Source organism: Diplotaxodon limnothrissa, linkage group LG5 (assembly GCF_057381915.1).
Source record: "Diplotaxodon limnothrissa isolate DT_005_m linkage group LG5, D_limnothrissa_male_GT1.1, whole genome shotgun sequence".
Lineage (NCBI taxonomy): Eukaryota > Metazoa > Chordata > Actinopteri > Cichliformes > Cichlidae > Diplotaxodon > Diplotaxodon limnothrissa.
The window spans coordinates 15,225,812-15,369,990 of record NC_140600.1 but is presented as its reverse complement, the minus strand read 5'-3'; the positions used below and the strand labels follow the sequence as shown (position 1 = coordinate 15,369,990).

Below are 144,179 nucleotides of genomic sequence, written 5' to 3'. Positions count from 1 at the left end.
TATTAGCATGCTAGAAAAAATGCCAACAGTGACAACTGCTTCAATGTGACTTTTTTGTAGTTATAATAAAGATAGTGAGAAGGTGAGGCAGGTTTTTACTTTATGGACAAAGTATTTTGTAGTGGGTGCAGTGGGGAAAAGAGTCATCATCATAATTTAAGTCACAATGCCCCTTTGATAGATTTACACAATTGAATTCAACATAATATAAGCAGGTATTACACAAGCTATCATATCTGATTTTGAAACCTTACGGTGTAAAGGTAGAATTCAGTGAGTACGCATCAATTTAAATTTATATTTCTGTCTGCTACCCTTAATGTAACTAATCTTTGACCATCAGAGATTGGCAGTAAGGCGTTACTGTAATCAGTATGTGAGAGTGCCTCATGACAATGTGCGACGTGCGTGGCAGCAACCAACGTGTGCAGATCAACAATGGATAACATGGAGTGCGGGAGAGAGTATGCAGCGTTTAAAGCGTGGACGTACTTACATTACTTTAAGCTTTAGTTACCATTAGCGTCCACTGTACACTCTGCGTGGGAAGAAAACTTCTTTCTACAGCGAAAAATTAAACTTCAAATCTAAGTGAGCATCTAGCAAGCCGCCGCGAGAATGTGAAATTCACAGAGAAACCCCCGGATGCCCTCAGTGACATGACCGCTGCTGCACCAGGCAAACCTCCACCAGCCCCACTCCTGCTAAACAGGTGAAAATAGATTTAAGAGCGACAGGATTTAGTGCTGCTGAGTCTTTGATTTTATTTACTTTTTTGCTGTGTTTAACTGTCATCTACAGGGAGTGCAGAATTATTAGGCAAATGAGTATTTTGTCCACATCATCCTCTTCATGCATGTTGTCTTACTCCAAGCTGTATAGGCTCGAAAGCCTACTACCAATTAAGCATATTAGGTGATGTGCATCTCTGTAATGAGAAGGGGTGTGGTCTAATGACATCAACACCCTATATCAGGTGTGCATAATTATTAGGCAACATCCTTTCCTTTGGCAAAATGGGTCAAAAGAAGGACTTGACAGGCTCAGAAAAGTCAAAAATAGTGAGATATCTTGCAGAGGGATGCAGCAGTCTCAAAATTGCAAAGCTTCTGAAGCGTGATCATCGAACAATCAAGCGTTTCATTCAAAATAGTCAACAGGGTCGCAAGAAGCGTGTGGAAAAACCAAGGCGCAAAATAACTGCCCATGAACTGAGAAAAGTCAAGCATGCAGCTGCCAAGATGCCACTTGCCACCAGTTCAGCCATATTTCAGAGCTGCAACATCACTGGAGCGCCCAAAAGCACAAGGTGTGCAATACTCAGAGACATGGCCAAGGTAAGAAAGGCTGAAAGACGACCACCACTGAACAAGACACACAAGCTGAAACGTCAAGACTGGGCCAAGAAATATCTCAAGACTGGTTTTTCTAAGGTTTTATGGACTGATGAAATGAGAGTGAGTCTTGATGGGCCAGATGGATGGGCCCGTGGCTGGATTGGTAAAGGGCAGAGAGCTCCAGTCCGACTCAGACGCCAGCAAGGTGGAGGTGGAGTACTGGTTTGGGCTGGTATCATCAAAGATGAGCTTGTGGGGCCTTTTCGGGTTGAGGATGGAGTCAAGCTCAACTCCCAGTCCTACTGCCAGTTTCTGGAAGACACCTTCTTCAAGCAGTGGTACAGGAAGAAGTCTGCATCCTTCAAGAAAAACATGATTTTCATGCAGGACAATGCTCCATCACACGCGTCCAAGTACTCCACAGCGTGGCTGGCAAGAAAGGGTATAAAAGAAGAAAAACTAATGACATGGCCACCTTGTTCACATGATCTGAACCCCATTGAGAACCTGTGGTCCATCATCAAATGTGAGATTTACAAGGAGGGAAAACAGTACACCTCTCTGAACAGTGTCTGGGAGGCTGTGGTTGCTGCTGCACGCAATGTTGATGGTGAACAGATCAAAACACTGACAGAATCCATGGATGGCAGGCTTTTGAGTGTCCTTGCAAAGAAAGGTGGCTATATTGGTCGCTGATTTGTTTTTGTTTTGTTTTTGAATGTCAGAAATGTATATTTGTGAATGTGGAGATGTTATATTGGTTTCACTGGTAAAAATAAATAATTGTAATGGGTATATATTTGTTTTTTGTTAAGTTTCCTAATAATTATGCACAGTAATAGTCACCTGCACACACAGAGATATCCCCCTAAAATAGCTAAAACTAAAAACAAACTAAAAACTACTTCCAAAAACATTCAGCTTTGATATTAATGAGTTTTTTGGGTTCATTGAGAACATGGTTGTTGTTCAATAATAAAATTATTCCTCAAAAATACAACTTGCCTAATAATTCTGCACTCCCTGTATTTGAAAGAGTAAGTGTAAACACAAAACATTACTATATTTTATATGCTGAAAATAAGTTTAAATGTTAAAGAATTTCTTCAAGTTAAAGACCGTTTCATATAATTTAATTTTTGCTTAATGCAATTTGCATAAAATTAAAAGATTAAAACTCATAAAAAAATTTTAAAAAGAGGCTTTCCATTTGATTACATTTTATATGATGGATTATGCAGAAAAAATAGAATTGGGCTGAAAGGTCTATTGCTTTATTATGTATTCAGGTTGAGTATCTATTTATTTTTTTAAGCAACTAAGTAACTAATTACTTTTGAAAATAAGTAATCAGTAAGGTAACAGGATTACTTTTTTGGAGAAATAATCAGTAATTAGTAACTAATGACCTTTTTCAAGTAACTTGACCATCACTGCTGACCATGAACACCACATCTGCTCTGTATCAGTCCATAAAGTATAAACTTTAGCACAATGTTGCAAAGTAACCTCTGTAGCCTCCTCTAAACTGTACTAAACTATCTAGCATTTTTATGTATTTTTGAACAAAATGTAAGTATATTTGAATTTATTTTGCAAGACATTTTACAATATGAAAGAAACATAACATGAGTTTCACATCGTGTATATAGCAGATCCAATATCTTTTCAAAAAAACTAAAAACTAAATTATTACATTCCAAGTAGGCTTTTAATTTCTTGTTGGTCAAAGGTCACTGAGCAGTCCTTACCTTTAAAAATAACCTCATCTTCTTCTCACATCCTGTCTTTCTTACATCTTTAGTGTATCAGATCCCTATACACCACCTCCATTTAGTTTGATGGCTAGAAGGTGCCTAGTGAAATAACTCATCTCAAGCATTTGACCTCACACAATGCATGAGCTAGTATTATCAGTAAACCTTTATTAAAACTCCCATTCTTTACAAAGAAATCTGCTCACTTTAGGCACTCATGAAGTTGCATATGCATATATATATATATACAGCCCATATATAAAGTGTGTATTAACACGCTTGCCAAGCCTCCTCTACATCTGTAAGCACCACCACCATGGCCCATTCCAAAGTGAAAACTTACCAGCAGGAAAGTGCCATAACATAATCCTGCAACATCTCTCAGGAGTTCCTTTTAATCCCCTCCTACTAAATTAAAGTGAGAAATTGAATTAGAGGCTTTTCTTGTCCAATAATACAGATTTAGAACAAAGTATCTGATAGAGAGCAAATACGTAGTCCCCTCTATTCTGACATATCCTCAGAAGTCTAATCTCTCACGTACATGCTGTGTTTGATGTCCAATTAACCAGAATGCACACAACTGAATATCCCATTTAAACCCCATTATCTAGACAAGGGAAATGCTCACAGCTACCTCAGAGTCTCCTGTCAAAATGCCCATGTTCTGCATTTCCAATGATGCCAGCTATTTCCAGACTAAAAGAAGAGATAAAGGCAAGCAGTAAGGAAGGACAATGATGCTGCCAGTTGCAGTATAAATTTACCAATCAACAGATTGAACTCAGGCTTCACAGCTCATTATCCCAAATTCATGACATCCCTAATTAGAGTCAGTGAACACAAACTATTTAGATGATAAGGGCTGATTTAGTGGTATATTGTACAAAGAAAGAAAATTTAACAAACATGTTTCATGAGCTATGCATACAACCTTGTGAACCTTGAGAAACATCATCAGTCTTGTTGTGGAACAATTTTGACCAACTTTTCCTGATTGCTTCAAGTCATTGTGGTTCACAGGCATTCTTTATGCACAGCACTCTTGAGGTCAAATCAAAGCAGTTAAATCGGGTTGAGGTCTGGACTTCAACTGGGCAGTTGCAACCTTGTTTCTTTTCTTTTCTTTTTCAATCATTCTGTTCCAGATATGCTTCTGTGCTTGAGATCATTGTTGTGTCGCATGACTCAGTTTCAGCCAGATTTCAGCCAGATGACCTCACATTTATAGGGAGTGCAGAATTATTAGGCAAGTTGTATTTTTGAGGAATAATTTCATTATTGAACAACAACCATGTTCTCAATGAACCCAAAAAACTCATTAATATCAAAGCTGAATGTTTTTGGAAGTAGTTTTTAGTTTTAGCTATTTTAGGGGGATATCTGTGTGTGCAGGTGACTATTACTGTGCATAATTATTAGGAAACTTAACAAAAAACAAATATATACCCATTACAATTATTTATTTTTACCAGTGACACCAATATAACATCTCCACATTCACAAATATACATTTCTGACATTCAAAAACAAAACAAAAACAAATCAGCGACCAATATAGCCACCTTTCTTTGCAAGGACACTCAAAAGCCTGCCATCCATGGATTCTGTCAGTGTTTTGATCTGTTCACCATCAACATTGTGTGCAGCAGCAACCACAGCCTCCCAGACACTGTTCAGAGAGGTGTACTGTTTTCCCTCCTTGTAAATCTCACATTTGATGATGGACCACAGGTTCTCAATGGGGTTCAGATCAGGTGAACAAGGAGGCCATGTCATTAGTTTTTCTTCTTTTATACCCTTTCTTGCCAGCCACGCTGTGGAGTACTTGGACGCGTGTGATGGAGCATTGTCCTGCATGGAAATCATGTTTTTCTTGAAGGATGCAGACTTCTTCCTGTACCACTGCTTGAAGAAGGTGTCTTCCAGAAACTGGCAGTAGGACTGGGAGTTGAGCTTGACTCCATCCTCAACCTGACAAGGTCCCACAAGCTCATCTTTGATGATACCAGCCCAAACCAGTACTCCACCTCCACCTTGCTGGCGTCTGAGTCGGACTGGAGCTCTCTGCCCTTTACCAATCCAGCCACGGGCCCATCCATCTGGCCCATCAAGACTCACTCTCATTTCATCAGTCCATAAAACCTTAGAAAAACCAGTCTTGAGATATTTCTTGGCCCAGTCTTGACGTTTCAGCTTGTGTGTCTTGTTCAGTGGTGGTCGTCTTTCAGCCTTTCTTACCTTGGCCATGTCTCTGAGTATTGCACACCTTGTGCTTTTGGGCACTCCAGTGATGTTGCAGCTCTGAAATATGGCCGAACTGGTGGCAAGTGGCATCTTGGCAGCTGCATGCTTGACTTTTCTCAGTTCATGGGCAGTTATTTTGCGCCTTGGTTTTTCCACACGCTTCTTGCGACCCTGTTGACTATTTTGAATGAAACGCTTGATTGTTCGATGATCACGCTTCAGAAGCTTTGCAATTTTGAGACTGCTGCATCCCTCTGCAAGATATCTCACTATTTTTGACTTTTCTGAGCCTGTCAAGTCCTTCTTTTGACCCATTTTGCCAAAGGAAAGGATGTTGCCTAATAATTATGCACACCTGATATAGGGTGTTGATGTCATTAGACCACACCCCTTCTCATTACAGAGATGCACATCACCTAATATGCTTAATTGGTAGTAGGCTTTTGAGCCTATACAGCTTGGAGTAAGACAACATGCATGAAGAGGATGATGTGGACAAAATACTCATTTGCCTAATAATTCTGCACTCCCTGTAGAATACTTTTCTTATACCGAGGTGTTCATGGTCGATTCAATGATCGTGAGTTGCCCACATCCTGTGAATGCAAAACATGCCGAAATCATCACCTCCGCTCAACTACCATTGTTGACAGCTGGTATGAGGTATTCGTGCTGATATGCTGTGGTTTGTTTTCTCTAAAGGTGGCGCTGTGTGATATGGTCACACAGTTCCATTGACCGAAATTCTTGATCCAGAAGTCTTGTGGTTTGTTCAGATGCGACTTTACAAATCTAAGGCATGTTATTGATGCTTTTATAGAGAAGAGGCTTTCTCCTGAAAACTCAGCCAAACATCCTATACTATCTGTCTTTTTTTCACTGTACTGTAAAATTTCACATTTAACATGGTAAGTGAGGCCTGTTGAGTGTGTCTTGAGTTTTCTGTGGTTTTTCTAAGAATTGTTTCTGTGAGCACTGAGAATTTGGGATGCCCATTCTTGGAAAGATTGTGTTATTGTGTTAGCACGAATGCTCCGGACCAGAAAACTGCTAAAGCTACTGGTTCCAAAGGAGTGCTCGCATCATCAATAACTTGATGATGAATTCATCAAGTTATTAGCTGTTACTTACCCTCTTAAGTCCTACAGAAGCAGTACATGTGTGCTTAGATTAGTGTGCTTAGTTTTTTGCAGGACTGCAGAGAGTCTTGTATAAATTTTCTTTTTCAGAAAATGTTTATAATGTACTGAAAACAAGTGTTTCACACAAAAAGGGCCAATGACAAGTAATTGTTCTTTTAATGTTTGCTGACAGAGATCAATTTTACACATTAGGGCTATAAGCCAATACTTTTACCATCCCTGTGGCCTTTCTTTGTGGGACCTTTTTTCATGTCATCCCACTTGTCTAGTCTCACCCTGTCAGCCATTTCCTGTCAGTCTTTATTGTCATTTGATGCCAAAATTCCCTTGAAATCTGTTCTATTACTGATCTCCTTTTTTAACCATGACAGACATCCATAGTTTTTAGTTGTGACTGACAGATAGTTCTCTCTCCATATAGCCTTACACAGTTAAGAGAATGGAGGCCATGAATGTGTACCTGCTGTATGATTAGAATCTCTAAAAGCAGAATTTCAAGCATGCTAGTGACCTTTCTGCTTAATGCTGCAGAGCCAATGCAGTAAGTGTCTGAAGTCTGGGTGATGGGAGTTTGGTAATTGTGAACCTCTCTTCTCTTCTCTCTGCTGGCTGTTGTGAGGGGAAGCAGTGAGTGTGTGCAGAGGTTGTGAAAAGCCCTACCATTCCCTCTAATAAGCCCCCCTGGGACCTACAGGAACACAGCTGCAAGTACGTGCGAGCCGTCTGTGAAGTGAGAACACCAGCTACTTTTAGGGGGACGCTTAGCGAGGCAAGTGTGAACATTCACGCTTATAGAATAATGACCTAATATCACTCTCTGCTCTCTGACAGGTTATAGCCAAACGCAGCGAGGTTACAATAAGATGTCAGATTCGATGATGGTTCAGCACTCAGTGCAGTATAAAATGTTGCCTTCCACAATAGCTGGAGTGAGGAGATTTGAATGTCTAATGTGGTAATATTAGGGAAGATGCTGGTCTAGTGCAAAGCTTCATTCAGCTGCTGGGGAAATGTTCTCTAATTTAAGTTAAAAAGGATTTAAGACAACTTTTCCACTGGCTTGACAGAGCAGTCCACTTCATCAGAGGTTTCATCAATGACTGACTTTAGTCTCCTGGTATATTGCATGTACGGCGTGTTGCTGAGATTGAGTGCCTTTTTATTTTTAGCATTAAATTATTATTCAAGTATAATTGATGAATCACAGAATGCCAGGAACAAAGTTGTCTTTAGAAGAAGAGCCGTGAGAAAGCTGAGTCACTGAGGTGCAATTTGCTTCTACATCCTGCTGTGCAAGTTTCCAGTGACTTAAGTCCGCATGCATATGATTTCTACTTAACTCTGGCTGTTGACACACAATCCTTTACCACAGCTTGTTTTGGTTTCCAACCAAGGCAGCCAACAAAGGCGAGCAGAAAGTCAACATGTGTTGAAGACGGGTGTATGAGGGCATCAGTATAATTAATTTCCTGGGAGCCTTGGCCCCTGAGCTCCAGAGCCGCTTTCTCTCGTTTTATATCAGGTCCAAGTATCTTCCCCCTCAGAGCTGGTAGTTCTGCTGCAGGGGTCTCCTGTCTTATCGGTAGCCCCGTCTTATCTCGAACTTGTCCCTGCAACCTGACTGTAGGAAGATTAGCTCCTTGCCTCTTGTCAGCTCCCGATTTTTTCTTCAGAGAAAACAGAAAAGAACCCAACATAAGCCAAGATTAAGCTGGTACTATGGGTGTGCTAACTGTGTTACATAGAGACTAGACGGAAAGCTTTCTTGGGAATATGTGCTACTTTTCTATACACCTGCTTTCTGTTCAGATGATGATCGGGCCCTCCTAAATGTAGATTCAACTTGGATTCCTGATGTCAGACTCTAATAAAAAATACAAGACAGGGAAATGAGTTCGGCGTAAAGTTCACTTTTTACCAGCTGTACAGAACTGTTGATCGGGGTCAGCTGCTGCCTCTGAGCTGTCAAAATGAGAGGGCTAAAAGAAAGACACTGACTGGACATGAGATCACAAGCTCAGCCAATTAGCAGCTGAAAGGCTGGAGTTGAACTCTGACCCTGATTGCTGTAGTTTTATTCTGCAGAGACATCTCATTTTGTTCATTAAGCCGGGTGTGGTATATTCTCTTCATTCTACAGCTTACAATTACACAAGAATCAGAGGCAGGGCAAGGTCTATCTGCACTTAGTCATCATGACATTGATATGTTGCAGAATTTACAGTTTTGTTTTGTTTTGTTTTTGGAGAATATGGGATTTTGTGATTTGGGAACAGTTTTTTTTAGCATATTGTTTCGCTAAAATTGACTTGAATTCAGCTTGTCAGTTGATGGGTTTGTGTTATAGCTGTGTAGAACTGCAGGTAACCCCAAAAACAAAGTATATAGACTTTCTAACTTTCTATACATGCCTTAATCACAGCTTAACTGTAACATAATAGCAACATAACCGCTCTAGGTATGCACAGAAGGTGTCTTATACTCCACTTTATAATAATGTCACACTATTAAGCATTATTAACCCTTTCATGCATGAATTATTTAATATAAGTATTTTTATTCATCTTTACGCATGAAAAGATTAATAAAAAAAATACTTGAGAAAAAAATCCTGATTGAGGTTGTCATAATTCATGCATGACAGGGTTAAATAACAATATTTATGATGAAACACATTGTACATCTATAGTAACATTAAACAACCAGTGGGTGGCAGGGTATGGAGTGACACATCAGTGTCCAATTTAGTGGTTATGTGCAAGTATACCATCAACACTGACACAAATACAAGAAAACAGTCTTTGAATAGCTGTCCACTGTAGTGACCACTAGGCTTAAGGTATTAGTAAGGTATTAGCAAATGCTTACTTCATTATTTATATAACATTATTCCTAGGCCTATCAGAAAGAAATGTATGAATACAGACTACGATTATTACTAGCAGTGATGTAGCAACAGTGATAGCTGTACATGGTGCAACAGTAACAGATGGATAAGCATATCTATATTTATAAAAGGAGAAGTAATGATATATATATATATATAAATGATGAATTAAGCACTTGCTAATACCTTAGTAATGCCTTACTAATTCTTAACTCATTCACTGCCATTGACGTCTATAGCCGTCAATTGCAGTGTATGAGTCAATGGGTTTAACTCATTCACTGCCAATGGCTGGCAGTGAATGAGTTAATAGTTTAACATTTTTATAATGTGCTACCGATACATGGACTGTTTTATTGATCACTGCTTGTTTTTGTAGTATGGCCTTAGCTAAATTATTATGCTCTGACTTGGAGATCCAGGTAAATTTGCAGAAGCTATTGCTGTGAGTTTTTCAGAGTGAACAAGAAGACAGGAAGTCAGGAAGAATGATGTTATTTTATTAGAATGCAAACTTTGAAAATGAGGAAAACTTTTACCGTCCCCTACCTTCAAATTCTTCTCTTTAACATCAGAAAGGAGATGGGGAATTGAAACTAAAACCCACTTAAAAAAAAAAGTCCATCTGTCTCAAAGTGAGAAAAAAAAGACAGCCCTGTCCGAATTTGCTGATGTGCACGGAAATTTGGAATCACTGTGAATCTCATGCAAGTGTCTGTTTCCCCTAAATATAGCCTTGGTTTATTGACAATATCAGTGGACAAAGCCAGCAGGGGTTTGGTTCAGCAGGATGACCGTTTGATGAGCATGTACAGTGTTAGCAGACAAGTCATCTAATCTCAGGAAGGGTGGCTAAACCACGTAAAGTTAACACCAAATGTTCTATTTGAAGAAGGCACAACAAGGCAGCTGAATAATCACCAGCAAATAATCCATGTAATAGACATAAAAATACATGATTAGCTGGATTCCCTGTTATTAGAGTCAAGTTATTTGATGAAATATCATTGGTTGTACAACAGATTGATGAAAAGGGGTCAAACATATGCTATATCGACAAAGGTTCTTTTTTCTTTGTATATTGTAGGGTCTTTACCTTACAATGCAAAGCACATTAAACCAACTTTTGTTGTGATTTGGTGCTGTTCATATATATATAAATAAAATCAAATTTAATCAAAATTGAATTAAATTAAGATGTTTTCAGTCCTATTGCCATAGGTGTATAAAATCAAGCACCTACCCATGCAGACTCACTTTACAGAACAATAAGTCATTCTAAAAAAACTCTACTGCTACTGTAATAGGAAACTGTTATTGCAGCAAGTCAGTTTATGACATTTCTTCTGTGTTCTTCTTTCTTCTGTGTTGGAAACCACAGCAACTCGGCCACAAAGTAGCAGACCATGTAATGGTACAGAGCACAGTATGTAAAAGTCGCCAACGTTCTACTGACTCAGTAACGGGCACTTACAAACCTTTACTGGCATTAACATCAGCACAAAAACTGTGTGCTCAAAACTTCATGACTTTACTTTCCTTGGCAGCGCAGCTCCTGTAGGTGGCCCAGTACGTTTGTCCATATAGTATACTTTTGACACTGAAATGTCGTTCCCCTTCTGCACCTTCTCCTTGCCTACACATATCTTTATTTTGTGTTTAATTCTGCTCTTAACAGCTCACATATGCAGCAGAGGCTTTTAAATTTGAACTGGTTGCATCATTTTCAAATATTTTAGCCATCTGCAGGAATTCTCAACAACACAAGTGGGACTCGTACAGCATGGCAGTGGCTAACAGTCAGTCTGCTGTGTTTGCACAGGTAAACTGTTCGAAATCTTTCATGCTCTCTGTTTATACTTCGTCGTTTTCCCTTAGTTATTTTAATTTGTCCTCATACAAAACAAAAACATAATATGGAAATTCAATTCACATTAAGATGAAAATTAATAATTAATAATAAGATGAATATCAATTAGATGAGATAATGAGATGGAAATTAAGATAAAAACATAAATTATTGGTTAGTAATTTAAAAAGAAAAAGAAAAGGACGCAATGGAAAAAAAAATCACTTAACTTCTTCAAAATGATGTTTATACCCAAATTTCCAATATTAAATCGATATATCTAACAGTAATGCTATATAGCTGCATGTTAAATACTTTAGGAAATATTTTTCTTGCAGTCACATAAGTGAAGGTGAGTCAGGTGTTTACTGGACCAAAAACAACTGCTGTGTGAGCAGGTGGTACAGCTATCAAACCTCACACCACACAGTGTCTCATTTTGCCCACACTTCAAATCTAAGAAGCTGACAGAAACCATTCAAGCACAAAAGGAACTCTTAAAATGAATAAATCATTTTAATTTCAGGCACACAGAAAATGGGGCCTATACAACATGAACTAACTGGTAATTAATATTTTGCAATTCCCACATGAAGTTACTTGTTTGTTTTTTTTAATTGATGAGCTACATTTAAAAAGTCTTTTAGGTATTCTCACATTCACTTTTAGATATCGATTTAAGTTGGAAACAACATTTTGCGATTCCCAGCTAATTTTATGTTTGTTACCCTGAAATTTAAATATAACTGAACTGTCATCATTTAAATAACACAGGGACAAAGTATTGCTTCCTTAAGTAATAATTTTCAGTGTTTGTTGTCAATGAAGTGCATTCAAAGGTGAAAAAAAATGCTGGGAAAAAAAGAAAATAAAACATGTGTTGCTTGCTACCACATGCAACGCTTTATACATGTGGTTCTATTTTGAGACAGAGACAAGAGACAACTTTGGGATGACTGACAAGTAGCAGCTGGAAGGGAGGATAATGTAAGCCTGGAATACAGCGTCACAGGAAGACTGGTGTCATTCAGAACAGCTAATTAAAACAAAGCCAGCAGTGTTAATGAGAAATGATTGGTGAATGCTCGGCAGCTCTCATTCCTGTCAGTTTAACTTTGACAAAGTTATCATCAAAGAAAGACTTGATGATCTCGAGAAAGTTTGTTGACGAAAGAGGCTTGCCAACCCGAATTTGAAAAGCTCAGTAAAAGGTAAACAAAAACAGAATGTTTGCATAACCTCATATGTTATTCACAATAAAACAGTAAAATATATTCAGATGTTTAAATTGAGAAACTGTAAATGTAATTTGTTTAGTTATATATTTTTGCAAATTGGGTTTAAAATTGCATCATAAAAGAAAGTATTCTCATTCTTATTCCGACTATTGTCTACAGAGTGGCCAGTTTACCTAAAAATAAAAAAATAATAATTTAAAAAGTCATGATTTTTATTTCCCTCCTCATTTATATGCATGTATTTGGCTTGGACAACAACAAAGGACGTGCTTTTTTAAAATTAAAGTTTCTCTCCACTCCACTCATGCTATTTCCCAAGTGTTCAGGTTGCCTTTAATATATGAACAGAAGCACAAACCCTCATTTTATAATTCAAATTAAGCAATTAAAGCACAGTAACAAATTCTCTTTCAATTGTTTATGCAGGAGCTAGCAGGAAGAGCATGGCTTATAGAAACTTAGAAACTATTATGGATTAGACTCTCACATGCAATGAAAGGAAATATAGGAAGCCCATAAATATACATTGTACCATTGACAGTAGAACATTTCTAAAACCTACGCATACAACATGTTGGATTAAAGCCACTGAAATAAGAGGATGTGAGTCAACCGAAAACACCAGAAAATATCTTAGCTAGCTTTTTTTTCTGTCTCTTCGGGTTGTGGTAAAGACATGGCCCAATATTTCTCATAAATGAAACAAAAACAAATTTTGTACGACTTTTTATGAATTCCTTTTAATACATAGTATAAATAAATAGATATATTTCTTGTATGTATATAAAGCATATGTATTTGTATATAGATAGATAGATAGCACCTGTTGTCACTAAAAGTGTCATCTTTCACATACACAGTCATTCAATACGTTTTATCATATCAGGTAACATGTCAAAATTAGCAGAATTTTTATGTATTTTCCTCTTAGAAAAAGGAACCAGATCCAGAGCTCTCCATATCTTCAAAACCTCTGCTAAACTGACTGATTTTGTCTTGCAAGAGGTCTCTTTCTCTCAGTAGGCTTTGCAGCAGGTTGTTGCAGCAGGAACATAAGTGGGTTGAATTCGACTGAAATTGCTCGGTCTGGCACATGTCTTCTATCACAGAGGTGTTGCAAGGAAACTGATTGATATCCTCTTTTGAATAAACTGGAAATAAACATAATTTTGGGGTCATATTTGTTTTTAACTTTCCATCAGAAAACATGTTACAGTACTTATGATACATTTATTTTCCATTATAAATATATATTTGTGTTCACAACTTACCAGCAAGGTGCAGGGAGATATTGAGGATGGCTTGTAAGATACATAATACTCCTAAAGTTACAATCCCCATCCTCAGGAGTCTTCTTTCTGTAAACATACAGATAAATACAGGGAGTGCAGAATTATTAGGCAAATGAGTATTTTGTCCACATCATCCTCTTCATGCATGTTGTCTTACTCCAAGCTGAATAGGCCCGAAAGCCTACTACCAATTAAGCATATTAGGTGATGTGCATCTCTGTAATGAGAAGGGGTGTGGTCTAATGACATCAACACCCTATATCAGGTGTGCATAATTATTAGGCAACATCCTTTCCTTTGGCAAAATGGGTCAAAAGAAGGACTTGACAGGCTCAGAAAAGTCAAAAATAGTGAGATATCTTGCAGAGGGATGCAGCAGTCTCAAGATTGCAAAGCTTCTGAAGCGTGATCATCGAACAATCAAGCGTTTCATTCAAAATAGTCAACAGGGTCGCAAGAAGCGTGTGGAAAAACCAAGGCGCAAAATAACTGCCCATGAACTGAGAAAAGTCAAGCGTGCAGCTGCCAAGATGCCACTTGCCACCAGTTTGGCCATATTTCAGAGCTGCAACATCACTGGAGTGCCCAAAAGCACAAGGTGTGCAATACTCAGAGACATGGCCAAGGTAAGAAAGGCTGAAAGACGACCACCACTGAACAAGACACACAAGCTGAAACGTCAAGACTGGGCCAAGAAATATCTCAAGACTGGTTTTTCTAAGGTTTTATGGACTGATGAAATGAGAGTGAGTCTTGATGGGCCAGATGGATGGGCCCGTGGCTGGATTGGTAAAGGGCAGAGAGCTCCAGTCCGACTCAGACGCCAGCAAGGTGGAGGTGGAGTACTGGTTTGGGCTGGTATCATCAATGATGAGCTTGTGGGGCCTTTTCGGGTTGAGGATGGAGTCGAGCTCAACTCCCAGTCCCACTGCCAGTTTCTGGAAGACACCTTCTTCAAGCAGTGGTACAGGAAGAAGTCTGCATCCTTCAAGAAAAACATGATTTTCATGCAGGACAATGCTCCATCACACGCGTCCAAGTACTCCACAGCGTGGCTGGCAAGAAAGGGTATAAAAGAAGAAAAACTAATGACATGGCCACCTTGTTCACCTGATCTGAACCCCATTGAGAACCTGTGGTCCATCATCAAATGTGAGATTTACAAGGAGGGAAAACAGTACACCTCTCTGAACAGTGTCTGGGAGGCTGTGGTTGCTGCTGCACGCAATGTTGATGGTGAACAGATCAAAACACTGACAGAATCCATGGATGGCAGGCTTTTGAGTGTCCTTGCAAAGAAAGGTGGCTATATTGGTCGCTGATTTGTTTTTGTTTTGTTTTTGAATGTCAGAAATGTATATTTGTGAATGTGTAGATGTTATATTGGTTTCACTGGTGAAAAGAAATAATTGAAATGGGTATATATTTGTTTTTTGTTAAGTTTCCTAATAATTATGCACAGTAATAGTCACCTGCACACACAGATATCCCCCTAAAATAGCTAAAACTAAAAACAAACTAAAAACTACTTCCAAAAACATTCAGCTTTGATATTAATGAGTTTTTTGGGTTCATTGAGAACATGGTTGTTGTTCAATAATAAAATTATTCCTCAAAAATACAACTTGCCTAATAATTCTGCACTCCCTGTACATAGTACATTCACAATAGTGAGACAGCTTTCTGATTACTTCAAAATCGTGACTGTTTCTCTTTTAGTTTGCATTTTTCTCATATTCTTACCTGATTGAGCAGAGTTGATGCTGCTTGTTCCAGTTTTGACCTTTTTCCCCCCAAGGTCATGTATGGTGGAATACTCAGAAAGCTCTAATTCTTCCGCCATGAGGTTAACTTACAGTGAGATGGGTTAGTCGTGCCTCAGTTTCTGTGCCCTGGCATCTGTTGTTTCTCAAATGTGACGAGTTGCCTTGACGTTATTTTCTAAAGAAAAAGCTGCTCTTGATTTGAGGAAGTGTTTTCATTGTGGTTTTATGTTGATGAGTCAGCCTCTGGAAAGATTAAATTCAGATTTAATTTTAGTTTTGAAATATGTTTCTGTACATAGTTGATTAATCACATTTATCTTTTTACTTAATTTATAATCCATTTGCATAAATACCCACCCGCCTTTTAAAGACTTCATTCTTTATGCAGTTTAAAATGGTCACAAACTCAACAGAGAACCAATTTGTTAAGGTCTTGAACCAGGCTGGTCAAATTTGCTATAAATTGATCTGCAACAGCAAGCAGTTCATTTTGTTTGTCAATCAATGTTGTCAGCAGATTTCAGTCTACAGTTGTGATTTTGTAAAGGACAAAGGTAAAAATGTTTATTGCAAGAATTTTGATATTCAGGTTGTAGCATCCAGTCGAACTGAGAAGGCCAGAACTGATGGTTGTTGAATGACCTTTATTATTCCTTGTCGTGTATCAGACAACGAACCAACGTAAGAGCTAGACAAACAAATAAAACAATTACCATATTATTCATGTAACACCATCTTAACTGCTCATTGCGCTGGTCTAACCGTTTTCTATTAAACTATATAATACATATTATGCATTTCAGATTGCTCAAATTAAATCATATACATTACAAACCTTGTTCCCCTGTCGACTGTAGCTAGAACCATTCGTCTTTGTACAATTTAACCATATTCTTCTCTCCCTTTTCTCCGTTAGCATTAGTTTTCCGTTTTCTTCCGTCTTTTTGTACATCAAGTTGTTTACCATTAAACCATTCACTTTCGGTCACACAGGAAGTTACCAAAATAAAAGCACAAATGTTATATTGCGTGAATATGCGCTAGCTTTACATATCCGCCGTTACACTCCCACCAAATTATTTGCTGTTACAAACAAAATAAAACACAAATAATTTCTAAACAGGTAACTTAACAATGATAATACCTTTGTATATGCAACAACAAATTTTCATTGCATTTTAACTGCTTAGTGCATCTTGCTTTTCACAACTTTCTAACAGTAGAACCAACTTATGAACTGGGCGTTCCACTGTAGACATCTTATGCAAACGTTCACCCCTTTTACTAAGGTTTCTGTCTGCAAAGGTTACTTTGACCTTTCTCACAAGTCCATCTTCGTCTGTTATGGTGTCCACAACCCTACCAAGTCTCCATTGGGATCGTGGCAGTATTTCTTCCTTGTCCATCACTATGTCACCTACTTGCATATTCCTTTTAGCAGCATGCCATCTCTGCCGAACCCTGATGTTGTGAAGATATTCTCTCTTCCATCTGCTCCAAAATTGCTCCGTTAGGTATTGTACCTGACGCCATTGCTTCCGAGCGTACAGATCCTCTTTAACAAACTGTCCTGGAGGAGGCAAAGCTGTTGTGGTTTTCATAGTTAGGAGATGATTTGGAGTTATTGGTTTCAAACTGTTTGGATCATTGAGATTGTCTGTCGTCAACGGGCGGCTGTTTACTATTGCAGCTGCTTCATAGAGAAAGGTTCTGAGTGATGAATCGGTGAGTCGTCTCTTTGCGAGAGCAAGTGTGGCGTTGAGGACGTTTCTCACAGTCCGAATTTGTCGTTCCCATACTCCACCTGCGTGGCTTTTCTTTTCTTTTCTTGCTTGTTGTCATGGTCCTGGGCCATGTGGGCCCAGTATTCTTAGTTCCTTGTATTTTTGTATTTCGTTCCTTATTTAGGCCATGTTTTCTGAGTTGCCCTGTTGTGTTGTTCCCTAAGTGTTTTCCCTTCATGGCTTTTACCCCCTGTGTGCCCCTCTGTGTATCTGTGAGCCCTCGTCTCTCCTTATGTTTTATTCCATGTTTCCCCAGCCCGTTATGTCTGTGTTTTCCCCGTGCTCTCTCTCCTCCTGTCTGAACCTCTGTGCCTGTACATGTCATGTTCAGTTCACCCCGCCCTGTCTCGTTATGATTATCAGTGTCACCTGTGTTCCCCGTGTGTGCCCACTTTCCTCGTTTACCCTCTGTGTATTTCTGTCTGAGTCTCCCTCTGTTCGGCGTCGCGTTCTCCCTCATGTTGTGTGTAATTCTCCCTGTGGTTCGGTTCCTTGTACAGCTCATGCTTTAGTTTTCCCAGTTTTAGGTTATTTTGTATTGCTTCTCGTGGCCAGCAATAAAGCTGTGTTTTTTGAGTTTATCCCCGTGTCTGTGAGTCTGCATCTTGGGTCCTTCTCCTGCCTGCCACACAGCAAACCATGACACTTGTTTGGTTAGGAACGGGCCGAAAACATCCATACCACAGTATGTGAAAGGCGGAGAGCGTTCGACTCTTTCTGTGGGGAGATCTTTCATTTTTTGTCCTTCCACAGCTCTCCTTAGTCTCCGACATGTCACACACTGACGGATGTAGTCTGATACTGTTTGACTTAGCTTGGGAATCCAATAACCGCTGGACCGTATTTCGTTCATTGTGAAGCTCTTTCCTTGATGATTTATTCTTTCGTGACAGTGAGCGATTATGAGTTTTGTAATATGATGGTCTCTTGGAATGACAGTTGGATGTTTGAATGTGTTAGGAAGCGATGAGTGTTGTAGCCTTCCTCCCAGCTTGAGCACATTGTCTTCGTCCAAGAAAGGATCCAAGTTGTACATTTTGTTGCTCTCATGTAGTGCCTTTCCTTTGCTTAATCTCTTTATCTCATCTGAAAATGTTAGTCCTTGTAAGTTTTTGATAATCATCATTTCAGCATTTTGTCTTTCAGTTACAGTGCTGAGTGACTTTGATTTGTCTCTGAGTAGGAACCGCTTGAGACGTGCTATGGCACCGACAGCATGTGACCAGGATGAGAACCTTGTGAGACGGTCACAGAGACTTACACATACTTGTGATGTTATGATCTCACACTGTTCTGGTTGCAGAGACTTTTGCCGTTCAGTCATTTGGTCAGCTTCTCCTTCTGGACTGTGATCCAAACTAAGACTTTATCAACAAATACCCACATATCTCAGCAATGAAATTGGGAATGGAAAGCCAAGGGCCATGGGGAAGAGTCATAATGATTTGACTGATCACCTACTTCTCATCTACTGGAACCATCAGCGAAAAGAAGAAAGAAAAGAAACGCATCACGCAAGAATGATCTTGATCAAAAGAATTCAACAGATTTATTGAGCACATTTACTTATACTCCCCTACAGCACAAATCCTTTTAATTTGAGTACTCAATATACTTTCTCCAAGTTCCAGCCTCAAGCCAAGATTTTCATTTTATCATTGAAATGTTGCCATTTATATCACTGATGGAACAGATTTAACATTTCATAGTTTTGAAAAGCTCTAAAAAAAAATTGTTTCATACTATTTTTTTCAATATTCTTTTATTCTTTTTATAGCCATAACACAGATTTCTCTCATGATTGCATGCAATTCTTAAAGGTATACATGCATGCAAATTGTATTTACATATGCAAATGATTCAAATTAACATACTCTAAATATGTTTTATAAATAAATGTAAAACTTATAACATAACCCTGTGCAAAAAAAAGTCCTCATTTAAAATATTCTTAACAACTAAATGTAAAACAGATGTACAGTATAAGGTAAACACAACAGTTGGATAGTGTAAGCCAGGAACACAGTGTGACAGAAACACTGGTGTCATTCAGAACAGCTAATTAAAACAAAGCCAACAGTGTTAATGAAAAGTGATTAGTGAATGCTCTGTAGTTCTCATTGCTGTCAGCTTAACTTTGACCAAATTATCATCAAAGAAAGACTTGATGATTTCAAGGTTTGTTGGCAACACAAAAGAAGATTATCAACCCTATTCTGAAAAAAAGGGATGCCGAGTAAAATGTAAATAAAAGCTGAATTTAAAGATTTGCAAATCTCACAACCCCAAATTTTATTCACAAAAAACCCATCAAAAACACACTTTACATACTTCACAAGTATGTAAAGTGTGTTTATTAAGCGCAAGCAATCAGACAAGCAATCACAAAGTGGTGTACACAAAAGGCTAAAATAAACATGAACATTAAACTCCCAGGACCTGGCGTCCACATATGTGGACATCACATTTTGGGTTGTCTAGACCAAAATACTAATTTTGCTCTACAAGGGCCTGATATCCACTTACGAGGGTGTTGTACTTCCACTGTTCTATCAAAATGTAAAGCGAATGTCCTCATATATGGAAACAAAAATCAGGTTAAAAAAAACAAACATGTAATTTTTGGTTTTTACATTCATCAGGTCCTAATCAGCCCAAATAGCCAAGAAAATTAAAAATGCATGCCATGAAAGAGTTTGGGTCTTAGGAGGTTAAGTGTGAAAAAAATGAAATAAGATATAATAAAATAAACTGTTAGTTTCAAAATAAGTAAAACATAATTCAATAAAAAATTCTCAGGAAAAGGCCTGTTTGAAAAAAGTTTTAACTGCTTTTTAAAATAATGCACAGAGTCAACTAATTGTAGTTTTGATGGTAAAGTGTGCCACAGCTTTGGTGCCACAAGCTCAAAGGGTCTGTCACCCTTAGTTTTTAGTCAGGTATGGGGAACAACAAATTCAGAGTCTGTGAATGGAGACGACAAGAAGCAGTGTATTTTGTAAAAATCTGAGATAAATAATCTGTGACCTGGCCATTTAGTGCTCTGTATGTTAAAACAAGAATTTTTAAACGAATCCTAAAATCTACTGGGAGCCAATAAAGAATATAAAATAGGAGTAATTTGAACTTGTTAGCTAGAACTTGTTAGTAGTCTGACTGCAGCATTTTGAATAGCTTTGAGGTGTGAAAGAGAGTGTCCGTGGTTAACTTTATTTATTAACAAGACATTATTCAGGTGAAATAATGACACTCAGACAAGTTCTGTTAAAATAGCAACGTGCACGGGTGAGCGGCTCTCAGGAGACACTCACACCGAGTGCAGGCGATAGCTCTTTATTTATAAGACACATCGCATATGCAAATACCTTCATCTTCCTTTAATACATGTTCTGTTAAAAACTTCCTGTGACTGAGTGTGTGTATGTTTGTATGGGGTCATATGAGTGTACTCTAATTTCGGGAACTGCTGTTAGAGATTTAATCTCTTGTGGTTAGGTCGCTGTCTCTGGCCTTCATCAACATACAGAGTTAAAATGTCAGTGTGCACAAAAATGAAAAGTACAGCATATTTGTGAAATATATGAACACATCAATATGAGCTTATAGTAAACAGTAGTAAATAAACTTATATATGTTAAAAATCTCATGACAGAGAGGATCTGTCCAAGCTGGTAAACAGAGCATTAAAATAATCTAAATGCGATGACACAAATGCAAGAACTATTTTTTCCAGCTCAGCTGAGGCGACAATATGTCGCAATTTTGAAATGTTCCTTAAATGAAAGAAACAGGAACAAGACAAAGATTTTATATGCAAGTCAAGGCCCAAAGAAGACTCAAATATTACTCCAAGATTTTGAATGTTGGTGTTAGTAGTTGAACAAAAAGAAGCAAGAACCCGACTGATTTAAGAATGTAGTTCAGGAGGAGCTATAATCATGGTCTAAGGTTTGTTAGTGTTTGAAACAAGGTAATTGCTAGAGAGCCAATCAGTAACCTGAGTTACCCAGTGGACTAAGCTGGACAGCCTATCCAGCTAATGAGGCTTAAAAGACTGTCATCGGCACAGAAATGATAAGAAATGTCACTAAAAGATTGAAAAATGCCAGCGAGAAAGAAGAAGCACCTAGAAAGAAAATAATGTATGCAAACCTGAACCCTGTGGAACCCTGCAGGTTAGGGAGGCTATGATAGAGGTGAACTTGTTTGTTCTAACAGAGAAGGTCCTGTCAGATAAGTAAGAAGAAAACCAGTCTAAGGCAGAGCCAGATACACCAGCCAGAACATTCAGCATATTAAGTAGGATTTTATGATCAATTGTATCAAAGGCTGCACTGAGATCAAGCAATATGATTACAGAACAATTCCCTGCATCAGAAGCCATTAAAAGATTATTATAAACCTTCAAGAGGGCGATCTCAGTGGAGCGCTGCTTTTGAAAGCCAGATTGAAAAAGGTAACAAATCTTTAATTTGCATAGTAAAGATCTGAACTGATTTTCTACAAGTTTTTCTAATAATTTGCTTATAAGTGACAATTTTGAAAATAGGCCAATAATTACCAGTAAAGTTGGGATGAACATTCGACATATTTAAAATACGATGGAACATAACTTTGCCTCAGTTCCACATGATAGACAGCAATGTGGGACCAATGCTGGTGAGTCCCAGACAGGAGAAAAGCAGGTAATGTATCTAAGGAGCATGACAAGAATTTCATTTTACCTATTACTGTAGTTAAGTCATTAAGTGTAATTGGAGGGAAAGAAAAGTAAATGACCCAGGGCACTGAGGACCATCATAAGGGAAGCTACTTGAGGAGATTTTGGATCTTAAGCCCATCACCTTATTTACAAAGTGATTGAGAAATGTATTGCAATCATCGTCAGAAAAGAACATAGCATGCTGGGTTGGAGGGGAAACAATCCTGTTGATAGTCTCAAATAATACCCTTGGATTATTCTTATGGAAATGTATGAGATTATTGAAATAAGAGGATCTAGCCTCTTTCACTGACTCATTATATATGTGAAGAAGCTCTACAAAGTATTTGTGATGGAAACTTAGACCCGTGCTTCCACAGATGTTCTGCTCTTTGACGGGAATGTCGAAGATCACAAGTTTGATTATCTAACCAGGGTGTGCAGGAACTGACAGAGCAATGACTACTCTGGTTTTGTGAGGAGCGATCTGAATAAAAGTGGCTATCAGGGTTCAATACAAGACTTAACAAGGAGCTCAACATGGTCACAAAAAGTTATGAAATTAAAAAGAAAACTTAGAAACGATAGCTATCAATAAAGCGCCTGTACCTAATACAAACTTGGGAAAAAGTTTAAAAGTTTAAGAGTCCATAATGCTCAGGAAATTCCTAGTGGTACTATTTGATGGGTCCTCTGCACGAATGTTGAAGTCCCCAACAATGATGACCTTGCCCAACTTAATAGCAGAAGTCTGACAGAAAAGATGCTGCAGACCCAGGTGGACCATAAATTGAAATACCATACATCGGTTGATCTCTTCCAGTTTTGATCATAATTATCTCAAAAGAGCTGTAACAGCTCGAAGAGATCATCTGGCATAAAAATGTCTTTTTAAAAATCACAGCTGTTCCACCTTCTCGTCCAGAGATCTGAAGTTCACAGAAAAATGAACAGTCTGCAGTGCATAGCTCTAAAAGATGTGAGACTTCATGCTGCCATGTCTCAGAGATAAACATAAAATCAAGCTAAATATAAGCTAAATTATATCAAATATAAGACTGTTGTCAATTGAGCGGCCATTGAAAACTCATTATTATACAAAATTTCAGTTATGTGAAAACAAAAAAAAATTAATTATCATCATTCAGAGTAACAATAACATTTAAAGTTGATATAGCAAGTTCCATTAAAAACACTTTCTAAATTCTGCTAGTACAAAATAGTCAACATTGTTTTTTGCTGTTATTTAGTGTGTTTGTTGGCCACACATACATGCAAATCCAATATTCTTTAACACAGCTTGGGTCGGGTCTCTACCACCTACTGGTAGAAGCATCTGTTCTTTGGGTTTCTGAATACACCACCAGCCAAAACCTAAACTGAGCACATGTTGTCACTAAAAACGTCATCTTTCACATACACAACCATTCAATACATTTTATCATATTACTAAAATGGCATGTCATTTTTTTTATCCATTAGCAAAGTATTAATATATGTACATAATAAATTTTGCATTAAATATGCAACAATATAATAAAAGTATTTACCTGAGTGCAACTGTTAATCACTGCTTGACTCTTTCAAAATATATATCTAATTAAAATGTGGTTGGCTGTTGTTTTTGTACCAGAGATTTCAAAGTGTGTAAATGGATGCAGTCGTCTGACTTAAATGACTTGTTTCAAATTCCTGAATGTTGTCTGCGTTCATCTTCAAACTAACAAGAAATCGAAAGAATTGGAACCAGATCCAAAGATCTGCATATCGTCAACATCTCCAGGTTTACCTCTGCTAAACTGACTGATTTTGTCTTGCAAGAGGTCTCTTTCTCTCAGTAGGCTTTGCAGCAGGTTGTTGCAGCAGGAACATAAGTGGGTTGAATTCGACTGAAATTGCTCGGTCTGGCACATGTCTTCTATCACAGAGGTGTTGCAAGGAAACTGATTGATATCCTCTTTTGAATAAACTGGAAATAAACATAATTTTGGGGTCATATTTTTTATACTTTCCATCAGAAAACATGTTACAGTACTTATGATACATTTATTTTCCATTATAAATATATATTTGTGTTCACAACTTACCGGCAAGGTAGAGGGAGATATTGAGGATGGCTTGTAAGATACACAATACTCCTAAAGTTACAATCCCCATCCTCAGGAGTCTTCTTTCTGTAAACACAAAAACAGATAAATACATAGTACATTCACAATAGTGAGACAGCTTTCTGATTACTTCAAAATCGTGACTGTTTCTCTTTTAGTTTGCATTTTTCTCATATTCTTACCTGATTGAGCAGAGTTGATGCTGCTTGTTCCAGTTTTGACCTTTTTCCCCCCAAGGTCATGTATGGTGGAATACTCAGAAAGCTCTAATTCTTCCGCCATGAGGTTAACTTACAGTGAGATGGGTTAGTCGTGCCTCAGTTTCTGTGCCCTGGCATCTGTTGTTTCTCAAATGTGACGAGTTGCCTTGACGTTATTTTCTAAAGAAAAAGCTGCTCTTGATTTGAGGAAGTGTTTTCATTGTGGTTTTATGTTGATGAGTCAGCCTCTGGAAAGATTAAATTCAGATTTAATTTTAGTTTTGAAATATGTTTCTGTACATAGTTGATTAATCACATTTATCTTTTTACTTAATTTATAATCCATTTGCATAAATACCCACCCGCCTTTTAAAGACTTCATTCTTTATGCAGTTTAAAATGGTCACAAACTCAACAGAGAACCAATTTGTTAAGGTCTTGAACCAGGCTGGTCAAATTTGCTATAAATTGATCTGCAACAGCAAGCAGTTCATTTTGTTTGTCAATCAATGTTGTCAGCAGATTTCAGTCTACAGTTGTGATTTTGTAAAGGACAAAGGTAAAAATGTTTATTGCAAGAATTTTGATATTCAGGTTGTAGCATCCAGTCGAACTGAGAAGGCCAGAACTGATGGTTGTTGAATGACCTTTATTATTCCTTGCCGTGTATCAGACAACGAACCAACGTAAGAGCTAGACAAACAAATAAAACAATTACCATATTATTCATGTAACACCATCTAAACTGCTCATTACGCTGGTCTAACCGTTTTCTATTAAACTATATAATACATATTATGCATTTCAGATTGCTCAAATTAAATCATATACATTACAAACCTTGTTCCCCTGTCGACTGTAGCTAGAACCATTCATCTTTGTACAATTTAACCATATTCTTCTCTCCCTTTTCTCCGTTAGCATTAGTTTTCCGTTTTCTTCCGTCTTTTTGTACATCAAGTTGTTTACCATTAAACCATTCACTTCCGGTCACACAAGAAGTTACCAAAATAAAAGCACAAATGTTATATTGCGTGAATATGCGCTAGCTTTACATATCCGCCGTTACACAGGTAATATCACTTACACATACTTGTGATGTTATGATCTCACACTGTGTCCCCGGTCATGTCAGTTTAACTCTGTGCGCCATGCTTTTCGGCCAGGTTTCATGGACTCTGTGTGCACTACGTCTCGGACTACATCCTGTACGACTGTGTGTAGTGTTGTTTCACATCCAGCTTATCTAGACGCTGCTTGTGTGAGTTCTCCTGTACCTGTGGCTGCTCCTAAACTCACTCTTTCTAAGACTGCTAATTATGACATGGACAACTTAAGTACAGCAGAGTTGCTAGAACCAGCCCACCATAAGTCTCTGTTTACTGAAACTGTGTTTGGCTCCACTAACTTGGTTCACCCAGTGACTGTTACTGTTCCTGTGCTTCGCTCTCCGCCTCCAGTTCCTGTAACCAGGGCAGCGCGGGCCCGGCTTTCCCTTGCTCCCGTATCAGTTCCTCTGGAGAGGGTGGCTGAGGTCCAGCTGGTCCCTGCTTCTGTCCCCAGCCTGGCAGAGGCGCCGTTCATCCCGGCACCCGTACCTGCCCCTCGGGTGGGGTTGATGGACGCCCAGCCTATGCCTGCGCCAGTTCCGGTTCCCTGGGCGAGGTCTACTGTGACCCTGCCGACTCCTGCACCCGTCTCAGTCCCTCGGGTGGGAGCAGCAGAGGTCCAGCTAGCTCCTGCACCTACACCGGCCCCCAGGGTAAAGGCAGCCAGAGCCCAGCTTGTCCCTGCACCCGTATCTGTTTCTCGGGTGGGGATGACTGGTGTTCGGCCAGGCCCAGCACCTGTTCCTGTTCCTCGGAGGAGAGCAGCCAAGAGTCAGTCACCTGTTCAGTCACCGGTTCAACTACCTGCTGTCCCACCATCACTACAACCACAACTACAACTTGCACTTCAATCGATAGCACAGTCATCAGCTCAGTTCATTGCTCAGCAACCCGTTCAGACACTGCCCACCTCAGCTGGAAGCTTTGGTGAGCTTTCTCCGCCAGCTGGGGACTGCGTGGTGCTGACACACTTTGGACAGACTGTTTGCCCTGCACAGCCCCAGCCGTTGCATCCTAAGCCGACTGCGTGCCCTGTGCCGCTACAGTTAGCATCCGCTGAGCCAGAGGTCCCCGCACCTGCTGGCTCTGCATCAGTTTCCGCTGGGGGTTCAGGAGAACCTCTCCAGCCTTTCCTCGTCTCCGCTGGCGGCTCTGGTCAGCCCGGCCAGCACCTCCTCGTCTCCGCTGGAGGGTCCGAGGGGCCCGTCCAGCCGCCTGTCTCCGCTGGAGGGTCCAAGGGGCCCGTCCAGCACCTCCTCGTCTCCGCTGGAGGGTCCGAGGGGCCCGTCCAGCCGCCTGTCTCCGCTGGAGGGTCCGAGGGGCCCGTCCAGAGCCGCCTGTCTCCGTCTCCGCTGGAGGGTCCGAGGGGCCCGTCCAGCCGCCTGTCTCCGCTGGAGGGTCCGAGGGGCCCGTTCAGCCACCAGCAGCCTCATCCACACCAGCTGCGGCCGCCGTGTCTCCGCCCACGCAGTTGCCTAGTCCAGCTTCATCAGAGTCTGCATCCTCGCCGTCACCTGGTCCGGCCTCTGCTGCATCCTTGCCATCGCCTGGTCCGGCTTCGGCATCGCCTTCGCCTGGTCCAGCCTCAGCCTCAGCCTCAGCCTCGTCTTCGCCTGGTCCAGCTCTAGCATCTGCTTCTGCTACGCCTGGTCCAGCCTCTGCATCTGCTTCTGCTACGCCTGGTCCGGTCCCCGCATCGCCTTCGCCTGGTCCCACCTCGTCTGGTCCTGTGCCCACCGGGCCTCGGCCAGTACGCCTGACACTGGAGAGCCGCCGCTGCCTTCCGCGCGGCCGGCCCCCTGAACTGCTCCGTCTCCTTCGCCGCCGCCACTGCCTTCCGCGCGGTCGGCCCCCTGAACTGCTCCGTCGTCACCTTCGCCGCCGCAGTTGCCTTTCGCACGGCTGGCCTCCTGACCGGCTCTATCACCTGTGTCGCCCGCCTGGTTGGCCCCCCGACCGTGTGACCCTTGAACTCTTGTGCCCGCAGGCTCCGGGTCAGCCTCCTGAACTGCACCACTGCTGCCTTCTGCACGACCGGCCTCCAGATACGAGAGGACGTGGCCTGTTGTGTTGCCGCCCTCCAGGCCGACCCCCTGAACTTTCTTTGGACTATTGTCTTGTGCTCCTGTGTTTTCTGTCGATTGTTTTGTTCCCTGTTCTGGTCCCTCCGTCCTGGTCCCCCGCCTCCCGCCCCGGGTGGGTTGTTTTCTGTTTTTCTTGTTTTGTTCGCGGGTTTGGGCTGTCGGGCTGCCAGCCCTTGGGGGGGGGGGGGGGTCATGTCATGGTCCTGGGCCATGTGGGCCCAGTATTCTCAGTTTTTGTGTGTTTTGTATTTTATTCCCTAGTTATGCCTTGGTTCCTAGGATTATTTAGTTAAAATGTTCCTTATTTGGTTACCTCCTGTGTGCCCCTGTGTATCTGTGAGCCCTCGTCTCTCCTTGTGTTTTATTCTGTTTTCCCCAGCCCGTTATGTCTGTGTTTTCCCCGTGCTCTCTCTCCTCCTGTCTGAACCTCTGTACTTCCTGTTTTACTTTGCCCGTCTCCCGTCAGTGTTGCGTTCACTCTTGCCGTGTCTTGTTATGACTATCAGTGTCACCTGTGTTCCCCGTGTGCTCCCACTTCCCTCGTTAACCCTCTGTGTATTTATGTCTGCGTCTCCCTCGGTTCTGTGTCACATTCTCCCTCATGTTGTGTGTGTGTTCCTCCCTGTTCCTTGGCGAGCTTTGTATTTAGTTTTCCCAGTTTAGTTTTGTATTTCCTACGTTCTGCCTCTCCAGCATTAAAGCTGTGATTTTTGAGTTCATCCCCGAGTCTGTGAGTTTTGCAATTTGGGTCCTCCTCCTGCCTGCCACACAGCGATCCATGACACACTGTTCTGGTTGCAGAGACTTTTGCCGTTCAGTCATTTGGTCAGCTTCTCCTTCTGGACTGTGATCCAAACTAAGACTTTATCAACAAATACCCACATATCTCAGCAATGAAATTGGGAATGGAAAGCCAAGGGCCATGGGGAAGAGTCATAATGATTTGACTGATCACCTACTTCTCATCTACTGGAACCATCAGCGAAAAGAAGAAAAAAGAAACACATCACGCAAGAATGATCTTGATCAAAAGAATTCAACAGATTTATTGAGCACATTTACTTATACTCCCCTACAGCACAAATCCTTTTAATTTGAGTACTCAATATACTTTCTCCAAGTTCCAGCCTCAAGCCAAGATGTCATTTTCATTTTATTATTGAAATGTTGCCATTTATATCACTGATGGAACAGATTTAATATTTCACAGTTTTGAAAAGCTCTAAAAATACAAAATTAGTTTTATACTAATACAGCTATAATGCTGCAGCCTTAAGGGATTTTTGTTTTCCTTCTGCAATCACTTGCATGCAATTCTTAAAAGTATGCTTGCATGCAAATCCAGACATATCTTCATTACTGCATTCAAAGCTAGTTGTGTTCAAAAGACTCCTTCATGGCTTTAAAGACAACTGACTTACCTTTGAATAAATAATGTGTGACTGTAGCAGAGTAATGCAGTAGTATTACTGCTCTATATAAATATACAATATCAAACCGAAACCAGCACTTTTTGCAACAAAAAAATGTCTTCAATGAAAAAAATCTTGTCCTGTCACTGAGGTAAACACACTCGCTACATAAGTCAACAATTTGAAGAGGGTGCGCATGCTTCATAGTGGGTAGTAGAAAGAGGGAATATAGACTTTGCCCATCCTATTGTTATAATCTGTCTGCAATGCGATGGCAAGATTCAGGCAAAAGTTTTTGCAGAGCAGTATGCAGTATCACCTGGCATTAAGAACCCAGCCTTGATATCCTTCAGCAGCTTTGTCACCAAATACACCTCCATCCATCGCATGTACAGTTAAAATAAAGAAAAAATGAAAAGGGTATGGAAAAGAAAAAAAATTGAACTGGTGCTTTTATTCCCAAAGACTTGATTGCCAATTGAAAAGCAACAGATGTTTGCCCATGTGAGAAACCAACTGATGGGTTGCATTCTCAATGGCAGTGATTTCCATGTAAACACATGAAACTCTTTGAGAGAAGAGATGGAGCACAGAAGTGTTTTGTTCATTGTGTTTCAACACCCAGTGTTAGGCTGCACAGCTGACAGACAGTGTAGCTGGTGTTTCACGGTCATTCTCTTTGAACGTACAGTATACAGTTTCCTAACAACACCAGGTGAATATGGAAAACTTTTTTTTTAAAAATCACAAACAGCACTAAATAATGGATAGAAAGATAAATTTCCCATGAGACATATTTTACCTAAGTCCTTTACACAGAGAAGAAGAAGCCTGTTATAATGTAATAGTAAAATGAAATAAAGCTGTGGCAACAGTAACAGCTCTTGGACATTAGGGACTGTGAAATGAAATTAAATACGTGCTAACATATTACTACAAGCTGAAACTAAATCGAAGATGCATTTCATAGATATGTTTTAATTAAAAGGAATTATGCATTTGTTGAGTGTTACAACATAGAATAGTCTGTGTAAAACACACACACAGGAAATCCCACAAAAAACTGACAATAGACAACTGTCTGTTGAATATGCAGCTTTAAAGAATTTTCAATCATTTTTCCACCCAAAGTTTATTTTGTTTAAAAGGAGAAGGCAGCTTCTGACCAATCAGCATCTTCAGAGCTACCAGAGTCAGGGCACCTGGCTGTTGTAGTGAGTCTACAGCAGGGGTGTCAAACTCAAATACACAGTGGGTCAAAATTCAAAACTGGAACAAAGTCGCGGGCTAACATTAATATTTATTGAAAAAAAAAATTTTCCTCCAGATATAAGAATGAATCTTTTCTTATGGACTCAAATACGTTTTGCTGGAAAACTGAATATGGAACAAGCAAAGCTTTATACTAAACAATATATATATTAGCTGTATAATACCAGTAGGCCAGCTCTAATAGTAATTTGGTATGGCTTCGCGGGCCAAATGTAATTAGGCTGCGGGCCAAATTTGGCCCACGGGCCAGAGTTTGACACCTATGGTCTATAGGTTGTATGATCTATTCTATACTGTTTAAATAACTGTATAAAACAAACTATGCACTGACTTGTATACAGTATGTTTTACATCATTAAAATGCTGAAAATTCGAAACCATTATTGGCACTAACAGGCCCTAAAGAGTGTGTGACTCACCCATGCAACATCCACAGTAATATCCACAGACTAACCAGTTAACAAGCTAACAAGCACTGACTTTACTGTCTGTCTCTCTATAAGCCCCGAGGCTCCAAAGCAGTCTGTTTGGTATTCTTTGTCATACATGCTGCAGTTTGGGATGAACAAGCTAGTATCAGCACCAATGGAGATAAGTTGAGTGTACAGTTTTGTACGGGTTTGTACTACTGAACTGCCTCAGCAGCAAGAAAATACAGGGAGCCAAAGAGGAAAACACGATTACATTAGACACAACCTGTTCTGCTGTTAAAGTCTGTGATGTCTCCGATTTTAATTGCTGACAGTTAATTTTTTAACGGTAAAAAAACTAAGTAGGCGTTAGACAGGTAACACTTTTGTAAGTAAAAGCATATCTGGTGTCCTATTGTACAAACTTAGTTCATATCAAACCTCCAGGTATACCAGTGGAAAAGATGTGGCTGAGTATAGCATTATCCATGTTGTCATCTAACCATGACTAATCATAGCACTCTTATATTTTGTCTTTCAAAATGTGGAAATGCTATCTCAGTGTTTTTAAGCTTACATAACAAAGATTGCACATTTGACTGGCATAACCTTCTACCCAAAATGTAGTGGTATGCAAAAACTTGTGTCATCATATGCAGGATCAGCCACCGCCTGTCAACCTCAGGGCGAAGCTGTAACAAGGTACATGTGAATTACACATGTGATGGGGCTCCTACATACACTGACGCCTGTTAAGCTTACATTTATGTATGAACTCTGATCCAGCCAATTTAATTTTCCCCAGAGGTGAAATGCTTGGGAGGAAAATGCTAATATATGTCACCTGAGTAGACTGCCACTGTCAAAGCAATACTTTATCATTTCAAATTAAAGCTTGAGTGCTGCAAATGATACAAATACTGACAATGCTGTACCACTCCCATATCCTCCTAACAACCACATGGGAGTCCTACATGATAGAGATGTGGAGATGGGTGAAATTAATGGGTGTGTTCAGACAGAGCAGCACTGCTTCGTGACATGCAAGTGGATTACAGGAGGCAACAGTGCATTCTAGTGGCCAAGAGGAACATAAGTTGCATTGGGTTGTAGTTAGTGCCAGAATTTTGGGGAAAAGACGCTTTTCAAATGACTAAAACAGTGATCTAATGTCTTTGTATTTTTGATATTACATGTTTACAGGTTTCCTTTTTAATCAAAAAATCATACCGTCATGCTGCTAAGGCTCAACTTTAACTAACCTGGCAAAACCAATTGGTGATTGGTAGTGCTCTCACTCATGACTAGAGTGAGAGCACTACCAAAAAAATAAATAAAAGATGATTTTGGGCTGTGTGGCTTTGAAAGATACAAGTATATCATACGGTATTTATAGCTGTGTCCATCCATGCAGAAAAAAACAATCCCAAAATCAGAGGCAGAGGCACACACACTGCACACATGGTCACTGCACACATTCACTAGCAAACACTGAGCCTTTCATGCATACCGCCGTCTCCCAATATTTCATATCATGCACCTGTGCACACACACTTTCACATTCAGTTAAATGTATTCAGATGCACTGGTGCAGGAGGGCACGCAGAAGGATCCAGCAGCACACGTACAGTTATTTTAGTGTGTGTTTGCACACAGAGCTGGTTTTTGAAAAACAATACATTTATCGTGGAAACAATAGAAACAGAAGTCATAGGTGTGCAGGTGTGTGTGTCTGGATGTATCCACTAGTGCTTACACTGTCATTCAGCTGGCAGGAACCACATATATCAACGTAGCAGGTATTTGAGGGACTGCTTTTATCAGAATCAGAAACTTTATTGTCATTGTCATGAGAACAACGAAATTAAGAATGGTCCCCGATCATTGCATCATCCCTAGCAATATCAAAATATAAATAAAACAATAAAATTCAATAAATAAAATAGATAGAATACTTAAAATACTAATAAGATATAACAGTAAAACATTCACATACATTCCCACACACATGCTTCAGACCGTGCATAGATTAACACAAGAGTGGCGTGATGGACATTTTTTTTGTAGTATTCAGATGTGTTATTGCAGTTGGATAACAGCTGTGTTTGAGTCTATTAGTCCTTGCTCTGATTGCCCTGTACCGTCTGCCTGAGGGCAACAGTTCGAACAGGGAGTGGCCAGGATGTGAGGTGTCTTTTATGATGTTTTGGGCCTTTTTAAAACAGTGGGCGTTGTGTAGAACTTCCAGTGTGGGGAGAGGGCAGCCAGTGATCTTTTGGGCGGTGTTAATGATCCCTTGGAGTGCTTTCCTCTGAGCCCCTGTGCAGCTAGTGTACCAGATGCATATGCAGTAAGTTAGAACACTCTCAATGGTGGCTCTGTAGAAGGACACCAGCAGTCTCTGTGTGATGTTATTCCTCCTGAGAATTCTCAGGAAGTACAGTCTCTGTTGGGCCTTTTTCAGCAGCTCGGAGGTGTTCACACTCCAGGAAAGGTTCTCCTCTATATTGACTCCCAGGAAGCGGAAGCTTGCCACCCTTTCTACACAGTCCCCATTTATGAATAGTGGTTGGATCTCTGCCGTTTTCCTTCTGAAGTCTATTATGAGTTCTTTGGTTTTTGAAGTGTTGAGGAGGAGGTTATTGGCCTTACACCATGACGTCAGCTGCTCCACCTCGTCTCTGTACGTAGACTCGTCTCCCTTGGAAATGAGCCCCACCACTGTGGTGTCATCTGCAAATTTCACAAAGATGTTGCTGTGGTGGCGAGGAGTGCAGTCGTGTGTGTAGAGAGAGTAGAGCAGTGGACTGAGCACACAGCCCTGGGGTGAGCCAGTGCTGAGACTCAGGGCTGAGGATGTGTGATGGCCAACTCTGACTCTCTGTCTACGGTCCGAGAGGAAGCTATTGATCCACATGCAGGTGCTGTATGGAAGCCCCAGGTCTTGTAGCTTGGCCACCAGTTTGTGTGGAAGGATGGTGTTAAAAGCTGAGCAGTAATCCACGAAGAGCATCCGCACATAGCTACCATGCTCTTCCAGGTGAGTTAATGCAGCATGGAGTGCTGTGGCTACAGCGTCTTCCGTGGATCTGTTTGCTCTGTAGGCAAACTGGTGTGGATCCAGGCTGCGGGGCAGGGCTGCTGTGATGTGTCTGCGGACCAGCTTCTCAAAGCATTTCATTACCACTGGGGTGAGTGCCACCGGTCTGTAGTCATTCAGGCCGGTGATGTGGGGCTTCTTAGCCAGCATACTAAACAGATGCCTCAGTATATTTAATATTATTTAGCGTAAAATGTTTCTCAGGGTTTTCAAAGCACTCTTGGCAACCAGCTCTATTTTTTGCAAACCATCGCCTACAATTTGGTTAGTGTGCAATGCCGACTTCAAATACAGAGTGTGCGTATATCATGTGCAACTTTGTCTACCATAAAATCGGTCAGGATGACCGACAATTCATCTTCTGCGAAAGAAACGAGCCTGATGTGACATGTCGTTTCTCATTAGTGGCGTGCAGCTCACTCCTTTCCCTCTTAAAACAAATATTCTGCCTTGAACATGTGCGTGACAGCTGGAGATGAGTACTCAGTTAAGTGGAAGAAAATAAATCAAAGCACAGTTGCCATCTTTTTGTGATGATTTGTCTAATTCTTGTGCGTCCACGCAGGGGAGGGGAGGAGAAGAGATGGAGAGGTAGCAAGGGAATGAGGAAGAAGAGGTGGTGTGTGTGCGTGTGGCATGGAGATTTGTGAGAATGTAAGGTGGAAAAGATGGGCACAGAGCGAGTCAGAGAGACAGAGACAGAGAGAAAGTGTGTGTTTGGACCAGCTGCACAGCAAATCTGTTTATTCTGCACAATTTGGCATCAAACACAACAGACTGCTGAGTGCTTGCTACTGCTTGTGGTGCCCCATTAAAATGGAATTTATTGCTGCCTTAAGAGCAAGCCCGAATTACACATTTTTCCCTCTCTGCTTCGTTCTTCTTTCTCTCTCATTTGCACTTTTTTTCTCCGGCTGTGGTGATGGCAGTGCCTCCAATTCTTGCACCACCTGTCAGACAAGTCAGAACGGCTCATTACAGACCCAAACAGGCAGGTATTGTAGGCATGCCCACCCATAAGTCAGCCATCACCACCATCTCCACTGTCACCTGAGTGAGTAGCACTGAGACATCACTGGAAAGAACCTGGAGTTTTCATGAATGCCATGATAATATTGCGGCATGCAAATGCTATATAATACTTGTGTTTCATTTTCCAGCACGTCTCCCGCTTATTTCGTTGAAAAATGTCATCAAAACGCGCAGGCCGGCTTATAATAATCAAATATTTGGTTGAACATCAGTCTGCGAACGTTTCCATTAACACTTGTAACCAGAACTTCTGCGGCAAAGCGAGCACGAACTCTGTGCCCACATCACGCAACATAAATCTCCTCAACCAATGATAAATTCATATTTAATGACCATTGCCATCGTCTGGGAAGGAGGTGCATTCTTTCATTATTGCCTCTTTCCCCTGCTGCTTGGTTGAGATAATTGATTTCTCTGTGGTAACAAGGTATCGACCACAAATGGTAGCCAGCTAAGACAGCGGTTCGATTCAAAGGAGGGGTGGAGAGGGAGTGGAGTTTAAAAAAAAAAGAGAGAACAAGGGATGGAGCTGAAGACGAGAGCGCAAGAGTTCTGAAAGTCAAAAAGCCACACAATTATTTGCAGTTAAGCAAACACGGGTGGGTGTAAATTGGACAATGATTCTTGTCCTGTTTTCAGGCTTTTTAAAGGCAGAACATAGTTTGGTATTTCAGCTGTTCGCAGTGCTGTGCATTTAATCCGCCAAATGGAAAGCATATTGATCACACAATCTGTCACATAATTCATTGAAAAGAGTGTCAAAAACAAATCTGGAGGACCACTTTTCAAGCACATGCTTAGCCTGCTAAAGAAGCAGTTTATTGGCCCCGTTTACGAATATGCACGACCGTACCTTTGCTCGGCAAAAAACCTGAATTAACAGCTGGTTCAGCCCAGCTCCTTTTCTTGATATGATTTTAAAAGTATACCTCAATGATGCCTTGCCTAATTCACAAACAGGTTTTCCACTCTGAAGATCAAGTTCTCAAAACACAGAATTAACGTGTACAGAGCATTTCTCTGGTGCTTTACTTGACTTTTTTTCCTTCAGAGATGTATTGATTAGATGCGTTATTAGATGTTCGGATTTGACAGTCATCCATTTCTTTGACATCAACCTGACCTTAAGCAGACAATGGTGTAGACGGCGTGTACATGCCACACGGCCGAAAGGTTGACACGTACACTTTATTTTCACTCAATAATGGCAATAAGTAAACCTCGTGAATTGGGTAATTTATTGATTACATTCAGTTTCCAGAGACGGTGGTGGTAGTATTGTTGTTCCCTTTGCCATCACTGCCTGCAATTCACTGTATAAATAGAGGAATTAAACAGTGTTGTTGTTATGTGTTTACCAGCTTACACTGTAATTTATTTAAGAGCTCTTAATTGGACTACTTACTCATTCGGCCCTCGCTGGTCCCATAGCAGAACGGAGCTCTATCACTGCACACTGGGGCATGCTGGAATATGGAGCTACAGAGACACACTGCACACAGCCAGCTGTTTGATGTCTGCAACCGTCGAGCGTATGCTGCACCGTACAGCATAAATAAACACACAATCCCCCGATGAGAGGACAGATCGACACACAGGAGACCTTATTTCAGGCTAATGAACTATTAATGCTGATTTGAAATTCAAACATTTTTGGAGGGTCTTTTTTTTTTGCAGTCATTCGAGGCTCGCTGTGTGTGAGACAGAGAATGAAAGGAAGAGAGAACAAACCAATTTGGATGAACTATGCGCACACTATTTTCACACGCACGCACACACACACTCGACACAGCTGGGCTTAGATCTCTGAGGGGCTGATGCGTTGCTGAAGCTCTGTATTAAATGAGGCCATAGAAAATCTATGTCAATGGGTTCAGCCTGGCTTAGCACTCTCCACAGCAACTGTTAATGGAATAACTATAAGATGTATAAATGATCACTGCTTTAATTCATAATAATGTTGGACCTCATCGCCTGCCCATTCAGCCCAACAGATTATGGAAATAGCTGTAATGACTATTGGAACAATGAGCCAAATTGCATTATCATTCAGTGCCACGTCAGCTTTGGAATAGCTGGTACGGTGCTTTTGCCCTTTCACTGAAGATCTTCAATAGCAATGGCCAGCATTCAATTTACACCAGGAAAAATTAAGCATTAAACATGAAAGGTTTTAGGCTGTGCATTAATAACCTGCTGATTTAATAGGGTAATACTAATCCATGTTCAAGTATAAGAGGGTTTTGTTTAGACTGAATTACCAGTAACAAAATCATATCCTACACGTCTGGTCTTACATGCTCTACAGTCTTCTTTCAGCCGAGTTCCTCAACCCACATGTCTAACCTCTTGCACAAATACCACCTACCAACACAAAAGAAACACTCTTTGCGTTTTATTTTTAGTTCAGGCATTGACTTCCACGTTATATGAGCAAAGACAAAGGGATAAATGTTAAGATTCACAGGCTCTCTGATGAATGACAATCGTTTACACGTTATTTCATTAGAGAAAAAGAACCACATGAAGGAATACATGTACAAGGATGTATCAAATATGCATAAAATAATGCAGTATTACAGGATTCTTACAACCACAAACAGCAGGATGTAGTTTTCATAAGTCAAAATGTTTCAGTTTTTATCCAAATGAATATCCCCAAATGCCTTTATTTGAACCGGTACCATCACACAGAGATTTGCTACAGGTGATGATGAGAGCAGAAGACTGACTTTTCTTATCGTTAGTCTAATGGTGCAAGAAAACTACAAATACTTCACTGTGCATACATGCAAATGAGTTTTCACAGTAATACATTAAAACAGCTGAAGCTTTATTTTGTTATGACCGCATAAATGTGAGTCACAGATCTCTTGACTTAACCATCCCACATTAGTAGAGTAACTTCTAAATATCTGCTGATATATTAAATGAAAGGAGTGCCAGGATTTCTGACTGATTACGTACATAGTATACAGTATGGTGTCTTTATAGGTTACGATTGCATATGGAAAGTGGTGCAACAGCAGCCTCTAGTGGTAAATGTTACCATGTAGAAAATACACTTTGGTTTTTACAGTGTGCAAAAAGCATTCTAATTTCCCAGTGGGTATCAGTGTTTACACAGAATATATTTTTTAAGTATTTGAAAGTTTTTCTCAAAAAAATGCCATGATTGGTAAAGATCAGAGCGTGTCAACATGAATATATAAAACAAAACATAAAATCATTAAAACAAATGTTTAAATGATACGGCAACCAATGCTCTCAACAAGCCAATATTAGTGATTCTCACCTCTTTGTTCATTCTAGCTCTTTGTGCTTTTCATGTGTGCTGATGCATACCAATGACTTTCTTATGGTCTATGATGCATCCATGTAACTGTGGTTACAACCACATGTTCAGGGAGGGGGGGGGGGGGGGGGGGGGCAGCATTGAAAACAGCATTAAACATCACATGAAGTAGGAAATCTCAATCCCTAAATTAGTGTGAGTATGGTTGCTCGGTCATTAAAAACTCTTATAATCAGAGACGGAGCCGATAATAAAACATTAGTGATTAAAGATACAAAAAAACAAACCACAAATCCTACATTCTCTCATCTTTTAAAAAGAACAAAAATCTTGTTAGAAAGCTTTCTTAAAAAATATCTTCAGTAATTAAATTGGTAAAGTTATTGTGCTAAATTTGCATAGTCATATTCCAACATGATTATATAAATATACATATATATTCATTTACTGCAGTAAGTAACCTAGAAGCATAATGTAGTGAGGGGTTTTTCTTTCGTTACCATTACTTCAGCTGGGGGGAAGCAAAGAAGCTTCCTTGGCGATTACAGGCAGATGTCGCTTTGCTCTTGCTCCCAAATCTAAGGATGAAGAGGTCGGGGTTGAAGGGAGCACACAGAATTACAAGGTTAGTAAAAGTCATTTCAGACAAACAACTGAATCACTATTAAGATTATTGTTTTCAGGGAAAACCAGGAATCAATTCTTTATATGTGGACAACTGAGTTAACTTAATTTGATTATTGACTGCTCTCTATGCAGGCAGTCATGTTACCTACACGTGGCTTTTAGCGCCCTGAAAAACTTTCACAATCCAACATTTTCCAATTCTCTCTACCTAAAATATTGAGAGACAAATTTCTGCATATCCAATCTGAAGCCTTTAGTTAATATCATAAATGCATAGGAATATCCACAAGATGTTTTATTTCCCGCTGATTAAATGACAAGAACAGCAATGGATCTGCTCTAGTCCAGAGTCTCAGTAAGTACTGCTAGTGGCACAGCATGTTGTCGTACTTTTTACAATGTGACAAATTGAAATGTGTCATGTCTCTTGGAACCTATGAGGGAAGAAACAGCTTCACTTTTTTTAGACAAGTATGTGGATTTTGAATGCTGAAGTTCCAAAATCCTGAAGTCTCTACATGATGTTGCTCACAGGATGAGATGTGAGGTCAAATATGTCCAATATTCTGTCGTTTTGCCAGTTGATGCATCATATACAGTACCAAATAAATTATAGCCAGAATCTTTTTACTTATGTATTTTCTTGATTGCTTATCCACCTCAGGGTCTTTGTAATAGTATACAGAAAAATAAACTGGAAATGTAAAATTTGTCTGTCTTTAGCTCAGAATTAAAGTGTGTGTTTTGGAACTTCCTGAAGCTTGTTATGTTAAGGGCAGAGATGTGAAAAAACTAAACCATCAGATGTAAATTTGACTGATTTAAACTGATAACATTTCAGTCTGGATAAGATGTATGTTCGATCTTGTTTACTGTGAAAAGAATTGGAAAAAGAGAGTGAACTCACAAGGTGGTACTGGAGAGGGTGTGCTTCATGCGCTGAGACAGTGAACTGGAGGAAGGTGTTTTGGCCATCATCTGGTGCTCTGGAGTAGTTACTGGCCCCAGTATGCTCACTACAGATAAACCCATAAATCAACAGAACCTCAATTTAACAAGACAATATTATCAAATCTGTTGAGTATAAATGCTGAAAAAAAGGATTAAGGTTGGTTGATTTGATTCGATTTTTATCGTATGCCCATTTGCTCCACCAGTTCTAAAATCTAATCAAACCCACTTTTATCGGGGTATTCATTTTAGAGGAGCCTTAATGTACCTTTCGTTGATTTACCTTTGTGGTTTGGAGTGTCAGTGTTGTGAGCATTGTCAATGCTTGCATTATCTGGATAAGCAAACTGGCTCCAATAGCTGTCTGGAATACTGAGCAAGCGCTCTATAACCTAAGAAGACAGGAAATAAATCCATTATTTATAGTCGAACACACTGAAGGACAAACACTGATCACTGAGGTACAACCATATACACCCACACACACACACTATGTGCTACTTTATAAGACATGCATTAGAGTTCTAAACATAATGCCTATTCTGAGAAGCCAGTCCTTATTCTTCACTTTACCCTTGGTTGCCTGTTGGTGTCGTGCAGGATGGTCATAGGGTCTGGGTTAGGAACAGCATGACCTACAAGGGTGGGGCCAAACACCCTGGCCAGGTTATTTACATCCATCTTGGTGTCCACACTTCGAGACACCCTGATAATAGAAAGAAATTCAGTCTTCTTGAGCTGACCTTATAATGCAGATTCAAGATATTTCATAATTACAAACTGTAAATCTTGTGTGTTAAGCAGAGTAAATTAAAAAATAAGATAAAAGGATTCTTAACACGACTAAAGAAAGGAATGAAAATTACTTCTGCAGATGGATCATCACACATGCCAGTGTGTCTCGGTTTGGTTGAGGCAGCTCACTCATCGTCTGATACAACATAGCAAGACTGTTGTCATCATCCTGGATTTCTACAACATCCAAAAAAATAAATTAATAAATAATAAGTACATAAGATATTTTATATTCATGGATACTCTTCCCTCTATCCCAGGCAGGAAATTCAACCACTCAGTGCAAATTCAGCTCTCTTAAAATAAAAGCATCAAACATTCAAACACTCAAACACATACGAATTCCTGCAGGTCCTGCAGTCTCACGAACTCACCCGCTGCTTCCATGAAGGCTTTGTTGAGGTGGAAGGTGAGCAGTGGCTCTGGAAGGTTTCTGAGGAAGTCTTTGAGGACGCCTGCAATGACATTGATGTCTTCGACTTTGTTAAGAGGAGGTAGAGTCTTTCCTCTAATGAGCTTTTCCTTCAGCTCTTTCACCACACGCTCATGGCCAGAGACTCTGTACAGGCCAACCTGGGGTAAGGAGGAAAAAAGAAACTAGAGCTCAGCTCTCACTGTCCAGCCTTACTGTGACTCTGCTTTACTTTGAAGTAAAATACCTAATTAGATGGAAACAATCTACTGTAATCACTTAACGGAAAGGATTGAACTGTTAACATGCAAACAACAAGTAAACAGGGCTTCAATAATGCCTTTCCCACCTCATGTAGGCCTCTTTTTTCAATCTCCTTAATGCAGTAGATAACCAAAGCAGGGATCATTGGAGCAGTGAGTGGAGCAAAGTCAGCCAGAGTAGACTACACAAGAATTATATCAATTAATTACTATGTAGGTGTGAAAAAAAAACAAATCATGCAAAATATATGGAATAGAAGCGATGAGACCAATAAGAACAATGTACCTCTGTGTTCTTGACAGGAGTATTAAGAGCAGTAGGATTACAGGGCATGGGACACAGGTCACGACACTCAGGATGGGCCACAGCCCTGCAATCCTGGCAGCGAAGATACAGCTTGCCAAACTTTGTTCTTCTTCCACATGACACACAAAACTCTGACCGGATCACCTTAGTGATAGAGGGAACACAACTCAATTAAACAGGCCAGTAGGGATTAAGAAGATAGAAATATAATCTCAGTTATTTACAGTGAATTCATTTTAGTCAAGAATTTAGCCGTACTGTTTTGGAGATGAAGTGATGTTTCTTTCCTCCTTCATTAGTTTTGGGAGTCTGGAGTTGGGCTGGAAATTCTGAGACAGGTGTTCTGGGAGCCTCGCTGACAGTTTCAGAGTTGTCAGTAGTTGGTGTATCAATCCAAGATGGAGCAACTGCACATGTAAATCAAACCCCAAAACACTGAGGAAACTCACCAGTCCAAATCACTTATTTCAAGCGTACATTGGTTGTTTGGTATGATCATGTTGCTTTCAAGTGTGTTCGTAAGAGGCTATAAATAAAAGATGAAGAAAATTCTTACCGCTCTTCTTTCTGCTGCGCGTCCAGTAGGGCACGGTCTCAATGGTGGAGACGGCCTCAACAGCGCCACCATTTACAGGTACAGTGATGGTTGTTTTGGCCACAATGGATTCATTCATCTGAAGTGTAAGGAAGGAGATATTTCATACTAATTCATAGATACAATCACCTAAACTTAGGCTTTCAGATCCAGACTTTTTTTAATGTTATTTAGCACATCCAGCTGCAGAGGTCAGTATTACCCTATCTGATGGGCATCCAGTAGAGCGAGGCTTCTTCACTGCCTGCAAGTGACCTTCTGAAGGTTTTCTGGAGGAACGCTGTGGATTGAAATTGAATTTTCAGAACCAAAGTAAATATCAAGAGACATCTGATGTCCCTTCTGACACTGAAACATGTCAAGATGACAGAAAATAAAAAAAATCAATGCAAGAAAAGATTCATGTGTGCAACATGTGATTTAAGGCATGACTCACTCGTTTCTGTCGTCTGCGCAATCTAACATTCTTCATCACAGATGAATCCCAGTCCTGCAGAAAACCACAGCATTTTACATTCACTTGGCCAATTTACTATCAATGTTTCTCAAAAACAAACAAACAAAAAAAAAACCAACTATGCTGTCACACCATTTGATCAGCAGTTCTCATAAGATAAACCTTTAAGGATCATTTTACCAAAGAGTCATCCGTATGGTCGTAGCTGATGTCTGACACCAAAGAAGCTGATTCATCAATAGTAGTCAGTCTGTAAGACAGATCAAGTTAGTTGTCTGTGTATATGCCAAGTTTAAGAATAACACGGTTTTAATCACGCATATGAAATTCTCTCCCTTAAAATGTTCATGCATATGTGCTAACCTGCTACACGCAATAAAAGTTTAGCTTGTCTTTGCTCAGAGTATAGCCATTTCTTCTCAGCTTGTTTTTGTCCCTCTCCCATGCAAAGAAAAAAAGGAGAAGAAGAAGAAGAAAGAAACAGAAGTGTCTCCTTCTGACCTTCGGCTGGAGTTGAGGTTGCTATTTGCAGCTTGTGCTGCCTGGGAGTGGGCACTGAGGAAGGCCAGGGCTGAACGTTGTTCCTCACTGAGGAGGACGCTGCCACCGTTGTTCTCTGAAACCAGCAGCTCTCGGATCAGCTGTAGCTGCCGCTCCTTTTATACGCAAGGTTGAAAGAAACATAACTGTCAGTCAGCAACAAATTAATATTGTAATCTTCACAGTGAAATGGGCATCGTCATTATCTGAATATGAATCTTCATCTATTCTTTCTCCATCTAATTTCACATCAGCAATCCTGCTGGTTACATAAAGAAAGAGTAGAAAGAAAAAAAAACAGAGTAGCACTGACTAGCTTCTCATATACGGCCTCAGCTTTCTGCCGCCGGCGGATCTCCACGTCCACCTGGTTTCGAGCGTGTTTTAGTTTGACCTCCAAGGCTCCCCTCTCCGTCTCTGCTTTAGCCAGCATCTCCTTACTGGAAACTAACTCCTCGCCTGCCTGCAGCCATTTCTTGCGGCAATCCTCAAAGTTCACTGCCATCTGGAGGAACTCTGGAAAACAAGACAAGGGGATTGCTGTATTGCTGCTGTGCACACTATACAGTTCATTATTTTTATTACAAAATTTATGTATAAGTTCAACAAGGAAGATCTGTATCTCCTCATCTGTCCATTTTTACAGTGTTTGGCTGTTAGTCTATTTATTACATCACTTCTACTTTCCCACGCTGCAAAGCTCAATGCTAACACCATTGCTGTAGTCCAATCATCTTTCTTCAAACCAATTACCCTCAACTCTTCTTTAAATAGTACTGCTTATCTTTCATTCTCTCTTCCAGACTCCTTTGTGCAACCCACCTCCTCCCCATCCTTGCTTCATCCAAGCCTCCATCTTATCTTCAACGCCACAATCAGCATCTACACTCAAGGGGATCATGTCTTAATTCCCATCACTGCTGGGATTTTGTTCTGTTGTGATGGATCATTGGATTGTAATCGTCAAATAGCATAACTGAATTCTCTGTTACAATAAATCATGTTCAATTGCTTCTAATGATGGCTCCTAATTGAGATTTAGATCTGTTATTTATAATCTATACTATTTAGAAAGAGGACAAAAACATAAGATTGTTTGTAGTAAGTGAATAAATAAAAAATAAATGGAGATGATTGTGACTTTCTATTTATTTTACTAGACTCCAAATAGTTATTTCAATTTCTATTTGTATCATCAGGTGCGTTATCAATATTCACTAGCTTTCTATAACCCTGACTGAGTGAACCTTTAAATTACTAATGCAGAGGCTCTATAATCAGTGCTGCTTCTGTGTCCATACAATTCATCACACCCTCTAACAAGTACTCGGATGGGAGGAGCAGGTTGGTGTTAATAAGTTGGCTGAAATACATCCACCTTAGTACAGCTACCAAGTATAACACAATTCCAGAGCAGACGCGCTTAATGCTGTTACTTAATGCTTACAAACACTGCAGTTTCACTGAAAGGCTTCTACAAAGGTGACTAATACCAAAGCTACGTAAGAAATTAACTTACGTGGTTCAATGCTCTCATTCAGGCCGTCGACCTGGGCTCTGAGACTCTCAAACTGGTTGTACAGGTTCAATGCTGACAGCTCCATGGTGTCTTTCTGTAGATGTGTTAGCTGAAGATTAGTGAGACAATGTTCCTTTCACTTTAATTACACTTCACACTCTCAGTAATGAATCAAGTCAAAATGGGCAGTCACGTTAGACAAAAGGTTTATCGTATGACAAATAAATACTAAGTTTGTTTCCTTGTTGTTTAAGCACTAATATTGGCATTATCGTCAGTTTATTCAAACACTCGCAAGCGGCTAAGCTAACTCCATGCTAGGTTTATCATTACGATGAAGTCACTGGCATGCTAGCGCTAACTTTAGCAGGCTTGAGGTCAGCTGACTGTGCAGCCTATCGTTAAAGTAACCGAAAGAACACTGAAACAACAAAAACAACGTACCTATGCAATAAAGATGTTGTAACAGTGTGACGGGCAATGTAATGTAACACAATCCGATGCTAAGAGGGACGCTTATCCCCACAGTAACAACAAAGCCACACCTGCCCGATTAAGTTTACACATTCTTCTCCAAAGTTCAAAATCAGCGCCGCTTTTCTTACTCGTCTATTGAAACCGGAAGTTTGTGCGCCCTGGCACCCCCATGGAACCGGAGTTGTAACTGCACCATAAATGTGCGGCTCTTTATGTCCGATACACATATGCAGGTGTTACAATCTGTAATATCCATTATATATATCGTTAAAATACATCAAATGCAGTACATAGACACATGTTTCATATAAATATACTCTATAAATTTCTTATTTTCTTTAGCCCACATAATTAAACATTTCAGTTACATAAAACATGCAAATTTTGATTTTATGTACTGTATAGCCTATATAATAAGTATGTAGTCCAATAGGTATAAAATCCAGAAAGCTACACAACATAGGGGGGGTTCATTTACAAACACAAGTCTAACTTAGTTTCACACCCTTATTTTCTTAGAAAAACAAAAACAAAAACAAAAACAATCAATGCTTACATGCTTAAATTTACACAAAATGCCAGAAATCTGCAGTCATGAACACATTTTTCACCAACATCTCAAAAACTATTAAAGATTAAAGGTGAGTGGATGGAATGACCGCTATATTAAACAGTTTAAAGGTAATGTTTGAAAAGCACATGCCAACTCAGAGTGTAATGAAAGAAACAAAACCTTAAATAAACACTGCATTCTTGATGGATTTTTAGAATAGAATAGAATAGAATATAATTCAACTTTATTGTCATTGCACATGCACAGGTACAGGGCAACGAAATGCAGTTTGCATCCATCCAGAAGTGCTTTAGTGATATAGATATATTACAATATATATTAGCAATAATATAGATATGTGAGTATATTACAGAAATGGGTCTATTATGGTATGTTATAATGTACACGGTATGAAGTATGTTGTGAATATTCTATAACTATAAGTATGTACAGGCTGTAGTGAGTACAAGCTATGTAAATCAAATCAAATCACAAATCAAATCACTTTTTATTGTCACATCACATGTGCAGGCACACTGGCACAGCACATGCGAGTGAAATTCTTGTGTGCGAGCCCCACAAGCAACAGAGATGTGCAAACACAACAACACAAACGAGCAAAATACAAGAATGGCCAACCTGAAACTAATAAATATATGTACAATATATAATAGTGTATGCATTTCTGGATGTGTATACTAAATATTTTCCTACGTGTGTGTGTGTGTGTGTGTGTGTGTGTGTGTGTGTGTGTGTGTATACACATTTTTACAAATTAAATAGTAAAAAAATAAAATAAAATAATAATAATAATAATAAAATATATAAAATATACAGAGTTGAATATGTGCAAAACAAGTGGCATTTATATACAGTGTGGAGTGCATAATGTTGAAGTTCCAGTAGTGAAGCTGAGGTGTCTATGACGTGTTCAGCAGTCTGATGGCCTGATGGAAAAGCTGTCTCTCAGTCTGCTGGTACGGGACCGGATGCTGCAGAACCTCCTTCCTGATGGAAGCAGTCTGAACAGTTTATGGCTGGGGTGACTGGAGTCCTTGATGATCCTCCCCGCTTTCCTCAGGCAGCGCTTCCTGTAGATGTCTTGGAGGGAGGGAAGCTCACCTCCAATTATCCGTTCAGAGCACCGCACTACTCGCTGGAGAGCTTTGCAGTTGTAGGCGGTGCTGTTGCCATACCAGGTGGTGATGCATCCAGTGAGGATGCTCTCAATGGCACAGTGATAGAAGGTCCTGAGGATGCGGGGGCTCATGCCGAATCTTTTCAGTCTCCTGAGAAAGAAGAGGCGCTGCTGCGCCTTCTTCACTGTTTTGTTTGTGTGTACTGACCACGTAAGATCCTCAGCCAGGTGTACGCCAAGGAACCGGAAGCTGCTCACTCTCTCCACAGCAGCGCCGTTGATGGTGATGGGGGTGTGTACTTCTCTGCACCTCCGGAAGTCCACTATCAACTCCTTTGTCTTTGCGACGTTGAGGGTGAGATGGTTGTCTTGACACCAGTGGGTCAGGGCGCTGACCTCCTCCCTGTAAGCCGTCTCATCACCGTTGGTGATAAGACCCACCACTGTAGTGTCGTCCGCAAACTTCACAATGATGTTGGAGCTGTTAGTGGCTGTGCAGTCGTAGGTGTAGAGTGAGTACAGGAGAGGGCTCAGTACACACCCCTGTGGAGCACCAGTGTTCAGTGTGATGGGGGATGAGGTGATGCTGCCCAGTCTGACCACCTGGCGTCTGTCAGACAGGAAGCTAAGGATCCAGCTGCAGAGGGAGCTGCTCAGTCCTAGATCCTGCAGTTTCCTGTCCAGCTTCGAGGGAACGATGGTATTGAATGCTGAGCTGTAATCTACAAACAGCATCCTCACATACGTGTCTCTCTTCTCCAGGTGTGACAGGGCAGTGTGTAGTGTCAGGGCTATGGCATCATCAGTGGACCTGTTGTGGCGGTATGCAAACTGTAGAGGGTCCAGTGAGTCGGGTAGTGCAGAGCAGATGAAGTCCCTGACCAGCTTCTCGAAGCATTTGCTTACGATGGGGGTCAGGGCTACAGGTCGCCAGTCGTTCAATGAGGAGATGGTGGAGGATTTGGGTACAGGGACGATGGTGGCCATTTTGAAGCAGGCTGGGACTACAGACAGAGAGAGGGAAAGGTTGAAGATGTGCGTGAACACTCCAGCCAGCTGAGCCGCGCATGACCTGAGGACGCGGCCGGGAATCCCGTACAGGATATGAACAGGATATAAATATGAAAAACTATACAGAATATGAAATAAATAACTTTACAGAATCTGGGATATACAGCTATACTGACTTAGTGCAAGCAATCGTTGCCAGTACGATTGTTTATTATGTTATTATTACTCTATGTGTTAATGTGTTGCATCATCTGTTATAGGTTTCCCGTTCATTTTTAGTTGTGTTAAATACATAAATAAAAAATACAGTGAAACAATAAAACTGGGGTTTCTGACAGTATTCATCTTTGCTGAAGCTCCACATAACTGCACTGGACCACATCCACACATACAGATGTCACATTGCATATGGACAAAAATCAAGCCATGAAGTCACAGCTAAACCTCAATTTCCTCTGTATCTCATTGTAAATGTGTATAGTGAAAATACTGCAAAAATGCATGCTGTTCTATCTGTAAACCTTAATAATGTGGTCTGGGTGTTCTATGAATGTTCCAAGAACCAATAAACACAAAATAGTTTGAACTGGCCCTCATCTTCCAAGATGGAGTGGCACATTCCCTCTATGTCTGATTTCCTTCCAACCTTGACCCATTCCCTCTATGTCTGGTTAAACCCTTAAAATTGTGCATTCATATCAGTGTAGCAATGTGAAGAAAATACAGGCAGAACTAAGAAGATCCAGTTTTTCTATGAAAAATTCACTATGTGTATGGAAACATTGTTATCCTTTGCAAAAAAAAAAAAAAACAAGCTCACAAACAAAAATGCAGAAAACCTGTTCAAATTTAGTTCTTACCACTGTGTGTTTTTAGTCAACAACAATCCATATACTGCCATGCCTCTGCTTCTCTTTGCAAATAAACAAGTTTACCTCAAGCTGAAGTGGAGAAAGTGATGATGGTGTACGAAAGACGCCTGCATGAAACAGGAGGAGATGTGATGAAAGAAATTGAATCAATCAGGACGGTTCCTCAGGTTTGTGATGATCATTTGACATAAACTGACTGGACTGACCAACTCAGCTACAAGAAAACAAAAAGGTCACCTATGTTAATCATGACATAATCAGAGAAATTAAGGGTTTAAATCTCAAGACATGTACAGATCATAGTAAAGAACAACTTTGCATGTTCTTGGTGACTGTGAACAAAGTTTTGTGATAAATGAATGCAATCTATAATATTTGTGAATCATGAACACATTGCCATTAAGCTTGCATAGAGTTTCAGTGATGTTTAATAATGAATTCGTGTTCAGCACTTAGGTTTTCATATTTGTATTTCGGTTAAATATCAGTCTATTGAAAATAAAACAGCTAAAGTCAGGTGAGAAACCTCAAGCCTGCTTATTGTATGCACACAATTTAAATTTATCACCCATAACATACATCTGGACACCTGTATGGACGGCAATACTAAAGTAAATCTCACATAATTATGATATATTTATTTAGATCAGCATCTCGCAGTAGCCATAACTTATTTTGCACACTATGCTTAAAAGATCAAATTTGGCCACATCTCCCTCAACATTAGTTAAAAATAATTTGTTCATTAGATGTACAGTTTTCACAGCACTTGTAGAAAAAGCTCCTGGTAGCGCTCACACGTGAAAACCAAATTCGATTGTTGGCTCCTGCCCCCTCAACACGTAAACCTTAGCACCTTGACTCCCAGTGTCACCCAAGCGAGGTGAAGGGATAAACATGTCGGCTTTATTTATTCAGAATAAGTTTCCCATAGTTATCATATTTAAAAAAAAAAAAAAAATCTCATTTAGTTTCACAGTTTCGATAAGTATTTTAATAATTGTAATATTGCAATATGTAATGTATTTTAATCATCGATTCATCACAAAATATTTAAAGAAAATAAATCATCTTCGTGCGGAAAAAATAAATAAAATAAACAAAAAAACCCGTGTACAATAAAATTGGTGTACTGTGAAATATTGTCCGAGCGTTTAACTGCGCCTTTGATAAAGACGTTTCGCCCTTTTTCCCTACAGAATAAAATTTACCTGAAATGTATAACAAACGCCTGTTTATAATGATTTATGCCCAACTTTTAACTTTAAACTATTTTACAAACGCAAATTTCAAATTTAAAAAATAGCTATCCGTTACGCTTTTACAATAGCCTATGAAGGTTAGAATTTAAACTAAATAAGCTGCTGCATTTGTCATTTTTTATTGAAAATATCTCTCCGTAAATGTTGTAAAGTCAAATAAAACTGGCAAATTAAAGTAAATCTCTACACCGCACCAGCCTTTTTTACACAGTATAGCCTCATAAAATCGATACAGCTGTGACATTAACCAAAAACACCAAGATGTACCAGAATCCTCTTGCTATACCATGACCTGGTTACAGGGTCCAAGGAGTTTCCTTATATTGCATTCAGGGGATTCATTGACCCCAGACCCACTGCAGCTGACGACACCTTTTACGTGCTGCAGAGTCCGAGGGAGAACACCATTCCACCGCCTCACCAGACTCACCAGCTGGTATGATGGTGCTCCCTGCTGGGTCAAGCCTCCATTCTCAGGGCAGTGGAATCAGGACACTGGTTCCCTTCAGATAATGCCACTGCTGATAGAAGCAGCAGGATGAATTCATAACTGCGCAGTGCAGTACTATAATCTCTCCTCAGATTTGTCTGACGTCGGTTGATTGGACTGCTTTTAACAGTGGAACTCCATAAGGACCCAAAATGTGCTGCAAAAACAACTCAAAATTATGTTCTTAATTGTTTTTTATCGCAGAGCTCCTCCTTTCCTTTGGAAGACTTTCATTAGCAGCAAGGAATGGTGATCTAGCTGCTGCATGAATTTGGATGTCAGTGGGACAGTGGTGGTGCAGGCAAACTCTGCTTACACCTGCAAACATTTAATAATTACAAAGTAAAATGTAAAAAAAAGTGTTCTGTGGACCCCAACAATATGATATAGGATAAGGTTAGGCGATTGGACGAATATATCGACCACCGACGATAGTCTGAGGCTTTCACCGATCATTTGTACAAGAGCGATTTATTTATTTGCCCATGAGTATGTTTGGTAATAATGTTGGTGGAAGCTAAGAGAAGCAGTCAACAGAAAAAAATAATAGGGTTGTTTTAACAGCACCCTCTTCCAGCTGCGAACAAATTCATTCATTCATTTACTCAAACTCATAACAAAATAAATGGACTTGTGCCTGCCCAGCTTTCAAGCTTGGAGATGCGTTTCAAAAAAACATGTCCTGTAATAACACATAAAGCAAACCTGTGGCTAAACTAAGAATCATTTCGAAAACGAATATTACTAGTTCAAAACTGCCTTAGACCTTTGCTGTTCTTCATGCTATGGAAGAATGTCTGTCCATGACCAATTTAAACTTAAGTGCCACAAAAACACAGCCCTATATCAGTAGTCCTGTGCATATTCTCTATAGTAACAAATGACATTTGCACATTAACATCACACACAGAGAGTAAATGCTTTTTATTATGTGTGATAAACAGGACACTAACATGATTGGCCAAAAGTTGGAGAAAAGCCACAGTTGTCCTTCCCAAAAGGTTGATTCTGTCCATCTGGACGTAGTGGGAGAAACGTTTCGTCACTCAACCAAGTGACTTCTTTAGTCTCAGCTGACTGCAGGTTTCCCCAAACTTATAAACAGTACATTCGCACAATGACTGAAACCAGCCCACTAGATGATTGAGCATACACACAGTTGTCTGTATTTGGCTGAGATTCAGCACTTCAGCACACGTCTTCTTCTGCAGCTTTCTGAGCATCTCCTTCTGTGGACACGCCACTTCACCCATCACCACAGCAACCACCTCTTGTCCTCCACCAAGCCTCTAAAAACATACTGTTACCAACTTTACATATTATGTTAGAAAAACATACTTACACAGATAACGGTTCAGATGTTTCCTCACAGAGGAGTGGAGTCTTGCCTAGGATTTTCATCACTTTTAAAAATATCATTGCTCGGCACAATCAAAGGCATTGGTTACTACTGACAACAAGAAATAACCATTTTTTAGTAGTGGGGAGGGAGGGTAACAGTATGCAATATACTCAGTTTTAGGTATTCAGTGTTAACTGTAGCTAGGCTCAAAGTGTTAATGCTAGCTTATTTTAAAAAACAACATTGGCATATGCAAAAACCTAGGGTGGCACTACGGGTGGCAAGAGATTATTTTAGGGTGGCACATAACACCCTTGTTGATCCGCCCCTGAGTATAAGGCGGCTGTGGCACTACAAAGTGCTGTTTCTTTGTTATTTATTGTAGACTGTACTATTTTTTATTCTTTATCATGCTGTTGCAACACAACAGTTTCACTTGTGGTATCAATAAAGTATATATTTATCTATCTATCTATTTATTTAAACAAACAAATAATCATCATGGGCATTTTTAATATTCCTGAAATGTATAGAACAAAAGTATTAAATGTTTTTATTTTTTTTAAGATTTTCACATGAGGCCACTTAGTTTGACATGCCTACCTTACTGACTGTGAGTAAATATTAGTCAGTGATATCAGTAACTTTTATATATAGACTATGCAGTTTTCACTATAAGTTTTATTCAGAGTAAGCCACCACAATATATATACTTCCTGCTCTTTCTGTGTATATTATTGAATGCAATACAGCAATGGGAAATTATGTGTGAAATTATAAAGTTGTGAAACAGTGAGTAATTGTGCCTTGTGTCTCGTTGCCATCATCGTGCCAACTGGGATGCAACCAACAGCATCATTAATCAGCAGCGGATGGCATATCTGGGTGTAGCAGGAGCTCTTTGTGCAAGATTTAATGACAACAACACACACACACGCTTTCAACTGCAGAACTTACATGTAAGTGTCCATATTAGAACAGTTTACAATTCAAAAAAAGGTTTTAGCTGGTTTATTTTTTTATTTTTTTAAATGAGCATTACTTCAGAACTGTCTGAGTACTTCAAGTCCACTATAGCTGATTTGAGATAATCAGATTTGTCAGTCGATGCGTCCTTTATGTCTTTATCAATTATTCATCTTTATTTGTACATTTCCTCTAGTCATGGATCATTTGACTGCCAGAATATCTCTTTTCCCCTCTAATCAGCAGCTCTTTCTTAAAATGGATGGACTTGTTCTGTCTGCAAGTGTAACCACACACTTGAGGAAAAATGAGACATAATTTGCAGTGCAGTTCTTTTCTGCAGGATTTCCCCCATTCTCTGTGTTGCTATAAGTGCATGATTATGATATATTACATTTAGGTTTGCATTTAGAGTTTATTAAATCAGACAAACTGCTGTAAAAGGCACACACCCCTTTTAATGAGTTTATGCAGACAGGCAAGTCAACAAACATCCTTGCATCATTGAAGCATTGCACACCAGAAAACTGTATGGTGACATGTTTTTCTTACATTCGCGATCAAGTTTTCTTTTTTAGGCATTGTTTACTCGAATAACAAGTTTACAGATTTCCTCTGTCTGTCTAAAAGTTGCGTGGATACTACAAAAACAAGATCGACATTACAAACAAAAGTGTTATGTGCATTTCAAGACTAAAAAAGTATGAGGATGGTCTAATGCACAGAAGTTTGAAAGGAAGCACCCTGCAGATTGTGCTGAGTTAAGTCTTCTCACTGGCACCATTGGAAAGGTAATGGATCCACAAACAGCCTCATGGGGAGCACTTGGCAGGTATATAGTGCATCTACTTAGGCCCATACACTGAAGCACGACCCACTCTCGCTATACATCCTGTGTAAAGTGAAGTTTTTATGGCATGACAACTGTCCAATCCACATCAGAGGAAGATGTGCACCTAAAAGATGCAATGCAATCCAATTAGTCCTGAAAAATACTGAAGTTGAGCAGCTTACAATGTTACATTTTTGTTGAGGTGGTGTATTTAATTCAATTATCTGGTCATTGAAAGGCTGTGGTTTCCGATGAGGATGTATTAGATTACAGTCTACTGTAAGTGTGCTTTATATTTTAACCACAATAAAGGGAACTCTGCACATTACATCACAGCCTTACTTTGGAGTTCAAGCAACAGCACTCTGACAGCAAAAGCTGAAAGATAGAAGCTTTACACAGGTAGTTTTGTTGCAGAGATATATTGTTGTATCCCACTATAGATGAACAGATTTGACATCAGCCGCAATGTATTCTTTAGTCAGGGACAAAAAGTTAGCATACTTAGTTCACAGGACGTTTTCAAAGGACAGGAGAGGAATCTGCTAAGTGAGTCTGCAAAAATGTGGAAAAGCTATTGGCAAGTGAGTACTGTGAAAAGATAATGTGCATAGGTGGACTCCAAAACATCCCATCAATTAAATTACAAGTGGAATCATCCACTCAGAGAGTGGTTACTGGAAAGGGCTCCCTCCTTTTTTCACTGCTCCAGAGCCAAAGCATCACGAACGACAACAAAAACAACAACTTTCATTTCGTGAAACCTGACGCTTGGTAAACACTCTGCTCCACAAGTCAGACACATTCAAAAATGGATTAGACAGTTTGAAAATGGGCGAAAACTCTATAAAAATATTATTTTAATAACTTAACATTTTATGAGCAGTATATCTTTTAAAGTACAAGAAGAAATGTTGAAACTAAACTTAATTATAAAAAGAAATCCAACTCTATTTATAAATTACAGATGTTAAACTCTGATTTACTAATGAAACAATTATCTTACATAGAGGTGAAATAAGCCCTAGTTTGTTCTCAGGCGAACAGCAAGAACAAGTCAGGCAGTGTTCAGTGCTCAAGCATATTCACAATGCATTTTTTAACAGTGCTGTTTCTCAGAAAAGTGCAGACGAAAGGAGGGAAAAAAAAAAAGTCCCTTTTGCATTGGCTCAGTATTACTAGTTTCAACATATGCTATCAGTTACTGTAGAACTGTTTAAAACCTTTAAAGTTAGTTACTTCCTTTGCAGTCGCTTCAGTTTAGTAGGAACATAAGTCATGAAATAAATCATAGCAAATGGGAGAAAAAAATGGCACGGGAGATGATTTACAGTGTGTATGTAACTGTACGAGGGAATGGCTATATGTAATTTCCAGTAACAGTTAAAATCCTCCTGTATTTCTGAAGTAATAAATAATGATGGTGCATGCAGAGAAATAAAAGGAGGTATTGATCATTCGCAGATCATCAAACCCGCTCAAGAGTCACAGTCTCTCCTCCACTAATCTCAATAAGAATCCCATATATGGTCCTAGGCACAGCTCATAGCTGCTGAAAATAAATATATTAACAAATTAAATGAAATCAGGCAAGAAAGTGAGTTTTCTGGAAGAGGCTTCACTGGCCCATGGTGCAAATGGGAATGACGATGATGAGAATGATAGTCACTGCAGTGGCTATAAGTGCAATCAGCTTGCAGATCTTGGCCCGGCGGAGATCAGCTTCTTTACGCCTGAGTAGAGCATCGTAGCCTGGATTGTAGATGTCGTCCATCCAGAACTCCATGTTGTTCGGGTTCAGAGACTCGGGAGCCTGAGGGACATAATTCCATTTAGTTTCTATACCAAGTAGATATATATTTATTATTTCACACTTGTTCCATGTTTTTATTGGCTGACCATTCATTTCCTTTTGCACTAAGACATTAAATGTGCAACACATAAATATAAATAAAGTTTGACTGATCGATATGGATGTCAGCTGACTCTGCATTAGGCACTGATATTAGGCAATCAAAAAAAAAAAATCATACAACATATTTGCTTGTGTCATTTCCACACTGCTTGTGTCGCTTTAAAAGTCAGAAATTCTTGCCTGTAAGTCCAATGGTGAGATTCGTGCTTCTCTGTCATCTACAGTCCATATTGGTCTTCCCCTTCCCTCGGCCAATCTGGGGTCCAGGACCTTTCCAGAGCTTAGCCCCCCTGTGAGACTGCTGTCTTTGTGGTGGAACAGGGATGAGTTAAACACTTGTTCCACCAGGCTGGCAGGCTTTTGGGAGAGTAGGTTAGTGGTGCTGCCCGACTGATCTGCCTAGAATAAATATGCACCAAACACAGATTTTATGTATGCTGTTTAGATGACAACACATCTTTAAAGTATTTAAAATTCCGTAAGTCGACAATGTTAGTTATGCTAAATACCACAATGTATATACATTTCAATATACTTCTTTTCAGTCTTGACCAAATCTTAGTCATCCTAAAAGTTTAAACCAATAGCTCACTTGTCAAACAACCACATAATCACAGATGTCTAGTCGGCAAAATACAGAGTTAAAAACATGCCTTTTTGAGGCTGAACATCATGTTTATACTCATGGCTGAAACTGTTGTGTACATTTAAGGGCGATTAATTATATGCTTATGAACTAATCTCTAATCTAACATTTATTTTTTGTATCATAGAAAATATAGGATCAAATACTATGTGGAATTACTCTACCTGCCCGGTTTTTCTTTGTGAAGCTTTGCCAACTTTACTTTTCGAGAATGACACAGTCCAGTCTCTTGCAGAGTTAGACACATTCAGTTGTTTGGAGTCAGAGACACTTTTCTCTTCAGGCTGGGTTTTAGAGGCACGACTAGATGATGCATCCTTCTTCCCTTCTTTCACGCCCTTTGAATCTGCCTGACCTTTGCTGCTTTCTGTTTGATCTCCTGGAGTATTCCAACGGCTCCAGTCCAGACTACTGGAGCTGGTAGCGGGAAACAGATGTCCAGATGCAGACAAAGGTTGAGGTTCTGATGATTCGGAAGGAGTTAAAGGGTGGCTCATGAAAGAGGAGACACCACTAAGAGGTTCAAGCCATCTCCCACCTGTAACTTGTCCACCACCTCCGGGTGGCTGCTGGATCTTTTCATCTAATCGCTGTAAAGCAGAAAGTACCTGGGAAATCTCAGACTTCACATCATTCAGCGATTCTAGTTGTCTTTCTATCTGGCTCATACGAAGCAGTAACTTACAGACACTGGCTTTCAGCCCATCGTCACTGCTTTCTAGAGAGTGAAAGAGCCTCTGGAGTTGACCTAGCCGGCCACGTCTAGCCTCAGGGGTGTCCTGGTTAGCGGTGCTATCACTGGGGTGCAGGACTCCTGTGGAACCACACATACTAATGTCATCTAAGAAACGAAAGATTGCACTGATGTCATCTTCCCCAAACTCAGGGTCATCTAATGAGGTCATAAAAGAGAGGCGATCAGCATGAACAAGGCTACGGAGTCGCCGAGGGTCCGGTGGGTCTGTCTGTGTTGCCTGAGCTTTGAATCCATCAGCTCCACCTGGCAATCCACTATCTCCACTCTCTCCTCCTGAAGACCCCCCAAAGCCCCTACTGATAGCAGGGGTTGAACGTCTTGGAAGTTGCCCCCCTTGTGATTCTATGCCCATCACAATGCTGTCTAGGCCTAGCCGATCATCTAGACTGTGACTTTTACTGCTCCATGCATGCTTTTTTGTCCTAGGAGGTTGAAGGTGCCGTGGGGATGGCTCCGGGATAGAGCCGGGTCCGAAATACGTTGAGTCCTGTAGGTCATCCAAGCTTTCATGTTTAACTCGCTGCTCTGGAGTCTGGTAAACTGCTGTTGGTGATGGGTAAGGATTAGGGATCATATCAAAGCTGAGATTGTCGAATCCTTTCTGCCCTTTGTTGGGACTGGGAGACTCACTGCTAACAGTGACCTGGGGTATTAAAGGTGGCTGGTTGTGGAAGTCTTTCCTGAAGATGTTTCTCTTCTGGTCAACCGGTGTTCCCTGTTCAGCTTCAAACACCTCCACGGTGGCAGAATCTCCACTAGACTCACTGTCTGTTTCCAAAGGTAGGTAGATATTCTTCATTGCGTTGTCAGAGATTTGACTGCTAGGATACAGAAGGGTGGTGTGAGGCAAGTCGAAAGACACAGCCCTCGCTCTTATTGGGGGGGAGGACACAAGTGAGATAGGATCCGGGGGAAGACTTGCTCGTTTCCGCGCTGAGTAATTTGATTTTGGAAAAAGCAAGTGCTGGTCAATTGGCTGGCCACTGGAGTCAGAGTGGGTGCGTACTCGTTCTCGACCAGGGATATTCAGCTGGTGGATCCCAGGCAGACTGGGGCCTGGGGACTGGTCAACAGGCAGGACAGTGGGAGCTCTCATTGGTTGGCTCCCTTCAGAGACCCCACCCGTCATCTGAATAAGATTGAAGATAGTTACTATGTCAGCAGCGACACCTATGGGTGATAGCCCCTGGCCTCTGGTAGAAACTCTGTCCCTGAACAGAGTGGCTGGGAAACAGGGATCCCTGCTAGCTGCAGCAAAGAGCAAACTCCTGAGCTCAATAAGGTGCTCGAGGTCAAAGCGGCTGCTGACCATACGACAAAGATCCTGGAACGTAAGCCACTGGCGCATATTGGCCAGTTCCTCCAGGATCCCCAGAAGAACTCCAGGGTATTCCTGCTGCAGGTTAGCCATGGTTGCTCACCTGACAAGCAGAAGAAAGCAGTTAGGATAGGCAAAGTTTGCTACAATTTAAATATAGCAATTCTCAAATGCAAGACAATGCCACAAAACTACTAAGTATTAAAGCCACTTAAACATGATTGCAAAGGGAATTGAAGTCCTATATTTGACCAGTCAAAAAGAGAGTGAAGATAAAATAGTTTCCCCAGGAAAGCATGTTTGTTGAATTACTTAAATCAGAATAATGCACATGCTGTGTATAAATAACAAAAAACAATAGTGATGTAAGTGAAGTTATTGTAGCCTAGGCATTACTACTACTACACATTTCTTTTGTATTATTATTATAAAAATATAGTTTACCGGTTCTAAATGATGTCTTACTCATTTTACAGTCACATTTATTATGCTGAGGTTCTTATATTAGCTTACAAGTTTCTGTTAGTTACAGAAGTGATTCAGACACCTTCCTGTACAGAGGATACTTTTTTCAGTTTTGGAAAGCGACCTTATTCTGGGGTCCTAAAATAAACGATCATCTGATCTGATGACGGCGTCACACTGCGCACACTTACCTCACTGGACATTTTTAATCCACCTTTTCTATTAACAGCTTCAGGGCATTTACTGAACAAATGAAGACCATATGGATGAACATACTGACGTGCATTTGGAAACTCCAATTGTTGCATTTGTAAATGATCTAAATATACAAACAGTATGGACCGCTGTCTTTCTTTTGTTTTTAAAGAAAAAAAAAAAGACCATGACCTCTTTTGGATTAGTGTGTCAGATGGGATAAAACCAATTACAGAAAAATGCTGCAAATATGCAATTTAGGTTGTAAACACGTCGGTAACAGTGCAGCATATCCCAAGGCAAACCTAAGTGTATTTCCACTTACCTGAATCTACCAGTGCAGAATTACAGCCACGCCTGTATCCATCAACCAAACATCCAGATTTACACTGACAGAGAAACCGTATTCCAAATAGGTCTGGTGTAGCATCGTTTTAGTCATTCTTCTCACGGGCTTCTCTGCGTTTGAATCAGTGTCGAGCCCACAGCCCAGGCAGGAGAGGAGAAAATTAGAAATCAGGTCATCTTCCCACAAGTCCCTGCAGTCCCCTAAGGGACCTCAAAATACATCCAAACGGTTTCCCCTCACCACAGATCAGCGACGACACTTGTAAAGTCAACAGTACACCGACATTTCTAACTGACACAGTGCAGGAGAAACACTCTTGGCAGGGCACTGTGATGTGCAAGAGTGGGTCAGGACCTGGAGCATATTTTCTCAGGCTGCCATGGCAATAATTGGCTATGTGTGCAAGATGAGCATGAAAATAAAGGGCAGATTAAAAATTGATGTTTGCTAATTGACACTCCTTAAACTTCAAACCGACAGTGAACCATAAGGTGCAGGCTAAATTGCCTGCTGGATTGCTGTGCACACACAAAAGTGTCTGCCAGACTCCAGCCCTCCCAGAGTTTTCACCATTACTCTGCATTATCATCCATAAAGGGTTGTACTTAAAACCCCATTAGACCAAGAGAGATGCGAGGCTTTCATCGCTGAGTAGTAGCACTCTGCTACAATGAGGATGGACATCTCTAATTCATCCAACAACTCACTAGAAAAGCATCCATCATCCTGTGTACTCAGGAATCAATACAGAGAATGAGCAGTGGTATGAAAAGCAGTGTGGGTGTAGGCAGTAAATGCTTTACTGACAGGGCCAGTTGAGTAGCAGCTCTCATAGTCGGGTATGAAAGAAAGACACAATTCATCACTTTCAGTGAGTTGTTATGTCATGATACACTTAAAAATACAGAAAAACTGAGGGAAACATTTCAGAATAACAGTATTTAAACTCTGACTTAAAACCTTTTTATGACAATACTAGTATCAACAGAGACATTTTGGCTTTATAAGAGGAAAACTATAACAACAACAAAAGAGTCAACCTTTTACAGAATATTACTGCAGGAAAATGTAAACGCTGTGAAATGATGTCAACTCTGATGAGATTCTCGTTTTCTTTCCTTCTTCTGTTTTGAACTCTTCACTGGTGTTACTACAGTCGGGGTGAGTGAAGGGTTCAAAGCTGGATCTAATGCTGGATTAAGGGCCAGCAGGTCCAGTATCGGGGCACTCTGATCACCTGTTCAAACGCAAACAAATTAAAAAGGACATGAAAGAGTGAAATGGGAATATACACAATTTAATTGTCTGGGGTAAGGGTGGTTACCAATGTCGTCCTCTTCACTGCTGTGTTCTGGATCATGGCTCTGGACAGAAATCCGGGCCAAAGCTGCAAGCTCAGTTATGAAGCTTTCTTCTGCCTCCTAATGGACAAAGCATCACAATGTTAACACAACACATCTAAAGGATGTAAATACACCTACTAGCAAAAAGTACAGTGCAGACGAAGCATACTAACCAGTAACTCTTCTTTGACCCTTTGCATGGTTTGATCCTGGGCTATTTTCTTTTGCCTAAGCTGCTCGCAAGTCATCTCCTGATCCAGATCATATTGCTCCAGCACCTTTCTTTTGTGAAGTTCAACCCTAATACATTTGAAAACAAAGATAAATTGAAAATTATATACAGTGGTCCCTCGTTTATCGAGCGAGTTACGTTCTAAAAATAACCCGCGAAGTAGCGCGCTGGGCCATTTATATGGATACATCATAATAACATCGGAATGGTTGGTAATATTAAAGTCCTGTTTGTGGCACATTAGTATATGTGAGGGGGCAAACTCCTCAAGATGGGTGGTGACCATGGTGGCCATTGAGAAGTCGGCTATCTTGGATACAACTTTTTCAATAGGAAGAGGGCCATGTGACACAGTTGTTGGAACAACAAAAGTGATGGTTTGGTGTGGTATATGGGTTACAACGATAGTGGGTCCATTCTTCATCAATGGAAACCTCAAGGCGACTGGATATTTGAAATTGCTACATGATGATGTGTTTCCCTCTTCATGCACTGAAGCTGGCACGTTCCCTGAGTTTTTCCAGCAAGATGGTGCACCACCACATTATGGGTGCCAGGTCCGAGCATTCCTAGATGAACAGTTTCCTGGAAAGTGGATTGGTCGTCGTGGGCCAGTTGAATGGCCCCCAAGGTCTCCCGGTCTGACCCCCTTAGACTTTTATCTTTGGGGTCATCTGAAGGCAATTGTCTATGGTGTGAAGATACGAGATGTGCAGCACCTGAAACTACGGATACTGGATGGCTGTGCTGGCATTTCTCCTGCGGTGTTGCTATCAGTGTTTGAAGAGTGGGAGAAGAGGGTTGCATTGACAATCCAACACAATGGGCAGCACATTGAACACATTTTTTAAGTGGTGAGAAACTTGTAAATAACTCATAAAAGAATAAAGTTACGTTGAAACCAAGCACACCATTGTTTTTCTTGTGACATTACCAATAAGTTTGATGTGTCACATGGCCCTCTTCCTATTGAAAAAACAAAAGTTGTATCTAAGATGGCCGACTTCTAAATGGCCACCATGGTCACCACCCATCTTGAGGAGTTTGCCCCCTCACATATACTAATGTGCCACAATAAGGACTTTAATATCACCAACCATTCCCATGTTATTATGATGTATCCATATAAATGGCCCACCCTGTATAATCCGTTGTGCCATATGGTCTGAAAACCCCCCCCGGTAACTTCTGCCTTCCTTTAGCATGTCCAGAAGTCCAACTTTTTGTGCGATGGTTAGCATCTTCCTCTGCCTTTTGGGTGCTAGGGCAGGTACCTTTTACAGTGCAAAATGTTTCGTCGACATTGTTGTGTTTGTTGGGGAGAAAACTTACAAGCATACAGTACAGCACTTCGAGTCACAATGCTAGCGATCTGTAATTCTGTAATGTACAGGAGACACAGCACGGAGGAGATTGATTGACAATGGTCTCCAGCTGATCAGGACACAGAACACAATGTGCTGTAAAAAAATAAATAAATAAAAAAAAAGCATGCAAGATTGCACACCAAAAAAAATCGTCGAAACAGTGAGGGTACGAAAGGTGAACCGTATTATACCAAGGGACCACTGTACATGTTTTGTAAGAATTAATTTACAATAAAGTACCACTTAAAAAAAAAAAATACCAGCTCTACCAGTTTTATGTACCTCTGTTGGAATTCAGCAGATCCGGGTTTCTTGCTCCAGTTCATTAGCTCTCTCAGCAAGGCCCTGCTGCTCTTTTGCCCCTCATTCACCTCTGAAGGATTGAAGGAAATGTTTACAAGAGTAAAAAGAGTAAGGTGGATTTTCTGTCTACTGACTACTAGCTGCCGTACAATTTTAAATGTAAAACTTGCCATTTATTATGCTCATTTCAGCTCTATTATGTTATTTTCTGACTCTAATAGAACACCTCTTCTTGATTCACAGATCAAAAGAAGCTTCAGTTATCTCACATTGGAAAATGGTGAACTCTATTCGATCGAGCACTTCTGAAGCAAGTCATTTCAGCTTCTCCTTCCTCCTTACAGGAAATCATTCATAGCTTAAGCAATAACAACACATCTGACTAGCATCATCTGCTCTCTTCTGTTAACAGTTTATCTCAACCCTGTACTATCACAGCTCTTACAGTAACACTCGCTAAGTGTTCACAGTCAGTGCTGTGTACTGGGAGAAAATGCCTAGAGTATTGCCTCCTTTTGAGGGAAATCAAATAACCACTTTATATATGAGTTACCTATCACCTTGAAGTAGTTTATAGGTAACAAGTCCTATTCTTCATACCTTGTTACAACTAAGGTATACCAAAGAGCATCTCTGAGCACACAACACATCAACCTTGAAGTAGATTGGCTACAGCAGCAGAAGACCACAATGAGTGGCACACCTGTCAGCTAAGAACAGGAAACTGAGGCTAGGCTCACCAAAACATTGGAAATACAAATCGAGTGTAACCAACATGAAAGCACCAATCCATCCTTCCTCTTCAACCATTTTACATCAAATAGCTCAAAGTGGTTTGTTGACAATAAGTTCATTGTACTTAATTGTCCTCCAGTCACCAGATTTCAAACCGAAAGAACTCCTTTGGGATTATTTGGAAGGGGACATTTGTAACAAATGAGAAAATTATTTTACAAATAAGAAGGCAGCTCCTTCAAGATTTCTGAGTACTCAGTAATGAATACAGGGTTACTCTGGTTACTTTAGTTTAAAAACTAAACTCGTGCTGGGTCTGTCTCACCCTGGTTTATTTTTGAATCATCCTGGCGCAGTTTTCTGGTGATATCCTGTAGGTGGGAATAGTAGCTTCGGACCAGCGAAGTAAGAGAATCTTTGGTCAAGTAAACGCTCTCTGCAGCAGCTTCCGTCAGGTGGTGCTAGTGGAATAAAAAGGTTTTAGCCTGCAACCTAATGAAAACCAACCACTGGAAGCTAATTCTCAGTTTATTAAAATAAGTGAAATTAAATAACTTTCACCCAGGTCTTACCTTCAGGCTAGAAGCGGTCTGTAACTCTGTAGGCGGGTCTTCCCTCATTTGTTGAATGGCATAGCTTAGGGTGTTGCCTAGTACCAGCTGTGCATGGCTCTGAAGGAGCTCTGTTCCCGTTTCCAGTTCAGACAGGAACTCCTGCTGGAAGCTATTCCCCAAGAGCTGACTCTCTGGGCCCAGATGTCTCTCTGCTAGGCTGGGCCTGCCATTCTGTGACCGTTAGCAGATAACAGTGTTCAACAGAAGAATTATTAAAACACTGAACAAATTAAAAACAACTGTGTTTATATGTGTGAATTTTCCCACCTTGAGAGTTAAATTGACACACAGCGGGTTTTTACTGGGATCTTCTATTAGTAGAGCTCTGAAATCAGTCTGAGATAGTGCCTTCAGCTTGGACAGCCTCATCTCTTTCAGCATATGTAGACAAAAGTGCCTGACCACAAAGTGCCTCTGCACAACCAGCAGAAAGTGCTCATGTTTCTTCTCTATCAGCTTCCCCATTTCACTAAGAGAAATATTACATTCCATTACTTCCTATTAACTCATAAGTGGATTTGGCCACAGTGCAGACCTAGTTTTTTTATACACTCAATATGTCATAAATATTTTTTACGATTTTACCTGTTGAGTGTGTAGCTCTGTTTGGCTACCATGTCTTGGATGAGCTTCATCTGTTGTTCCCTCAGGTGTTGCAGACAGGACTGCCCTAAAGCAATCCCTTCAGTCCATACCTACACAAAGAGAAGCTCAGTTTAAAACAAGGAAAAGCAATTTTGTAAGATTCTCATTTAATTAGATCACTGGGCAGGGTTTAAAAATCGGAAGAAATTACTGTATTTTCCGCACTATAAGGCGCATGTAAAATCCTGAAATCTTCACAAAAATCAACAGTGCGCCTTATAATCTAGTGCGCCTTATGTATGAATTTTGGTTTGTGTTTACTGACCTCAAACTGATTTTATGTGGTACACGATGTTCAAAAATCTGTCAAAAACATTTTTTAGTACCACTTTTCGGAGCATTACGGTTACCGTTGCCAGGAGCCTCGCGGAGTAATACGTACTGTGCTTCAACATAACATTACCGTGTTGTGTGTGTATAACGACTCCAAAATGGCACCCCTCGAAGAGACATGCTTACGAAGTGGATTTTAAACTCTGAGCAATCAGTTATGCAGTAAAAAATGGAAATAGAGCAGCTACGAGACAATTCGGTATTAATGAGTCCATGGTGCGCAAGAGGAGGAAGCAAGAAGATGACCTAAAACTAATAAAGAAGACCAAAAGGAGTTTCCGAAGGGAACAAGGCGCGATTGCCGCAGTTAGAGGACAAAATTGAACAGTTATTGAACAGAGAACAGTAGGTAGAAGTGTCTCTACAGTCTCTATTCGACTCAAGGCAACAGCGGTAGCACGTGACATGCAGATCAACGACTTTCGAGGGGGACCCTCTTGGTGCTTCCGTTTTATGAAAAGGCATAATCTCTCAATCCGCACAAGAACTACTATCTCACAGCAACTACCAAACGATTACAAAGAAAAGCTGGCCATTTTCCGCACCTACTGCCAGAATAAGATCACTGAAAAGAAGACCCGGCCAGAACTCATCACTAACATGGACGAGGTCCACCTCACCTTTGACATCCCTGTGAACCGCACTGTCGAGAAAACAGGGACCAGTACGGTATCTATATGCACCGCAGAGAAGGAGAAGTCATCCTTCACTGTAGTTCTGGGCTGCCAAGCTAATGGCCAGAAACTACCACCCATGGTCATTTTCAAGAGGAAGACTTTGCCAAAAGAAAAGTTTCCGGCCGGCGTCATCGTCAAGGCTAACTCAAAGGGATGGATGGACGAGAAGATGAGCGAGTGGCTGAGGGAAGTTTATGTCAAGAGACCGGATGGCTTTTTCCACAAATCTCTGTCTCTTTTGATCTACAACTCCATGCGTGCCCGTCTCACCACTACAGGGAGTGCAGAATTATTAGGCAAATGAGTATTTTGTCCACATCATCCTCTTCATGCATGTTGTCTTACTCCAAGCTGTATAGGCTCGAAAGCCTACTACCAATTAAGCATATTAGGTGATGTGCATCTCTGTAATGAGAAGGGGTGTGGTCTAATGACATCAACACCCTATATCAGGTGTGCATAATTATTAGGCAACTTCCTTTCCTTTGGCAAAACGGGTCAAAAGAAGGACTTGACAGGCTCAGAAAAGTCAAAAATAGTGAGATATCTTGCAGAGGGATGCAGCAGTCTCAAGATTGCAAAGCTTCTGAAGCGTGATCATCAAACAATCAAGCGTTTCATTCAAAATAGTCAACAGGGTCGCAAGAAGTGTGTGGAAAAACCAAGGTGCCAAATAACTGCCCATGAACTGAGAAAAGTCAAGCGTGCAGCTGCCAAGATGCCACTTGCCACCAGTTTGGCCATATTTCAGAGCTGCAACATCACTGGAGTGCCCAAAAGCACAAGGTGTGCAATACTCAGAGACATGGCCAAGGTAAGAAAGGCTGAAAGACGACCACCACTGAACAAGACACACAAGCTGAAACGTCAAGACTGGGCCAAGAAATATCTCAAGACTGGTTTTTCTAAGGTTTTATGGACTGATGAAATGAGAGTGAGTCTTGATGGGCCAGATGGATGGGCCCGTGGCTGGATTGGTAAAGGGCAGAGAGCTCCAGTCCGACTCAGACGCCAGCAAGGTGGAGGTGGAGTACTGGTTTGGGCTGGTATCATCAAAGATGAGCTTGTGGGGCCTTTTCGGGTTGAGGATGGAGTCAAGCTCAACTCCCAGTCCTACTGCCAGTTTCTGGAAGACACCTTCTTCAAGCAGTGGTACAGGAAGAAGTCTGCATCCTTCAAGAAAAACATGATCTTCATGCAGGACAATGCTCCATCACACGCGTCCAAGTACTCCACAGCGTGGCTGGCAAGAAAGGGTATAAAAGAAGAAAAACTAATGACATGGCCACCTTGTTCACCTGATCTGAACCCCATTGAGAACCTGTGGTCCATCATCAAATGTGAGATTTACAAGGAGGGAAAACAGTACACCTCTCTGAACAGTGTCTGGGAGGCTGTGGTTGCTGCTGCACGCAATGTTGATGGTGAACAGATCAAAACACTGACAGAATCCATGGATGGCAGGCTTTTGAGTGCCCTTGCAAAGAAAGGTGGCTATATTGGTCGCGGATTTGTTTTTGTTTTGTTTTTGAATGTCAGAAATGTATATTTGTGAATGTGGAGCTGTTATATTGGTTTCACTGGTAAAAATAAATAATTGAAATGGGTATATATTTGTTTTTTGTTAAGTTTCCTAATAATTATGCACAGTAATAGTCACCTGCACACACAGATACCCCCCTAAAATAGCTAAAACTAAAAACAAACTAAAAACTACTTCCAAAAACATTCAGCTTTGATATTAATGAGTTTTTTGGGTTCATTGAGAACATGGTTGTTGTTCAATAATAAAATTATTCCTCAAAAATACAACTTGCCTAATAATTCTGCACTCCCTGTAGATACTGGTGTCAACAGGTCGTTCAAAGTTAAATTATGAGCTGCGTGGGAGCATTGGATGACAGAAGGCGAACACACATTCACCAAGACAGGGAGGCAACGCCGAGCGAGTTACGCCACTATCTGTCAATGGATCGTGGATGCTTGGGCTAAGGTATCAGTCAAGTGTTGTCCGAGCTTTCACAAAGGCTGGAATAATCACTGAACAGCTAAGTAACAGCAACGAGACTGATTCGGATAATGATGAGAGGGATCCGGGCATGCTTAATGCCGAAATTGCCCAGATGTTTAACTCAGACATGGAAGGTGAAGAATCTGATGGAATTGTGGAAGTTGAATGGACTGAAAAAGTTACAGCGTAGTGTTACAGCTTAACAACGTTAAGAGTTACTGTGAATGAGCTTAATAAAGGTCGAGTTATCTGACTGTTTTGTTTGTCTTAATGCGCCTTATAATATGGTGCGCCTTATGTATGAAAACAGACCCACTCTTCAACAGTGCGCCTTATAGTGTGGAAAAAACGGTACAGGGAAAAAAAATTCATTAAATTTGAAATGTGAAATGAAACAATGACACAGATTCAACACAAGTTTTCTACCTGTTCATATGTATCCAGCTCAGCCCTAATGTCATCCAGTTGCTGCCTGGTAGTGCACTCCACCTGCTGTAGCTGAGCAGACAGCTCCTGCTCCAGATCCAGCCACAGTTTCTCACAGTGTTCAGCAGAGAGCTTTGTCTGAGCAGGAACAGAGGAGAGAAAAACATCCTTGGCCAGCTCCCCGAGCCTCTTGGACCAAGAGGTACGAAGTTTCTGAAGACACAGAAACTACATAAGAAAAACAGACGAGCTCTGTAAGCAGACAGAATTTAGCGATTGATCATTTACCTTCCAGAGGTCACAGAGGCCGTCAACCACCCTTCTGTCCTGCTGCTGCTCCAAGTCCCAAATCTGTTGCCTGTGCTTCATCAGCAACTCATGATATACCTGGAGGGCACATAAGCTCAGACTTACTTGCACACTTTCCATGGTCTCTTTTGCCTAGTTATTGTAACTACAGTGACTAAAACTGACAAGAGGAAAATTCCTCAAGTACCAACAGAAAATCATATTCTTTAAAGCTCTTTCACACAATCCCATTTCAACAGTAATCCTTAAGGTATTGGACCTGACCTTGGTAAGCTCCTGTAGGTCACTGGGACTCTGTTTCAGTTCTAAGGCACGGCTCTTCTCCTTGGTGTGACTCCTCTGAAGCTTCTTCCTCTTGGACACCTTTTTGCTGCACTTCTCATTCACCAGCTCATTTGTCTTTTTCATGCAATCTGCAGCATAGAGGAATCTGTCAAGCTCAGGATTATCAAGACAACTGCATTTGTTTTATTGCAGTGCAAAGATAGTTTGATGAATATAGAATAAAAGTTAAGTAATATGCTTTACTTGGTGTATTTAGCAAGTAGTCGTGACAGAACAATGTCTCCTAACTGCATAGCTCCATAGTCTACTTAGGTTTCTCACAATTATTAAAATCTCGAGCACAAAAGGAAATAAAAGTACCAATAAGTCCAAAAAGAAAAGATTCTTTGGCTGAAAATTGTAGGCACAGTTAACGTCTAAACAGCATTGTCCTGTTTTTGTTGTCTATGACAACAGTGAGGGATATGTAGAAAGAGGCTGAGAGTCTGGGATGCACTAATACATACAGTATGATACTCTCTGCTGTCCTGAAAGAACTTGACCTTATTTAAGGAGCTAAAGAGGATTCCCAGAAAATGGCCTATTTTCAGAGTCCAACACTTAAATTTAAGAACTAGGCTAGATATTACAGATTGCCATTTGTCTCTGGGAACCATTTGAGTATATTAGAAGATAACTCCACACACATTTGGTCAATCACTGCAAAACTGTCATTACATTTTTTTTTCCTGTTTAGTAAATATATGCCTTAAGAAACATACATCTTACTGTCAAATATAATTCTCTTATTTGGTAGAACCACACAATAATTTCATGAGATTCAACTAAAACTATTTCAGTTTATTCGTCTTACCGTCAGTGCACTGCTGAAGGCCTTCAATCAGTGTAGCCTGAATTTTTGAAAGTATCTTTTCCATTTGGCTAAATTTCAACATGTTATCGCTTGTCAGCTGTTCCAGAGTTGTAGCCATCAAGCCTTGCCTTAGAGTCACCTCCTGTCTTAGCAAGGCAGGCTGGGATTGAATGAGACCTGTCAGCTCCTCCCACCACAACAACTTCTGTTGCATTTTCTAAGAAATGGAAAATAACAGAAATACTCAGAAGCATTTTTTCAGTCTTAAAATGATGACAAAAGTGATGAGAATAAAAATAAACGCTACTCCAAATGACGAGTGTTGGTTAACCTTTAGATCTACTTCTTGAGCCTTCAGCAGATGCTTCTCTACTAACAGAAGTGTCTGAATCAGAGTCTGAATCACATTCTGAGCTTCATCTGGAGAGAAAGAGCTGGTCTTCTTAAGTAGCTGTTTGCACAAGTCCTCCACCTGTTTGCTGAAACTTTTGGACTATGAAGAGAAACAAACATTGTGCAGCCATGTTTATTCATGGAAGGACAGCATAAATAGATGGAGTCTAAAAGATGTGAAACAGCTGTTCCTCTCGACTTTTACCATTTGAAGGCCACGTTCAAGAAGATCTTTCTGACTTCTCTCAATTTCTTCCAATGTGCACGGATCATCTTGACTCTTCTCACTCACAGCTTGGCCTGCAGTTAACTGTTTCCTCAACTCATTCAGTTCCTTAAACGATAAAAACTGATGCTTACATTAAAAGTTTTAAAAGTCAGTGATTCTAAATAGAGTACTAGTAATTGACTCCTACCTTTTCTTGCATCTGAAGAATATTCTTGGAAAAGGAAGCATCATTTTTGTCTTTTGGAAACCGATAGTTCAATATTATTTTCACCATCTGTAGAAAAATCTAAAATATGAATAAAAAATATATATTAGTATGACAACATTCTTTAAAGGATATCTACAAGAAATCTAGTACATTACAAGACAGATGATTAAAGCTCACCAGATATTTTCCGTCTTGAAGCTGAGAGCAGTGATGTTGTATGTCCTGCAGGGCCAAACAGTAAAGGCTGATCCTACTTCCAAAACTGTGTAAACAAATGGGTGAGTGTTGTTACTTGGATCTGTGCAATGTGCCATGATTAATTGGTGGTTATAATGTGTGTGTACAGTTATTTTTTACCCCGTTTGTGTCAGTGTGTGAGGATAGTGGGAAACCCTGTTAAATCTCTGGTTCTGTAAGCTCTTGGGGAACAGCGAAGAGAAAATGAACTGACTGCTGCCATCGTTGTCCTGCTCTTGGCTCACAGACTCTCCATCCATGAAGGAGGACGACTCTTCATTAGGCATCACTGGCAACTTTGAGTGCTCATGTAGAGACGGATTGGATGCTCCATCTGCTAAAGGCTGACAGGAACAGTGAAACATAAAGCGGAATCAGTAGCCAAGTAGGCCATGTTTCCTTCTTGTCATTGTAAAACACAACTTATACATATTCTTTATATCAATTGTATTTCTAACTAGCATTGTGCATATTGTAGTTAATGAAATATGCAGTTAATGGAAGAATGCAACTACTACTTATTAGTGTATGTCAATCGAAGCCAAACTTCCATCAGTTAATTTGCATCAAGTTAATATTCAATCCACTTTGATCACATGCACTTAACAATACTGTGGGTATATTTGGCAAAATATTTTTCAACTGCAATGTTAGTTAATCACGTGGATTCGTCTGCATACGTAAATTCATTCACATTCTACTGATATTTGTGGTAAACAGACAAAATTAACAGCTTTAGCCCCCCAAAAAAGGAAAGACTTTAGCATATCTGGAATAAAACACTGTTTAGTTGTGTACGTGTAATTCTGCCACATGTTCTAGAGATGGTGGACTTACTCTGTATTTTTGGTTGATGGGATAAACCACTTTTGCTCTGGATGCAAAAGCAGCCACATCGCTGTTCACGGGTGGCTGCTTCTTCTCCTGCTCAATAAGTAAACAGAGTAAACTATTAAAGAGAAGTCTTAACCATCAAAAACTTTGTGACACTGAATAAAAATCCAAGTTTATGTATGCACAGTTTTGGTCAGAAGTTTACAAGCAGTCATCATGGGCATGAATGTTGTGGTAATTTTGGACTTGATTTACCTCATTCATGTACCTGTGCAAAACAACACTAACTTTCAGTAATTGAGTCTTAGAGTAATACTTTGTCATGAGTGGTTCCACTTGGAGCCTCCTCCTTGCATTTGCTGACATAGTCCCTTTGGTTGTTGTCTAATTCAGCATCATCAGGTTCAAGCAGTCTACTTGCATTGTAACCCTGATGGGACAAAAGAGAAAACAAACATCTCAAATATGGAATGTAAAGTGTAAGGAATCAATACAGTGGATTCAGCGGATGTGGAAGAGACTATTTATGCTTACTTGTCTCGTCAACAGCAAAGGCTTCAGACAGAAGACATACAAAAGAGCAGCAGCTAATATTCCCGACAGCCCTCCGCACACTGTAGTTACTGTCAGCAGTCCTGTGTACAGATGCAGCGACTCGGGGAAACTGACCAAAACGTCGGTGGCGCATTCCGCCATCATTTCCCTCTCTTCCATCTTTGCTTTGCTTCAAACTGTAGAAATAATACGGAGCATTTTGTAGGACTCATCGAGTAAACAATAACATCTGACGCTAGCTAAAAAACAAACAAAAAAAAAAAATCTCTACACCAAACTTATCTGCTCGAGAATGATTTCAAAGGTTTTCGTGTTTCGTTAAAAAATACGGTTCTAAACTTGAGCAAGCTACGATTTCCAGCAACTTATTTGAGCCAAAACCTTGTCCTAAAACGACTAACTAAAAAAAAGAGGGCTGGAAGGAGATTTTCAGAGTGAGTCAAGACCGTGCTGCTAGATCGGAAATGAAATACGTTTGCTTTCAATGTTAAAGCACGATGAATTATCTCTGCATAAAAATAAGGGAGTCAATGTCTATAAGAACACTGACACAAGTAAGAGAAAAAAAGATTTCCAGCAAACTTAGAGTTTCTTAACATATGTGGTTTTTTTCTAGCGCTATAAAAGTATTTGATTTTAGGCTGATATTTTATTTTATTTTGAAACCACAGACCGGAAACTATCCAGTGCACTTTGTTCCTCTTGACTTTCTTGGAGTTAAACAGTTCTTCCCAAGTTTTGGAGATGTTTTCCGAAGTTTTTCCGCAGTAGCGGTTATTATGAAGCTTGACTTTGTTTAGGTCTATAAATCGTTGAAACGGCGTAAGCCGTTTCTCCGTATATGTTAAAGTTCAAGGACGACGGTCTTGAGCACCGGAGACGCTGTTACATTAGGTGTTTCTCAAGAAAAGCTAGAGAAATGTTTTCGTCGCCACAGCACAGTGAAGTGCAGACACAATGCAGACAGTTAGCTAGCGGCTTCCCTCGGTGGTAGCACACCAAGTCACGAATGCTTCGGGTACACTTTACCGTGGAGAGGGTCGCAATATGTATATATTTCTTAAATATCGAAGTATCGTGTTTTGCTCCAGCCTTTTTATATTCACGTTGCGGTCCCGATGTAACAAGGCGCACCGGTGTTTTGGAGGACACAACTGGAAACCAGTCTTGTTATAACGGCACTGCCCTGAGTACATCATGGCACACAACATCATCTTTCCCTGTGAAACATAGGGTGAGTTGCTCAGTGGTAAAAAAAAAAAAAAGCCAATGGTATTTGTTTAGCTGTCAGCTAGAAATTAAATTTAGCAACCAATAGATTGATTCACATCATCTAAATAAATTAACCGTTCTTTCGTAACAAACTCTTGTTTTTGTTTGTTTGTTGTTGTTGTTTTTACAGTTGCAGTCATAAGTTTACATCCACTCATCACGAGCTTGACTTTCATGGTAATTTGGGGGCTTTTAATGATTTCTATGAACTGGTGGAATGATGGTACCGCTCCATCTTCAATGGCTCTAAAAAAACAAGAACTGTGTGCACAAGTTTGAATTTATGTTGGATTTTCTCTAATCCTTCTCCTTGGTGATCATGACTGACTACAACTGTTAGTTTCTTTTTAACACCATAAAAAGGATTTGTTTGATACCACTCATGGATTGATCAGTGCTCAGAACAATGGGAAAGTCCAAGGAACTCAGTGAAGATCTGAAAAGGAGAATTCTACCAAATCATTAAATATGTATGCAAGTATTCCACCCTTTAAAAAGAGCGGTGAAAATAAATAATTCAAAATTACCATGACAATCACTATCATGATGAGTGCATGTCAACCTCTGACCATAACTGCTGGCCATAACATAATTACATATTTAATATGTAATTACCTCTTAATGCTCTTATCCCATCAGATCCTTGCCAGTATGGATTCAATACAACATGACCCAGGCAGACAATCAGCAGACCCATTACTTAGAAAGGATGGTTTGTGCTTTTTCTTAGCCAATAACACAGAAAATAACTTTTAAAATAATGAAATAATATGCTGATTCAACTGTACATTACTCCATGATGTGAAAAATAATGTTTGGTTGTGCTTTTTTTGCCCACTTGTGTTGTTCATTTGAGTGTAAATTTCCATAATGAACGTTGTAATAGCTTTGCTTGGGGAATGTGTGATATACAGGCTCTCTTTCAGCTTTTGTAGCTGCTTTTTTCAAGCTGTTCAAGCACCATGTGTACACATTTACCTGACAGGTACAGTGGAAATTGGTGAGGCTAAAGCCTTTTTCGGGAGGGGACCTCTCGCATCTTCAGCTCCTGCTGGTCCGTGGGGACACTCTTTTTACTCTTCATTTTCCTATGTATCAAATGGCTTGCACCTCAGGAACAGCAGAAGCACCCTCACCCGATATAACCTGGGCCACTCGCTGCCTCAGGTATGTTTCTACATGATTATTACTAAACTATTCCAAAAAAATTGTGTTGGAAGAAACTAAATATATATTGTTTTGGGTTTTTTTTTTCTTTTTTATAATCCTGCAGGTTCAGAGTGTAGTGCCTCCAGCTGCATTTGGAGTAAAATTTCACAAGTGTGCACAGGTACATCAACAATATTGAAAGAATTTAAAAATAAATGCACATTTAATGAACCAATTAACCTGATATAAATTTATTTTTCAATCATGTGACCAAGGTGAAGCTTGACACTGATCCCCCTCAGTTGACGTTCTTTCTGCTGGTTCGCAACGTGGGCCCTGTGGGTGGCACCAACCTATCTCAGGTGGCTATCCGGGACTCGATTTCAGGATTAGTACCTCTAAAATCTGAAGGCAGGGTTGTGGAAAGAGGCTACCAGACATTTGCCATTGAGTCGTTGTTGGGTATGTTTGGGAATGAGGATGTTTAAGAAGATTATTTTTAGCCAGACTATGTCTGCATGCTGCTTCGGCAGTTGATATGTTTATTTTGCTCACTTAGCTGGATCTCAAGTTGTTCTCAATTATACTGCTCACGTAAGGAGTCAAAAGAGCGAAGTCCTTGACCTTCCAGCTTTTCTCACCTTCTCTAATGCCTCACAGGTACTTTTTTCAATCTTCCTAATTGGCAACACTGTCAAACCAAAGCTTTCTAGATCCTAATTTGCAGGATAATAAGGTCATTTCCAGTCCTGTTAGCCTGGTTGTTTATTTCTTTCTTGGTTCCACAGAATGATGTCAGCATGTTTGGCCCATTAGGGGCTAATCTAACACTGAGGATGAATTCCACAGACAGGGTAAGTTTGGGGCAGCACCTTAATTTGTAACAAAATCTACATGACAGCACAAGTTGTTTATTGTTGTCATTTCTTCAGTGTTATATTTAGCGTGTTCATAAAAGGGACTTAATTGTAAGTGTGACATATAGGTCTCTCTTTTAGATCTATCCTAACCACGGTGTTCATTTTGCTGGATTTGTTGCTGGGTTCTTTGTCACCATGGTGCTGCTGCTGCTGGGGTTTCTGGCCATAAACGTGATAGGACTCAGAACTAGACTGAATCTTCTTCAAAAAAGGGTATCACAAGTTCATCTCTTAAACCTAAGGATAAAGTGTAATATTGACCATGAACAATTTAAATGCAGTTGCTATAACAGTGCTTAATGCTTATTGCAATATATTTCATTTGCATAGTAATGTCTGTATATGTTCTTTTGTTTTGTTCTTCATCTTCATTCTGCCGTATGGTGTTTCTTTTGCTTCAGAGAAACAGAAGTGATTCAGACCCTGAGTTTGCAGACTCCAACTTGAGTGAGACAGTCAAGGATGAGGCAACATTTGAAGACAAGATTGTGGACACCATGGTTCTGGAGGATCCACAGAACATGTACAGGGCTTTGGAAAAGTGAGTAGATCAGCCCAGCATGACTTAATTTCCATTAATGGAACAATACCAAAAAACAATTAGTACAAAAATGAATCGTTAATTGTGTTACTGTAAAGTTGTTCCTTTTTCTACATTATGTCAAAATCAATACCTGCACCTTATTCTGTTTGTGTGTTTTATCTCTTTAGTCTTGAAATGTCTTCACTGCTACATGCCACCAATAACCTGGAAGCCATCCGGATTCAGATTTACAAGGGCGTGATGTCCTCCTTGCTTGCCAGACTTCAATTTCAGGGCCAGGCCAGTGCTCAAGCCCAGGAGAGGCTGCTTAGTGTGCTTCACGGGCAGCTGCTAGGCATGGAGGGACGGCTCAAGGAGGAGCGAGGGGCTCGCATGGTTGCCTTGGCTGGTCAGTGTAACCTGGAGACTCGGGAAGAAATGGAAACAGAGCACTGCAGAGAGGCTGCTGAGAAGGCCCAGGCTGAGCTTCTGTGTCAACATGCAGATCAACAGGTAGTAACAATCTGTTTTTGCATTGTTAACTCTGCCAAGGATGTTAGCATTATGGGATTACACAAAAACTACTAGGTCAGTGTTTATGATATTGGACAAAGGAAGAAATCTGTTCTGAATCAAGGTGTGTATACTAGTTTTGTTTTTAACAGTTCAGTCACACTGGCAGCTGGTAGTGTAGTAGGGTGTAGGGCATCTACCGTAAAACTGCCAACTTAAACATGTAGAGCTATCTGCTGTGATGGGGGACCCCAGCCATCAAGGGCTGACTGAAATGTAATCGTTAAACCACTATGGCAGAGGCACCGCAAGTACAACAGCTGTTTTGGAATATGAAGGTTTCTATGAATAAAATAAATATAAACATGTGTTAGAAGAAAGATTTCATTTTCACAACTTTAAGATTAATTTTGAAATCTTGAAATCTCAGGAACTTCTTCAGTGTAGTGTCCTCCTGGAGAAGCTGCACAAGTTGAGCCAGAGTCAGCTTCAACGCATCTTATTGGTTCGTCATGAAGAGGCCTCAGCGAAGCTCCAGAGGCAGATCATTGAGTGGCGACGGGTGGAGCTGCACAAGATTTTCTCAGAGGAACTGGAGGAGGCCACCAGGATGGGAGAGTTGGAGAAGAGCACAGCCAAGAATCTTCAGCACGAATACTTTACTTGTCAGGTGAACAGTCAGAGCCTTTTGAGTTGGGTTATCATTTAATTGTCATGCCTGTTTAAAGAAAAATGTTGTGATATGCATACATCTACACTTGTGGTGAAACATTAACATGAAACACAAAGGACGTAAATAGTGATGACTTCATAAAGTTGTTGTTTTGTTTTTGTTTGTTTTTATCCAGGATCAGCTAGAGGAGGTGCTGGATGTAGTCCTTGCCAATCTGCGCTATGTGCTAGCTGAACGCAGCGCACAGAGGAAGTTTCTGGTGCACAGCCTCCACAGCCTTAACAGCCTGATTTCTGACACTTTCTCCAGCACCTCCAGCAACTTGGACAGCTGGTTCACTTACATCAGGGGGTTGGTGCCAATTTAAAAAAAACACAAATGTTCCTGCGTCTTAATAAAAAAATAACTGAAACATGTCTGGTAATCATGTGATATATACAAAACAAAATATGCAGTATCTAAAAGTTCAGGGACATAAATGCTCTAGTGTTTTTAAAAATCTTGTTGATATCTACAAATACAAGTACACTATGCTAGAGTTGTTTCACTGTGGTACTCTGCTCCCTTCTCCACCAGAGGGAGCAAACTGCCTGCAGTGCAGGTCGACCACCTACAGGAGAAGGCTCAGAAAGAGCTGGTGATGCTGAGACAGAGACTGGATGAGGCACTGAAGCAGGGGAGGAGAGCCATGCATTGTGGACTGATTAAGAAGAGGAGGGAGCTCATATCTGACATGGTGAGCAAAAGTGGATATACACAGGTCTCTGCATTTATTCATTGTAACTGATGTCAAAAATATGTTTTGCAAGGTATTTCCGTTTGAAAAATGAAATCCTTTTTTTTGCCTTGTCCAGGTGACGGTCCACAAACAGAGACAGAAGGACCTGTCGAACATGTGCAAGGGTCTGGAGGGAGGGATAGAGGTAGGACAGCATCTGCACTGTTGGCAGAATTTACTGACAGCTCACAGCTTGGAGCTAGCAGAGCTTATCAACAACCTGGATGAGGAAGCTGCTGCAGACATCCGCAAGGTGCCACACTCAGACTTCACATCACTTTGTGTGTCAATTTTCTCCTGTGAGACATGAAGTTGCATAAATATGAAGTGAGGTTGGTCTCATACCTGTTCTTTAGGTCACCATGCGTGTGATCCAGGGTGCCATAGCAGACATCAAAGCCATCCAGCCTTCTGCAGCTCAGGCTGTATTAGCCCTCTTGCCTCCAGGAGAGCAAGACTTTCCACTGCAGATGGAACCAGGGCAAGGATCAGGACAGGGAGCGAGTGCTCTCCTGGTGGGTCAGGAAAGACTGCACCAGGAAGGCAAGGCAGCCTTGCGTATCCTCAGCTCCACCAGGGAGGCTCTGAAGGAAGACATGGAGAAAGAGCTACAGGAGCAGAAGGCACTTAGGACACGCTGCAAAGATTTCTTCAGGTCAGTGAGGCAATTTTACTGATTTCAGAAACTAAAGATTGTGTATGCGGTCCCAGTAGAAGATGGAAAATCAAAGAAAGAAACAACAAACTGGTTCCACAGGTTTAGGATGATAGCAGGTGGGAATTCTTAAAGCAGCTGCAATGGTAGCAGATGCCACACACTGTTTACTTCCAAGGAACTTTTTATCTTTTATAAATAATATATACATTGGATAATGCTACCCAGTAAGTTTAGAAGAGTCAAGCTGGTTCACCTGTCACATTTCTCTTTTCCTTTCTATCATAGGTGTTTGTGTTTGTCCCAGCTAACTCTGTCTGAAGATGACAGGCTAAAGATGAAACTGGAGTTTCAGAAATGTCTTTCTGTGATAGATCGCTGTCTGGTGATGCCACACGCTGTCGCCAGAACTAAACTTCTGTGTGCTCTGGCAGCTTGGAGGAAGGAGAGCGAGAAACAGATGGTGCATATATAATCACATGTTACTCATTTTAAATGCTCTTAAAATGTTGCTGTATAGAATTGCATATTGTACTGATTGTCATTCATTTCATAGTTTGAAAAAAAGTTCGTGCTACCCTGAATTGGAAAGTGGATGGATTGGGTGGGGGGCTTTTTCCTGCCTTATTCACTAAACTTAAAATTAAATCAACAATGCCGTCATAGATTTCTCCCCCTCTTCTTTTAAAAGGCATTAGCTAAAGCAGTATGGCTAAACAATTTAGCTTCTTTGCACTGCAGTTTTTCAACTGCTGGCAATGCTCTGAATTAAATTTCCCTGGGAAACGCTGATCAAAGCATGCATCGTTTTATGGAGGCATGTAATGTGGTGGTAAAGCAAGTACTCATCTCATTTTCATCACCAGGCCTTTATGCATTTTGGTATTGATAAGTTCTTTTGAGTCAGTTCGTGGCATTTTTCCCATGGGAAATTTTTTTCCCATGTTTATTCAGTATGCATTAATATCTTCTTGTTTTTGAATCTCTTTATAATATTCTTAAGGTAACTCAAAGTAAGAAACTGACCAGTGGAAAACCACACTGCTGTAATCCTCAATTGTGTGGCTGCTGGATGAGTGTACATTGTTATTGAGAAATTATAGAGGGGATCCACAGAGTGGCTTCATTTCTGATCACGTCATGACATTTAGCTTGGAGTTCTTTCCCAACCACCTTCCGGATACTGTGGCTTTTTGCAGATGAATCCACAATCCAAGGGGAAAACCAGTGAGGCCAGACAGAAAGCAGACACATCCGACCTGCAACTTTTCCAGAAAAAGCTTAAGGATAGGATTCAACTATATGAGAGGGAGAAGGAGATGGAGAGCAGTATAATGAGCAAGGTATAGCTGTTTCCTAAAACCTTGATAATTTATTTTTAAGTTTATTTATTATCATCCTGTATTTTTACAGCATGTTAAAGTGATCCAGGAAATTCACAGAGCAAAGAAAACCAGAAGTCTTGAAGACAGTTTGAGTTTAACATCACAATTGTGCATCAGTAGGTTTTGAGTTTATACCAGATGACTGAAAATCATCCATTCTCAATATGGCAGGTGTTGGAGGAGATGAAGCATGAGAGAGAAGATGATCTGCACTCTCAGGCAGACAGCCTGGCTGTGCAAATGGCTATCGTCCATTACCAGAAGGCTGAGAGGCGAGCCAAAGTTTTGGAGACCTGCAGAGCAATGCTGACTCTCCATAGCCTGCTTGTTCAACAGCTCAAAGAAAGGAAGCATTTGGAGAGACAAGACATGGCTCAGAGTATACAAAGCCACTGCTTGGTAGGTAGTATCTGACTTGTGTGCGGTAGCTGCTTCTCTCCTGAAGCCTATAAATTTTCATTCTGTGAAATTTTTCATTTTTATCTTTAATTATTGGGTTTCTTCTGAGACTTGGTTATTTGAAGGTCACTTTGACTTTTGCCACAGGGCCTAGAGGAAGCAGAGCAACAGCTTCAGGAGGAAAGAACAACGTTGGACAGCCTGCAAATGTCTCAGCCCACTATAAAGTCAAGTAAAACACATCAGGACGACTCTGGTGTGGGAGATGAGAACTGTGAGCAAGAAACCGTGTTTCAGTTGCAGACAGATTGCAGGATGGGGGCCATCCTTCAGGATGCACTTTATAAGCGTGAGCAGGTTACTTCACTGATGGCTGAGAGGTAAGCTATTATTCAGCATTATTTAGAGAGCAATGAGGACTTTGGGGGTATTGATATAAGCCATTCTGATGTTTTCAGGTTTCACTTAATGACTGCCAAGAGTCAAAGCATGGAAGATTTAAAAGAACAAATGGAGCTCAAGAGACTGTATGCAAACTGTGACCAGGTCTCAGGTTTTTTTTCCCATGATAAGTGTTTGGATAATATGTGTAATAAAAGCAATCAAAACTTTGTACCAGTTAGTTCAGACAAAATGTGGGCTAACGAATACTCTGCACTGCTCTTCGTTACAGGATCTGGACTTTGCATCTCAGCTGGTCAAGCGGTGTCATGTGTCTACCGAGGTTCTCCTGGAGGCCCTACGTCTCCTTCTCCCAACCCTGCCTGAAAGTGAACTCCTTTCAATCAGTGATGCCCTGTGCCCCAAGCAGCACCCTCCCTCAGGGTCTGCAGAACAGGAACACCCAGGGTAAGAACCAGGTTCTGAGTTTCTATCCTTTTATAAGAATCTGGAGGTTCATATGTCATCTGTCAACAGTGTTCAGTGCGTTTGACTTATGAGAGTGAATCTTATTATATTGTAACAGTAAATAGAGTTCTGTCAAAGAGATAATCAACTTTTTTTTCCTGAAGGAATATCTGAACAGAATAACATAACCACTACAGTTTGCTAGGGAAAAGGGAAGTAATGTAAATGAGCCGGTAGAAATGGTTGACAACAAAATTGCAATCTTTAATGAGTGAAATTAATACATATGCTAAGAACAAACGGAGCAGAAAACACAATGAAAGAACTTTTGTGTTTTCATTGATTTTGGAAATGGTGTCTTTCCAGCAACCTTATAGATTTATTCATTACTTCATACGATTTTTCATGAAGTCATACTTCACTGACTTGTTGCAGTTCTGTGCCTGGGCATGGTTAGTGATCACACTATGGGTATACTGCATCAGGGCATGCTACTCTTAACCATTATCAGGCACTGTACACAGCAATCACTGCACACAGCTGGACTTTGGAGGTCAAACGTGCTCAGGCTTTGTAGGATACCTATAATGAGTACATCCTAAGAGCCTGGGGGCTCTCTTAAGCAGGTGAGTAAATTACAGATTCAGTCTGATTCACACATGAGGCTGGGACACTGGTTCAGTCCAGCACAAGGGCCAATGGAGTAGATGACTCACAAGAAAGCAACAGAATATCAAGTGCAGCCACTAATCTTGATTGAGCAATAAAACTTATAAATTTTTTATCAGGGCAATAACATTAGACGGTGAAGTTCTTTGAGGAAATTTAAATTGGACATATTGGAGCATAATGCTATTAGTTTGACTCTTGGCTTAATCTATTATAGCTGTGCAGTATTTAATGTGTGTCATGCTCTTTTACTGAAACTCTAAAGATTGTTTGTTCCTTGTTTAGCTGAGTGATTTAATGAAGTTAAATGAAGTTAGATGAAATTACTTCTCATCATTTTTAAGTTGGGTCTCCAGCATACATAACCTGCATGCAACAACAAGTTGGTCTAGTCTTGCTAAGGAAATGATAATGTTTTGTTTTTCTTTTTTTCTTTCTGCTAGTACACAGCCAGTCTCAACAGTTCAAGTTCTGTTTTTTTAAGAAAATATATTTGAAGTCTCTTATTTGAGAAGAAACAAAACTCTGTGTTTCCCCAGCAGCCAGTTGAAACACAACCATCTCTGCGTATTGTCTTAAATGTAAATAACAAAAGCTGTTTTCCCTGAGCCAAGATAAAGAGATAAATGATTTTACTCATCATTTAATTTCCCCTCTTGTCCTGGTGCACTGGAACAGTTTTGTGTGCACCCCGCTGAGTCTGGATTGTTTTACTGATGAATGATGCCTCATGCTTTGGATCTGAGCTTCTGGCCAAAGGACAAGGGAGTGAAAAGTTTGGAACAATATGCAAGACATGTGTTTTTCTTTTCATTAGTTCTTTTGTTTCTGCTTTTTGTTTGGAGAATGGAGTTCACCAATTCTTAACAGCTGTTTTAGTTTTATTGAAAAGAGAATTCATGTATATAGTATTGTTTAATTTTAACAGTGACTATTATATTCATTTTTAGCTCCCTATTTTATTCGCTGGACTGTGCTACAGTAGCTTTGCGTGATTTACAGTTCAAAATAATTCTTGCTGGGCCTTTAGTGCTGCCCCTCTGTCTGAAAGAAGCCCTTTCAGCTCTTCTCCCTTTAAGACCATCATCCAAGAAGCCAGCGCTCTTTCCATTGGCTGCCCCTCATAAACACGGCAGATAGGCGGGACTTGTGTGCTCCAAGCCAAAACTGTGTTCTTGAGAGCCATATTAGAAATATATGCTCGCACTAACATAATTCAGAGTACCAAAAATGATCTGAAATCTGATTTTTTGACTCATATTTAAATATTATTTATACACACATATAGTCTGTGAACTCCTGTTTTGAAGAGTTGGTAGTTATGTCTGCTGTTCTGAGGACAAATGTCTCCCTTGATTTGTCAGTGTCCTTTGCTAATTTGGACACTAATATAAAGCAATCAGGTTGCTCCAAAGTGGTCAGGCTTTAAATTCCCCTCTATCCAATACCACAGTTTGCTTTAATACACTGCAAAAAAGCAAATGTTGACAAGACTCAAAATACTGAGGCAGCTTGGTTCAATGGCTGTCTTGAGTTTTCTTGGCTTTTCACTGTTCATGTTGATTTTAGACTTTCATGTTGAAACAGCAGTTTTGGCAACTTGAAAATCACCTTATTCATCATAATATACCTACAGTGTAGGAGAATTATTTGAGGACTTGTCATAGCATGCTGTATTAAATCCATAGGTAGGTGTTCAGAGGTTCTGTCCATGCCATCTGCTCGCTGCATAGCTAATGTACCACATATAGTCCCCCCATTACAAAACCCTGTTGATGACTCATTTGCATTTTGACAGATATTGTCTATGAAGTGTCACAAGTACAGAGAAACCAGAAGACTTGCACTGTTTACTGTCAAAATAAAGACTGCCTGAGGGATATACAGGGTCTTTGCCTGGTTTTAGCAGGAGATTAATGTTTGCAGAATTCATATTTGATGGAAGTCTGCCCTTTTCTTTAATTTCCAACAACGTTCTGTAGAAAACTGGTGCTAGAATCGACCAGAATTCTTTGTAGAATTCTGCAGGAAAGCCATCTGGACCTGGAGCCTTATTATTGTGCATACTTATCAGGGCTTCCTGGAGTTCACCTGGTGTCAGTGGTGAATCCAGTGCCATTGCTTGAGTGTCCAATAATTTTGGAAGAGTTATGTTGTCCAAAAACTGATCAATTTCTTTTTTAGATGGGTTTATTTGTGGTGAATACAACGTTTTATAGAAATCCCTGAAAATGTTGTTTATTTGTATCGGATCATATATTGTGTTCCCAGATGAATCTTGAACAGCACATATAGTTGTTTTTTCTTTATTTATTTTTAGCTGGTTTGCTAGAAATTGACCGGATTTATTACCATGTTCATAATTTTGTAGGCGTAGTCTTTGTACTAAGAATTTTGTTTTTTTATCAATTATCTCATTTAATTCTAGTTTTGTTTTGCGTATTTTGTTCAATGTTTCCTGATCTTGGTGGGACGCGTAGGCTTCTTCTAGTGATTTGATGTTTTTTTCTAATTCCTGAATATTTTTGTTTTCTTTTTTCTTTTTATGTGATGAGAAAGAAATTATTTTACCTCTCATCACAGCTTTCCCTGCTTCCCATAGAACAGAAGCTGATGTTTCGGGAGTGTCATTATAGTTCAAATATGAAGTCCACTCTTTTTTAAAATATTTAATAAAGTCTTCATCTTTAAGTAGTGATATATTAAATCTCCAGTTTTTTCTTGGCGTAGTATTATTCTTGTGCATTAGTGTTAAAGATACAGGACCATGATCGCTGACAGCTATAGGGTGAATCTCAGTGTCTGAAATGTCGTTCAGCAGTGAGCTGCTGACCAAAAAATAATCCAGACGAGAGTAGGAGTGATGGACATGTGAGAAAAAAGTATATTCCTTACTGGTGGGGTGAAGGGAGCGCCATGCATCGCAAAGACCAAAGTCGCTCATATACTGTTTGATTATATTTGTGGACTGCCAATTACGCTGAGTTCCCGCTGTATTGAGCCTATCCATGTCTTCATTTAGTCCAAGGTTGAGGTCACCTCCAAGAACAAGTGTGCCATCTAAGTGTTCAGAGAGTGCACTGAAAAAACCGTGAAAGAATGAGGGATCATCAACATTTGGACCATATACACTTGCAATACATAGCTTTTTATCACGTATAGATAGTTTAATGATTAAGAATCTGCCCTCTGGATCTATAACTGTATCGAGTACTGTGAAATTAATATTTTTATGTATTAAAATTGCTGCTCCCCTTTGTCTAGAATTATAACAAGCTGAGAACACATTAGGAAACTCAGGTGTTTTAAGTTCATTCGAACCTCTAAGAGGTCTGTGGGTCTCTTGTAATAGGACAACATCTGCCTGTAGTTTTTTGAGTTGGTTAAATATTTTTAACCTCTTTTCTCTGGAGCCAGCTCCATTTATATTCCATGTAATGAACCTCAGTGTACCCATAGATGTTTGTGTATAACTAGGGATGTATGCTGTGTGCGTTGCTTAGACAGGTGGAGAGAGTACGTCACTTGTTCATAAATAAAGAGAAGGAGAGAGAGAAAAAATGTGTGGCGAGATGCTCCCTGAGTCTGACTTTGTGTATGCATAGTTACTAATATGAGTAGGCTTGGCTTAAGTGTGTGTGTATCTTATATGACTGTGTGCGCTGTCTGACTGATGTAAATGTGCTGCCGTTGAGCGCATGGTGCGTATGTGTCGAAATAAAGGATGTTTGTGGATGAGTGTCGAAGCAGGTGATCGAGGCAGTGAAAGGAATAAAGAAAGAAACCAAGGACAGGGGTGAGCAGCATAAAACCAAGAGGGGGAAAAGAGAGGAGGAAAAAAAAAAAACAAAAAAAAAAACAGAAACAAAACGTAAACATTCCAATTCAGTTTGGTAAAGTAAATCCGTTGGGCATCTTTCTTTGCCTTTAGACAACAATTCTGATGGCAAAAGAGCCAAACGGGACAGGCCAAAAAAAATAAAAATAAAGACTGCCTACCTAAGACCGACTCTGTGTTTTGAAGGCAATCTTAAAAATATAGTAATTCTCCTAAAGGTTTTTTCAGTTAGACTTATCCGGATTTATTAATTAAACTTCCCAGCTTAACATGTTGTACCCTACTACGAAGGAGATAAAATATTTAATCATTTTTCTCTAAATGTGAGATTACAAAACTGATGAATTGTTGCAGTGTGTGAATAGTTAGGAATTGTTTTATTAAACCAGTTGTCTGCAGACTTTGTAAAGCAGCTGACAGTTTTGTATTCTGTTGGTGACTTTTTGTTTAGGTGTGCTGAGGAGCTGAACAGAGTTCTTCCTGTGAAACTGAGAGAAGATGTGGTGCATAAAAATATGCTGAATATTCCAAGTTGTGCTTTGGATAAAGAGGGGTGAGTTAAACACATTTCTTTGTTCTTCTACCAACCACCATATAAAGACTTCATGTTACACCACAGCCAAGGCTAATTTGTAGTTTAGTGGTCACCAGATATTACTGTCAGATCCTTAAATTGAAGTGAAATGTGCCTGTCGGATTGCATGGTTTGGCTGCGGTGACCACACGCATGAGGTAAGCGCGTTAACACTCTAGTCCTGCTAACAAAAGCTCCTTTGTCCTCCAAATCTCACAGACTCCAGGAAAAGAGGCAAAGTCTGATGGAAAAACTGCTCCCCAGGTCCGGTCTTGTGCTTCAAGGGGATACTGCACCGCTGCTGACTAAGGAGAAGGGAAAGAAGAACAGCTGTAGCAAAGCACAGCAGCCACTTTATAAATCTGGGCTGCCTGTTAAAGAGCAGCAGAGCGACAGTGGAAGAGAAGAAGTTGTGGACACGGTAAAGGAAGCAGAGGAACACACGCCTTCAGCCTCTGCTTGCTGTGCGCCGGGGAGCCCAGCAACCGGGGAAAAGCTGTTTGTTTTCCGGGATCCACCTGAATCATGTAACAGTGTAGATGTCCCAAATAGAAAAAGGAAGAGGAATTTCCTCAATCTGAAGAAAGGTTCAGTGGCCCCAACAAACCTACCTTGAAATTTGTCTTGCCTTTTGTATTATTTTTTTTAATGAGGATGGTATTTTATATATGATCATGCTCCAAAAAATCTGGTACTTCAAAGTGTTTATATGATCTGACTTTGTTTTATTTTTTAATAAAATCAGCTGGCTTAAGTTGTTTCCAGTCATTTCTCCCTGTCTTCTCAATAATTCAGATTGCTAATAAGCTGGTCAGAAATGACTGGTTGAGTAATAAATTGTTATGTTGTCCTAAACATCTTCCCAAAAGGCAAAACTTCACTAATCAATAATAGGAGAAAGGAACATGCCAAAGTGAAACCTTGTAGCTGTGTGTTAATGAGAAAGCTGCTACTTTCAAACATCTGTGTTAAAAGCCCTACATTGGACAAACGGATACAAAGTTTCCAAACACGCTCACACCTGTGATTTCTACTAATGAACTTCGTGACTGCAGGTCAGATGATTTAACGTACAAAATGGCTGACTTTAGTCTTTGATTAATAGCTCTCCTTAATATCTTGCTTTTATGTAATGACGGGCAGTAGGACAGAAAACACCGCAAAATCCGTCCGCCCATTGTCAGCAGGGAGAAATCAGTCACCGCTGCTATTTAGACATGGCTGATTTGCTCTCCACAACGCAGAAGATCCCAAATGTCTTTTTGGGGTTTTTTTGTGTGAGCTGTGCTGCTCCTCCACGTCATCCTACGTGTTTTTTTTCTTCCACTCCATCCTTAAAACAGCAGCCGGCCCTCCTCTGTACTATTTGACAGCCTCTACCAGTCCAGTCCTGCAGAGCGTTATCCGACATGAAGCTGGGACTCGCAGCTCTCCTGTGCCTCTCCAGCCTCGTGTGGCTGTCGGAGTGCACACCTCCGACCTGCTACTCCAGAGCTCTCGACCTGAGCAAAGAAATCATGATGCTGCTGGATAAAATACACACTTCTCATCGCACGGTAAGAGAGTCTACGTTTGTGGCGCTTTTGGCATCTTGATGCCACCAGTTATTTAACTCAACGCTCATGTTTGCTGGGTTGCAGAAAACATGTGCTGAGATTCTGCCTGCCATCTTCCTGGACGTGCATGTAAGTTGTTAATTTTTTAAATGTTCAATTTTCTCTTACTGTATAATTTCCCAGTAAATGAAGCGCTAAATGTATCAATTTAATACAAAATCAACTGACTAATTTAGCTGTTAAACTGGCAGACGACAAATATTTCCTGTGGCAAATTTGTACAGTTTGGATATGTGCATTGAGAATGCCCGAGGCACAAAATCTTAAGCTTTGATTTGACCTGATGTGCAAATGTTTGCAGTTTGACAGCTGCGCTGTGCAAAAGAAAAAAAAAAAGTATTTCTCTTGGAGATTGAATGTAAATACTTGTTTCATGACTCCAGAACTCCTGCATCACTACCAAGCTCCGTGACTTTCTTTACGTGGTGTTGAACCATCCCAACCAGTACTGCAGAGAGAAACCCAGAATGGTTCTGCTGAAGCGCAAAATCCAGAACCTTTACAGCATCATCACCAGAATCTGTTATCGGGTAAGCACTCCGCAGTGTGTGTGGGTTTCTTTTTGAGCTTTTATGTTTTCAAGTAGAGCAGCTACACCACATGTTTCTTGTTTCTTGTTTCTTGGCAGGACTTGGTGTTTTTCACAGACGACTGCCAGGCTATTGATACTGGAAACACCAGTCCTTACTATGCAGAGGACAGGCTTCAGCTGCTCCAAGAGGACAGATGATCAACAAAAACACAGATATCCGGGCATACGCTGCTGTTACATTCATATAAATACCACAGTAACAACACGTAGAATGGTAGAACATGCACCATAAACACCACATACTAAAGTGTATCAGATGCAGCATAAACACATCATAAGGCTTTGGTAGTGCACGCAGTGCTGCTTCACACTGTACCCAGTTGGGTACACACTCATGTTATTGGACATGCATGGCTACATTCCAGCAAGGAGTGCAGAACTTTCCACAGGAAATTTGCTGAATGCCAACCATGCCGATGAAAACCTTGAAATAACAAACCAAGGGAGCCAGCCTTAACCGCTGCTTACTTACCAGGGCTGATCAAAGCTCCGCGTGTCATTAAGAGAAATATATCGTTGTTGTCGCAACCTGTAGCCTGACAAACATGTATTTGAGGGAGCACTGTAACGCATTTTGTAAACATCTGAAGACCTGAACATGGTGGGGAAAGTGTTATGCAAGAAATAGATATCTAAGCCATGCTTGTACAGTATGTTCCTTCTGATAGGGTTTGAAAGAGTTGTGTCAGTTCTGCTGCTTGTACTCATGCTGAATGAATATCATGGATCAACGGCATTAAGCAGACTGAATGTAAAATAACAGATGTATCACTGTCAGAGAGAGAAACTCACTGCCTTTTATGAGTACTTACCCATGATATGCAATAAACCCTCTCTTTATGTGTCAGAGTTCATGCCCTTGTTGATTTGTTCTTCAGAGTTATTAAAAAAATGTCTGCCAGTTGTTTTTGGAAAGAAGGGATTATAAAAACAAAAAGAAAAGAACTGGAGGGTGAGTCAGCAGAGGAGCCCTCCCTGAAAACATTATTCATACTCTTAACTTATTTTTCATTCAGCTCTTATTGATTAATTTAACTTAATTAGAAAGCTTTTTGTTTTTTATTTAAAGCTGTTCTGTATTGAGTTACCACTGTGTCATTTGTCTCTTCAGTAAGCGGTGAATGTGTTTTGAAATGTGACCCATTAACTGTGACTGAAAGAAATCCACAGACAAAATGACTTTTTATTTCATTTTGGCGTTTTGGCCACACAAGGTTACTTGGACAAATAATTATGCTGAAATCTTGGATTTTCAAGACTGTTCTTCCCAGATGTGAGTTGTGGCCTTTGCTGCCCTCTGTTGCTGAAACCACACAACCAACCTACGGAAAATCTCCTACTTTTGTTAATTTATACAGACAGAAAAGAATTCTGGGATTTGTTGACCTTTCAAAACTAAAATGTACAAGAAAAAGTTGTCCTCTTTTCACATACATTTTTCAAAGTGTGAAACTGTTTTCTCATCACAGGCTGAAATTTTGCTTTTTATGTATACAGCACTTTTCTCAGCGCCCTATATTACTGCTTGGATGTCATTCAAACAATTATGAATAGATCTGCTTTATGAGTCATTTTGGATGAGGTCATGGTGTTTTGAATGCCGGCCTCTGTGGCGATGCAAGTCCTTGGTTTCCGTTCATATCAGTGTAAAAATAAAATGGAGTGCTTGAAATTACCTGTAAGGTACAGCATTACCTATTAGACATTCTCATTTAAATTTTTTGACAAAAGACAAGAGGCTTAATTATTTTTACATGACAAAGTTGCTCTTTTCTTTCACTGTCAAGTCACAGAAAGAATGGCCAAAACAGGAACATGCTTCATGAAAGAAACCAGTTGAAAATTCTAGTGAATTATTTAGCTCTTGAATTTTTCATTTGACATCAATACATCAATACTATTCAAAAGTAGTCTGAAATTCTGATCTAGGTTTGCTTTTTTGTTTATTTTTTAGAGTAATTGATGTATCTGATGTTGCAAGTGTAAAGTATTATGTTTTAAATTTGTCCCAAGTTTACCGATGCCTGATGCCACCCCAGCTTGTTGTTAGATTTGCATTTTTAAACATTACAGACTGAGATTACCTAATGTGTTCAGTGTATTGTTGAGCTCTAAAACAGCTGGTCATAAGTACATCTAGACTGTGTTGTCTCTCTCTTTTTTTTCACTTTTTATTCAGCAATTTAAATCAAGAAAAACAGAACAGGTGGGATACTGCATTGCACTGCATTCTTACAAAAAGGTAGCTTGCTCCTCAGCTTACATAAAGGCGACCCATTTCTTCAACTTCTTTAGAAAGGTGTCTCCTTTAGAGTTTGGCAAGAAAGTCAACCTCTCCATTATAAAGATTCCCCTAACAGTGTCAATCTATTCATTAAGACTTGGAGGGACTTTGGTTTTAATATTCAGATACTGGATTTATCCTTGATAGGTAGTTCTCATTTGTTTCATAGTCAAGTCTCAGCTTTAGAAGGATTTTGACAGTGCTCTGATCTGTCACAAGGTGGTGCTGATTGACCTATAATTCTACATCTTATATCATTCTACATGTTGTACATCTGCAACAGAAATGCATTTTAAACCTAACCTTTGAATGAAAGTAATACTAGAAAAAACACTTTTAAAGGGTCTTACACTGTTTATCTTTCAATTGCAGTATTTTTTAAGCAATCATCACCCTCTGATTCATTTTGTTCAGAAGCCATCACTTGACCTATCCGTCTTAGGTAATTATAAGCCTTTTTCCATCCATGCTTTTATTTAAAAAATTCTTGAAAGAGTAGTTGTAAAACAGCTAACTGAACATATGCGGTGGAATTGTTTATTTGAAGAGTTTCAATCTGGTTTCAGAGCTTTAGTGAAGGTTACAAGTGATCTTCTTTCAGCCTCTGACAGTGGACTCATCTCTGTGCTTGTCCTGGTAGATTTCAGTGCAGCGTTCAATACTGTTGACAATAACATTTTATTACTGCGATTAGAACATGCTGTAGATATTAAAGGTACTGTGCTGCAGTGGTCTGAATCATATCTATTTAGTAGACTCCAGTTTGCTCATGTAAACGGAGAGTCCTCTTCACACACTAAGATTAATTATGGAGTTCCACAGGGTTCTGTGCGAGGACCAGCTCTGTTTACATTATACATGCTTCCCTTAGGCAGTATCAGTATTAACTATGCAGATGACACCCAACTTTATCTGTCCATGAAGTCAGATAACACACACCAATTAGTTAACTACAGTAATGTCTTAAAGACCTGGATTACCTCAAATTTTCTGCTTTTAAATTAAGATAAAACTGAGGCCCTGAAAATCTTAGAAATGCAGTTTCTAGCCAAATGCTTTCTCTGGATGGCATTACTCTGGCCTCCAGTAACACTGTTAGGAATCTTAGAGTCCTTTTTGATGAGGACATGTCCTTAAATGCACATTTTGAACAAATATCTAGGACTGCTTTCTTCCATTTGCACAATATCTATAAAATTCTTTTAGAGTGGCGCTGAAAAACTAGTTCAGTGCAGCATTTATTACTTCTAGGCTGGACTAAAAACTCCCTGAAAACCCTTCAGTTAATCTAAAATGCTGCAGCAAGAGTGCTGACAGGGACTAGAAATAGAGCATATTACTCCTGTATTGGCTTCCCTTCATTGGATCCCTATTAAATCTAGAATTGAAATTAAAATCCTGCTCCTCAAATACAAGTTCTTTAATAATCAGTCTCATTGTATCTTAATGACATCAGAGTACCACATCACCCCATTAGAGTTCTTCACTCTCAGACTGCAAGTTTACTTGTGGTTCCTAGAGTATTTAAAAGTAGAATGAGAGACAGAGCCTTCAGATTTCAGGCCACTCTTCTTCTTCTGTTTCCGCTTTTAAGATTAGGCTTAAAACTTTCCTTTTTGATACGGTATGTTGATAGGGTTGGATCAGGTGACCCTGAATACACCCTTAGTTGCGCTGCAATAGGTGTAGGCTGCTGGGGGATTCCTATGTTGCATTGAATGTTTCTTCTTCAGTCACTCAGTCACTGGCTATGTGTTTATACACCTCTCTACATTTAATTATTTTTTATTATTAATCTCTGGTTCTCTTCCACAGTGTGTCTTTGTCCTGTCTTTATCCACCTAACCCAACTCGGGTTAAACTCTTTCACAAGTATAGTACAGCTGGACCATTTGAAGTTCAGTGCACACACACACACACACACACACACACACACACACACACACACACACACATATATATACACAATAAGCAATAAGCAATTTAAGCAAAAAAAATTGAAAAATGCTAGAATACTGTGCATCATAAATATTGGGTCTAACAAAAATACTCCGTCTCTTTTTAATAAATATATAAATGACTCGTACATTTATATATTTTATAGTTTGGATCATGTTGCATAAGCATTTTATTTGATCAATTTTCTGCATTCGGAATCATCAGGTCTGAACTCTTCACAGCTAATTAACCTACCCTGCAGAGGCGAAAAAGTTAGCAAACGGCTCTTTAAGAAATCCGCCTGCAGTGCGCTAATAAAGCTTAATTGCTGAGCTTGTTAATCATCATTCTAGGGCCTCAGAATCCACCTTCTTTTAAGGCAAACGAGAACAGATCATTTAAACCACATGCGGCCAAGTTATTAAAAAATTTTATGTCCTGTGACACTGCACCAAAAATGTTAAATGCTGCACAATAAAAGCACAACTTTGCCGAAGGGTGACAGAAATCATTGTCTGCCTTGCTAAAATAAATGTCCTTATAAATGACAGATCATAAACTTATTTACATGAAAGGATCTCTGATGCAGTTTGTGATTTCGTTTGGTTTACGGGGTTTTCAGGCAATTTTCCATCACATTTAGCACTTTTATTGCACTTTAAAAGAAAACGCTGCCTCATTAGAGCGCATAAGAAAATGTTTCCCCCTTGTTTTCCACTAGATGACTGGCGCACTCAACGCGATAGTTACAATAATTACGCTGTTTGGCAAATGTGGCTGTGTAGTGTTCGGGCTGCATGGCGATTCAAAACTCTCATACTGCAGAGCCACGTTTCTCCCACGCCTGCAGTAAAGGCACCTTTTAAACGCACAGTTCAGATTATGAGCTCGCTCGCTCGGGTCAGCAGGGCACCGATGCAGTTCAACAAACGTGGTTGTAAACGAATCATTTAACAGTTCCACTCCTGATGGCCTCTTTGTTGTCCCCGTGGTTAACGACCTGAGCCACGTGCAAAGTCAGGTCACGGGCACAGGCCATTGAGGGCCTGTGTGACACGTAACGGAGCCAAAACGGTACTGCCCCCTCCGGTGGGCCTTACCGTCCACGTAAGCGCGAGAAGGACAGTAATCCAGTAATCTACACATTCTGCATGCAACATTTGTAATACCATATATATATTTGACAAACAGATGACAGTGGATAAACTAATTGATAAACTATTGGTTTAAAATAAATATATTTAAATGAAACTGATATAAAATCTGATCCTGTGAGCGCATATACGCCCACCGTCATATATGCCAAACTACTACTGAGAGATTATTGAACTTTTAAAAAAAATATTCTCTTTTGTAAATTCATTTTATTCCCATAAATTCCCGCAAATTTGGGTTGAATAGTCATCTTTTTTACGAGCTTTCTAACATTAATATTGTCCTAATCTTTTAGTTTTCACTGAAGGGTTTCACACTATTGCTGAGGCCTTTATTCGTGGGTTAATTAATAGCTATATGTTTGTTAGCTTCACTCTAATGGGGAAATAGGTTAAAAAAAGACAGGGCAGGAGAGAGAAAGTGTTTTCAAAATGTAAGAACTTATCAGCAAGTGATATTTGCCAAAGATGAAATTTATTTTCTCTGTTTTTCCTATTTGACACTGGATTTGTAGATATTTTTGTTTTTTGTTTTTGTTTTTTTAAAGAAATTAAATACTTTAACTTAAAGTAGGAAAAGCATGCTAAGTTACAGTACCGTTTACAGTGATTTTTCCTGGTGCAGGACAGGCTGCGGTGTCCATGGTCACTATTAGATTAGGTTGAAGGTAGCAATCTGATGATGCTCTGTATAGTTTCTATTGCCAAATTCCGCCTTTATACTGAACTGAAACTGGTTAAGGAATGGAACCCAGTCATGATCGTATGATAGCTCATATAATAGGTGCTAATATATCGCAGACTCCAGTTGGCTAAATCCATGAAAACAGTTGAACACAGTCTGTGCACAAAGAAAAACAAAAATCTACTGGCGCTCACATCAGAGCGGATGTTAGGGTTCCATCTCCTTTCATGTTACATTCCACTTTAAATCCTGCCTTTAGTTACAGAGCATGGATGCGTATTTGACATTACTCGGAGTTCAATTAATTATTTTTAAGAAAAAAATCACATAATTTACATTAACTTATTAATATGGGAGTTAAATGCGTTAAAAGTTTATCTGTTACTACAATCAATCCTCAACAAGCGCCCACGAAATGTTTCTTTTAACAGTTTTAACAGAAGTATTTCGAAAATAGCTTTAATATATTATTGTTATTCATAATAATAATAATAATAATAATAATAATAATAATAATAATAATAATAATTTATTTTGCTCACTAAGAAAATAAACGTTTAAGTTGAAAAGAACCAAAGGCTTACCACGAAACAAAATATGAATAATCGCATTGTGTATTAAGTAGTAATTCATGCGTTTTAAATGGATGGTTTTGGTTAGGTCAAACTTTGCAGTTATTATTATTATTACTGGAACAAACCAGGCTGTGTTATGTTACTCTGCGAACAGTAGATGGTGTTGTGGTACCTGAAAAAAGTTGGGGGGGTTTCAGATTTTATGGATTTTGGCTTTAAAAAGGTGTAAGGTCAAAATGTCTCCGTATTTATTTATTTTTTAAGTAATAACAATAGCCTATTGTGAGCATCGTTCTTTACACTTGTTGTTTATAACATTTGCAATATTGCATATCTTGGTAACACTCTAACTTTTTGTATTTAAAAATATATGGTCTTTTTTTTTTAATAAAAATCGATACCCTTAATGTGCAGACATTTTCAAATCATTTACACAGTTGTACCATAATTGTATTTATTTAGAAAACAACATCAAATTACAGTAACAAATTTCCGAACTTTCTTTAACTCAAATGTAAGTGCTTTCATAATCTCTACTTGGTTTTATTCTCTAAGCTTCTTTAATGATCAAGTAGCATACGGGTAAAATAATGAATTGTATCGTTTTGAAAATAAAGAGAACAACCAGTTTAACCCATATTCATGGCTTAATACGCTTCAACGAAAGGCCAGTCGGCGTTTTTTCAGTTCGCTGTTTCCTAAAACTACAAATTCACACTGATCGTCGTAATTGATCGGGACTAACACGAATTGTGTGATATGAATTTTTTTTTCTGAGATACTTCATTTAATAATTCAGCCCAAAGAGCCACATAACGCAGGCCTATCCCACATGAAAAAGTAATGCAGAGTAAAGGGCCCATTCCTTAATCATTTATCCAGGCTGCTTTGACGGCATCTAATAACCCATTTTTCTTTCGTGAGGATCAAGAGGTTTTACTACGGAGTCAAACAGCCTCCTGTGATCTTTTGGATGATCTAAACAAGTGACTTTTGTTTTCTGTTTGGCTCCTGGCAAGATAGAGTGCTGGAGACAAAAGAATGAAAGAGTTTCAAAGAATCGGCCGATCCCCTTAGGCTCTTTTGTGTCAAGTTTCTCTTCTTTTTCAGATAGAGCGTTCATCCGTGTGATTTGAACCTATTGTCGGGGATTATGTATAAATTCATCCCTCATGGACGGACTGGAGATTATCTGAGAAAAATAGATGAAATTTAAAAAACGGGTATAAATCAAATCGAAAGAAAAAAACACTTTACCTTAAACTCAGACTGAAAGCTGTAATATTGCAAAAACTTCGAAGCCGAAGGAGAAACGTGTCTTTGAGAGTGCCTGAATAAATGGGAAACTCTTTGGGAACACTTTCCAGGACAGAAACCTTTCAGAACTGAGGAGGAGGAAATCACGGCGCACTGAGGAGTGTTGCCCGTCCCAGTCCCCCGTTGACATTTTAGGAATGATAAAAGTTCCGCCTTGCCTGGAGCTACAGCCACGCTGGAGCCGGCCTCTGTCTGTGGCAGATTGCCTTTGCTCATTACAGCAATTATTTTACTCGAGTTTAACCCCTGCTTGAATGGCAAGGAAGTCAAAAGAAAGCCTTTAAAACTGCTGTGGAGTGACCTGTAATCCCCCCCCCACCCCTTCTCCACCTCCTCCTCCTTTATCTGATCCGCAGAAAATGGCAGAAAATGACTCCGGTGTTCAAATTCAGGTTAAGATGTTTTCTTTATGTGCCACATGGCTCCTGACACCCTGTCTTCCCCCTCAAAACGAGGTGTCACCTGGCTCGTTTTACACCCTAAATGCACATAATGACACTCAAGCGGATAGTTTACGAGGAGTTTAGCCCCGGAGAAGCAATCTCCCAATATTTATCGGCGTGTTTTGAAGTCAGCACAACTGGTTGTCTCACCCCCTTCTCTTTCTCTTTCTTCCTCTCCCGCAATCTCCACCCCCTCTAAACTCTTCTGGCGCCAACAAAATCTAGGTTAGTTGTTTCAAAGCGAGAGGCGACAGCTGTAGCAATACATTCCACCAAATACCATGTGACAAGTTTAAATTCACAGCGCACACCAGCCGGAGCGCACAGTGAGTGTGACAGGCTCAACTGCAAGGAAAACTAAAGCAAATGTGGGGCTTTCTATTGTCACTCTGTCAGTATGGGTCACGTGAAGCCTTTAATCGTCCCTGTGACGTTTTAAAATAAAAATAATAATTAAATGTTGAAGTCATCGAGCTCATTAGAAGCCTGTTTTTTAATTTCTACTCCTTAATAGACCTGATAGATTTTTTTGAAGTAGAAGAAATATTTTTTCTGTTCATTAAGGCGTTAAAAAGATTAAATACTGACTAAAGTTCCTTACAGTAATTTGCCTCACCGTCGGCGCAACAGTGTGCATCCTGTCAGTCAAAACGAGCAACCTCTCAGTGAAAAAAGAATAAACAATTTATTGTTAAGTTATGTCACAAATATATTCATAATATAAATGAGGATATTCTTCAAATATACATTATTTTACAGTACAATTATCCCTTCCGAAGGGAATCAATCCGACAACAGACAGTGCTGTCATAAGAAAATAATAAAAATAACAATAAAAAAAATGCTGTGGTTTTCAAAATTCACAAAAGAGCACTCACCTATACTGGATTTAGTAACCCACTATAGTTACGCATTGATATGAATGCAATAAAAAGAAAGAAAGAAAATGAAAAGTATGGATGTTGTGGTGTGGCAGAAGCCTACAGATGCAATTAAAAAAAAGCCCAGCCTAAAGTTTTTTTTGGTGCATAGTCTCTGATGTGCAGCCCTTTCGCCTTTTCACCTGGCTGTAAGCACTCGCGAAGGAGTGAGCTGTGTGGCCACAGCACTACAGTCCATACTTAAAAGTCCATTAGTGATATACCATAGGGCTACAGGTTTAAGCTGTTTTCTACCTCCGCGCCGCAAAAATGTCCACCTTAAAGTAATTTAAAGTCTCATCCTATTTATTCAAATAAGATTTTACATTGTTTATGTTCTCCTTCGTTCAAATTCATTTCGGTACAACACAGTTGACATTAAATGACGAATTAAAGTTGGATTATTTGTGCAGTGTGGGAACTTACTGGCGAGGTCTAGAGAAGTGCCTAAACTTCAAGAGCCTCAGAAGGGGGGGGGGGGGGGGGGGGGTCTGTGAAGAAGCCTCGCCCTCACCTGACAAGGTGTGACACTGACCTCGGCACCAGGATGCTTCTTTATGTGGTGCAGTGTCACCTCACTGGTCCAAAGGGGTCCCCTCTGAATAGGGGCCCTCACAAAACATCCTTAACCCCCCCTTTGCGTCCCGCTGCTCGTTGCGCTCGTCCTCCGTCCTTGTCAAGCAAGGTGATACATACTGTATCCGACGTGAGCGGCGTACAGTCCAACCGGAGAAACCGGCAGCGAGTGCCTCTGGAACGGATGCGACCCTGCATAGGACGCGGGGACGTGCGTACCGAGAGGAAAGGAAATCCCGAAAGCTGGAGGCAGCATAGGCTTTGCTGCCATTTTCAGTTTTTCAAGTTCTGCCTCTTGCAGGCGTTTGGCCTTAGCTCTTCTGTTCTGAAACCAGATTTTAACCTGGGTCTCCGTCAGGTTGAGAGAACTGGAGAACTCTGCGCGCTCGGCGATAGAAAGGTACTGCTTCTGGCGGAACTTCCTCTCTAGGGCGAGCAGCTGGGATGTGGTGAAGGGGGTCCGGGGCTTTCTGTTCGTCTTGTGTTTTCGCAGTGGACAGGCAGGAGGACTCAACCTTCCTATGGGAAGACAGAACGATTTAATTCAAAACTCTGGTGTCGACGCGCAATGCCAGATCAACACAAGACCAACAGAAAGTATTACAGACATGTAAAACACAATACCAAGAGAAAAAAACTAGATATTCTCGCTTACATATGCTTATATCGCTAAGAGACATTTTTAAATTCTAATTTAGTAACTTAACTGAAACTTAAACTTACTTGGAGATGTGGGAGAAAAGCGTGGACTCTGTATCCACGAAGTCCTGTCTTTACTGTCCGGGCTCTCGGGTTTAATCAGCACGTCTTCGGGCATGTTCATGATCTCGCCCACTGAAAATGTAGAGCTCATAGGTAAAGTCGAGACTGGTGTATCCAGGCTACCAAAAGAACCCATCCGCGCCCCCTTTCCCAGCACTTGGGACGTCCCGGCTACAGAAGCAGGATCCGGCGATGGCACCTCTTTGCTGGGTTTCCTGTCAGCCATCAGCGCCTCTACGCTGAAGGGCAGAATAGGGACTTTTGGCTTCCCGGTCTCCCCCGTGGGACTCAAGCTGGTCTGCATTTCGCCTCTGCTGACGAGAACCGAGCGGGGAGAAATATCTTCAGCCTTCAAACCAGCAGCCAGAGCGGACATGGATATCGATGGGGCCATACAAGGCCGACCGGCACCGCTGAAACGACTCGTTACAAAGCAGTGTCGTGGGGAAGAGATGCTATTGAGTTGGTGCGGTGCTGCCCTAATGTGACGGTATCCTCATGTTTGTGTGGCCAAATTGGAGCGCAGCTCCTATAATAAGGCAGACGTGGACAGAGAGGTAGCCAATCAGGGAAGACGTGGGCTGGACCCGGAGTGAAAGGGGGCTGAAGAAAGTTTCTTTTTTTCTTCTTCTTTTTTTGCAACAACCAATGTCAGATAAACATAAACACGACAAAACTCTTGATGAAGTGTGGTTTCATCAACCCCACACCCCACCCCCTCGCCCCCAATCACTCCACCACCACTACCATTCTAGTGAGTAAAGCTCCAACCATGAAAAGCCAAGGGTGGTTTAAAGGCGTGTGGGTTCCTTCTATTATTGCCCCTACTCGTTTGCCATGTTTGATAACACAAATATACAGTCTCAAACATTTTGACTGGGTCGACCCATTTTCCACTTTGGCCTCGCAGTGCTTTAGGTAAGTCCTGACTGTTGCACAACAATTTCCTCCCTCTGTGCCACGCACCCCTTTTGGAGTGCGCAGTTTATTGATGGCTGCGGGGGCTCTAATCAGATTGAAACACACAGGCCTTCGCAGTCATTTAGGGGTAATTATCGGGCTTGAGGGGGGGTGTCAGTGGGATTTTTCCCCATCTTTGACTCCATCCCTTAAAGTAAAAAAAAAAAAACCCTGAAAACTGATGATCAGTGGGAGCCAGGGAGAGATATTTTAAACTGTCATTGATTTGCCTAGATGTAGCTCGCATACCCTCTCATTTTCTGGCCACTCCACGAAGAGGGGGTTTTATATAAACCCACTAAAGCTATCTATTCCCCCTGCATTAAAAAAAAAAAGGGGGGGGGGGGGGGGAGCACAGCCCTGCCTCACTGGATGCACGCATTTGTAAATATAATATTCAAAAAGAAATCCCAGAAATTCACAAACCTTTGGAGTAAAGACAGGCAAGAGATTACCTTTTTTAATTGATGTATTTAGTGATTGATTTTGAGCGCAGTCAGTTCTCGTGATGGCTCCTGCGTTGCTAACTGCCAGGCATTAACAATCTGTCACGATTTGTCAGTCTTCCTAATGGGCAGACAACTTATGTTGTTTTTAGGCGCCAGCAGCGGCGCGGATCAAAGCGCCCCACGTTTTAGGGAGACTATTGAAAAAGTTGAACCCGCACCGAGAGCGCGGCACCGCCTCCTCCTTCTATCCGCCCTATAGCCCGGGGACACTGAGCCATTCAGCCTGAAAAATTAGTTTTCTCTCAGCCGATCGCACGCTATTTCCATCCATTCAAATGAGAGCTATAGTCGTGTAATAGCAGGCTTCTCAGAAGAAAAGGTCAGCGCCCACGGAAGGTTACTTGTGAGCGCGTATCCTCGCTGAAAGGGATTCCATGGTGCAAGTGTTTCCCAAGATACGCGTCAGACCGCGGATCCCTGAGGAGACGAGTTGTCATGACTCGGTGCGGGACTGTGTAGGGTGCTGAGACCTCGAAACAGTCTCAGGGAGGGAAATCCGGAAAATCCATGTTGTGCTGTAGTCATGGTTAAAAATGCAAATGTTTCCTTCGCACGAACGGTGCAAATAACATTCATCAGCGATTTGCCAGCTGTTAACGACAAAGTAAAGCCGATGAGTTAATAATTTGCTGTTCACTGAGGCTTGCCGTCAGTACATATCAAGGAGCCCACGCTGTGTGTGAATGATAGTTTCAGAGAAATGATGGATCCTGAAAAACAATATAAAATCATTCAAATGATCAGTTAAACTTCAGGTCTGTCTCGACTGATTTCCGGTTGTCACTTTCATTTTTAAAGCCTGGTTGCTGTTTTGGGGTTTAGAGCATATAAAATGGAAACGCGTAACGCGCACGTCACCATTTATCATCACCTCAGCTGCACATCCTGTGTGTCAGTCAGTGTGTGCGTGTCTGTGCAGGTAGGAGTCTCCACGTGGAGCTGTTGTGTGTTTGGAAAAACTTCAAACCTCAAACCTGAAGCGAGTGGCATCGTTTCTGGAAGCTTTTGAAGTCACACCGGGGTCTCCTATATCCGACTGAGGTCCCCTCTGCTTGGGGCTCAAACACTTAACCCGCACTCTTAAACAGCGAGTCCTCAAATGAGTGTGCGCAAACACAAATAGGCACACAATAAAGTTAAAGTGAACAGCATTGAGGTTCAACCTGCTTTTTTCCCGGTGATGTCCACTATGAAAGTAACGGATGTTTTGTTTTACTTTTAATAACACAGGTCTGTGATCAGGAAGTGTGTTTTTTTGCTTTAGTGACCACAATCACGCGATAATAACGATCTTCTGATATCCATCAGCTATTGGGCCTAATTGCGCGCTTCGCACACCAGACACTATTTCCTCACATATCTCAGAAAACTATGATTTTAATAAAGTCACAATTAACCCCCGCGGTGCCTGAACGCTGCAGTGTCATTGTTTCCGATTAATTTGCCTTGTGAACAGAGGGCCGGCGGTGCTGGCAAACAATGTTGATGCAATTAGCATCCCAAACAGTGACCTTAAAAAAAGAAAAAAAGAAAGAAAGACCGATATGCCGTGGAGAAGACGATTACCATAGCGTTTCATTTAAATCCCGAGGCAACAAATGAGGGCCGCGTTGAGTTACAAAAAACTGTAAGGCTCATCGGGCCTTTATTTAACTTAATAAACTACCTCTGATTCCTAGTGAGGAGGCAGGGACTCCCGACAAAGGCCTATTGTTGCCCGCTCTGAAAGTTGTCTTAACCCTTTTCATGCAAGGTCTGTCCGTTTAGACTGTAAAGACATAAAAGACAGAGTCCACGTCAAAAGGCATTTCGAGGCAAAAAAAAAGTTTGCTCGACCTTCATCTGGGGATCGTGACATCGCGCGCGTGAGTATAACTGCTAAAATCTTGATTTTTTTGGAAACGAACAGGTTCCATCAGCGACGATGAAGTCCGGATAAATATTATCAGAACGCCTGACCTGTGAGGAATTTGCTGAAGCTCTTTGAGCAACATTAAGTGGCTTTGAGTTAATTGGATGGCGACTTCGTGATGCACCTAAGAGAGATGAAAGGAACAGCCGGCAGTCCCGCCCAAGGTCTCCGTAATGATACGTAATGTATCCCATTTCAAAGCAATTAGCGCAATCAGGCGGATCGGGGCACTTTGCTGCCGCTAAGTAACAATGCCTCACGGCCATTTAAGCTTAAGATGCAATTGACACTCTGCAGACTGGTGGTTCAGTCGCTTTAGCAGGTGTACTCATCCAAAGTTCGCAAGTCTCCTTTTTCTGAAGACGGTTTTTAATTCTGTCAAACCTCGCTCACCCATCCAAGCCAAGGCTTCTAACATAATAGTCTGATTAAATCTTAAAGCTTACATGTTTTAAGCTTAAACATGTAAGCTTATATAACTTTGAACAGGAAATAAATAACATAACAAAGACTGTCTCGATCATGATTTTAAAAAAGTAAAATTGAATAAAAGTAAGAAGAAGAGTGTGGTCCCCATCAAAACATGCATTTGGAAAAATTACGCAAATTCAGCATTTTGGAAAACATGAACGTTGAATAGTCATGCATTTCGTGTCATTGTATTTTAGTTATTTCAGTGTGTGTGTGTGTGTGTGTGTGTGTGTGTGTGTGTGTGTGTGTGTGTGTGTGTGTGTTTACAGTGTAAGTCAGGGTGAAAAATTAAACAATAAACAGGATGATTATATATCCTGTAATCATCGTGCGCTGGTGTCTCAGAGAATCACAAAGGGCTCGTCTTTAAAGCAGCCATGCCCCGTGGAATAGCGTGGAAAAGAGAGCACAGAGAAATCAGATCAGATCCAAATGTGAAGCCGTGCCGAGCTGACGGCGATAGGTGCGTTTGCAGCTTGGCAGCGATTTCAACGACTGCGTGCGGGTTACGGAGAAGAAATAAAGACAATTGTTGTTTCTGTTACATGCCTGTTTCTCCGAGTCCATCAGATGCACAGCTTACTGAACTCTCTTCCCCATTCATCTCCCTCACCTTTCCCCGGCTGACAGGCAGGATGAATGCGTCCCCGCGGTGTTGATGAAAACCTTCTTGCGGTTCAGGGCAAAAAAAAGGGAGAGTGGGGTTTTCAGTCCCGGTTGTCGCCTCCATCCCCGGGGAGGAGGAGGAAGCATGTTGTTAAAGGAGACTCTCTAAAAAGAAATATCAGGATTTATGATGATTCAAGCTTGTCTGCTTAGCACTGATACCCCCGCAACCAAACTGCAAGTAGCCTACTGCAAATGACAGTCGCACCCCTCCCTCTCATATGATCGTATGATGTAGAAAAAAACGGCACGCTTCGCTCGGCACTTGTTTTTCTCATACAGGCATATCAGTGGATTGTAAAACAGCTTGGGTGTTTGGCTCAAACGGCCCTGTTTGTGTTAAAACCACAGCAGCAGCACTAAGTTAAACGCACCTGTGACCGCGTCACGATCTGTTAAAATATTCATGCGCTAATCAAAAACCAGCACCGCGACGGCGCTGTCACTGAGGTTATTTAAGACCTGCGGGCCCCACAGGGAAGAACACCGTTTAGAGTAACACGCTTACTAATGAGTTTGATTGTAAAACAATGAACGGTACTAGACTTTGGGCACTTTTTTCAGTGATGGAGTATCAGAATTTAGGGCTAACATTTAAATACGATAACTTTTGATTGATGATTATCAGACAGCAATATCGGCTTAATTTCACCGCCTCGGTGTGGCACGGTGGGCAAAATGTAGTAGCCTACTTCTGGAACTGTTTAGTGAGTTTGACTTTTATTTTTAAGTACTTTTGATTGTTCTTTAAAAAAATCAATACTGAAGTTTAAGGGATAAATTCCAACATGGGCCTATGTGTATCATTATTATTATTATTAGTTTATAATATTATAAACTATAATATTATAAATATTATAAATATAAATATTATAAATATTATAACGTTTATAATAAGTATAATCATATATATATATATATATATATATATATATATATATATATATAGATATATATATATATATATATATATATATATATATATACACACACACACTGACAATTACTGATACATACGCCTTGGGGCAGATAGCCTCCCTGTGTCTCACACCATGACCTCCGCATGACTTTAAAATCACACTGATAGCACGGCGCTATCAGTGACCGTCCATGGCGTTCATCGCTCTGTAAAACTTAGATAAAACTGCGGCTTTTTAAATTTACAGCGTTTCATCGTTCAGTCAAAGACATCTCAATTACCCGAGGTACTGGTGTGAAATTGAATTATCGCCCCTTTATTTCTTTCACGCCATTAAACAGGAAGCATACTAAAAATCATTTGCAAATCACTGGCCTGGGTAATATGATATCTATATGGATTGATTAACTAATGGCAAATCGTGGGATTTGTTTTGATAAGTCCGTCATTTGGGCTTTTCAAACGCCGAGCCTCTTGTTGATTAGAAAGTGAATAGAGTCTTAAATGAAATGCTTAATAAGCGCATAACAAGCAGTAGTTTAAGCAACAAATCGTTCCTGTAATCGGAAATGAAGAAAAAAAAAACCTTTATAATGAAGTAAATGATGTAGAGCATTTAAACACTGTCACCCTTAATTCACAACGCTCAAAACAAACTGATTTATTATTATTATTATTATTATTATTATTATTATTATTATTATTATTATTACACTTTTTATTATAATAATACTAGAATATAAATACAGTAATTGTTTTTGTAATTTATTTTTGGTAACCACACATGATCTTTAGTAATCTTTTTACACTATTTTAAATAAACAAATTGTCTCACTGTGATCATTATCTAATCACTCGTTTCACTTACTCCTGTTTTTGTTTTAATGGCACTTATTATTATCTCCTCTGTGGACATCATCACTAATTTGCTCCTCCAACACATATCACATCACAATCATTTTCAATTTTCATCAAGATAAGGAAGAAAAGTGGTCATAGTTATTTGTTTTGAAAATTAATTCTGTGGGAACTGACATGAGATACAAATCAGTTTTTTTTTTTATTATTATTAACCTTTATTTAACCAGGAAAAGTCCCATTGAGATTAAAAACCTCTTTTGCAAGGGAGTCCTGGCCAAGAGGCGACAACACGTTGAAATTACAAAGTTACATACATATTATAAATAACAATTACATTTTAAAAACATTTTTCTCTGGCTCTCTCAATCTGGACTTAAAAGCATTTAATGAAATAAGATCTGCTATCTTCCAGTCTTTTTGCATCATGTTCCATGTGAAAGGGGCAGCATAAGTAAAAGCCCTCTTTCCCAGTTCAGTTCTGGCAAATGGAACATTGAGCAATAAAAGATCGCTTGAACGCAGGCTGTAAGAAACAGTACTTCTCCGTGTGAGCAGATCGCAAATGTAGGTGGGCATTTGTCCAAGCAGGGCCTTATAAATAAAGATGCACCAGTGAGCAAACCTCCTGGAGGACAACGAAGGCCATCCCACTCGAGCGTACAGATCACAACAATGGGTCAAGGCCCTACAGTTTGTAATAAACCGTAAGGAGGCATGATAAACTGAGTCAATCTTATGAAGACACTGGGCGGAAGCATTCATGTACAGCAGATCACCATAATCTAAAACAGATAAAAATGTAGCATTTACAAGACGCTTTTTTGCCTCAAAAGAAAAGCAAAATTTGTTTCGAAAGAAAAATCCCAATTTTAGTTTGAGTTTTTTCACAAGATTGTCTATGTGAGGTTTAAAGGTCAGAGAATCATCAATTAAAAAGCCAAGATATTTATACGTATGCACCACTTCTATGAGGTTTCCCTCAAGAGTGGACACCAAGGGGACAGTTTGAGGAAATCTCTTCATGTTTGAAAACAACATTAGCTTTGTCTTTTCAGCATTGAGAACCAATTTCAGCTCCAGAAGTGTGTGCTGAACCACGTCAAAAGCTTTCTGCAACGATTCTATTGCCTTTTCAAAGTTTGAGCCAAAGGAATAAATAACTGTGTCATCAGCATAAAAATGCATACTAGCATTGGACACATTTTGTCCCAAATCATTTATATACATGATGAACAGCAGAGGTCCTAAAATTGAACCCTGTGGCACCCCAGTGTGAATATTCAAAAGTTCTGAGCACAGATTTTCACATTTAATGCATTGAGTCCTGTCACTCAAATAATTAGTAAACCAGGAGACAACATGTCTAGACAATTGCATTTCAAAATCAGTTTTGAAATGCAATCATGGGATTTAGACAGTGGTGTGTGTGGCTCGGCCTTTTTAAAAATATCACTGCAAAAATCTCTGCCTTGTCCTTCCAGTGACACCACGTACATAAACCAATGCTCACAAAAACCTTAAGCCCATCATTTTGGGTTGTTCTCTGCCGCTTTATAGAGCTGACCAAAGAAAAGCAAACCTAAACAAATAAAGGAGGGGGCAGAAGCAGGGGGTTTGTCTGGGAAGTTGTGCTGTAGATGGCGAGCCGCTGTGTGCCCTGTCCTTCAGATCACAGCGTAGCAGACTTGGCTCCATCCTAATCTCACAAGTCTCAACAGTCTGAAACTCAAGTTTATCCAGAGGGGGTTGAGCCTCTCGGAGCTCCCCATCACCATCACATCTAACCCACCCCAGCCTTCCGCTTGCCTCCACCCAGAGGAACACACTGTCAGTGACCCTTTACTGACTCTGGCTGCCTAATCCTTTAAATTTGGGCAAAGCCTGAAATGATGAGGAGTTTGGCTTTTTTTATATACAGGTGATGTCCTTTGCCTCTGACTTCTCCTGTGGCCGGCAGGCTCAAATTAAAGAACAAAAGACACAACAGATCCGTGTGTTGTAGCGGGGAGCAAAAAGACCATGTGAGCTGCAGGAATGCAGGAGGATGTTTTACAAATTCAGCTAATATGGACCCGAGGGAGGAAAAAGAATGGACAAATCAGAAGTTTTAGGCAGACTTGTTCACACTGAACACACTATAAGGTCACAAGCAAGCAAAAGGATGAAGGACACTTAGAAAAGTACAAGAGTGCGGTCTGATTGGTTGGAAATATTTGAATAAACTATACAAGACAGTTTAATATAGTATGTTCAAGTTGTTGTTGAGATGTTGAACTTCAGCAGTGTTTTAAAGCCACCAAAATCACACTGAAGATTTAAGATTAAGTTGCTTTTTTTACAGTAAAATACTGAATAACTGACACCAGCAATACACAGTAAATCCCTCCTAAAGGTCTTAAAGATGGCTCATCCTGTTCAATTATTGTAGCATAACTGCAAACATTGTGTGATTTTTTAAAAATTACAGATCAAGGATATTAAGAGTTTTCTTTTTTTAATGTTTGGAAATTGAGCTCTGAAAGGATTTTTTTAAAAAGGTGTTTATAAAAAAAAGACATCTCCACCAGAGCACCACCATTGCCTCTGCCTTTCTGTCTGTTTTATGATGTCAAACCATGTTAGCTTTCTAAATAAGGTTGTCACATACTCCATGATGCCCCTGGAGTCACAGCTTCTCAGTGAGTGAGCTCATTCGAGCGGCAGCGCTTGCACCCACCTCCTTCCACAGGCCCACCCCTCTCCTATGGGAGACATATTTAATTTAATCAAGGCCTGTCAACACATTGATTTTGGCACTTTCAATTATGGCCCAGCCATTTACGGGCTTCATGGGCTGTGGATCTACTGATCTGTGATGAGGGGGGCCCTATCAGTGCAGGACCACATGGACGAGGAGCCTCTTTGTCTTCCTTATGGCCCTGCGCTGTCTGCAGGAGACACTGACACATGGCTGGTGCTTCGGTTTCACTCCCCTCCTGCTACCCATAATTAATCCCTCATTAGACAGGTCTTTATTGTTTAATTTGTGCCTTTCCTAATCAAATTGGGCAGATTAATTGCTACAGAATTCAGAAACGGTGGTGAAAAATCACCGCTTTTAATTGCCTTCAGGTTTTATGACGCCCAAGGCTCTTTTACTGAGCCATCACTGGACACGGGAGAAATATCTCACATTCTAAAGAATGTTCTCTGCACCAGCTTTTGAGTGATGATGCATTACTGGGTTGCTTTTTTTTTTTTTTTTCAGAAAGCACAGCTACTTAGCTGAAACTCATTAAAATGTTTCTCTGAGATATATTTTCCCTTGCAGTCCTAATTGCAAAAGTCAACCTTACAAATTCTTGTGTTTATTTATGGTCTTGGCCTTTTATTTGTGTTCTTTTTGGACTTTATAGGCAGGGTTGTGTATTTGTGTGTGTGTGTGTGTGTGTGTGTGTGTGTGTGTGTGTGTGTGTGTGTGTGTGTGTGTGTGTGTGTGTGGGTGGGGTCTAAGAAAACAAGAGTAAGTTTAGGTTTCCAAAGAGGTCTAGGTGTGCGTGAAAGTGACACAGCATATGTGAGCATATGTAAGAAAATGCTTTTAATCATTAAATAATCTTTTCTGTTGGATGTATTGAAGGGCTCTGGGATTATTAGTGCCTCTCATATTGTTTGAGTGCAGTGGAGAAAAGTGAGTTGGATGAATGGTGTTAGGTGTGACAATAAAAATTGTAACAAGCTATTTGCTTGACACATTTTTACAGCGTATATTTAAGTGGTGAATAAAACGCCAGGAGCTTCTAACACTTAATAAAGAAATGCTTTTGCACGCTTTGCACGGGCACCTTGTAAATGCAGTTCTAAGCCATATTTAAGTGAAAACAGAAATGAATATTGCAGTCACTCTGTAAGGGTAAAGGTTCACACAGCTCAGTGAAGAAGTAAAGGTCAACCTTTGTTCGCAGTGCCGAAAGAAACTTTGTGATCATTGCGAATTAGGTAAATACAATAAATAAAATAATAATTTTTAAAAAATCTGTAATGATCATAATAAATTATTACTACCCCAAAATACAACAACAAACCAGACAGTTTCAGGCCCTCCTTTAACAGTTTTGGAAAAAATATTAATGGTTTGCAGAAATATTTTAAATGTGCATATGCAGTAATCATGATTGTACTTCACACAAAAAATAACTGCTGATTATAGCTTTACTGCAATGATGATGTGTGCACAAAGCACAACAAAATTATTAAAAAATAATACATAACCTACAATCTTTTGTTGCAAGTGCAACATACCTGTAAACCTTTGCATAGACTCTGATATCTGTGTGCAAATGTGTGAAAAAAAGAGCTGTCCTGGCTGGTTGTGCGTGTGTGTGTATGCAAAGCATCATGTTTCAATGACATCATTTAATGAGAGCACTGATGTCAAAAGTAAGGTAATTGCGTCGGCTGTCGTGTCACCATACACCTTGGCAATTATAGCGTCACTCAGCGATTATGGATCATTATCTTTTTAAATGGCGAGCAGTCCAAACAATGGACTTGCACAAACCGATCTACTAATTGCTAGCAGATATAAGTAGGCATGTGGAGCCATATATATATATATATACATATATATATATATATATATATACATATATATATATATATATATATATATATATATATATATATATATATATATATATATATATATATATATATATATATATATATACACATACACATCTATATATATATTCAGCTTCTGTTGAGTGTATGCAAATTATGAGGTTGAGTTGTACAAATGTAATTATTAAATTTCACTTGATGGACAGATGAGCACAGCGAGAAGTACATGTGTGGTATTTAGTGATGGATCACTTCTTCACTGTTAAATACAGTGAAGAAGGACAGAGCTGGATGGTCTTGTGGGAAAATGAGCCATTTACCATTCGCCAGAGGTTACTGAGCCATTTTTTACAAAAAAAGAAGAAAGAAAAAAAGAAAAAGAAAAGGTGGAAAAGTTGGAGAAAACTCCAAGGTGAGTCATTAAATCCATTAAGACAGCAGTGATCTACTAACAAAGGAATTTGTTTTGACTGTAATATTATTTATTAATTTTCACTTTGTTCCACGTGTGCAGATGAAGTGTTTTCCTCATGGATTAGCTGGTGCTGTCCACAATTGTTTTGCCCTCACTAACCCCTTTTGCCCTCTCTGCACCAGTTGAGACCTTATAAGGCAGCGTAGATTCCTCTGGCTTGTATGCTTCATATTATCTTCACATCCCCCTTATTCAATATCTCTGATGATTATCTCTGGTGAAGCTGAGGCCCACGACCGTGCAGGAGCCTCGGCCCTTTTATGCACAACTGGATCACGGTTCGTTCTTTTTGTGTGTCATACTGTAACAGTTGTGTAATTGGTTTTGTTTCCAACAGATGGTTGTCCACTGTTGCTGTGAAACATTACAGACTCTGAAGTGATTGTTTGGAAACAGATTTAGTTCAATTTATTGTATTTTTCTTTCAGCAAGTGCAGATGTTTTACAGGAAGACATGTTTTCAAGATTAAGACTGTTGATGACAATGAAAATCATTTATATGTTAACTGCTTTTAGTCCAGTATCATAGAAAGCAGCTCACGTGGCCTTGAGTTCATTTTAATAGGTGTTAGCAAGCACAAGTGCTCTGACCCAGAAAATTTATTGGATTAAGTCTGCTCTCTTCTCTCTAATTTCCCTTCTATTTGTTATACCAGTGGTTACTGACAATCTAATACTACAGACAAATTGAGCAAAAGCGTACACAAAAAAAAAAAAAAGTTTGTATTTCCCTTACCTTAACCATCTCCTAAATACACCCAAATGTTTTTGTGCACAGAAATATCAGCGATTCAGTGACTTTACAAATAGCTGTTGGGTCAGAAAATGCATGTGTCATCTGTTTCTAGTTCTAGCTAATTAGCACTACAGCTCATCTGTGGAGGATGCTATAAATGTTCACTTCCTGTCATGCTACAAAAGCAGTTGTGGGCATAGACTGTATATAAGCAATGGCTGGAACTACAGACCCCAACAGGAAATCATGTATCTCTCAGCTCCCTTGCTCTATGTTCTCAGTAAACAGTTTTCGAAAGGGGGCATGAGCTCAGTTGCTAATTTTAACTTATGCTAAAAAAAAGAGTGGGTGATATCACGGTGACTATGTCCATCATTCATACGGTCTTTGGTACAGGTAAAACAATTTGGTGAAGGTTGGCAAAAAGAAAATGGTTAATGAAATTGTTCACAGCAAAGATCAAAGATTTATTTGACTGTTTTCATTTACAGAGAGATCAGATTATAATGTACCGTTTTTTTGGCACAACGAGACAAGAAAAAGTAGGCATCTATACAGCTGGTAACTCTAAAAGTAACCAAATAAAACCAAAAACACTCAGTTTGGATAAATAGCACTGGAAACATGCTTGATTAATTTTGGCCTACTTTTAACAAAACTCTGATCTGGTTGAGTCAATGTGGACAGCACGGGCATAGTGGACCCTTCATTAACTACAGATCCATAAAAATCTAAATACTAAATGTATTTAGACCAAATATATACTCCAGAAGAAGTCCTGTTATGAAAATCTTAAGGATTACGCAAACACAAACTTGACGTATGAATGGAGGCTCATTATGAGCTGAGGTTCCACAGCTAATTATATCTGTGCTGGGCTGTGATGGTGAGGTTAGCTACTTGCTGTGTGGTGGAGCCACAGAGGCTGCACAAACATCTTCTCAGAGGCCTCGGCTCCTTGTTTAATGAAACATTGCAGGGGCCTCTGTGAATGCACACAGAGAGGCACGGCACAATCTGACGGACAGTGTCACCGAGGCCATGCCAATTATGTTTTCAGCAAAAGCCCACCAACCCCTTCCCTTTTCATCCCGGCCCCCATCCCACACCTCGTGCTCCCTGCTGAGACATAGAATAACAGGACAGAGATATGATTACTAATCTGCCCCCCCACACACACACACACACCAGACACTGAACACTCAAAATGATGGGATTTGTTTGTTCAGTCATCAAGAAGTGTTTCAAACTGAAGGAGAGGTCAGGAGGGAGGATGGCATAATGAGAGTTTGCAGCTTCAGATGTTTGTTTTTGTTCTGATTGGATTGCGTGAGGCTTGATGTGTCTTTGAGTGCTCGCTGGTTTCATCTTGGGTGTAGCAATCTACTTTTAATGGCAGCAATTTGTTGGGTCTACCAGGACTGGTGTCATGGACTGTACACTGCATCACAAAGAGACGCTTAGTTTTGAACAAAGTAGCACATTAACCGTGTTTTGCCAGCTTTGTGGTAAACTCTAGGTCACGTCTCCTCTCTCGTGAGCCTTTGTGTGCGATTGTTCTCCCTTTCTCCGGTTGCGATTTTCTGCTCCGAGGTGCCTCTGCCGCTCTTTTCACATGTATGAGGAGGTGATTAAGTACTCTTCTTATGGGTTCATTCAAATTTTCTGGCAAAGATGTTTCATCCACCTGACAAAGAGGGATGGATATTTCATTTGTCAAATTCTGTAATTGTGTGGGAGTCAGTCATCACATATGTAACTGAAGAGAGAGCAAGGGGCAGGGGAATAGAAGAGGAATTACGTACAGAGAGTGCTCTTTGAGGGTGATTTAGCTCCTGGTTTCAATGTGAATATGATCAGAAGAATAGGTACCACTGCCTATTGTCTTGTGGAAAAAGATTTGTCTCTTTGTCACCAAGAGCCCCACTCTCTCTGAAATCATTAACTCTGCTTTCACGACGCATTTGCACCTTCATAAAAATGATTCAAAAAATTAAATGTGTGTTTTATTCATTTGCTCTATTGATCTGTCGTACAGTTGAATTTAAGTATTTTGACACTAATGTATTATTGTTCTTCAAGCTGTTTGCTTCAGCACATTCAATCATGTATGTCCTTAGATCCATTTTCTTCCGCTTCAGTTCAGTGTGGTGGCGGGTCTGGAGCCTATCACAGCTGCTAGTAGACATATTTATGATGTAGCTAATTTAACACACAGTATTCACACTGCGAGGGCTAAAAAGTTATTAAACACATGATTGATTGATTGATTGATTGAATCTTTATTTTGAACATGTTGAAAAAGTATAAAAAAAAATAGAATTAAAAGAGACAAATGAACAAAGCAAACAAAAGGAAAACGAGCAACCACAACTCCAAATAACGTCCATGTTCAAAAAGGAGCAGGAAGAAGCATAAGCTTATTTAATCCCACCCCTTTTCCACTATCTAGTATCAATAGACTACAGAAATACCTCCTTGCAATTACATTATATGTTATGTGTAATTTTTTTTTTTTTTTTTTTTTTTTAAATATATACACATATATGTTTCTATCTATCCATACATACGTATATACACACATACGCACATATACACATTTTCAATAACCCCATTAACACCTCAAGGATACACAGCCTACAATTATATATATATATCCATACCAACAAACCCGTGCATGCGCACACACATGAAAATATTAGACAAGAACACCCTATCAAATCTCTACCTTTTCCCTGTACCCTGTAAAAACCATATCCTTAAACCGCTTTTTAAACTGCGCCATGCTTGGACATTGCTTCATATCTTTACTTAGTCTGTTCCACAGCTTCACTCCACACACAGAGATGCAAAAACTTTTTAATGTTGTACGGATACGAGGATGTTTTAAATTTAATTCCCCCCTCAAATTGTATCCCCGTTCCCTTTTAGAAAACATTTTTAGAATATTGTCAGGAAGCAGGTTATTTATTGCTTTATATATAATTTGTGCTGTGAGAAAATGAACCAGATCTGTGAATTTTAGAATTTTTGATTTTAAGAATAGTGGATTTGTATGATCTCTGTAACCAGTTTTATGGATTATCCTTATGGCCCTTTTTTGTAATATAAAGATTGATGATAGCGAACATTTGTAAGTATTGCCCCAAACCTCTGCACAGTAATTCAAATACGGTGCAATCAGGGAACAATAGAGAATGTGGAGTGATTTGTGGTCCAGAATGTGTTTTACTTTACTCAAGATTGAGACACTTCTTGAAATTTTGTTATGTATATGATTTATATGAGACTTCCAGTTTAATTTATCATCTATAATCACACCAAGAAACTTATGTTCAAGTACTCTTTCAATTTCCACACCATCTACATGAATCTGCACTTGTGCATTTCTAAGGGAATTCCCAAATAAGATAATTTTAGTTTTACTTAGATTTAGCGATAGTTTGTTCCTGTTAAACCATTTTTTAATTTTGCACATTTCTGAAGTAATTGTATCCAGCAGCTCCTTTAGATTCCCCCCAGAACAAAAAATATTTGTGTCATCTGCAAATAATACTAATTTTAATATATCAGATGCCTTACAAATATCATTTATATAAATAATAAATAATTTTGGACCCAGTACAGAGCCTTGTGGAACACCACAAGCAATGTCCAAGCATGATGAGGAATGGACACCCAGCTTCACAAATTGTTTCCGGTCACTTAAATAATTTTTCACCCATTGCAGTACAACCCCCCTAATCCCATACCGTTCCAGTTTATTAATTAATATGTCATGATTGATTGTGTCGAATGCTTTCTTGAGATCCAGAAATACTCCAGCTGCATACTGTTTCTGATCTATAGCATTCGTAATCTCCTCAATTGATTCGATTAATGCCAGAGATGTTGATCTTTTTGATCTGAATCCATATTGACTGTCAGAGAGTAATTTATATTTATCTAAGAATTTGTCTAATCGTTTATTAAACAGGTTTTCTAGGATTTTGGAGAATTGTGGTAGTAAAGAAACAGGCCTGTAATTTGTGAAGTGGCGTCTATCCCCGGTTTTATACAGCGGCACAACTTTAGCTATTTTCATTTTGTTTGGCACTTTTCCCGTCTGAAATGATAAGTTGCAAATATATGTTAGAGGTCCTACAATTCCTTCAATGACCTTCTTGACGATTTTCATGTCAATATCATTACAATCAGTAGATGTTTTATGTTTACACATGTGTACAATGTCAATTATTTCTTTTTCCTCCACTGATGTGAGGAACATTGAGTTAGGGTTCCTATCAATCAGGTTTTCACTACAGTCTACTGATGGCAGTGACTCAGGAATTTGTTCTGCCAGTTTTGGTCCAATATTTACAAAATAATGATTAAAGCTGTTGACCTTATCAGCAGTGTTTTCCATAATATTGCCATTATCGATAAAGTATTGTGGATAACTTTGTTGTCCAGAATTATTTTTAATGATACCGTTTAAAACATCCCATATTCCTTTCATATTATGTTTATTGTTGTTCAATATTTTACTATAATACTCCTTTCTACATACACGTATAATATTGGTCAACTTATTTTTGTATTTTTTATATTTATTTTCAGCATCTTTTGTTCTTTGTTTTAGGTATTCCCTATAGAGTGTATTTTTCTTTTTACATGCATTTTGTAAACCCTTAGTGAGCCATGGTCTATCTGAATATTTGTGCTTTCTGTTGTATTTTATTGTTGGACAGTTTTTATCGTACAACTCCATGAATATTCTTAAAAATATGCCATATGCAATATCAATATCAGCTTCTTTGTACACATTGTCCCAGTCCTGATTTAATAGATCGTTCTTAAATGCAGTCATCGTTTCTTCCGTCCTTACACGTCTGTATCTCAGTTGTTCTTCATGCTGATTTTTCTTATAATTAGTGTCATAAACTGCAAAAACTGGTAGGTGATCACTGATGTCATTAATTAATAATCCGCTCACAATGTTGTTTTCCATATTGTTAGTGAAAATATTGTCAAGTAAGGTGGCACAATGTGGTGTAATTCTGCTAGGCCTGGTTATTTTAGGATGTAAACTCAAACTGTACATAGTGTTTAGGAATTCGTCGCTCATTTTATGCTTTTTTGGATTCAACAGGTCAATATTAAAATCACCACAGATAAACATAACTTTTTGATTTGTTTTAGATAATATTTCCTCTATGAAGTCATTAAATACTTGAATACTAGAGCCAGGTGTTCTATATATACAGCTAATTATTACATTTTTTTCTTTTTCCTTATAAATTTCAATTGTTATACATTCTAGTAAATTATCAATTACAGTTGTCATACTTTCTACCACCTTGTAGTTTAGGTTTTTATCCACATACACAGCTACTCCCCCTCCACTCTTGTTCCTTCTATTTACAAAATTCACTTCATATCCCTCCAGTCCAAAGTCCATTCCTTTCTCCGCATTGATCCATGTTTCAGAAATGGCAATAATTCCAAATGGATTTGTCAACTCATTTAGATATTCCTTTATATTGTTGAAGTTGGCATACAGACTTCTGCTATTAAAATGGATTATTGATAATTTATTTTCCGTGTTGATGGTGTGCTTAAACTGTTCATCAGTGAAGTAGCAGCAGTTACAGCTGATGTTGTAGAAGAAATTATTTTCCGGGTCTATATCCTTTTCTAAGTCTAGAACATTATGGTCTGTGTATCGAAATGTTCTCAGTTCCAGATTATCATAAAGAGAATTCCAATGAGTCATGTTGATATTGTTGCCGGATGCAGATGAAGTTCTTTTGGACTGTGCCATGTGTTGTGTTGTGTGTCACGTCACATGTGTATTCATACCTCCAGAGTAAGTTGACCTCAGTATTTGTCCAGCTCTTCCATATTTCTGATGACCAACACTTTGGCTTGTTCCGGTGTTCCATTGAGTTTAATGAATACTTTGCAGTTGGTGGTCCATGTACTCTGAATTTTTCCCTGTTTCTTCAAGTAACGTGCTTTCCTGGCAATGTCCGCATTTCTTTTTATCAGATGTTCGTTCATGAAGACATCGGATCCTTTCAGTTTCCTTCCTTGTTTTAACAGTGCTGTTTTCTGTTTTCTGTTTGCAAATCTCACAATGATGGCTGGTTTGTCACTGTCATTTTTTCGGGGTAGAGGGTGGCAAGCCTCAATGTTGTTATAATCCACTTCCACACCTTTGGACCGTAGAAAGGTAACCACTTGATGCTCCGTGGAGTTGACATCTTCCTCTCCTGGCCCTCCTACATTGTCAGTGGCGACCGCCCGGGCGTATGACCGGGGTTTGATGCGAAGCCCCGTGATGATAACATCGTTCATCCGGGTGTACTGCTCCAAATCCGCCACTCTGTTCTCCAGGTACGCCAGCCGCCGATCCTTCTCGGCGTTCTGGATGCGGAGAGCCTTAACTTCCTCGACCAGGTCCAGGATGGCTTTCTGCTGCAGTTTGACAGTAGAAATCTCCTCTGTCATAAACTCCAGCGACTTCTTAATATCGTCTCCTTCCTCGGCTGACAGAACTTTTTTCGGGCCCATGCTGAGAGACGCTCTTGTAGCTTTGCCGTGACGACCGGCTAGCTAGTTGATGCTAGCGTCCTGCGAGTCCTGCGTTTGGGTTCCTTCTTCCTCCCAGTGCAGAGCAGAGTCTCTTTTCTCTGGTTTAGTGCAGCAGGGGAGCCACTCAGTGGGGGATAAACTTACATGATTATACAGACAAAAAGGCCTGTAAATGAACAGCGCAAAGGCTCAGAGTATAAGATACGGCCATGTCTTTATTTCTGCGTAACAGGATTAGCAAGCCCATGAAAGGCACACAAAGTGGCCGGATTATGGGCAGTGTCAGTTCACTTTGAGGAGTTCCTAAATCTAGGCGAGGAAGCTCAGCTCTGCCCTAGAGCTGAGATCACCCCAGCCCTTACGGTGTGGCTTGTGTAACACGAATGCCTCCTTGACTCCTCCGCCCCCTGCAGTACACACTTCATTAGGCATAAGAAACACAATTAAAATCAGTTAAAGAAAGACCACTGACTGCTCGACTGTTGCTTAATAGGCTTAAGAGGCTAAAATAAATCTAATTGCATGTTATTGGTTGGAAGTTAATCCCCCATGGCTTGACACTGGGGTGAGTTTTGGCAGATTTGTGCTATGTGGTTCTGCACCAGCTAAAGATTGGCTCAATGAGAGGAGCTTTCATGGTTACAAAACCAAAGGAGTGCACTTGACTCCTGACAGGGGCTGAAAACCACTAAAAAGCTTGCTAAGTGGTCTCAAGTCGTGTCGAGTGCGCGCTCTTGTATGACGAGAGCACCCTGTGAGTCCACACACAAGTGAAACGATGATGGCAGGATCATGGTGCCAAGTGATATAAGGTTTCAGTTTCTTGTGCATTTTCATTTGCGGAGAGAGGATTATGAAAGTTTGCAGGCGCAGGAACTAAGAGGCAGCGTCATGGATTCGTTGTTTCATTACACAGTTTTGCAAGATATTACGTGGAATTAATATGCAATTACTCCGTCTGCCAGAGACACCTGAGCTGATTTCAAAGCGCCACATTAAATGAACCAAAGCAAAATCAAACACTTAACTCGCTGTTTGGTTTCTGGAATTGTTTCCAGTCGTGTAACAATCCTGCAAACAGATTGTATTTTTCTCCAGTCCCACCATAATTGGAACCTCACTTTTGCCCTTTTGTACATATTATTAAGTTGTTAAAGCTATCAAGTCAGAGGTTGGGCATTTAACCGGATAGCCACACGCATTGTTAAACCTTTTTTTTTTTTTGTTATTTCAACTAGACAAGATTTGCCCTCTCAAGGTTTTTCCTTATGCATACAATACCTTTCATCTGTGCATATGGTCATGAATGTGCTGGTGCATGATGACTAAATAGCTTATGGTGTAAATAGGAGCCAGGCAACTGAGCTCCAAAGTGGATGGAAACAGTTTTCTATCTTATTTACTTTGGAACGAACAGGAAAACCACCTATTTACTTCCAAGCCCTTCTTCTCTAGAAGGTTTAAGTCTGCCTTTAATTTAGTAAGCAATTCGACAACTCACTTTTCACAATAAGTACTAATGGTTCTCCCTTGGATGGCAGCCTGTGGGGTGTAAGATTAATTACATTGTGATGGCCTCCTTTGCTGCACGCAAATGCCAAACAGACAAGTCAGCCAACCTCAGATGACACAGATTCAGCTCAAAGCACAATGGCCTTTCCTTGTTGCATCTGCTGTTTATGTGCCACTGGTGGCCACTGTAACGCCCAACCAAGCCTAATGGTAACTTTTAAACAGTAAACCAAGTAGTGGTTTGCGGTCACTTCTAGTATGGCTTAAGCTTAGTGTGCAGAGACATGAAACTGACTAATCAGAGCCTTAAAAGAAACAGTCGAAGGTTATGTGATGGATCAAGTAAAAAAAATTGGACAAACTCAGCAAACAAAATATACATTTTTGAGCTTGGCGCAAATGCTACTCATGCCACAGACATTTGAATAAAGAGATGGTACTCGACCCTATTAAGTGACAAATCTATTTCAACATAAATCAGCTTATGTTATGTGACGAATTTAAGGTCTGCAGAAAGTGGCGTAGCTACAGTTTGTATAGTCACTACCAATCACTGTAGATGGCATCTGACGACTCTCTGCCTCCCCTCACAAACATGCAGATACCAATAGGTGCTTATCACGTGGAATGGCAGTTGCCAGTCAATAATTAGCACAATCCATTATGTTATTTTGAAGAAAAGAATCTCTTTGAAAGTAACTTTGAGCCTTTGATCACAGCCTGATCACCTGTTTACTTATCTGGCTTGAGGCGTCTGTTTAGCGTTAGGTGCTTCTGCCTTCACGTGGCCGAGCACAGAGCAGAATGGTAAAAGGAAAAAAAGTAAAACATCGAGACGACTTTAGGGAATCCTCCAAATGTTGATGAATCCTGCAAAGCACATCAGAATATTCCTCAATACTCTAACACAGGTTTAACGCTGCTTGTAAAACACAAGGCAAATTGTGAACATACAGCAATCTGCTTAAAAACCTGGTAATAGAAAATAAATTTCATAAACACCGGTGCCAGCAGAGATTTATTTTTTTACCCTTTTAATTATGTAGGTGGAAGGAAGTTTCGTATTCTTCTACTCAATAAACTATATTAAGCTCTTTTTTAAATGTATTTGTTTGTAGAAGAAAATAGAAGCATAAAGAGTTCTATTATTGGTGCATTTTTAAAATACTGAAAATATAATGTTGATCTTTGTAGGAGTCCCACATTATCTCTGTTATTAAAAAAAATTCCCCATTGGCTTTAATACACTGACATACTTTAAGATCAAAATCTGCAAGCTAAGCAGTAATAAGTGTTATCATTGGATTAGCTGGCTCATAAGTCTGCTTTCCGCTTTCATAGGTCTGGAAAAAAAAGTCCTTTCACACACAATTTAACCTCAAGTTCATATCCTTATGCATTACACCAGTTATCTCAATATCTGGTTATATGCAGCATTAAAACTTTTACATAATGGAAAAATCTGAATCTACAATTGTTAAAAATAAAGTTATAGCATGAAATTATGTGAAAGGTTATTTACATATCCTAAAGGTTAACTGTGGCAGGCAGGTTAATAAAATGTGACAATTTCATAAAGATCAATTAAAAAAATCGACACTATAATTCATATTCTACTTATTTAGCAGTCGAAGATTGTTGACCTGCACAAGCCTGGAATGGGGTTCAAGACCACCCACAAGAACCTTGGTGAGAAGGTGGTCAAGGACCGAGTTTTGGTAAAATGAGCATAAAATGAGCCTCAATTGCCTTTGGTCTGCGGTTATGAGAAAGGTGGTGGATCAGCCCAGAACTGCACAGGAGGAGCTTGTTAGTGGCAGCTGAAGGCAGCTGGGACCACAGTCACCAAGAACACCATTGGTAACCAGGGATGGGAATCGAAGGTTTCGTCTGCTTGTCTACCAGTCCTGCTTATTGGTTTCACATCTACTTGCGAGATTTCAGTTTGTGTGTTGGAGGTGAAAAACTATCAGCATAATCTACAGCATGATATGGTCAGTACCTTTATTTTTATAGCACAAATAGACAAGAGTGCAAGGACAAAGAGAAAACTGCATCTATGACAGAAAGAGATGCATTAACACAACTTCAGCTCTTTGCAAGCATCTACACAGATGACATGCTAATGCTAAACTAACCAAGAACCCAGAGTGAAGGCTGAGTGAATGCAGCCCGGCAGCCCACCATAAACCGCAAAAGATAACAAACTGACGAGCAGTCAGGCTTCAGCGTATCTGTTCATGTTTCTACAGTAGAATCACTGTGGCGATCGCTTCAAAGTCTCTCTGCGCTGGTTTTCATCTTTGCTTTATGTTGCTGGCTTTGTGTTCATGTCCTCAGTAGGATAGGCATTTGTGTTGGTGTGCTTGGCTGTAGCCTTAGGTTTATATTGTTAAATAGTAACTATGAGACAGTGTGTTTCAGCAACGTTTCAGAGTAATAAGAAAGTAATTTAATGAGTAGTATGAATAGTTACTTTCTCCTTTTAAGAAAAGTTAAATAGTTAAAAATATCCCTACAATAGACTGAAATATTGCAGTCCCCAAAAGCCCCACCTGTTCAAGAAGTCACATATACAGGCCTGTCAAGTTTGCCAGCAGACATCTAAATGATTGAGAGAAGGTTTGGGAGAAAGCGCTGTGGTCAGATGAAACCAAAATTGAGTGTTTTGGCATCAGCCTGTCATGAGAAATGCTGGGTATGACCCAAAGAACAACATACCCACAGTCAAAGCACAGAGGTGGAAACATTATGCTGTGGAGCTGTTTTCTGTTAAGGGTGCAGGACGACTTCACCACATTGGGGGGCCAATGGATGGAGACACATGCTGTAAAATACTGGATGAGAACCACCTTCCTTCAGAAAACTGATGATGAGTTATGGATGGGTCTTCCAGCATGGCAGTGACCTAAAACATAGGAATGGCTGAAAAAGAAGCATATTAAGGTCATGGAGCGGCCTAGCCAGTCTCCAGAATTCAGGCCCATAGAAAATCTGTGGATTTTCAGAATCAGAATCAGAAACTTTATTGTCATTGTCATGAGAACAACGAAATTAAGAATGGTCCCCGATCATTGCATCATCCCTAGCAATATCAAAATATAAATAAAACAATAAAATTCAATAAATAAAATAGATAGAATACTTAAAATACTAATAAGATATAACAGTAAAACATTCACATACGTTCCCACACACATGCTTCAGACCGTGCATAGATTAACACAAGAGTGGCGTGATGGACATTTTTTTGTAGTATTCAGATGTGTTATTGCAGTTGGATAACAGCTGTGTTTGAGTCTATTAGTCCTTGCTCTGATTGCCCTGTACCGTCTGCCTGAGGGCAACAGTTCGAACAGGGAGTGGCCAGGATGTGAGGTGTCTTTTATGATGTTTTGGGCCTTTTTAAAACAGTGGGCGTTGTGTAGAACTTCCAGTGTGGGGAGAGGGCAGCCAGTGATCTTTTGGGCGGTGTTAATGATCCCTTGGAGTGCTTTCCTCTGAGCCCCTGTGCAGCTAGTGTACCAGATGCATATGCAGTAAGTTAGAACACTCTCAATGGTGGCTCTGTAGAAGGACACCAGCAGTCTCTGTGTGATGTTATTCCTCCTGAGAATTCTCAGGAAGTACAGTCTCTGTTGGGCCTTTTTCAGCAGCTCGGAGGTGTTCACACTCCAGGAAAGGTTCTCCTCTATATTGACTCCCAGGAAGCGGAAGCTTGCCACCCTTTCTACACAGTCCCCATTTATGAATAGTGGTTGGATCTCTGCCTTTTTCCTTCTGAAGTCTATTATGAGTTCTTTGGTTTTTGAAGTGTTGAGGAGGAGGTTATTGGCCTTACACCATGACGTCAGCTGCTCCACCTCGTCTCTGTACGTAGACTCGTCTCCCTTGGAAATGAGCCCCACCACTGTGGTGTCATCTGCAAATTTCACAAAGATGTTGCTGTGGTGGCGAGGAGTGCAGTCGTGTGTGTAGAGAGAGTAGAGCAGTGGACTGAGCACACAGCCCTGGGGTGAGCCAGTGCTGAGACTCAGGGCTGAGGATGTATGATGGCCAACTCTGACTCTCTGTCTACGGCCCGAGAGGAAGCTATTGATCCACATGCAGGTGCTGTATGGAAGCCCCAGGTCTTGTAGCTTGGCCACCAGTTTGTGTGGAAGGATGGTGTTAAAAGCTGAGCAGTAATCCACGAAGAGCATCCGCACATAGCTACCATGCTCTTCCAGGTGAGTTAATGCAGCATGGAGTGCTGTGGCTACAGCGTCTTCCGTGGATCGGTTTGCTCTGTAGGCAAACTGGTGTGGATCCAGGCTGCGGGGCAGGGCTGCTGTGATGTGTCTGCGGACCAGCTTCTCAAAGCATTTCATTACCACTGGGGTGAGTGCCACCGGTCTGTAGTCATTCAGGCCGGTGATGTGGGGCTTCTTAGGCAAGGGGACTATGGTGGAGGACTTCAGGCAGAGTGGGACAGTCGCCTGTGCGAGGGATTTGTTGAAAATCCTGGTGAAGATCCCAGCCAGCTGTCCTGCACAATCCCTCAATATTCGACCTGGCACACCATCAGGACCCGCCGCCTTCCTCGGGTTAACAGCCTGCAGCATGCGCCTCACCTCGTGCTCTTCCAGGGTGAGGGTGGTGCTGCTATGGGTGGCGTGTTGCTGCTGTGGCTCCAATACCTCCGGTACCCTGGTCTCAAAGCGGGCAAAGAAGATATTCAGCTCCTCTGCCAGCTCCAGGTCACCGTCCGCAGCTCCGAGATTGATCTTATAGTTGGTTAGGTGCTGGATGCCTTGCCACACCTGCCGGCTGGTATTACTCTTCAAATGGTCCTCGATCCTCCTCCTATAGTCCCCCTTTGCCTCTCTGATGCCTCTCTTCAGGTTGGATCGGGCTGTGGTGTAGTAATCCCTGTTGCCAGACCTGAACGCAATGTTCCTCTCCTTCAGCAGCTGCCTGACCTCCCGGGTCATCCAGGGCTTTTGGTTGGGATAAGCCCGGATCCGTTTGACTGCTGTAACAGTGTCTATGCAGTGTTTTATATAGCAGAGGACACCGTCTGTGAACATTTCCAAGTCCTGATGTTCAAAGATATCCCAGTTAGTCCTGTCAAAACAGTCCTGCAGCTGCTGAGAGGCACCCTCTGGCCATATGGTAATATTCTTTGTGATGGTAAGAGCAGTTTTCTTGAGGGGGGCATATGCAGGGATTAGAAACAGTGACAAGTGGTCAGACTGACCCAGATGTGGCAAAGGTCTGGCCCTGTAGCCCATTTTGATGTTGGAATAAACTTTGTCCAGAATCTTGTCACCCCTAGTGGCACACTTGACGTGCTGGTGGAATTTGGGGATTGCTCTTTTTAAGTCTGCGTGATTGAAGTCCCCTGCTACGATATGTACAGCGTCAGGGTAAGTGCTCTGTTTATTATTGATGTTTGTATGCAGGAGTGCGATCGCAGAGTTAGCATTAGCATCTGGTGGTATGTAAACAGCTGTTATTATGACAACGGTGAACTCCCTAGGTAGGTAGATGGGCCTGCATTTAACAGTCAGATATTCAATGTCCGGTGAACAGTGACGGTCTATTATCACTGTGTTGGTACACCAGCTGTTGTTCACATACATACAGAGCCCCCCTCCTTTGCGCTTACCGGAGTCCACTGTTCGGTCATGTCGCTGTGTGGTATAGCCTGCTAGCTCAATAGCAGAGTCTGGAATGGATTGATGTAGCCAGGATTCAGTGATAAGAAGGATGCATGAGTCTGAAGCTTTAAGTTGCCAAGCAGCAATCAAGAAAATTAAAGGGTTTAGAGAGTTTCTGCAGAGAAGCCGATCAAAATCCCTCCTGAGATGTGTGCAAACTTTGTGACAAACTACAAGAAACATCGCACTGCTGTGCTCACTAACAAGGTCTTCCAAGTACCAAGTCATGCGTTGTTTGGGCATCAAATACATATTTCACTCAGTGGCATGCAAATCAATGAATAACTTTCTTTTTCTGGATTATTGGTTGATATTCTATCACTTTCCATTAAAATGAAACCACCATAAAAAAATCAGACAATGTTAATTTCTTAATTTAGCAGCAGATCGAGTAATTATTTCTGTATGCATGTGCAATAGTTCAACAGTAGCTCAAGAACTCATTTGATAGATTATTGAAAGAAGGAAGAGAAAAGACAGCTGTGCTTCCTGCATATCCATATGAAGCCCCAAATTAAATCAACCTTTCACCGTTTCACTCAACAAGTGTTTGGATTTGCCTTTTACATCTCAGAAATAATTTTCTTCTTTTTTCCCCACTCTCTCTCTCTCTCTCTGTTTCTTTTCCTCGCTCTGTCTTCTTTCAAAAGAATAAGTGGAAACAAGAATATTATCACAAGTAGTCAAGCGAGTAACAGCAGCCACGTTTTTTGAACTATAATGATTACAGTGCCTTGGCTTGAAAATGGTTTGCAGTAAAAGGAAAAGTGGGGGAGGAGGGAGGTAAATGCCAAGGGAGGGATTTTTACATGTGTGTAAAATATACACATGCATGTAAATATATCACTTTATGTATTTATCATTCTAGGGAGAAACAGGACTACAGAGACCAGGGGGAGTAACAGAACGGAGCGGAGTGAGAGAGAGCAGGAACCTCTTCTGGTATCTAAATGATTACAATGAGACCCTTTCAAGCCGTAGCGGCCATTGCTGTGACTTGATATGATTTTTATCAGATGCTGAAATGCTACATTACCAAGTGGCCAGTAAATTATGTCTAAACCAATTACAGTGGGACCCTGTGCGGCCCAGCAGTCGCAGAGGGCCAAGTAGGACGGATGGGGAGAGGCGGGTGGCGGCAGAAATGAGAGGAGGATATGATAGGGCGGGTTTTGGCGGGGGGAGGTGGGGGCATGGCTGGAGTTTGTCTTGATTAGTGGAGTCTGGGGGCACATGAGAGTCTGGCGATAAGGCTGCTTCCAGGCCCTGTGTGTGTATGCGTGTGTGAGAGAGAATTACAGAAGTAGTACATATAAACAAAGGTAAGCAAGGGTGTTTTATTTGTACGTGTGTGTGTGGCTGTGTGCGCATGTGTGCATTTAGGGAAGGTGTGAGTCTGTCAGAGGTCAGAGAAATCAAAGCAGAGAGGCATGGGAAAACGTGTTTCAAAGCCGCCCCCTATAAATGAGAAAGCAATAAATTAGCCACAGTTTCTTAACGCCTGTCGAATGAAACTGATGAACTGGATTTATACATCTGGTCAAAGAATCAGTGTGTGTAATAGACTGCTGAAAATGGTTGTTTTATCACAATCTGCTTTTATCATAAAAACAGAGTATTTAATATATAAAAAGCTCTATTGTGTTACATCAACCACAGCAGTTTGTTTAAAGTAACTGCACAATATTTGGAAAATGAGAGCGTGAGCTGATGCTACCTAGACCCAGATTCTTTCTTAATTCTCCAGGTTAATATAAATGTATTAACTGGGCAAGTCCTCCAAATTGTTGTTGTGGACAGATGTTGTAGCTGCTAGCAGTGAATAATCTTTAATAACCTTTATCTCTGTGTCTGACTTTGGCAATGCTATGTATGTGCAGGCATCTTCAAAATACTGACATAAACTGGTTACAGTCTTAAATGAAGCACTGAGGTTTATTCATTTTAACGCTCCATGGTACAGAGTACTATACTGGCCTGCCTGCATTCCCGACCTGTCACTCACTGACTGTGTTTGTCACATTACTGAAGGCAGAACAATGATGAGAGGGGTTGAAACCCTTTACCAAGTAAGAACCTGATGCAAAAGAGAGGTTTTGTAGCACACCCTGGCATTTTATAACATGTAGTTGACATCAAATTCAAAATGAGCTGATAATTTCAGAAAAAAGAAGCAAAAACCCAAACACATTTTATTAGTTTAATCATTTGATATGTTGCCTTTGTACTATTTTAATAGTAGTTTTTCATACTTCTGATGCATCGTGGTAAAAACTTCACCTCTCTGAATGAAGTTAACCTTTCAACCAGTCAGCTTTCAACCCACATTATCGTAGGGTGACACATCTTCTTGTCGGAGCACTGCACAAAACCACGTCCTTATATCATAGCCTCTACTTTGGTTAAATTCCCACAATCCTCCTCTCAACATAGACGGAGAGCTACACAAACGAACGTCAACGCGGGACTTCAAATTGGCCATTATCCTGTCCATCTGAGCTAATTTGTTTATCCCCATGCTTTTCATAAACACCATTATAGGGCAAATAGGTGATCATAAAGTGTAATGGCTCTCCCTCCTATTTACTCTGACAATTAAGATAAACTAAAGAGATTCAGCTGAACATCTTTATTGGCCTCTCCTTTGAGGACAAATGGAATAACTTTGCCTTGTCGTCTTTGCGCAGAGTTACGCAATGTGGCTGACAGATTTATTTATTCATTGATATTAGCCGTCATACAGGAAGCCATTAAAATCTCTATCAGGGGAAAGATAACTGGCAGCAATAAAAGAAAGTTTTTATGCAAGTGCACAAGTAACAATGAGCAATAAATAAGCATCAGAAAGCTGAAAATTGAACTCGGCATAGCGTCCACGCTAAAGTGCATGTGCCTGATGTGATACATTGTTCCCTTCATGCTTTTATCCCTGTTTATAAATTTTCTATTTGTGCACTTCATTTGTTCCACTAACATACTATTGGCCTGTCATGTTAAATTCCATGTTTTGTATATGATGAAATCCAGTTTCCAGTTGACCCTGCCGCTGGCAGAGAACGCTAAATAGGAACAGAAAAAATGAATCACTTTGTTGTAGAAAAACCACCTGAGCCATGACGCAGAAACGAACTCTTGCATCCCACACTCAAGATTTGCCCTTTTCTCCATTTTTGTGCCCGTTTTATCGTTTAAAAAAAAAAGGACTTTAAAACTGAAATGAAAATCCCCCTTTCTTTGTAATGTTTATACTGCCTTTTCCCACATCCGCTCCCGCTCTGTCTGTAGCCTCCCACCCCTATTCAGCATATTCCCGGATGCGAGCGGCTTAGAGCCAGCGATAGACTGCAGATGAAAGGGGAGAAAGAAGGGGGAAGATGGTAATGAAGCAGAGGGAAGAGACAAGAGGTCCCTGCAGGGACTCTGATGCCTCGCGGGACTTGTTTTGCTGTCAGACCACGCTAGCCCCCACGTCCACAGCTCCCCGTGGAGAAGATGTGTCAGAGGATGTTCTGGGTCAGCCATGGGAAGAGACAATGTCTGAGCAGATAAGGGCTTTCTGCCAAATTACCACTGATGTGTTTGATCTTCGGTAGAGTAAATAAAAACGAGTTGGCTCGAGCTAACAACTGGAAACTGGTGAAATGGTCTGAATGCAAGTGGCTCCGATGCCTACGTGCAAGTTACGGAATAAACTTGCTCGCACACAAACACACGGGGCCTTTCCAATGGCAGCAAAATATGTAGAATATCTTTCCAAAAGCCATCAGGTCTTTTTTTCTTCTTCTTTTTCTTTTTAAATGCTGTTAGCCTGATATCAACTGTGAGTGGCAGGCAGCGCCGTGCGACGTCATCCTGTGTGCAGTTCTGCTTTTGCTCAACAATTTACCACTTTAAAAGGCCCAATGGCCAATCTGCAGACAATCGTCCCCTGTAACACTATCTGGGCCCTGTTGATAAAATGCAGATGTAGCTCCTCTCAATGTGAATTTGTGACCCATTAAGTAGAGCCCCTCCTCTTCCTTCACCACTCCATCCCTCCTCTTGGCAGAGACTCCAGACCACCTTTTCACATGCATTCCCCAAAAGCAGGTATGTGGATAGTATCAGGCTAACGAGTCACAATGGTGAATTTGTTCAACAAGGAACACCGTATTACTTAAATCCAAGTGTGGCTCTCCCTCTCTTTGAGATCTGCCGACCAGATTGGCACAGTCTCCCCAGCGTCTCATTTAGGGACGAACAAAAGGTGAATTCAAACGCTGCCTTTGAGGTTCACAAGACCTGACTCCAGTCTATTGATCTCAAGTCTCCCCTCAGTCTCCCAAAATGTCTTCATTGGTTAATCACAAGTTGCCTGTTTGTTTTTTTGTGTTAGGTAAGTTGTGCACAGACCAGTGTTACTTTTAAGTGACTCAACATGTGCTAACTTCCCTGCCATTATCTGCCTTCATTAATTTGTTCTTGCTCATGATTTCCAGTTTGTGCTTAACAACATGTATGCTGTTTGTTTGTTTTGGCTAATAGAATATTTTTATTGCAGACGGGTATTGTAGACTTTAATTGCAGTTTGTAGAGCCAACAATGCAACTAGTTTTTCAAGGTCACATTATGAGGCGTGTGCTGTTACCACAGAACTGAGAAGTCTGGGCTTTAAACAGATAGATTTGAATAGATAGAATAATGCAAAGTGGGATGAAAAAGTTCCACACGTTCACTGTGAAAAAACTAAAACCCATACCTGATTTAAATGTCTCCAACAACCTCTTCAAAGTTGTCCCCTTGTGCACCTCTAGACTGCCTCTAGTGTCCTGGTTCATTTTTTAGCATTTTAACACACTGGAGCAGATCCAGCATTTGTCATAGTCAGAATGGGATGGAATGAAAAGTAGCAGCCAGACTGGAAGCAGTTTAGTGCACTTCGGTAACAACTATATGGGCAGCTTTACAATGTAAGTCAAGCACAAAAATAAATGTATTTAGGCCTATGGGTCGGAGCCTGTAAAAAGAACATATATGCCAAATTTGACTGGTGCAGTTTCACTTTAATTTCAAATCCTATCAGTCTGAAACATCGACGGTAAGAACAGAGAGAAATTCTTTGCTTCCCAAACTCTTCTTTGGGACAAGGGAGTTGGCTTCTGTCTAACTGCATTTCAATGGTTGCTTTTTCTGACACAACAGTATCTATGACTTGACTTTCAATTTAAAAGGAGCCCTGCCTGTTCCAGGTACCAATTAGACTATTAATAAGTCTGTTTTTAATTACTCATGGAAATAACTCAAGAGAAAGTTTGTCTTCCACCAAAAGTATTTGATCCATTCTCTCTGTGTGTATACATCAGTACATAATTAATTCTTTTGAAGTGAAATGAGTAGAAAAAATTGCAAATATATTATACATATACTTTTTATAATAGGCACTAAAAAGAAGTACAGATATTGTGCTTGAATGTCAGAGTTTTAAATTGCATTTTATATTTCCATATCATTGCAGTAAATTTCATTTTGATCGCTCTGACCACGTCTCATTTGAAAGCAGCCAAATAACAGTGTCCCAAACTGTTTATACTGACCTCATTGTTCAACTTGTAAAGATCCCCCCCCCCCTCCTCATCTGTGGTTTGGCCCAGTAGTGCCTCTGGCTATGCTTTTACATACTCTATGATCTAGCTCATTGCACCACTTCACTGTGAATGGAGAGAGTTAAGTCAAAGCCAGGCTAACAGAGGACAGCATTATGGATGAGCAGCTTGTGAAAAAGGCCCATTCAAAAAAAGGCCAGTGACAGTTTAATTGGCCGAATTAGTCACAATATTCAAATCGTCTCTGTTGACCAGCCAGTGACTGAAGTGTGTACTACTGCAGACTGGGCCAACCACAAAACTCTGTCCAGATTGCAAATGAGACACATTAGGCTTTCCCTTCCTGCCAGCAAACCCCAGTCCAGTGGCACAGCACTTTTGCCAGTTCAGCTCCTTGAAAAAGTTTCATTGCTACTTTCTGGCTACGTGGAAAACATTGAAAACTCCTTTATAATGTCTGTCAGCTCCTCCAGCCTCCAACATAAACAGGTGTTCCACCCAGGCCAGTGTATTTACTTATGTCAAGGCTGTGCTTACATATACCAACATTCAACACACTTTTAACATTCTCCTCAATGCTACAGTCGGGCTCCATTTGGCATCAGTGTCTGAGGCGCGCTACACTGTTTCATGAAGACAAATTAGAGCCATCTAATTTGCCTGCTGAAAGACTTGCTGTGTAATGCAGGTGTCAGGGCCCAACGCAGGCGTTAACTCCCACCAGACCCCCAAAAACACACACACAGACACGCAGGCACATAAAATGAATGCTCATACTAACGTGTACGTACCTCAGAAACAAAAAATATCTCAAGCTGTCACTTAAGTCCCCACAGCATGGTTAACACGGTTGTAAAACCGTGCCGCTCCAGCCTGTAATAACTGGTGATGACAGTAATATGACTGTATGTGTGTGTGTGCAAATGCAGAAGTTTTGTGTGACTGTGAAAAATGAAAACTGTATATGAACTTGTTTGTGCAACGAGAACAATTGCTTGGGATTAGCTGAAGGATCAATTTAACATTTTTTGGAAACTTTTTGTCCAACAGGGAAAAAAATCAGGTCAGCGTCAGAGATTCTGTTCAAAGCTGAGGACAATGTTTACGAAGAGCAATAAACTTTACTGGTTAACACTTTTTATTCAGTGACGTTCCATGACGGACAACAATTGTTTTCTTCAGCACATGTACATATGCACATTGCCCAAAAATATGCTTCACTTATTGCTACCTCGCTTTTGCGGTTGCTGTGTGGAGATATAAATGTGCAGAGATTGACACATGATGGTTGCTTGGACATCCCTTTGCTTATTGGGCTTTCTGTTTAATAGTGTGCAAACAAATCACATGGCTAGTGACCTCTTCACCCTTGCTTTGGTGCCAGGTACACTGGCCTGAACTGCCAATAAACATTTGCTTTGAATGTAAATTGTTGGGCCCATCATCAGTGAATGTGACTCCTGAAGCTTTGATGTACAAAGCCCACTTATGTTCACACCGATTGCTATCATGTGTGCTGCAGAATTTTCTTTTAAGGAATAGCTGCAGTATTCAATCAACATTTTTGCAAATCAAGTCTGTGGAGTTGTTTAACTTAGCATAGCTAGCTCCCCCCTGCTCCCGCTCTTGTCTTGGTCTCTCTCTACCACACACTTAAAAGATTAAAAAAAACACCAATCTTCTCATCATATTCCCACAAAAAATGTGAAACACCTCCAAAGAAGATGAACATTTAAAAAAGTTCGGCTCTCTTCCGAAAGAAGAGAGGATGAGATTATATGAGAGAGGGAGGGAAAGCGATATCGCATATTGAAATGCCTGAAGTAATAATCCTTATGAGACACAAGACGTGCACTCCCTAGTGTTTGTATGTGTGATGATGTGGCTTGGCCTTCAGCCACTTCCAACAGTTAAAGAAAGCACTTTGAGAAGAGAACAGAGGCTGTCCCTTCCACTTACCTCCCCCCCACCTTCCTCTCTTAGTCTCTCTATATAAATGCTTGGCAGTTTTACGCATGGCTGGGAGCAATTTCCCACAATGTGTAAATTAGTCAATCTCCCAAGTCAGTAAAGTGGCCTTTGATGGGGAGGACATTAATGAAGTGTACCATTAGGCCTCACATTTGTATTCTTAGGGGCTCTCCAAGCTTTTGATGTCGCGGGGCCCCATGGCTGATTATCCACATGCCAGCGCTGCATGCCTCTGTTACTTAGACGGGAGGGAGGGAGGGAGGGAAAGAGGGAGAAAGCAAGGATGCTGGACATTTAATGTTCTCTCTCTTCACTCGCTGCCCTGCTGGACTGTCCATGCAATCCTGCTGGCCGTTTGAGTTTGGCAAGAGAAAGGAAGAAAACGAGGGAAGGAGAGTTGAGAGGGTGATCGGCCCAAGCAGTGCAGTTTAGAAGCTGGACTTCTCTCTGACACTTCAAAGCGCTGTCTGGAGTAAATTGCTGTGGACTGCTTCATTCAGAGTGTAAGGGCTTTCCCCTCGCAGATGACAGTTGCATGGTGACAAAGTTCAATTGGCATTGGTTAGACTGGAGAAGAGGGAGGGGGGCAGATCAAAGCAGGACCATTGTAATGGTTTTGTTCCGTGGAAAATCGCTTTTTGTCCCGGCCTTTTCAAGCCAACTCTTGGCTCCAGTCAGAGTAAATGGGATTTTTAACTCCCTTGTGTGGGTGGAAGGGTGAGGGGAGGGGGAGGACTAGAGGGAGGAGAGATTCTTTGCCTCAGGGTAAGGAACTCACCCACTTCCTACCCTCTGACAATGCAAGGCCAACTATGTTGATGTTATTGGGCCTTTCATCTGAACCCGGCATCATAATCGTCACAGAGAAAGTTTAGCAGAGCAATTGCGCAATTACATTTATTGTAATTACCAGAACGTGATGTGGCAATGACTTAGTCCTTAAAAGGTCCTTAAAATGCTCTGTGATGTGCTCTCATCGGCATTTGTACAGTCACACAAAAACAAATCCTTTCTGTCTGTTTTTATATTTGTTTCTTCATGTTTGTCTTCGTCTGGCCTCTTTGTTTCACTGTCATTCTCAGTTTCACACATGACACCTCAGTTTAAAACCTGGAGCGCTTCAACATCTATCATCTGCTCAACTGCCAGCTCTAGAGTATGGTTTGTTTATATCAATGTTGTCTTGAGACAGCCCTGGAATAGGTGCACTAAAATATGCACAAACACACATACAAATAGAATATATATGACAAAAAAACAGAGTTTGTACAAATCAAATAAACTTGGTATTTGGAATGAGTTTGATATAATTTGAAGTAAACTTCAAGATTAGTTTTCTGACTTCTTGAAGGGCATTCTCCTGACACCCAGCCTAAATAAAGACAACCATTTGAACCAAAAATGTTCAAATGTAGATTCATCGCTTTATCAGACCTGTTGCCACACACTGAAGTTCTTGTGTAATTTGGCCTTTTCTCCCTGTTTTCTTTCCTTTAAAAATAGCTTCTTGACAGCTGCAATTCCTGATGAGGCTTCAATGAACAGTAGATGGATCAGCTAAAGAAACAGCTCTCTCTCAGGTCCTGTGATGGTCTTTGCTTGATTTATTTCCCCTTGTTTCTTAGTGACTTTCCGATACCGTCATCTGCTGTAGGTTTATAAGCCATCCACTTCTTTTACCTGCAAATTTCCTGCTGCACACCATGCCAGCATATACCAGCTTTTTGGCTAATAACTCTTTGACAAGCACCTTGTTGGAGCAAAAAAAATTATTTTAAACATGTAAAATTGTATATTTGGTATTTTTTCATAGATTCATCTAAAGAAATGGGAACAAAGGCTGCTCATAACAAAGTGCCTTAAGATGCAATTTAAATTAAAGTTCTTTGCTAAGTTGTCTGTTACACGGTTCATCCCTTGAGTTATGTGCCTTTTTATGCTTGAATGTGTCACAGGTCAGTTTTAATGGCTTAAAAAACAAATAACTTCCATTGAAAATGGTCAGTTACAAGGACTGGGCTGAAAATGAGTGAGAAAGCCACCAAAGAAAAACTTTAAAAGACCTTCAGAACGCCTGACCAAGACCACTTTAAAATACAAGCAATATATAAAGAAATGAGGGGTAGATCCAGACTCCGTTCACAGTACTGCATGTCTAGTTGTGCACAGATTAATCTGAAGACTTGACAAAATTATAGTAAGATAACCCAAAAGTATGTCTCACATCCAGCATTGATGTTATTTGTTATACTACCCTGTTTCTCCTTACCTGATCCTTACTAAGGATCAATGCATCATAATTTAAGTTTTTATAGTAAAGTCTCCTCCACGCTTTCATTTCTCCATGTGCCATAAAACAGACCAAAACCAATATCAATCAAATGTTATTCAAGTAAATTTGTGATGTCTTTTTAAATTAACAGATTGTGTTTTCATTTATTTTTAAGATAGAACTGGCCAGTACATGCTCACCATTACAAAGTTACAAACTTACTTGAAAACCAAAAAGGGAACTATAGGCACATAACAGAAAGTCTAATTTAGGAGTAGCTATCATGCTTCTTCAAATTTCATATAATACTTGGGTGTAAAGTATCAAAGAAAGGATTCAGCACAATCAGAACATAAAGCGCTATTTTTGCTTTCTCAAAAAAGCTAAACTTCTCTCCCTTCAGCAAAAGGAAAGATTACAGCACTCTCCCCGTCTTCCCTCTCCCTGATAATTTGACCAAAGTCCCTAAATTACAACAATTCCCAGCTTTTGCATCAAATCTTCTCATTCCATAACAGCTCATTTGTCACACAGAGCTTCTGACTGACTCTAAACTGAGCATCAAAAGGCATGTGTGCGCGTCTGTATGTCTCCACTCACACAAGGTATGAGGACATTTTAGTAGCCAAGTGCGTCAGACAGAGCTCGAGCTTGGTCTGTGTGATTGACTGTATGAGCTGCTGGCCAAATGTCTCCATTTTTTCCCTCGAGCTCGGGGAGAAAAGTGTTATTTCTTCAAAAGCCCCATTTGAGAAACCCCGCAAGCCTGTAATTGCTAGGGAAAAGGCCGGACAACCTGCCAAGGCAAACACTTGAGAGGGAATTTGAAATATTGTAAACAGTAGAGTAACCCACTCGCTGTCGAGACCGAGACCGGTGAGGTGGGGTGGGACGGGGGGTGTTGGAGGGCTGCAGATGAAACATGGGGTGTGTGAAAGAGAAATGCTTTTAGATTTATAAGCACGAGTGATGACAACAGTTCGCTGTCTCCTCCGAAGCTCCATCAAAGGAGTAGCTCTGTTTAGCCCCCAAAAAAGGCCTTCTGTTTTATTTTTACCTACGCGCTCAAGATGAATACAAGATCACACCTTCAGCAAAACCTGCCACAACTTCAACAACTTATACACTGAAGTTGTCGATCCAGCAACACCTCCCACTCAAGTCTCGAACAGTGAATGTAGTTTATGATCACCAGTAACCTCCTTTATGTGTTGACACAATATTTTTCTTGTGCTGTCAAATAAAAGCAGGGGGATTATTTTCCTAGCGCGACCCCATTTTCCTGTCTTAATGACCCGAGCCATGCTCTCCCGGAGTAGGAACCATTAGAACCCAGTTTGGGTTCAGTGCAACTCTGCAGTTTTGTAGGCTACAGCAGCAGCCCAGCCTCCCCCCTGCACCCGCACCACTCAACTATCCTCACTTGCTTTTTTCTTTTTTTTTCTGTTACCCTCCCCTCTTAAAAACCAAAATCCCCCAACACCAATTAGAAGGCAAAAACGGAAATCTTCGACCAAACATGACATTTACAGGCGAGAGCTTAAGACTTTTGATAGCCCCCCCCCCCCCCCCCCCCCGCTCTTAGCACAACCATCACCCTTGCCCTCCTACACATAATACGCAGGCGCTCTCGTGGATGCAAATGGCCCATACACACCTTGATTTTGCTGTAATTCACAAGCTTATCCAATTGTTCTCAAGGTCTGCTTCAGATGTTTGGCGACCTGTGAGAAAAACTGGCTTGCTTCCTTTCATACGTTTCATGTCACGTTAGACCGCCACCCTGAGCGTCAATCTCTGCCAGTCTCCACAAAATTACATCTGCATGTGCTTGTATGGCTGCACTTTAACCAGACTGGACCACAGCATTAATTAAGATGGAAACACATCATTAACTTAGACCCTGCCCCCCCCTCACTACTACACAGCATACACACAACCAGTTGGGCAATTACTGATAATTAAATGAATTACAGGCAGTCTCTGCCTCGCCAGCTCTGGATGGTGGCAGCTGTGTCAGGGTGCAACAAATATTTGAACAGCACAATCCAAATACTCTCTGTGAGCTGTTTTTACTTCAGAGCAAATCATCCCCCGAGCCCGCTCTGACAGCAGCAGTCGGCGTGGCCATGTGGGCAGTGCCAGCAGGCGGCACGATCCTGATGAGCCTGAGCATTAATGACGAGGTGATTAGTCAGCTTTTCCTTCCTGCGGAAGAGGCTCAGCAATTTCATCCCAATCATAGTTTGCTTTGAAAAGTTTTGGATGACTGTAAAAAAAAAAAAATTGCAGGGGCAATTAAATTGTTTTTACTCCCCCCCCCCCCCCTCAAGATTACTATCTCATGCTCTTGGAGTCATGGTTGACAGAAAAGAGATAAAATGGACCATTTACTGCCTCCTTAGGGGTGGGCTCAGGCAGTGAAAGAGAGAGCAAGAGAGAGACACTGCAGGCCTGGGGAACAGAAACCTCTGCTTCTCCTTTTCGCTGCTTTTATGGGTCAGTACCGCTCACAGCAGTATTGACCCATTTTTTTTCCACATTTTCTACCGCCTTTGCACTTTTTTCTCTTTGAAAAAATGAGAAAAAAATCATTTTGCAGACCTGAAGAGATAAGTAGACACACAAGGCAATGTCTCTGCAGGCATCGCCTTACTTTGTTTTTCTTAAATGCTATTTACAATGTAAGAGATTCGTGGGAGTATAAAAACACTGTGATTTATGTTTCGACATCAGTAACAAGTTGTGCACTGTTAAGGTTTCCTTGAGGCTACGCCAGCATAAGCAGCCTTTTACTTTCCCACCAGGTTTTGTGTGGCATTATTAAATGTGTCTGATGTGAAGCAGTGGGGTACAGGAGGGGGGTTATCAGACGCAGATTTGGTGGTATAGGCAACCACAGTTGGGAGTGGCCACAAATGTCTCTGTGTGGTTTTGATAAAGATAGAGATTTATGCTCTTCCACTATTTATTGGTCTGGGCCATTGTGGCGATGCCTACTTAGACCTGCCGCCACTTCTGTCTCGACAAGCTGAAAGGAAGGCGGATATCGTTACGCACCCCCTCCCCTCCCACATCCACCTCTGCCACTCTGTCACCCCCATCCATTGGCGTAACTTTGTGCTGAACATTGAGGGGGTCAAGAGCTCTGTCTAAATAAATAAAAAATAAATAAATCTGGGTAAATTCACAGATGATTAAACATGCAACTATTTTGTTGGTAATACCTGAAATGAGTAAAGAAAATCAACAACCTATTTATGCAAGATAATAATTCATAATTCTATTGGGCGGGTTATATTGGTTGGCTCTGTTTATCGGGGGGGGGGGGGGGTTACACAGGGGCGGAAGTTACGCCCCTGCCCCCACCATCATGCCAACTGGAGAACAAACACTGATAGACAGGTGAATAGATGAGCTGTCACTTGAATACAGTGACCTGCCTGATGAAGTGTTTATCATAAAGAGGTAACAATGTGACAGCTGCAAAGAAGATTTCTCCAGGGAGTCAGTGGTGGTTGAACCACTGTCTTTTTCAGAGATCAAAAACAGACATTAATATCAGGTTTAGCTACAAAGGCCTAAATTCACATTATAAATGAATTTGGAATAATGTTGAAAAAAGTAAAACCACAGGCCAATCGCGGCTCTTCATTTTGAATTAGAGGGAAAATTTCTGATTTAAGGAAACAGCTAAACATATTTTTAACAATTATTAGACACACTGAAAAATAAAACAAAATTAAACATACCTTTATTTCATCTAACTAACCACTAATATAAAATCACATTAATGTCATTTTGAAGCTCAAAATGTCAACATGCAGCAGCTCCTAATACCAGTTACTTGCTTAGCGGAAGCTCCCTCCGCCACAGACTGACATGTGTTGCAGATAGTCCACAGAGGCTTCATTCGGAAGAGCGAGGGCGCAGAGAGCAGGAGGGGGAAGCGGTGCGTTGCAGAGCCTGTCCCCCCTGGCTTATTGAATTACCTAAATGAGCAGTGGAGACCAGGCTGGGGCTCTTAGTCTTTTGAAGTTTACAAATCATCCTGACTGCTCTGGGCCTTCGGGGGGGTGGGGCGGTGGGCAGACGACGTGAGGGAGGGAGCGGGCGGGGGGTATCGTTTGATGCCTTAAATAAAAACATCAGGGAAACAAACAAACAAGGGAGAAAAAAGGGGGGATAAGGATGAAAATGGCGAAGAGGTGGTAAGGAAACACCACGTTACCCATGGCAACTTGGGAATGGTGATGGTTGAGAAAAACCACTTCCTGTGAATGATGGGAAAATTGCATATGTTCACTGTTGTTGCTGTCGTCCGGATAGACTTGTATGTGTGTGTGTAAAGTGAACCTACATTCAGCAAAAACACTTAGTTTAGCTTAGGACAAAGACAGGAAACAAAAGGGACATAGCTAGACAAACCTGACTAGCACCACTAAAGTTAATTTACTCACCCAATAAGTGATTTGTTCACTGCATATTAGAAAAGATGCCCTAAAAATCACCTTGTGGGATTACATCACAGACTATTTTATCCTCACGGGCATTTTTAGGATTCTCTTCTGTTGCGGGATACTTTTCTGTCTCACTAAGGAAAATAATTCAGTTACCTGCTCTATTCTTAGTTAGGCTCAACTGGACTTTGCAGAAACTAGAGAACTGGCAGCTCAAACACCACTGAATGACTGAACAGACCATTTGGACATTTGTTTTCTCACATGGCACTCAGCTGAGCACAATGTTCAGTCCTGCAGTACATGTGTGAAAATGGGTTTGTTACCAAACCAAACATCACCATCCGAAGCCTTTCTGAACACCACCTTCTGCAGTGGAATATTTATTATAAATTAGTAGCTGTTCCCTGTTTACATCATTTACACTAATTAATGGCTAGCAGCTTTTTCTTTACATTGCAGAAATGCTGAGAATGCTATTAATTTTTTAAACCCTCAACAAGAAAGCAAATGCATTTCCTATAAAAAAAAAAAAAGGATATAAGCAAGCATAGACAAACTTTGGTGTCCTTTCTGCACATTTGCGATATCCTCTTAATATACGAAGAGGAAACATGAATCTTGAATTTAATCTAGAAGACTTTGCTCTGAAATCACCTCATTTCACTCCTTTCAAAGTGCAATTAAAGAAAGGCTTTTTTTGTCAAATTATGGCAGTAGATCAAGATTAAATGAAGAAAATATCGATAAAATGATTTGTCTCTACTATAATAGATTCAACATTTTGAAATAAAACTGGATTTTTACCCCCACACAGAAGAATTCTTCTGTAAAGACCAATCTGTAATTGATTGTGTCTGGATATGATGGGGAAGCGATAGCATGTTGTTTGTACAATCAGGGGCTTTTTCCAAGCTATTAAGTGGAACTAATTAATTATGGCATGGAAATGCGTTAAAATGTCTCTCCCCCATTGAAGACAACATCCATTTTCAGAATGGAAAAGCAAGAAATGTAATTAGTTACATGACGGTAAAATGAGGGTGACTTGATTCAAACCATATTGTTCGCGTTGCATGCCTCCATTTCCCATTTCCATTCCTCAAAGCACCCGTAATACTGTATTTTGTTTTCAAAAGATATTCGCCGTTCTCTCTGGCTGTCCCATTTGCAGTTGATTGTTGAGATTCATGAGGCCGGCTCATTTACTGTATGTGAAACACATGCATACAAGCTCACAACTCAACAAATGACAATGGGGAAAGAGTGATTTCAGCATGCAGATTACCAGGGCCTCAATCAGCAACTATCTGGGGACAGTAGGAATCCGTTTCAACTCTGTGACCCACTGGCTCTGTGTCTCTGTAACCACGCGACTCCGCTCTAATTGGACGGCGCAGCGTCTGGGTGTTTTGAAGCTGGACAGAGCTCACGGCAAATTACCGCTCACTTCCTGTTCAATCTGAGTGGGCACTTGAGATGTTTAGGGAGCTGCTGGACTTTGAAAAGTACTTGCTTAGCTTGGCATCTCTGGTAACCATGAGGCTGTTGTTATGAAGAATCATTTACCATTTTAGAAAGTTAATTTTTGTGCATGCCTTATTTACAACGGCAACATCCCAGCGGTGCATGGAACACATCCAGTCGTGGGAACGGGTGAACTAAAATGGCATTTTGGTTAGGAAAATGATTTTCCTTGATTTGACAGAAATAAGTATTTAATGTTCCTGCATTTATGCAAAACATATACTTATAATCTGTGCTGGAAAATTATTTGGAAGGAAGGAAAGAAACTGTTATGCTGTGGTTAGAGTGGATTCTCTTAATGTATTTGCTTTTTATTTACTTGTTTTTTGTGTTTTTACTGAGGCAATACAAATAAAGTGTGTTCCATGGGGGGGGAAATCCAACTTTCAATATTTTTGTTACCCTATTCACACCCTGATCAAGCCTTTTTAGAGTAAAACAGCCAAATAAATTCATCAACAACACTGGCTAAATGTGTCACGCTTTTTGCATAATTGCTTATGAATTAAGTATACTCTGAATGCTGTGTTTTCAGAGTAGTCAGGAACAAAATAATTTTTGTGTTAATAACTTTGGAAAGTGTACTAATACAAAGGTTACAGGTAACGACTACGCCCTTCCTTTAGGTCTGTGTCCTTGTCACCACACCGGCTCCAGCAGGCGTCACGTCTCCGTGCTCCTGCCTGGTGAAAGCAGCGTCCAGTGGAAGAGGATTGGTAGTGACATCTGGCAGTTTGATAAAGTGGATTTGGTTTCTTAGGGGCAATTCCAGGCTGCTCTCCCCAGGCGCCAGGCCTACTCTGGTTAGTATATGACTTACATGTGTAGGCTGCTGTGAGGGAGGAGTGGTGTGTGTTTGTGTGTGCACATGAGAGAGAGAGAAAGTGTGTCATGCACAGCACATATCTGAGCAGGTATACTGTATGTGTGCTTGTGTGTGTTTGCGGTCTGCTGCATTGAGCTGAGGGGAAGCGGTCGCTTCAAATGAAAAACAGGAGTCCATCCACCATGTACATTGATGCAAACCTTTCATCACCGGCTCCCCTAAAGCACGGCTTCTCCCCTTCTAATTTACTTTAAACACACACATTAGTATCATCAATAAGCGCTAATGGCTCTTTATGAGAAAGAGGGCCATTTCTCATTTTTCTAATGAAGGCCCCATGTCCTCGCAGAGCCTCCGCTCTAATCTGTGGCGAGATGGCTGATCCGGCCTTCCGTAACATCTTGTGCCACCACAGCCAAGTGAAGACACCAAACAACATGCAGACATGTCCAAATACAGAGGCCAGTGCTCGCTAACATGTAGCCCTGATTTCCCATTCATTCCTTCACAACACACACGGCATAACATACTGACTTCCACATTCTCTTCACACTGTAAAAATCTTCAAGTATTGATTTTAGACATAAACAATAATAACTTAAAATGACGGTCACATCATTCCTAAATGATATTATTTAATTTTCCATTGAGTGCATGAAGCAGCCCTCAAAAGATTTGTCTAAACAGGCAAAAAGGCTTTTGAAACGCAGCCATAAGAGTTAGCAAAATAACTCAGAAGATTAAAGTTGGTCTGAAAATGATACTTAAATGCAGCACTCAACAAAACAATATTTAGAGAAGAGAAGGCGGAGAGAGGAAGAAATAAAAGATTCAACATCACAGTGCAACTTATTTAAATTGAAAGTCAGCTAGGAGAAAGTTTTTCTTTTTTTTTTTAATTTTGCAGTATTTTGTTTTTTCATGCCGCTTCAAAACAGAATAATTATTGCTCCATCTGTGCTGAGCGACTGATTTACGAACGTGTTGCGGGTTTTGAGGTGCGCCTAAGGATTCCACCACATGAAAAGTGGACTGAAAGTTAATAGCACAGGCTCACTGTGGCTATGAAAACATCTTGGGTGTTTTCTTGCCAAGGCTCACACGGACACATCGGGCTTAAAGACAGACTGTGCATTCTGCAGTGCCACCATCAAAAGGAGCGCTTACCCAAAAATGTAAATAGGATTTTTCATCGCCAGGCAATTTAAAGTGCACCTTTAAACAGAAGTGCAAGTAAGGAGATGACTGTGTGTCTTTCACACACTGCAGTCGATGAAAGAAAGATTAGAAATGTTTTATCAGTTAATGCTTTGTCGTTGTATCCCCGTCTTGGTTATTGTTTACAGTAAAAGAACCATAATGTGACAATACAAATTTACAGCTTTACTTAAGAAAAATACAGACACGCTCTTATCATATAATAGAATGTACTATTCTCAGATGTTTTACATACGTATGGTGCTGTTATTTTTGTGCAGCATTTTATTTCTGTCAGGGTTTTGCTGACAACTTTTGAGAGCATGTCTATTTTTATCAATTTTATCCAAATTTGTACATAACAGCCAAGTCTTCAAATTGACTAATCATGACAGCAACATACACTGGAGTAAATCTAATATTTATTTGCATGACACTGATATGTAGTAATGTTTAAAAAGTGTTTTTAAAAGAGGCATAAACTGGAAACGCTGTTGTGCAAGACGTGCAAGTAACGACCAATTGCCTCAAATGTACTTGCACGTGTGTGTGTGTGTGTGTGTGTGTGTGTGTGTGTGTGTGTGTGTGTGTGTGTGTGTTTGTTTGAAAAGATTTAAATGCAATATTTAATTGATTGACCTCAGACTAAAACAAATACGATCACATCATGAGTGTCTTTTTGACATTTACATTAAACCTACTTGCAAAAACAGCTCTGACATTAATCATATTAAGCTTTTATTAATTGTTGTGTATCATTTACATGGGTGACAAATTGAAGGGAAAAATGCCGAACCCATGACCCCTGCAGTGGGAAATTGTGTTATACTGTGTCTGGAATTTTGCAGGCATGGTTTCAATCCATTTGTCTCCTTAAAAAAAATTACTGCATGTGTAAAACTGCGATATACATTTATCCTGTGATGAAACATTTCTCTCCCGGTGGGAGTGTTGTCCTCCGGAGCCTGAAGATGATATGCTACAGCCCTCGTGCTCATCAGCCTTCAGCCCAACTGAACACATGCTACGGGAGACTTTAGATTGATCGTGTTAGACAGTGCTCTCCACCACCATCATCAAAACAAAGAAGAGTATCTTTTGGATGTTCCAGCACTCCAGTAAAGCTCAAGAAACTTGCACAATCAGTGCCAAAGTGCATTAAAACTCTTCTGAATCACCCATCTGTGAATTCCTTTTGAAAACATTACAAAAGGAGATTTCAAAGTAAAGGAAAAAATGCATCAGACCGACACAGCGTGCTACAGCCACTGTTAAATTTTTTTTTGCCATTTACAGGTTTTTGTTTTCCACTGATCCATGTCCTTGAATCCTTCTTCTCTGACTGTCTTTCTTTTCTAAGGCTGTATGAGGAACTTCTCGGGAGGTAAAGGATCTCCAGTGAGTGACCTCACCCGTGGCACTGAAGGGGAATTACAGGGCTTAGTTCTCTCAACTTGACCCTGCTCCTAATTACTTGTCGAATAAGTCTTTTTGCTCCTAGCGCAGTGTTGTGCTAACCTCCACTTGTCTGCTGTGTGTCCAAACATGGAGAAAGAAAAACACGTCCCAGGGAGCTTAGCCTCCGCGTCACATTCTCACAGAGTCAAACGACCCACCACCGGCTCTCCGGGACCCAAACAGGTACGCTTCTACTCGCCTGTTTTCTTCAATGAATGACTGGTGAGAAACACACGGGCACAATGAAACCTAAGATTTTT

The 144,179-nt window shown here is 40.4% G+C and overlaps 7 protein-coding genes and 1 long non-coding RNA gene across 8 annotated transcripts; 2 read left to right on the top strand and 6 right to left on the bottom strand.

Annotated features, from left to right (window-relative positions):
* Positions 1–23,775: 23,775 nt before the first annotated feature.
* LOC146631834 (uncharacterized) lies at positions 23,776–24,511 on the bottom strand. The gene is made up of 3 exons (XR_014906208.1): positions 24,292–24,511; positions 24,089–24,175; positions 23,776–23,970 (listed from the first exon to the last, which is right to left on the bottom strand). It is a non-coding gene; the product is annotated as an uncharacterized LOC146631834 (long non-coding RNA).
* A 14,014-nt stretch (positions 24,512–38,525) lies between these two features.
* LOC146631833 (rac GTPase-activating protein 1-like) lies at positions 38,526–44,574 on the bottom strand. The gene is made up of 16 exons (XM_085353935.1): positions 44,490–44,574; positions 43,284–43,486; positions 42,932–43,086; positions 42,611–42,680; positions 42,410–42,463; positions 42,176–42,253; positions 41,935–42,052; positions 41,637–41,785; positions 41,358–41,522; positions 41,158–41,253; positions 40,771–40,969; positions 40,468–40,573; positions 40,175–40,307; positions 39,885–39,993; positions 39,558–39,666; positions 38,526–38,601 (listed from the first exon to the last, which is right to left on the bottom strand). Exons 1-16 carry the CDS (start codon positions 44,572–44,574, stop codon positions 38,526–38,528), a joined length of 1,905 nt encoding a protein of 634 aa, XP_085210061.1.
* A 10,476-nt stretch (positions 44,575–55,050) lies between these two features.
* Positions 55,051–58,161, bottom strand: LOC146631832 (major intrinsically disordered Notch2-binding receptor 1-like). The gene is made up of 3 exons (XM_085353934.1): positions 56,158–58,161; positions 55,528–55,746; positions 55,051–55,245 (listed from the first exon to the last, which is right to left on the bottom strand). The coding sequence occupies exons 1-3, from the start codon at positions 58,159–58,161 to the stop codon at positions 55,051–55,053; spliced, it is 2,418 nt and encodes an 805-aa protein (XP_085210060.1).
* A 1,978-nt stretch (positions 58,162–60,139) lies between these two features.
* Positions 60,140–72,086, bottom strand: evc (EvC ciliary complex subunit 1). The gene is made up of 20 exons (XM_085353932.1): positions 71,646–72,086; positions 71,428–71,541; positions 71,115–71,201; positions 70,398–70,621; positions 70,218–70,302; positions 70,020–70,118; positions 69,809–69,937; positions 69,542–69,703; positions 69,211–69,427; positions 68,337–68,485; positions 68,052–68,150; positions 67,764–67,976; positions 64,257–64,366; positions 63,939–64,140; positions 63,630–63,842; positions 63,383–63,518; positions 62,302–62,392; positions 60,594–60,720; positions 60,402–60,498; positions 60,140–60,314 (listed from the first exon to the last, which is right to left on the bottom strand). Exons 1-20 carry the CDS (start codon positions 71,823–71,825, stop codon positions 60,166–60,168), a joined length of 2,883 nt encoding a protein of 960 aa, XP_085210058.1. The 5' UTR covers positions 71,826–72,086; the 3' UTR covers positions 60,140–60,165.
* A 318-nt stretch (positions 72,087–72,404) lies between these two features.
* On the top strand, positions 72,405–86,479 carry LOC146631830 (limbin-like). The gene is made up of 23 exons (XM_085353931.1): positions 72,405–72,900; positions 73,578–73,650; positions 73,924–74,105; positions 74,212–74,268; positions 74,363–74,549; positions 74,647–74,747; positions 74,876–74,941; positions 75,086–75,220; positions 75,409–75,548; positions 75,719–76,043; positions 76,474–76,713; positions 76,892–77,067; positions 77,293–77,452; positions 77,571–77,747; positions 77,851–78,149; positions 78,438–78,612; positions 79,349–79,492; positions 79,706–79,933; positions 80,081–80,313; positions 80,392–80,479; positions 80,607–80,782; positions 85,741–85,842; positions 86,083–86,479. The coding sequence occupies exons 1-23, from the start codon at positions 72,676–72,678 to the stop codon at positions 86,477–86,479; spliced, it is 4,086 nt and encodes a 1,361-aa protein (XP_085210057.1). The 5' UTR covers positions 72,405–72,675.
* Positions 86,480–87,248: 769 nt separating this feature from the next.
* Positions 87,249–88,878, top strand: LOC146631829 (cytokine-like protein 1). The gene is made up of 4 exons (XM_085353930.1): positions 87,249–87,419; positions 87,504–87,548; positions 87,863–88,009; positions 88,108–88,878. Exons 1-4 carry the CDS (start codon positions 87,273–87,275, stop codon positions 88,207–88,209), a joined length of 441 nt encoding a protein of 146 aa, XP_085210056.1. The 5' UTR covers positions 87,249–87,272; the 3' UTR covers positions 88,210–88,878.
* Positions 88,879–98,063: 9,185 nt separating this feature from the next.
* On the bottom strand, positions 98,064–99,119 carry msx1a (muscle segment homeobox 1a). Its single transcript, XM_085353929.1, has 2 exons — positions 98,687–99,119; positions 98,064–98,482 (listed from the first exon to the last, which is right to left on the bottom strand). Exons 1-2 carry the CDS (start codon positions 99,117–99,119, stop codon positions 98,064–98,066), a joined length of 852 nt encoding a protein of 283 aa, XP_085210055.1.
* Positions 99,120–116,185: 17,066 nt separating this feature from the next.
* On the bottom strand, positions 116,186–117,396 carry LOC146631827 (uncharacterized). Its single transcript, XM_085353928.1, has one exon. It carries the CDS (start codon positions 117,389–117,391, stop codon positions 116,696–116,698), a length of 696 nt encoding a protein of 231 aa, XP_085210054.1. The 5' UTR covers positions 117,392–117,396; the 3' UTR covers positions 116,186–116,695.
* Between the last annotated feature and the right edge of the window lie 26,783 nt (positions 117,397–144,179).

Excerpts from the sequence above, each read along its gene's own strand:
- LOC146631833 (XM_085353935.1), bottom strand. The coding sequence starts at position 44,574 with ATGGAGCTGTCAGCATTGAACCTGTACAACCAGTTTGAGAGTCTCAGA. Across the intron at positions 43,487-44,489 it reads GAATGAGAGCATTGAACCAC|AGTTCCTCCAGATGGCAGTG; the intron begins GTAAGTTAATTT and ends CTTGTTTTCCAG. Across the intron at positions 42,053-42,175 it reads CTGGATGCCCATCAGATAGG|ATGAATGAATCCATTGTGGC; the intron begins GTAATACTGACC and ends CTTACACTTCAG.
- LOC146631832 (XM_085353934.1), bottom strand. The coding sequence starts at position 58,161 with ATGGCTAACCTGCAGCAGGAATACCCTGGAGTTCTTCTGGGGATCCTG. Across the intron at positions 55,747-56,157 it reads CACAAAGAAAAACCGGGCAG|GCAGATCAGTCGGGCAGCAC; the intron begins GTAGAGTAATTC and ends TATTTATTCTAG. Across the intron at positions 55,246-55,527 it reads TCTCACCATTGGACTTACAG|GCTCCCGAGTCTCTGAACCC; the intron begins GCAAGAATTTCT and ends TATGTCCCTCAG.
- evc (XM_085353932.1), bottom strand. The coding sequence starts at position 71,825 with ATGGAAGAGAGGGAAATGATGGCGGAATGCGCCACCGACGTTTTGGTC. Across the intron at positions 69,428-69,541 it reads CTCAAGAAGTAGATCTAAAG|AAAATGCAACAGAAGTTGTT; the intron begins GTTAACCAACAC and ends TCCATTTCTTAG. Across the intron at positions 63,843-63,938 it reads GTGTCAATTTAACTCTCAAG|AATGGCAGGCCCAGCCTAGC; the intron begins GTGGGAAAATTC and ends TAACGGTCACAG.
- LOC146631830 (XM_085353931.1), top strand. The coding sequence starts at position 72,676 with ATGCTTCGGGTACACTTTACCGTGGAGAGGGTCGCAATATGTATATAT. Across the intron at positions 74,106-74,211 it reads TGGGCCACTCGCTGCCTCAG|GTTCAGAGTGTAGTGCCTCC; the intron begins GTATGTTTCTAC and ends ATAATCCTGCAG. Across the intron at positions 79,934-80,080 it reads GTATACAAAGCCACTGCTTG|GGCCTAGAGGAAGCAGAGCA; the intron begins GTAGGTAGTATC and ends CTTTTGCCACAG.
- LOC146631829 (XM_085353930.1), top strand. The coding sequence starts at position 87,273 with ATGAAGCTGGGACTCGCAGCTCTCCTGTGCCTCTCCAGCCTCGTGTGG. Across the intron at positions 87,549-87,862 it reads CCATCTTCCTGGACGTGCAT|AACTCCTGCATCACTACCAA; the intron begins GTAAGTTGTTAA and ends TCATGACTCCAG. Across the intron at positions 88,010-88,107 it reads TCACCAGAATCTGTTATCGG|GACTTGGTGTTTTTCACAGA; the intron begins GTAAGCACTCCG and ends GTTTCTTGGCAG.
- msx1a (XM_085353929.1), bottom strand. The coding sequence starts at position 99,119 with ATGGCCCCATCGATATCCATGTCCGCTCTGGCTGCTGGTTTGAAGGCT. Across the intron at positions 98,483-98,686 it reads CTTTTCTCCCACATCTCCAA|GAAGGTTGAGTCCTCCTGCC; the intron begins GTAAGTTTAAGT and ends GTCTTCCCATAG.
- LOC146631827 (XM_085353928.1), bottom strand. The coding sequence starts at position 117,391 with ATGGGCCCGAAAAAAGTTCTGTCAGCCGAGGAAGGAGACGATATTAAG.